Below are 102844 nucleotides of genomic sequence, written 5' to 3'. Positions count from 1 at the left end.
CCGACGGAGGCTGCCGCCTGTGGAAGACCCCTGCCGGAGCAGATTCCGGGCCGGACCTGTAGCTCGTGGAGAGGAGCCCACGCAGGAGCAGGTGACCTGGCAGGAGCTGCTGCCCGTGGGGGAGCCAGGTTGGAGCAGTTTGCTCCTGAGGGATGGACCCCATGGTACGGACCCATATCTGGAGCAGTTCTGGAGGAGCTGCTGCCTGTGGGAAGCCCACACCAGATCAGTTCAGCAAGGACTGCATCCTGTGGGAGGGACCCCACAGCACAGGGGACGAGACTGACCGAGAAGGAGCAGCAGAGAAGCACTGTAGACTGACCATAACCCCCGTTCCCCCGTTCCCCTGCGCTGCTCGGGGGGAGGAGGTGGAAGAGGGTGGATGGGGGGGAAGGTGCTTTTGGTTTCTTTCCTTTGTTTCTCACTTCTCTAGCTTGTTAGTAATAAGCAATAAATCTTACCATCTCCTTATGCCGAGGCTGTTTTGCCCGTTACAATAATTACTGTGTGATCTTCTCGTCCTTATCTCAACCTTTGAGCCATTTTCATCATATTTTGTCCCCATTCCTCTTTGAGGAGGGGGAGTGAGAGAGCGGCTGTGCTGGAGCTCGGCTGCCCACTCAAGCGGAACCACGACACCTTCTTATTTACCTTTTGACATGTTAAGCATCCTTGGACGGTTTGTTTGGCTATCTCATATATTCCTACACACCCATAAAATTTTAGAAATTGATCACTCAATGCTTTTGTTCCCCAGTGGGTTTGTAGGTGTAGTCGTAAAAGTAGACGCCTAGTTTGTTCCTTTGGCAGTATTTCTCTTCCATCAGGCAGAATCCATTTTCCTGCTTTCAGTTCTGCCTCTATGGTCTTTATAATTTTTATTTCTGCTTCTGTATACTTTTTCTCTTGTGCCCCTTTTCCGTTATCCGTTTCTTGTAGGGTTAGGACTACATCATGCTTCCTAAGAGCTGCTTCCCTAGCTTCTCTATCCGCCAGGTTATTCTCTCTTATGTGGAAGCCACTTCCCTTTTGATGTCCTCTGATATGTGCCACAGCAATCTCCCTAGGTCCTCTCAACGCCTGCAATATTTGAGCAACTAACGTTTGGTAAATCAGCCCTTTTCCCTGTGTGCCTACGAGTCCCCTTTCTTCCCCAATTTTCCCAAATGTGTGGACTATTCCATGAGCATATTTAGAGTCTGTATAAATAGTGCCACTTTTCCCTTTCAATAGTTCTAGGGCTCGTAATAATGCATAAAGTTCACATGCTTGAGCGGATCAGGCAGCGCTGAGTGGCCCTGATTCTATTAGGACCATATCCCCATTTACGACGGCATACCCTTGTTGGGAATTGGCATACGGGATGTGGACATGTGCCCGTGGAACAATTGTTCAATTTGAGCTTGCTTTAAGCAACCAGGGGTAGGCCTTAGAAAATCTCAGGGCCTGCTGTAGCTGAGCCAACCAAGCTGCCAGAGTAACTGTGAGAAGCTCCCACGGCTATGACTCCCACATCGCCCAGTTAAGGAACTCAGAAAATACTGTTACCAGCAGCTGGCTTCAAGGACAAGGTTTACGTGACTGCTAATCACAAGGGGTTCTTTTCTTGCAGGTGGGGTTGTTTTCTTGTAACTGTTCGTCTGAGTGCTTTTGACCAATGATCTTGTGTGAGACACTGTCCGCCCCTGTTAAGTTCACTATAAAAGGTAGGCTATTCGGGCAATAAAATTGGAGCTTGCTGATCACTCATATTGAGTGCGCTTGTCTTCCTTCCGTCGACAACAAATGTCCTCGCAACATACCCTGATCTTCTTTGTCCATCTACTACTTTGGACGATCCATCAATAAATAGTTTTTCCCCTGTCTCTGATTCTGTCTCCTCGAGATCGGGTTGGATTTTGGTTTGCCATTCAATCACTTCTACGCAGTTATGTTGTAGTTCTGTTAGGGGTTCCCCATCTCAAAATTGTGCAGGGCTCTGTGCAGCAGTTACTTTTAGTTCTAAATCAGGGGAGTCGATCAGGATGGCCTCATACTTCAGCATCCTACTATCAGTTAACCATTTTTCAGCCTTTTGCTGGAGTACTCCCCTAACATTATGTGGAGCACATATCTTCAGAGGTGCCCTAAAAGTGACTTTTCAAGCTTCCTCAATCAGTAAGCCACAATTGCCTGTAAGCACACCGGCCACCCCCTACTCACAGAGTCTAATAGTTTGGAACAATATCCCACAGGTTTCTTGATCCCTGCCCATTCTTGAGTTAGTACTCCATATGCGGTTTGGTTAGAAACATTTACAAATAAGTAAAAGGGTCTTTCTAAATCTGGGAGGCTCAGCACTGGAGCTTCTATTAACGTTTTCCTGATCAACCTCAGCTTTTCCTCATCTTCCTCGTTCCACTTAATTCTTTTTCTCCAGTCAATTTTTCATATAAAAACTTTGCCTTTTCACTAAACCCTTCAATCCAAGGTCTACAATATCCCAAGAGGCCGAGCACTTGCCTCACTTCCTTCTTCGTTTTGAGTGATGAGAGGGCTAAAATCCCAGATGCCCAGTCAGGATCCAATTTTTTCTTTGCTTGGCTAAGCCAATGTCCTAAGCCCCTTACTTCCTTTTCCACAAACTGTAATTTAGATTTTGAGACCTTCAACCCTTTTTTCCCTAAGAAATTAAGTAATTCAATAGTGGTTCTCCGGGTCTCTTTTTCAGTCTCCCCAGCTATTAATAGGTCATCCACATATTGCAACAATTTCACTTCCCCTTTTACCTCAAAAAGTTGTAATAATTTTTCTAAGGTTTGGCCAAATAAATTTGGGGATTCAGTGAATCCCTGAGGAAGCAAGGTCCATCTGAGCTGTTGTTGCCTTCCTGTTTCGGGGTCTTCCCATACAAAGGCGAAGTAATTCCGAGACCCTTCACTTAGTGGGCAGGCCCAGAAAGCATCCTTCAAATCTATTACACTATACCATTTGAGCTGAGGTGTTAGGTGGTTTACTAAGGTATATGGGTTTGCCACCACTGGGAATTTGGTTGTGGTTTGTTGATTCACAGCCCTAAGATCTTGAACCAACCTATATGATCCATCAGCCTTTTTTACCGGCAAAATGGGGGTATTATGTGGGGACATACAAAGTTCCAGCACCCCCTTTTGGAGCAACCTGTCTATAACTGGTTTGAGTCCTCTTCTCCCCTCCAATGGGATCGGATATTGCCTAATCCTTATTGGCTGTCACGGATCCACTCCTTCTACTACCAAGGGGTCCATACCTAATTTTCCTGAATCTCCCTCTTGATACCATACCTGTGGGTCTATTTCTCCCTCATCTTCTTGGGTTAGGGTATAGAGCTGAATTTTTAATTCTCCCCCCTGGCTCTTGATTTCCAACCTTAATCTTATTATGAAGTCCCTTCCTAACAGATTGTGCTCAGCCACACTCAGAGAGTGACGGTGAAGGAGCGTAGCAGATGAAGCGTTAAGGACTGACCGCAGCCCCCACTCCATGTTCCCCTGAGCCACTTGAGGGGAGGGTGGATGTAGAAGAGTTTTGTTGCCCTTCTTTGGACACGAGCCAGGGCCTCGATGTCCTTCTTGGACTGAGGGGCCCAAAACTGGACACAGCACTTGAGATGCGGCCTCACCAAAGCTGAGTGCAGGGGGATGATCACCTCCCTGCTCCTGCTGCCTACACTTTTTCTAATACAGGCTGGGATGCCGTGGGCCTTCTTGGCCACCTGAGCACACTGCCGGTTCACGTTCAGCCAAGCATCGATCAACACTCCCAGGTCCCTTTCCTCTTCACAGTCGTCTAGCCACTCTGCCCCAAGCCTATGGCACTGCAGGGGGTTATTGTGGCCAAAGTGCAAGACCTGGCACTTGGCCTTGTTAAGCCTCATCCCATAGCCCCCACTCCCATGTTCCCCTGAGCCACGTGGGGGGAGGGTGGATGTAGAAGTGGATGGAAGGGAGAAGGTGGTTTTAGTTTGCTTTTAGTATCTCACTGCTCTAGCCCCTTTCAATAGGTAATGAATTATATTAATCTCCCTAGGCTGAGCGGGTTTTGCCCGTGATGCTAATTGGTGAGTGGCCTCCCTGTCCTTATCGCAACCCTGCAGCCCGTTTTATCCTATTTTCTCCCCCTTTCTGCTTGAGGAGGGCGAGCGAGAGAGTGCTCGTGCTGGAGTTCAGCCGCCCAGCTGGGTGACACCACCACACGGTGTAGGGAAAATCCCCAAGCACAGCATGGCCTGGCTTGAAGAAATGGAGGCACAAGCAAGCACTTGGATGTAAGCTCTTTATTTTCTGCTTCCGCCTCAGGCTACTGAGGCTTCAATGGGATCGGTCTGACACGCACGCGTAGCCTCCGTGCTCCGCTCTGGGCAGGCTGCTTCGGAACAGATGGAGGAGCCGGCTGCCTGAGAAACTGTGGGCCCGTGGGAGGGATGGTGCCTGTGGTGCTCTTGGACCTCAGCTGGGTCTGGGATTCCCCTGTGGGGGCAGAAGAGCCTGCCATGGGAGCACCTTGCTCAGAGCCTCTTCGGAGGTGCTCCGAGGGACGGCTCTCCTTCCCATTGCTTGGCACAGACTGTTTGCTGACACGCCTTCCCAAGTTCTTCTCCAGCTTCCGTGCAGTCACAGACTGAGAGCTCTGCTCCGATAAGCAGCGCGTCATCCCGCTTGCCACAGTTTTGCTGCTTGAAACGGCGTCTAAGGCCTTTGCTTTCATTTCCCTCTCCATCTTGTCCTTCACTTCTTCAATCACATTAAGGACAATGGTTCTGGCATAGGCCTGCAGTTCTGTGTGCAGACGCTGAACTTCGGAGGCAGCCTTTTGGATGCTCCCCCTCACACTCCTGCAACTCAGGCGTGAGACCTCATCAGTGTCTGGCACTGGTGGGATCATGGGCAACGTTTCTCCCGGCCTTGCTTCTGGGCTCTGCTCTTCTGATGCTGTTTGTAGTCCCTGCCCTTCCCTCATGCCCTCCCGTGAGAGAGGCCCCTGGGATGGCTGTGGCTGCCTGTTGGAGGCATCAACAGTGGGAAGCGCCACGATTTCAGAATACTTGCAGTTGAAGTCTTGCTCAACCCGGGAAGCCACGAAGGATTCCAAAGTGTCGCAGACACTTCCAACAGCTTCTTTGGTGACCTTGTCAAGGGAAGCCTGTGAGAATGCTCCCTCAAGGGCTTCCCTTGGTTTCTTTTCTTCTGGCTTCCCCACGTGGGATGCTCTCCTGGCCAAGGGCTGCTCCTTCTGGCCGGCTTCTGGCCTTGGCTCAGATGCACTGGGCGTGCCGGATTCCCAGAACTTCTCAACGGCCTTCATCACGCTCGCCACAACCTTCTTAGACAGCAGTGCAATTTGCTGCTCTTTGTCAAGAGGAGATGCCTCTGAAGGCATCTCGCTTTCGGCACTTGCACACGGTCTTTCTTGGATCCCATGGGGAGACCTCTTCAAGACGCAGACAGACTGGTCCAGTGCCTGCACCCTCTCAAACACTTGCCGCACCACTGCCCGAGCCACCTCTTCAATCCTCTGGCTTTCTCTAGCAGCCTGTTCTTCCGAGGCAGCTTTGAATACACCGTCTGCGGGGACGGGTGACTCTCTCTCGGACTCAGTAACAGCATGGATACTCTCAGGGAGCTTGGCATCTTCCCTGCCCACCTCAACGCTGGAGGGAGTCACTTTCAGCCTTCTGTACTGGCCAGATTGGGGAAAGTTTCTTCTGCTTTTGTGGGAAGGTGGGCCAGCTGGTTTTTGAGGCTGCAGTAGGCTGGCTTTCCCTTTCGAGACCAAGTACACATTACTGGAGGAGCTCTGGCGAGAACGGTCGCTCCCCGCCATCAGTCTTGCGTCAAGTTTCTTTAACTTGGCGAGCTGTTGCTGAAGCTTTTCCTGAAATGGAACAGCAGGTTCTAGATCACTCTTGCCTCAGAAATGACTCGTGTCCTTGCGTGCTGAGGTTTCATGCCACCCATGCCAGTGCCCTGCTTCTGCCACGCAACGAGGGCTGAAGAGAAGGGCTTCCCTCAGGGCTCTATATGCTTGCAAGTAGCTTTCCTGATCCACCCCCCCTACACACACACACACACACCTCACCCCCCCTCCAGTAGCTTGCGCTAGCTGAGCTTGGGGCTGGGTCATCCTTTCCCTACCACAACACCTGGCCCTCCAGCACATCTTCTGCATTCCCCACCTCCCTCAGATCCAACAAGAAAAGCCCCAGCCTTCTGTACCGTGCCACTGACATGTGTCTGCTGAGCTTTGCCTACCTCTTCTTGCCTCTTGATTTTCTCCGCTTCCAGCTTGAGCGTGGTCAAATACTGCCTGTACTCATTGAACTCCTTGAGAGAGCAGACCACCTATGGAGAGACAAGGGCAGAAAGCTCCCGAGAACTATCGAGGTAGCTGCCAGTGGCAGGGGAGCAGCTCCTCTCCATCCTCTCCCCTCCCCAGCGCTGGGGACGCTGCCTCCCTCCGAGCCAGGGCCGAGCGGACTCCTCGCTCTGCACCAGGCCCCACAGCGGCTGCCTCCTCCATGCACAGGCAGCGCGAGGCAGCCTGAGAAGAGCAGGAGTGGGCACTGCCAGCAGGGCGCTGGGGTGACGTCTGCTCCCATGGAAGGCAGCGCAGCAGCCCTGTGGCCCCCACCAGCAACAAGCGGCTGCAGCAAGCGCGCTGGCAATCATCGAATCAGCAGGGTTGGAAAAGACCTTCAAGATCATCTGCTCCAACCATCACCCTACTACCAATGTCACTAAGCACCATGTCGCTAAGCACCAGCTCCAAGCTTTCCTTACACACTCCCAGGGACGGTGACTCCGCCAGTCCCCTGGGCAACCCCTTCCAAGGCCCCACTACTCTTTCTCAGAAGAAATGGCTCCTAGTTTTCAAGCTAAACGTCCCCGGCGCAACTTGAGCCCATTCCCTCTAGTCATCTGCAAGAAGAGGCTGTCCCCCAGCTCCCCACAATTTCCTTGCTGGGAGTTGGAGAGAGCACGAAGGTCTCCCCTGAGCCTCCTCTTCTCCTGACTAAACAACCCCAGCTCCCTCAGCCGCTCCTCAGAGGACTTTTCTTCCAGGCCCTTCACCAGCCCTTCGTAGCCCTTCTCCGGACAAGTTCCAGGGCCTCGATGTCCTTCTTGGACTGAGGGGCCCAAAACTGAACACAGCACTCGAGGTGCGGCCTCTCCAGAGCACAGTGCAGGGGGAGACCATCACCTCCCTGCTCCTGCTGGCTACGCTATTCCTGAGACAAGCCAGGATGCTGTTGGCCTTCTTGGCCACCTGGGCACGCTGCCGGCTCATGTTGAGGCAAGCATCAATCAGCACCCCCAGATCCTTTTCCTCGGCACAGTTTTTGAGCCACGCTGCCCCAAGCCTTTAGCGCTGCACGGGGTTGTTGTGGCCAAAGTGCAGGAACTGGCACTGAGCCGTGTTAAACCTCATCCCATTGGCCTCTGCCAGAGGAGACCTGTGCTGGTCAGCGCAACGTCCAAACCTACTTTGCCGCTGCTGGTGATGAAGCCCTTGCTCTTCAGGCTCTGCAGGCTGTCTTTGTGATTGTAGTAGGCCTGCAGATGCGGGTCGTGCAGGCAGTTGTACTCTGTGCGCAGTAGGCGACAATATGGATCTTCCAGATGAAACTGAGCGGAAGGCTGGTGCAGCTGCAAGAGAGGTGGTCCAGAGTATGAATGGGGCAGGAGAAAGCAGCACAGAGGCAAAGGCACTTCCAAGCTCCTCATGCACAGGGGCTAGCCTTTGCCAACCTCTGCGCTAGAGGTTTCTGATTCTGGGCTTACTTCCCGGCTGGACCTTCCTTCTGAAGCCATCAAAAACACCCCCACCAGGCCTGGGCTGAGGGTCCGGCCTGGGCTGGGGAGAGAAGGCCAAACCCCACCAGCAAAGTAGGCATCTTGGGCCACCGGCTAGAAATGTCTCTGTGCTGCGGAGCCGCGAGCATCTGTCCCTGACTCCTCCACCCGCTTGGACCAAAGTGCTGGAGCTCCAACCATAGCGCAGGTGGCCCCAAGGCCTTCTTGGAACGATGGGGAGGGAGCCCGTGACACAAGAGACCTTTGCCACCCCTTCCACCCCTTCCTCCTTCTCTTACCTTTTCCCCCAGCTTTGTTCTGTAGAAGACAGGCTTGGTGCCTGGCAGCAGAGGGATTTTGACTCCAAGTGGGAGGTCCAGCAGCCCGCTACCTCCTTCTCCAAGTCCCCATCTGTGCCAGAGCTAGAAAGACAGGGACACTCAGACACTCAGGCACTCCAATCCCTTCTGCAGCCCACCCCCGCACCCCCCTGCAGCTCTCTTCCCACTTGCTAGCAGTACGCTGCCCGGGATGGGCAGAGAGAGGCACGTCTCGCTGCAAGCCTCCTGTGGCCTGACCACGTTTAGACCCCCCCCCAGCTTCCTGGGAGCATCCTCTGGCACCAGAGCACTCCCGCACGCCCCGGGCTCCTGCTCTGAGCCCTCTCCTCGGGCACAGCGCTCACCTCTCCGTACTTCTCAGCTATGCCCAGCAGTGCGTCTGGGTTTTGGGAACTAGCAGTGCCATGCTGCTCCATGGCTCCTTCCAAGAGCTCTACGGGAGCTGCGACCCTCTGCTAGCACCTCTCACTCCAGAGGCAGACAGCTGTGTCTGTCCCAGGCGGTTTCCCAGCGAGCGCCTTTATATAGCGCTCAAGCATTGTTACATCATCGCATTGCCATGGCACCACCTATGACGTATGCCCTGGCTACCTGTTACATCATCGCGTTGCCATGGCACCACCTATGACGTATGCTCTGGCTACCTGCAGGCGCTTCTGGTCACGCTGGTGGGCAAGCCACTGCAGCCGAGCCTGGATTATTAATTAGGGTAAGGGTTAGGGCTGTTGGTGTTTGGAGAGGGAGAAAGCACAGAGTCCTGTTGTGTCTGGGATTGTTTAAAGGCTTGATAAGGGAGTTCAGGTCCAACGTTGCAGAAATATTTTCTACTGCTCTCTCAGGTTCTAGTACTCCCAATGCAGGGATTAGTGCCCTCCACAAAGTATGAAACCAGGTATTTCTGTTTGCAAGAGGGTTATAAATTCCTCGTTTCTCCTGCGTCGTCATAAAGATGGCCTATGATCTTAGCCAACCCCTTATGTCTGCATGTTTATGGAGTCTAACATCTGGAAGTACAGCTCCTAGAGCAAAAGTCCCATAGCACCCAGCAGAAAGGGCTTTTCATGCTCGTGGACCACATAGCCAATATACTGCTGCCCAGGATACCCAGCAATGGAGGCCGATAGGTCCACTTCTGTTTCCATATTTTTTTATGATAGTGTAATTGGTGGTTTCAACTACAGTCATCGTTTTACATTGTCCAATTAGATTCCAGGAACCACATTCACCTTATTTCTATTAATTGAGTATGCACATGATAAATTTTCTCTCTTGATAGGGTACACGGGGATAGAGGGAGACTGTGGTGGAGGAGAAATACCAGCTTTGCTTGAATTTGTTAACTGCCATACATCTGTCTTGTTTACAGTGAGTGGTATGGCATAGACAGGAGTTCCCTCATGTGCTGAGGCACGTACATGTGTACACAGCCAAAAAGATGACATTAGCAAAACGGGTTAAGTTTAAAGCTAACTGAAATCTAAAGCTCTGTGTCCAAGTATTGGAACCGTAAGTTGACACAGTTAAAGAAATTATAATCAGAACAGAAATTATTTTGTTATTTTGAACAGCAATTTCAAGTCCTCAGTTGGTTCTACTTGCCACAAGGTCTCTTTTGCTTCCTTTGATGGTAGATCTTGCTTCTCCTCTTCTGCTGGTGGTGGTACTGCTGCCTTCACACAAGTGTAGTGAATCCATGATTTGATCCCTTTCACCTTGATTGCAGTGTAGGCGTGGAGCTACTCAGTGTAGGGTCCTTTCCACTTCTTTAGAGGCTCGTCTTTCCAGGTTTGAATCAGTTCCTGATGTCCAGGTCAGAATGGGTGTACTGGAACATCCAGTGGAATTGGTAATTGCTCCTGTACATACCTATGGAGAGAGGACAGCACAGGAGACAAAGACAGCAATATTGTCTGACCCAACCCTCCCCTGACATGCATTTAACTCCCATCTGTCACTAATTCATTTACTGGATATGGTTTACCATATAATAAATAATTCAAATGGGCTAACTTTCATGTTATAAATGAGGTCTCAACTCAATCTGAATTTTGTAATATTTATAAAACAAATCTTTCTAAAAGGTATAAAAGGCAAGTAAATAGCGCTGGGTGTGCGGGGAGTCTGCGCTCCACCAACACGCACACACAAACATCAAATATTCTAAATATACAGAACATTGCTTTACATACTAAACACAAGTATGCCTATACATACGTACAATCAGGAAAGGTAACAAACAATCCTCTAAGTTCCATGACTCACTAAACTCGAGTACACCTATACATACGTACGATCAGAAAAGGTAACAAACAATCCTCCAAGTTCCATGACTTAACGGTGTCCATTTTCCATTCCTTTTCTTGATTACAAACAAGTCACCATTTTCCATTCCTCTTGAACAATAAGTCTTGCTTTAAATTGTCAAGCAACTCTGCCTTCGGGCCTTGTGTAGCCCGTTCTTCCCGGATCGAAGAAAAGCATAGCCATCTCCTTGTGAAGGCCAAGAGGCCTGGGTCAAAAGGCACGTCCAGGTCAGCAGGGGGCGAAACAGCAAAGGCCTGAGATGGCTGTAGCAGCAGAGGGGCCGATGGCATAGCAGTCGGATCAGTAAAGGAGCCCGCAGCTCCCTCACTGTCTGGCAAACCACACGTTTCTGACTGTGGTCCCACAGGGCTCTTTAAGGCCTCAGAGACTGCTCGCCAGGTGCCGAGCAATCCCACTGCAACCTTGTCGTTTCCAGTTGCAGAGTCCCACACCTTGACCTCAGTTTGGTCCCATGTTTCAGGCTCATAAACTGTCCGATTGTTAACAAGGAGAATGAGCTGTAAGGTTACCAGGACAGTCTTTGTTCCTAAGGACGTATGATTCCTCAAAATGCGCAACTGCTTACCAGCGAGGGGCAGTTGTGTGCACGGGTCCGCTTCTCTCAGCTTGAGCTTCTTTCCAGCTCCAGTGCGCCTTTTTCCAGCGACTTTCTGCACGAGCTCCTCTGAGCGATTTGCTGAGTTTGGCCGAACCTATCTTCATGAGGCGATCAGTGTGCCTGTTCCCGTCCTGGTCTCCATTCTGCCAGACTGTTCCTCTTCACTCCTCTTCACTTTTATACAGGGTATAAAAGATTTATACCCTGTAGTAGCCAACCCCTATAACTTTTTGAAAAAATTAGGAAACGGTCAAGTTTGGTTCACTGTACTAGATTTAAAGGATGCGTTTTCCTGCCTGCCCGTGGTGACTGAGAGCCAGAAACTCTTTACCTTTGAATAGGAAAATCCCAATAGAGGACGAAAAACTCAGTGTACTTGGACTGTTACCATAGAGTTTCAAGCATAGTCCCACCATATTCAGGAACTAACTAGCTTGTGATCTTGAAGCTTGGAAAACCGCTCCAGGAAAGGAGACAGTGCTGCAATACGTAGATGACCTGTTGATAGCTACTGAAGAAGAAAAGGAGTGTGTAGAATAGACTATTAGGTTACTAAATTTTCTTGGATTAATTGGATATCGATTTTCTCAACAGAAAGCCCAGCTGATACAGCAATGAGTCACTAATATTGTGAACCCAACCTCTTTCTTCAGTTCATAATTGCACTGAGACCATGGAAACAGTATACTCTAGCCACCAGATTTAAAGGATATACCCCTAGAAGATGTGGAGGATTGGTATGTAGATGGCAGCAGCTTCATTCGCCAGGGAGTTTGCTTTGCAGGATATGCAGTAACAACACTTGATAAAGTAATTGAGGTGAAACCTCTTTTCCCTGGAACATTAGCCCAAAAGGCAGAAATCATCACCTTGATAAGAGCTCTTGAGCTGGCAAAAGGGAAAAAAAAAATAACATTTGGCCAGACTCGAAATATGCCTTTGGTGTGGTGCATGCACACGGGGCAATTTGGAAGGAGAAAGGACTCTTATCATCCCAAGGGAAATCAATTAAACATGCAAAAGAAATACTGCAGTTACTCCAAGCAGTATACCTTCCTACTAAATTGCCATTCTGCGCTCTAAAGGACATCAAGCAGGGGAAACTGATATTGAAAGAGATTGGCTGATGCAGAGGCCAAAGGGGCAGCAGTTAGAGTCATATTTTGACACTAGTACCGGGAAGAGAAAACCAAGCATTAGCAAAAGCATTAGAGAATGAAATAGAATATTCTAAGATTTATAAGTAATTAACTTAAGATGTAAATGAAAAAAATATTACCAACAGGTTTAGGACAAATAAAGGGTGGGAGAATTATGATACCCTCCAAACTATTATATGAGATGGTAACTGAAGACGTAATTTGTATACCATTGTCTGACAGGTATTGAAACAGTGTGTTATATACCTTAGAAATAACCCACAGACAGGAATCAAACCCCAAAACAGAGCCTAAAGCCCAGTTTGGGCAAATAGGGAAAGGAAATTATCCAGGACAGCAATGGCAAATTGATTTTTCAGATCTCCCAAGAAAAGGGGGGTTTCGATATCTGTTGGTCTTGATGGGTACCTTTTCAGGATGGCCAAAAGTATTCCCTTGCCAGACCAATAAGTCAAGAAAAGTAACTAAGATATTACTGCAAGAGATCATACCCAGATCTGAGGTTCCTGCAGTAATCTCATCAGATCAGAGATCCTATTTCATTGCAAAGACTGTCTCAAAAGTGAGTAAACTACTGGGGATAGATTGGCAGCTTCATACTCTATACAACCCACAGTCAAGTGGCCAGGTAGAAAAGATGAGTCATCTAATCAAGATACAGATTGTATAATTAGGTCAGGAAGATAATCTAACATGGCCTCAGTCATTACTGCTGGGCCTCCTCAGGATAGGAATGAAGACCTGAACAAAAGAGGGATTAAACCCCTTTGAAATATTTTATGGGAGGCCCTATAGTGTGCAGGTAAGAGTATCGACTGAACTTGGGAACGAGATATTGACAGGTTATATCATAAGCCTGCAGAAATAGTTTCAGGAATTCAAGAAGCTAGTCCTAGGATCTAGGACCTGAGGTCTTGATGGGCCTGGCACAATGTTGAACCTGGGGATTATATATATGCTATGTCTCTTGCAGATACACCTTTACGACCAAAGCGAGAGGGCCCTTTCCAAGTACTACTGACCTCTCACACAGTTATAAAGATCAAGGAACAATCATCCTGGATTCACCATACCAGAGTCAAGAAGGCCCCTAAATCGCAATGGAGGTCAACACCATCTGGACCTTTAAGACCTCATTTGCAAAGACATTAGTTTGGTTCTTTGTAATTACAGCTTTAATTAGCATGTCTGATGTGGCTTTTGATGCTAACATGTATGTTTCACTTGTGAAAAGCATTGTAAAATATACTAGTATTAGTGATTGTTGAGTATGTGGACAAGCCGGTGACTTTACCTCCGCACTCCTTGGAGTCCTAGTAAGTAATTGGACTGAATTGGACCCATCAAGTATCTCAGGATGGAGCTACCTGAGGACTCCAAGAGTTGTGAGATAAACTACTGCTACCTTGATAGCAGAACTGTACAATCTGGAATTGTACGGTTGGTGGGCAACACAAAAAATACCTAACCTTAATTGTGGCCAGGATGGAAAATTACTGACTAAAGCCAATCATCTCATGGTCCTATAAACATTGGTCCTAAGTGAAGAGCCTCTGGAGCTCTCCAGGATCACAGGGCTAGGATTTCTCCCTGTGGTAGAACGCCTCTCAGGGCAAGACTCCTTGAGGTTCAATGATTTTCCACTGTATATACCAACATGGAGAGAAGAGAGTAGTTCACTAGACGCCTGACTTATCAAGATTCAACAATCATCTGCTGAATATGCCAACACAAAGAAGTGTAATGAACCAAAAGTGGGAAAGTTTTTGAGTACACAACTCAGTTTAAAAACCGCAATAACTTGCTGTACAGAAATCCCTAATCTCGCACTGTATAGAAATCTCCGATCCCTTGCTGTATAGAATCCACTAATACCTCTCCTGAATCTTTAACTAAGTTGTTGTTTTGATTGTAGCAAACACTATTGAATTGTTGTGTTAAATAGGGTAATGATTAACTGACAATTGAGTGCTGTTAAGGAAAAGAAAACATAAAAACTAATTTGTGATTGACAATAAAGAACTTAATAAACCTTAAATTGCTGATACATCAGACCTGTGTAAAAATTTCATCTGTCACAATGGACCCATGCTGGAGCAGTCTGCTCCTGAAGGATGGTATGGGCCCATATTGGAGCAGTTCTTGAAAAGCTGTTGTCTGTGGGAAGCCCATATGGGATTGGATGGCATTTCATGGGAAGGACCACATTGGATCAGGGAAAGAGATGACCAGGAAGGAGCAGAAGAGGTGAAGCACTGTTGACTGACCACAACCCCCATTCCCCTGCACTGCTCAGAGGAGGATGTAGAAGAGGGTGGATGGGAGTGGAGGGAAGGTCTTTTTAGTTCACTTTTACTTCTTACTGCACTAACCTGTTATCTATAGTTAATAAATTACTTAAATCTCCTTTATGTTGAGTCTGTGAGTCTGTTTTACTGTCATATTAACTGATGAGCAGTCTCCCCATTCTTTTCTCAATCCATGAACTTTTTTTTTTTTTTTTTAAATCGAATTTTCTCCCTTTGTTCTTTTGAGGAGGTGGAAAGAGAGAATGGCATGGTAGAGCCAAGCTGACTGTCAGTTGTTACACCACCACACTGTTTACGTAAAACATACCACTGGATTAAATGCAATTTGACTAGTTGAGCAGTTTACTTAATGGTACATAGAAGTTTACAATATTCCTAGATTTGGATCCCTTAAACCACTGGGACAAATATCTCACAAAACAGAGTTAGTATTGTGGAGGAAGAACTTCCAGCTGACCTGAAACTAATGTAGCTTCCACAAAGACCAAGTAGTAAAGATTTAAGAATAAATCACTCCTCATGTACAGATGTGCCCTGGCCAGTCCTGGCATAAATCCACCATATTCCATTGTCAGATAAGGTATCAAGGACAGGCTGCTTTATAAGGCAAGGTGAGCCAGGAACTGAAGACAAGGGAGGAAGAGCAGCAACATCACCAACAAGGAGCCAGGAAACCAAATCAGCAAAGTCAGGGTCAGAATCAGGTCTGGAAATGACCAGAGTCATCCAAGAGCCCAGTGATCACCCAGCAAATCTGAGGTGAAAAGTCAAATCCAAAGGTGTTTTGGTCAGTCAAGCCAAAAGGGACAGGATTAGTGTCAGGAATGGGGAAGTATGAGACTTGCTACTGACTTAGCTGCAATATACGTGCTGTGTAGCTCAGATGGGTGTCAAGGGCAAGATTCACAGTTACAAGCATCTCCCAAGTGAAGGTAGAAGGATGATTAAGGCTTCTTACCTTTCTTCATGACAGCTGTTATTAGCTAGGTAGCCTTGAGCTAAGCTAAAAAGGTGGAATTGTGTTCCAGGCCCTGTTATATGTGGTTTGTTGTTTTGTTTTGTTTTGTTTTCCTACTTTGGTGAACATACTCAAACTGCAATATAATCTCAGTTAAATAGTCTCTCAATTCAAGTCATTGTAGCTTAACTGCAATGAAGAATTGTACTGTACATACATGGCAAGATTTATGCATCAGGGGAAGAGAGGAGGAGGGCTGCAGGGGTGATGCCTGTAGAAGATCAGGAAGTGTCCTGTGCTGTTAATGGCTGGTTCCACTTAGCTTGTCTCTTTCTAGCCAGAGGAGTTTATGGCACTTCTGTGACCCTATATTTAGGAACGTGTTGTAAATACCTGGAAAAAGGAACAGCAAAGCCAGAACAGTGGGAGGTGCTCCACAGCAGAGCAAATACACCCCAAAGGGATTGTGGACCATGACTAAGCCCATGCCACAGAAAGAACTTTCCCAAAGGGCCTGTGGTCTGTTTAGGGCCCATTCTGGAGCAAAGAAAGTAAGTAAGAAAGAAGAAGCAGAAGAAGAAAAGAATAAAGAACAAAGAGTGGCATAAAAAATTAAACAAACAAACAAACAACAACAACAACAAACATAGTGCACTGAGCCCAACCTTCCATGCTGCCATCATCTTCCCAGAAGAAATGACTGTAACCTGTGGTGACAGCAGATACTGGGAAGCAAGAGGAGATGTGTTAGGAGTGAAGCTTGGCCTGGGAAAGGGAGAGGAGAGGTGTTCTCCCTAAATATTGAAATATTTGTCTTCTTTGTTTCTCAGCAAACAAACCAGTAATAATGTTTATCTTAATTGTCACTAAATTAAATTAAATTTCCCGTGTCACATCTGTTCTGCCTGCAAAAAGAGTAGAGATTTTCCAGCCCTGCAGTATATTAACAGCTCAAAAGAAGACAGTGGACCCAAACACTTGCTGTATTTATATGTTTTTTACCTGATGAATCAAATAGACACATTCTTGAAGAAGTGTGAACTACTTTGGTTATGGAAAGCAGGAGGAAAGCCCTCTAGCTCTTAAACAGCAACCTAAGCCTGGATAGAAACAATCTCTCAAGGCTTACCTAGTCTCAGTTAGTATTCCTTCAAGCAATCCCTTCAGCTGAAGTCAGTTAAAACATCCTGGAGTTGTGCTGTCTCCAGAGGTATGTAGATACTGCATAAGCATGCAGTATCCTAAGTATCCTGCAAGGTATCAGCTCAACAGTTACAACAGAAGACAGTAGAATTAATTTGCTGACCAAAAGAAGGTGAAAACAGCAAGGAGAAAGAAGTTGTGACCTCTTCTACAGCTAGTACTAAGATAATGTAAGCGAGCAAAGAAAACATGAGAACGGGTACACTGAATGGAGATGAGGGAGAGCTAAAGCAAAACGTCTGGTCCAGTGCACTAGTGAGAGACATTTGGAGAAAATGCAGAAGGCCTTGAACAAACCATGAGCAAAGGCACATACGTGCCAACTGCCCTATCAGATACCCAGCAATAAGTGACCTCAAAATAACCTGCATGAGCCCCGGGCTTGCTCCTGCCATACCAGCTACTCAGCTACCAGTGACCAGCACTGACAAGGGGGAAGCTGTGAGGACCAATGGTCACCTTGATAGGACTGTACAGACAAATGTCTCGCTGCCCCTTCCCTCACTGGCCACCCTATGGCTGCCCTTTCCCATCCAACCAGCTGAGCTCTCATCCGATCCTGATGCCAGGATGAATGGGAATGTCCAATTTGCATGGTGTCCCCTGGGAGACGCCAAGGTGAGCTGCAGAAAAAGTGGAGTTGTGAGAGCCATGTCTGGTCCCACCACACCACCACAGCATCCCCACTTCTTTGTGGAGCGGCTCCAGGGAAAGGAAGTCTCCCTGTGTCTGTCTCAGCATCTCGGGGTTCCAGGGCTCAGACTGCAGTGTTCCTGGATGGACCAGAGTCCACCTCCCCACCACAGCTGGGGGCACCCATGATGGAGGGACCCCTGGTGCTGGTTGTGCTTGGAGGGCTAACTGGACACACTGCATCAGGATAGGGGGCGGACACCCTGGCCCTACTTGTGCTTGGACGTTATCAGAGTGCTCTATCTCCAGCTTCCCTTTAGCTGTGGTTTCAGTTCTGCCTTCAACCCCAGTGTGGTCCTCCCCACCCACCACGAAAGCAGAAGAGAAACTGCAGTGTGAGGGGACCTGCTAGGGGGCAGCTGGGGAGGATCAATGAGTGGGTAGTGCACATTGTGGAGGTAAGGTTGGGCCTAGGGAATTTGTCATCCCTACAGCCAGCACCCACCAGGTGCTGTGAAACACTGACTGAAGACCTGGTACCCAAACCTGAGCAGAAACACTCTGCCACCCCTTCCTGGTGCTGCCCCCATCCTGCCATTGTTCTCCCGGGGCCTGGCAACTCTGCTGAACTGTGACTGAATGCTGGTGGCAATGGAGAGATGGAGTGGAGAGGGGGGGGTGGCTCCTGTCATTTCCATTCCCAAACCCTGGTGGTAGCTGGGGAGGGGGAGCAGGTTTCCCTGCCAAAGATGGTGGGAAGGGAAGGGGAGCACCAGGTTGCAGCCCAGCCACAAGCCCTCTCCTGGTGGGTGTTTAGGGGAGAGTCAGAGCTCCACAGCACTGTGGGGTGCAGGGAAGCAGAGAGGTGGCCTGACTGACTATGGCATGGAAGGAGAATCCCTGGAAATGGCGTGTGCTCATTTACTGCAGCTTCCTGGCAATGGGAGCTGTGGTACATGCATTGGAGCTAATGGGTCATGGCCAAAGGTGCCCCATCCCCATCCCAGCTCTGGGATCCTGCCCAGCTGAGTACTGCCACTCCAGAGGTCCTATGATAGCGGGGAATGGTCTTCCCATGGACCTGCATAGTGCTTTGTCATCAGCTGGCTCAGCCACAATGGGGGTGGGGGCTGTCTCTACTTGGGGTGCTGGAGACCTGAACCTCAGAGAAGAGCTCCTGGAGGATCCCTTTCCTCCAGCCTGCATCTGGCCCAAACCCAACAGCTGTTGGGCAGCCTGGAGATGCTTGTCACCTCTTCCCTGGGCAGCCCAGGGTCAAGCAGGTGGCATGGAAGGTAGCCCTTGTCTTTGCATTCAGAGGGTGCAGGGTACCCCATAGCAGCTCTTTCCTAGTACAGGGCCAGGAGGTTGGAAGTTGTTATCCTCTTGGGACTAAATACCAAAGGTGTCATCACCTCTATTGGAGCTAACGTAGCCCACAGTGATGGAGATGGGATGCCATGAGTAAGGAGAGGGAGACACAAGGACAAGGCTTGAGGCCTCATGCATATGTTTTCTCCCAGCATCATTTTCTGGGATGTCCTTTCCCTGCTTGTTCACCCTCTTCTACCTGAGCAGGTTGACCCCAGTCTGTTGCAGCACCTTTTGCCAGCAAAAGTGACTAAGGGCTTGCAGGATGTACTGGGGCTCCCCAGAGAACACCCTTGTCACCTGCTGCCCGTCGTGCCCTGCTGCCCCTTGCACTCTGTGTGTCTCCTGTGGCTCTCAAGTGTCTTCCCCCTTGCAGGGTCCCCACAGGAAAATCCCCAGTACATGGCAGAGACTCTATGTCATGGCACCAGGAGGAGTAGTCTGTTTCCTGGACAGCAGCCAACCTCTTCTGGCATGTCTGAAGAAGCAATTTCCACCTCCACCACCTACTCTGGCACATTTATGACCAATGTTGGACCCCTGAAGAAAGGTAGTGAAAAACTGGTGCGACCATGTTGAATGGGTTCGGGACAGGGATAGCCACAAAACAGGGAAAGATGAAGGGATTTAGGGCTGTTTGGCTGTAGAGAGAGAAGAGAGAGGGAAGGACCCAAGTGACATCTCCAACCTCCGACACAGGAAGATGTTTCCAGTTGGTGCAAAGCTGCTCGTGCTGTGGGACTTGCTATCACTCACTCTCTGGGCTGGTTTGGGGTCCAAATCTCCTCCATGCCCTACTGCTGCCCCCCTGCCCATCTCCTGCCCTTACAAAAGACAGAAAGGCAGGGGACAGTCACCCCCACAATGTAGCTGATGTCTGGAAAAGAGCTGTGCTGGACCCTGCCTCTGAGTGATGTGCTACCAGGAAGTGTAATCAGAACAACCCCAGTGCTCTCTGCCAGGGCATTGCAGGGTAAACCCTATTACAGACATTGCAGCGTAAGCCCTATTACAGACAACCACAGGCCAGGCTCACCTGACGTCTCCCTGGGTCTTGCAGCCTTGAGGGTTAACCCACTGGATTTCCCCCCACTACTCAAAGCCCTGGGCCAGCCTTCCACCACATCCTCCTGAATGACTGTAGTGTGCCAGGAAAACCCCAAAACCGCAGTGCAGACCCCATTGGCTGCTGATGCCAGCAGCACTGCTGCAACTGCCCAGGCAGAACAGCAACAGAAAGAAGTGTGCAGCTGCGGCTCCTGCAGCCCTTTTCGCCTCGTGCTGCACCCACTTCTGAATGCTTGGGGCTTCACCACTGGCAGCATGCAGTTCCCTTGCCTTCTTCTCTTCATCCTTCCTGGGATGTGGGCAGACCCAGAGGGTAAGTGGCACACTCCTATCTGCTCCGTTCTCTCTACTGTGGGTCTGTACAGGGGTGGCAGGGGGTGAGGCCCAGGGACATGAAGGTGCATGGGGAGATTATACCCGTCACTTAGGTGCAGCATCCAAAGGTGCCCTATCTCTGCCCACCCCCTCTGCTCCCATGTCCAGCTCTGGGCTCACTGCCCTGCACCGTCCTGACCAGACCAGTGCTGATAGCTCCAGCACAAGGGCCAAGGACTCCCAGACAGGCCTGGGGTGATGGAGTGTCCCCAAACGTGCCTTTTTCCTCCTGGCCGTTCATGGGCGCACGTGGGAGGGTATCTTTTCCCCTCATGGCACAACAGTCCTGCACTGGGCTCTAACTGCTTAAGCAGGTCCTGGGCACTGCCCTGAGCATGTGGGATCATTTCTTTTACCATTGAAAGGTTGCTGGATCCTTTGCATGCTTCCCCTACGGTGAAAGCTTTCTTTTGCAGCCGCAAGGAGCCTCCAGCTTTGTTCCAGCCTGCATTTTCCATGCTGGGATCAGGTACTTATTGCACTCCAGGCAGGGGGGCTCTTACTGCCCCAATCCAGGCTTTGCTTTGTGCCATTAGTTCTCAGGGTTTCATTCAGCATGACAGGAGTCACTGTGTGAGTGTTGGACTTGCTCTCCTGCCTCCTGTCACGATTCAGTTTCCCACGAGTGCTGCCCAGCAGCCCCCCTCACCACAAACCTAGGTGAACCTAGGTAAACCTCCCCCACTCCCCCTTGAGATTTCCTGCACTGTGAGCAGGTCTCTGCTGGACCTGGATCCCCACATGAACTGGTGGAACTGTTGTTCCCAGCCACAGAGCAGATCACCCCTGCTGTCCCCTCCACACAGCCAAGTGATAGCTCTCAGGTGGTCACATCAGGGTGGTGAAGGGGTAAAAAGGGAATTAGAGGAGAAGCAGAAAGAGAGGCTCTTCGAGGCAGTGGAAGGAAATTGCAAATTGTGTGAAAGCAGCTAGACAAGGGGATTTCCCCTGCCCTTCCCACCTTCCCCATCTCACTCTGCCCATCCCTGAGGACCCTGTGGGCCACTCCTCCTCCTGGGGCCTCCTGCCCTTCTCCTTCACCCTCGTGCTCCTCAGCACAACCTTCTCTTCTCTGTCACCCCACAGGCTCTCAGAAACTCCACCTATTCCAAACCTTTATCTTCTACAATAGCAACTTTGTGGACCTTTCAGCCTGGGCCACCCTGGAGGACATCATCATCGCTGCCCTGCAGAACTACACCCGGGAAATCATTTACCTCCAACCATGGGTCTCCCCAGCCCTGCCCGCAGACGAGTGGGAAAACCTGCAAAATCTGTTCAGGATTTATGTGTACAACTACATTCAGATACTGCAGGACAAAGCTAGGCTGTACCAGATTCCCTGTGAGTACTGGGTGATCCTCCTTTTCTTACTTAAATGGCAGGGAAAGTACCATGATTAGGCAGTGGTTTTCCCAGGGTGAGGCTCATCCCCTGCACTTTGGGTGTGCTAATCACTGCGATTTCCACAAATGAGGGAAACTCAATTGCATAATTTCTGGTAGTGCAGGAATGAGTTCACACTCTCTGCCCCCCTTGCAGTGCTGCAGGGTTGAGGCAGAGTGGCTCAAAAGCTGTGCAGAGGAAAAGGATCTGGGGGTGCTGATTGATGCTCACCTCAACATGAGCCGGCAGTGTGCCCAGGTGGCCAAGAAGGCCAACAGCATCCGGGCTTGTATAAGGAATAGCGTAAGGTTTGGGGAGCTGGGGGTCAGCCTCTTCTCACAGGTAACTAGTGATCGGACCAGAGGGAATGGCCTCAAGTTGCTCCAGGGGAGGTTCAGGTGGGAAATGAGGAGACATTTCTGCTCAGAAAGAGCAGTCAGGCACTGGGACGGGTTGCCCAGGGTAGTGGTGGAGTCACCATCGCTGGGGTTGCTTAAGAAAAGCCTGGATGTTGGACTTAGGGATATAGTTTAGTGGATAATATTGGTGGTTGGGGAATGGTTGGACCAGATGATCTTGGAGCTCTTTTCCAATCTTAATGATTCTGTGATTCTATGATTCTGTAAGTATCCTGATGTTATAAATGAGGTCTCAACTCAATCTGGATTTTGTAATATTTATAAAACAAATCTTTCTAAAAGGTATAAAAGGCAAGTAAGCAGCTCTGGGTGTGCGGGGAGTCTACGCTCCACAAACACGCACACACAAACATCAAACATTCTAAACATACAGAACATTGCTTAACATACTAAACACAAGTATGCCTATACATACGTACAATCAGGAAAGGTAACAAACAATCCTTTAAGTTCCACAACTTAACAGTCTCCATTTTCCATTCCGTTTGAACAATATGTCTCGCTTTAAGTTGTCAAGCAACTCGGCCTTCGGGCCTTGTGTAGCCCGTTCTTCCCGGATCGAAGAAAAGCATAGCCATCTCCTTGTGAAGGCCAAGAGGCCTGGGTCAAAAGGCACGTCCAGGTCAGCCGGGGGCGAAACAGCAAAGGCCTGAGATGGCTGTAGCAGCAGAGGGGCCCATGGCATAGCAGTCGGATCAGTAAAGGAGCCCGCAGCTCCCTCACTGTCTGGCAAACCACACGTTTCTGACTGTGGTCCCACAGGGCTCTTTCAGGCCTCAGAGACTGCTCGCCAGGTGCCGAGCAATCCCACTGCAACCTTGTCATTTCCAGTTGCAGAGTCCCACACCTTGACCTCAGTTTGGTCCCATGTTTCAGGCTCATAAACTGTCCGATTGTTAACAAGGAGAATGAGCTGTAAGGTTACCAGGACAGTCTTTGTTCCTAAGGACGTATGATTCCCCATAATGCGCAACTGCTGACCAGCGAGGGGCAGTTGTGTGCACGGGTCCGCTTCTCTCAGCTTGAGCTTCTTTCCAGCTCCAGTGCGCCCATTTCCAGCAACTTTCTGCACGAGCTCCTCTGAGCAATTTGCCGAGTTTGGCCGAACCTATCTTCATGAGGCGATCAGTGTGCCTGTTCCCAACCTGGTCTCCATTCTGCCAGCCTGTTCCTCCTCACGTCTTTTTCCTGCTTCTTTACTGATGACATAACTTCATTACATCGTGTTGCCTTTTTAATTCTGAGGACAGGCTCCCCTCTTACACCCTTCACCCCACAGCAGTTCTTTTCAAAACAACTTTTCATTGGTCAAACAACTTTGAATGTAACAACAACAGCAAACACCCAGAAACTTCCATGCCTTAATGGCTGGAGAACAAGAAACCAGCTGGAGAACAAGAAACCGGAGACTGCATGGAGTCTCCTGAATCACCTTTCTTTGTTCCCTCTAAACTCCTTTATATTCCTGATGACCTTGTCGTTAAGAGTCTAATGTTATCTCAACCATGGGGCTTTCCAACCCCCATGGCCACATTCCCAAATCTCCCCCTTCTTTATTAATATCATCCATTTTCTCAACACGAATTACCACTCCATATGTAACACTGAGGACAGGCACAAAGCTGTGAGTAGGAGCTCAGAACCACTGTCAGTCGCTTCCCTAACCAAGGGCTAGCAGGAGAGCAGGTGATAGGCCCTATCTTGCGGCAATGAGCCCCCTGAACCACCTGTCCTGCACCAAGATGTCCTGGTTCCCAACATAACCTTTAGAATCAGAGAATCAAAGAATCAGAAAATCCACAGTGGAAGTGGTAGTTGGAAGGCATCCACAAGCATCACTGAGTCCATCTTTGGCTGGGTCTCCTCTTATGCCCTTATGCCAGCCCACATATTCTTCTCTGGTCACCCCAAATCCCACCAGCAAAGTCCTCCAAGACTATGGAGTATAAGGTCAACCCTCTCTGTTCTCCTTTGTGGGATGGGAAACAGAGCACGTGCCTGGCTCTGCACGCCATTCCAATGCTGGTGTCCTATGGGCAGGGTGCAAGGCAGAGTGGCACCACCCCTGTTACCACAGCCACACGCCTGCACCCCATGTCCTGTCATGCTCCCAAGGTGGTGTTTCCCCCTTTGCTGTGCTTCTGACCCAGCTACAGGAACAAGTGGCTTGAGGAGAACGAGCTCCAGGGCTCACAGGCAGGTTTCTCATTCAGAGCAGTTCCACCCAGCACAATGAGCAGTGACATGCGGGACTAATTTGGGGTGCAGAGGGAAGGGGGAAAGGCCTGTACCCAAAGAAGTGAATGCTGAACTGCCATTTCAAGTTCTGGCTCCAGCTCAAGATGCACTCCTGATACCCACCCTCTCCTCCAGACCCTTTTGTGTTGCAGTGCAAGACTGGCTGTGAGCTGTACCCCAACGGCTCCTCCACAAAATTCTACCATCTTGCCTACAATGCTCACAGCTTCCTCAGCTTTGATGTGGACAGCAGCCACTGGAAGAGGTGGCAGGAGAATGAGCTGGCAGTGCATATTGAGCAGGAGTTCAATAGCTTCACCGACTTTTCCGCAACACTGCAACTCCTACTCAACAGCACCTGCATTGACCACATGAAGAGATTCATTGAATATGGCAGGGCGGCTCTGGAGAGACGAGGTGAGAACACCCAGACCCCAGTACGGCCCACTTCAAAGCTCCTCCACTGGGGCTCCCCTTACTCCTTCACTCTTGCCCCCCAGAGCCACCTGTGGCCACTGTCTTTGCCCACATGCGTGACCCAGCTCAGCTCCTGCTAGTCTGTCATGTCACTGGCTTCTACCCGCGACCCATCAGTGTGGCCTGGTTGCGGGATGGCCAGGAGGTGTCGCCGGGCCCAGGACTCAACACCAGCACCATCCTGCCCAATGCTGACCTCACCTACCAGCTCCGCAGCACCCTCATCGTGGCCCCCGACGATGGGCACACCTATGCTTGCCGTGTGCGCCACTGCAGCCTGGGCACCCGCAGCCTCCTCATCCCCTGGGGTAAGTACCACCCACAGTGATGGGGTGTAGGCAGTGACCCAGAGCCCAGTACAGGAGACAGTGACCCCAGCTCCAACAGCAACTCTGGCCGTGGCCACCTATGCACTTGCAGCCCCACTCTCTCTTTTCTCCTTCAGGCAGCTCCAAGGTGGCCCTTGGCATTGGTGTTGCTGTTGTGGTGCTGCTCACTGTGGCTGCGGCCTGCATTGCGACCGTCTGGTACTACAGGCACAGGTGAGATCTCCTTGCCAGGCCATGGTGCTTGGGGAAGGGGTTGAGAACTCTCAACTGGCCCTGCTCACTGCCATCTCTCCTGCAGGTGCTGAGAGCGTGGGATGCACCAGCCCCAGGGAGACTCAGAGGCCATGCCAATCCCCTCAACTTCCTGATAATAAACTGCTATTTTAAACCCTCGAGCCTGCAGTACCCCACTATGTGCTGTGACAAGTGCCAAGGAACACTTGGCACCACACAGCTCTGTCCCACCCTGGGCGGGCCAGGCAGAGACCTGGTGCAGTGCAGGGCCCACACTCCTCACCACTGGGAGAAATTAAGGGAAGCCTCCTGAGACCGACAGTGAGTACCCGGCCCTATGCCCCTGTCCCGGGGGCACCTGGCTCCCCATAAAGTGGCAGGACTCCGTCAACACCAACCCAAGACAGAGGAGCAATGCCAGCATAGGGGGGCGGGTATCGCCTCCCCCTACCCCAACCCCTTCAGGAGCACATCAGCATCTCTGAACCAGGGTTTGGTCCCTGGGATCCAGGAATGTTGACAAATACGTATGGGGCCAGCACCCAGCTTGGAAGGGCAAAGAGCCCAGGCGTAAGGCTAGGCAGTGGGATCAAGGTTCGCCTACCCAGTGAGATGTTCCAGTCAGAATCAATCTCCATGGTTTAGTCCCAGGGCTGCAGTGGATGAAGAGGTCTATGCCACACGATGTGGGGAGCTCCAGGCACAAGTGGCAGCAAAGGACATGCCTGCCAGGGACAGAAAACATGGCCCATGACCAGGCAGGATGCCAACACACGCCGGGGGCTGGCAAACAAAAGTTGGATAACTCAAGGTGATGGGGGGGGTTACCCCCAGGTGATGGGGAGGGTTGATGCTGCAAAATAGTCCCTTCATATCCCAAAGCACCCCTCTCCTGTCACCCTTCCCCATGTGTCCCCACCCTGTCCTGTGTCTCCAGTCTTGTCCCTGTGCCCCTTCTTCAACCTAGTGCTCCTATGCCATACCTGCCCCTTTTCCCTACCCCCAGTGTCCTTTTTCCTGCGCTGCACATTCCCAGCCCTGGCCATTTTCTCATCCCACAGTGTCCCTTTGCTGTCTCCCACATGACCCTAGGCTGTCCCTGCAGCTCCTTTCCTCTTCCCCTTGTCCTTTCTGCTGTGTACCCATGGCTTCATCCCATGGCACAAGGCTGAAATGGCCCTTGGACTCACCCGCCCCAGCACTGACAAAAATGAGAATAGAATAAAACCATTAGACTATTTATTATTCTCGTGAACATACAAAAGGAAGTAAGGAAACAAGTAACTGGGTATGAGCATGCTGCGATCCAGCCCACCCTGTAGCACAGACACCTAGTCCCCTGGGGTTCAGGAGCTGTTTTAGGGGTGACTACTATCCTGGGAGAATGGAAATGCCTCAAGGCAATGGTGGTGCCAGGGTCGATTCTGCCCTACAGAGCCCTGCTCTGTCCTGCACTCATCCCTGCTTGGAGCCAGCATGGGGAGCCAGGGGGTTGGCACCTGTCGTGGTTTTACCCTGATGGGCAGCTGAACTCCACCACAACTGTTCTCTCACTCCTCCGCCTCAAGGAAAAAAAAAAAAAAGAAAGGAAGAAAATACAATGGAAAAGGTTCAAGGGTGACATAAGGACAAGGAGATCACCCACCAATTATTGTCACAGGTAAAACAAACTTGGCAATAACATAGTTTATTGCCCAAAAGCAAACTAAAAACACCTTCCGTCCCCATCTAGCCTCTTCTACATCATCCCCCCAAGCAGGGCATGGGGGCTGCAATCAGTCCGCAGTGAGAGAGGGAGCTAAGGGGATCTTAGTAGACAGGATGCTGACTAATGAATACCTAGATTATTGTATTAAAAATAGATGTTGCTTAATGTCTTTGCCTACTACTGTGCAAATTAAGCAAAACAAGAAGTCTTGGGGCCCCTCACAAAGGATGGTTCCTGACAAAAACAGGGAACCTGTCTCGAGAACCGGCGGAGACCAACCCTGTGGTTTGGACGAGAGCCAAGGAGCAGCTGAGTCTGCACAAAGGCAGGGGGTCAACTAGAGGTGATGAAGAGTTATCAGCCTTCATCCCGATGACTCCCGGCAACCACCAGCAGGAGGAACTGCGCAAGTGCAGATGGGAGGCGTTTGTGGAAATGCCTTCTTGGAACTAATTTTAATATGAAGTAAGTATAGGTCACGCATATGTATAGGAGCATTGGGGAACTTCATGCGTATGTAACTTTACTGCATATAACCAAGGCAAGCTGCCGTGTTGTGGTGTGCACGACTTTGGTGGGACTTCCCCCCATGCTGTCCAGGCTGAATAAACGAACCTACTTTACAAGCTGACTGATTGTGGAGGCCGTTTTCCGCATGTCAGTAACACTTCATTTCCACTGCCCCTTCACAGTTATGCCCCTGCTCCAGTGTGGGGTCTCTCCCATGGGATGCTGTTCTGCCTAAAGTGATCCTGCATGGGCTACCCACAGGGAATAGCTCTTCAAGAACTTTTCAGTATGTCTCCGTACTATGGCGTCCATCTGTCAGGAGCAAACTGCTCCAAACTGGGTCCCACATAGGAGGCAGTTCGTCCCAAATCATCTGCTCCTGCGTCGGCTCCTCTCTACGGGCTGCAGCTCCGTCCCGGGGTCTGCTCCTGTGGGGGCTCTCCATGGGCCGCAGCCTCCTACAGGCCACAGCCACCTGCTCCACCGGGGGCTCCTCCATGGGCTGCAGCGTGCAGATCTGCTCCATGTGGGACCCATGGGCTGCAGGGGGACAGCCTGCTCCACCAGGGGCCTCTCCACATGCCACAGAACTTCTGCTCTGGTGCCTGGAGTACCTCATGCCTTCCTGCTCTGACCTTGGTGGCTGCAGGGCTGTTTATCACTCCTCACTCTCCTAGCTGCTATTGCGCAGCATTTTTTTTTTTTTTTTTTTTTTTTTCCCCCTTTCTTAAGTATGCTCTCACAGAGGTGCAACCAACAGCAGCAGGTCCCTTTTGGAGCTGTCTGAAACTGGCTTTTATCTAACATGAAGCAGCTTCTGTAGTCTTCTCAGAGACCACCACTGCAGACCCCTGCTACCAAAACCTTGCCACATAAACCCAATACATTCCACTCCTCGCCTCCGTGAAGAGCATATTTAAGAACTATCACAATATACTCTTACACTGTGATCATTACAATCTTCACAAGGCTTTGTTCCCTCAAAAAAAAAAAAAAATATATATATATATATATATATAATAAAATAAAAAATTCCCCCCACCAAAATAAACATATCATCACAACACTGACAAAGAGGACAATTTACACACATTCCACCCCTCATCCCTTCACTATATTATTACAAAACATATTCCACACAATTACTACTTTCTTAAATGCTTCACAACTATTGCATTCTTAAACAATATCTAATCCATGTTTTACTCGTGACCATAACTGGTGGGTGATCTTCCTGTCCTAATCTCAACCCTTGAACCCTTTCCATGGTATTTTCTCCCTCTTCTCCTTTGAGGAAGAGGACTGAGAGAGCAGCTGTGGAGTTCAGCTGTGTAGCAAACCCCACACCCCTCCGCTTGCTCTTGCTCTTTGTTCACTTCTCATATATCCAGTTGATTCTAGGAACTTCAGGGAGTTTAAGCATGCTCATCTTTCAGTAGCCTCTCTTATCATCCCTATAGCCAACTCTGTAATTGCCTTTGTATTTATCATTTCCAATCTATCTATGTCAAACATTTTGTGTGCAGTCATCCCTTGTGGAATGTGCACCTCATTGGAGGCAACTACTTAAATTTGACTCGCAGTAATTTATATATATATATATATATACATATAAGTATGATATATAAAGCAACACAAAACAAAATCAACAATCCTCCCCACATACACGATAGAAATAAAATGATCCATTCTCTCCTCCCTCCCCCACTCCCACCAACTTCTGTTTCTGTGTGTAGCCAGTTGTCTGAGGAAAGCAGATAGGACTTGGTGTAAAAGAGCTTTAACATCCTGCTGTAGCCTTTAGTGGAGAAGTCTCATGTAAGGAAAAGTTAAGTATGTGGGTGTATGTAGGACCTTATGGGACTGCTTTTCCTATTTATCTAGACCTCTTTAGGAGACACATTGGATCAATGTCAACTGGAGAATGGTGCTATCAATTCTTCTCACAACTCAAAAACAACAACAACAACAACAACAAAAAACAACAAAGCTTAATTATGGAAAATCCTTTTTAACAAGTGCCCATGGAAAATTTCCCATTTAATTACGCTCTTGAAACCTCATTAATTAACTGTGCAAGTCTTGAAGACTTGATGAAAATTGGTGAATTGTAATGAACCTCATGGTATATTTGGTGCTGAGTCCATGAACCTTAGGTAGTGAAAGGAGAATGAGGTTATGGAACGAACTGTTGGAAAAGATTTCAGAAGGAAACGTGGAAATGTTCTGGAGTTCTAATGGGTCTCCATGTGGGCTTTTACTGACAAAGCATCTCCATGGGCTTGTTAGAGCAGATAACGGGAGGCCACAATTACAGCTAGTCAAAGGCACTGTGCATGTGACTCTGATGGTGAGTGAAGTCCTTGGTTTGTTTGATGAAGGAGCAAGTCCAAGTCCTGGACCCTAGCTCCTGGGACGGGAGGTTCTGTCCCTCACACATGGCTCAGGGGTCTTCCTGGGCTGTGTGATGTGGGGTGTGCCGTGTTGTGTGAAGGACAATGATATACGACACCTCCTGGCTTCCCCACAGGATTTTAAGGAGGCAACAGTACACAAATGTCACGAGAATAACAGCTGTTCATAAACCTCAGTAGTAGAGACAACTGTCATAGCCGCAGGTATGTGAACTACCTGAATAATTTTGGGACAGCAGGACCTTCCCGTTATCTTCTTAACATACTCTGCACTGCTATGCCACTGTCACACCTACAAAATCACTTTTGAATGTGAAAAGTTAGTGGAATTTTCCACTGCAAAAACACATTCTACTGCAAAAATAAGTGACTCTCAAGTGTCTTCCCCCTTGCAGGGTCCCCACAGGAAAATCCCCAGTACATGGCAGAGACTCTATGTCATGGCACCAGGAGGAGTAGTCTGTTTCCTGGACAGCAGCCAACCTCTTCTGGCATGTCTGAAGAAGCAATTTCCACCTCCACCACCTACTCTGGCACATTTATGACCAATGTTGGACCCTGAAGAAAGGTAGTGAAAAACTGGTGCGACCATGTTGAATGGGTTCGGGACAGGGATAGCCACAAAACAGGGAAAGATGAAGGGATTTAGGGCTGTTTGGCTGTAGAGGGTGAAGAGAGAGGGAAGGACCCAAGTGACATCTCCAACCTCCAACACAGGAAGATGTTTCCAGTTGGTGCAAAGCTGCTCGTGCTGTGGGACTTGCTATCACTCACTCTCTGGGCTGGTTTGGGGTCCAAATCTCCTCCATGCCCTACTGCTGCCCCCTTGCCCATCTCCTGCCCTTACAAAAGACAGAAAGGCAGGGGACAGTCACCCCCACAATGTAGCTGATGTCTGGAAAAGAGCTGTGCTGGACCCTGCCTCTGAGTGATGTGCTACCAGGAAGGGCAGTCAGAACAACCCCAGTGCTCTCTGCAAGGGCATTGCAGGGTAAACCCTATTACAGACATTGCAGCATAAACCCTATTACATGCTCACCTGACATCTCCCTGGGTCTTGCAGCCTTGAGGGTTAACCCACTGGATTTCCCCCCACTACTCAAAGCCCTGGGCCAGCCTTCCACCACATCCTCCTGAATGACCGTAGTATGCCAGGACCACCCCAAAACCGCAGTGCAGACCCCATTGGCTGCTGATACGACTAGCACTGCTGGAACTGCCCAGGCAGAACAGCAACAGAAAGAAGTGTGCAGCTGCGGCTCCTGCAGCCCTTTTCGCCTCGTGCTGCACCCACTTCTGAATGCTTGGGGCTTCACCACTGGCAGCATGCAGTTCCCTTGCCTTCTTCTCTTCATCCTTCCTGGGATGTGGGCAGACCCAGAGGGTAAGTGGCACACTCCTATCTGCTCCGTTCTCTCTACTGTGGGTCTGTACAGGGGTGGCAGGGGGTGAGGCCCAGGGACATGAAGGTGCATGGGGAGATTATACCCGTCACTTAGGTGCAGCATCCAAAGGTGCCCTATCTCTGCCCACCCCCTCTGCTCCCATGTCCAGCTCTGGGCTCACTGCCCTGCACCATCCTGACCAGACCAGTGCTGATAGCTCCAGCACAAGGGCCAAGGACTCCCAGACAGGCTTGGGGTGATGGAGTGTCCCCAAACGTGCCTTTTTCCTCCTGGCCGTTCATGGGCGCACGTGGGAGGGTATCTTTTCCCCTCATGGCACAACAGCCCTGCACTGGGCTCTAACTGCTTAAGCAGGTCCTGGGCACTGCCCTGAGCATGTGGGATCATTTCTTTTACCATTGAAAGGTTGCTGGATCCTTTGCATGCTTCCCCTACGGTGAAAGCTTTCTTTTGCAGCCGCAAGGAGCCTCCAGCTTTGTTCCAGCCTGCATTTTCCATGCTGGGATCAGGTACTTATTGCACTCCAGGCAGGGGGGCTCTTACTGCCCCAATCCAGGCTTTGCTTTGTGCCATTAGTTCTCAGGGTTTCATTCAGCATGACAGGAGTCACTGTGTGAGTGTTGGACTTGCTCTCCTGCCTCCTGTCACGATTCAGTTTCCCACGAGTGCTGCTCAGCACCCCCCCCCACCACAAATCTAGGCGAAATTCGCCTCCCCCACTTCCCCTTTGAGAAGATTTCCTGCACTGTGAGCAGGTCTCTGCCGGACCTGGATCCCCACGTGAACTGGTGGAACTGTTGTTCCCAGCCAGAGACCAGATCACCCCTGCTGTCCCCTCCACACAGCCAAGTGATAGCTCTCAGGTGGTCACATCAGGGTGGTGAAGGGGTAAAAAGGGAATTAGAGGAGAAGCAGAAAGAGAGGCTCTTCGAGGCAGTGGAAGGAAATTGCAAATTGTGTGAAAGCAGCTAGACAAGGGGATTTCCCCTGCCCTTCCCACCTTCCCCATCTCACTCTGCCCATCCCTGAGGACCCTGTGGGCCACTCCTCCTCCTGGGGCCTCCTGCCCATCTCCTTCACCCTCGTGCTCCTCAGCACAACCTTCTCTTCTCTGTCACCCCACAGGCTCTCAGAAACTCCACCTATTCCATAGCTGTACCTTCTACAATAGCAACTCGGTGGAACTTTCAGGCTGGGCCACCCTGGAGGACATCATCATCGCTGCCCTGCAGAAATACACCCGGGAAATCATTTACCTCCAACCATGGGTCTCCCCAGCCCTGCCCGCAGACGAGTGGGAAAATCTGCAAAATATGTTCAGGATCTATTTGTACAACTACATTCAGATACTGCAGGACAAAGCTAGGCTGTACCAGATTCCCTGTGAGTACTGGGTGATCCTCCTTTTCTTACTTAAATGGCAGGGAAGGTACCATGATCAGGCAGTGGTTTTCCCAGGGTGAGGCTCATCCCCTGCACTTTGGGTGTGCTAATCACTGCGATTTCCACAAATGAGGGAAACTCGATTGCATAATTTCTGGTAGTGCAGGCATGAGTTCACACTCTCTGCCCCCCTTGCAGTGCTGCAGGGTTGAGGCAGAGTGGCTCAAAAGCTGTGCCGAGGAAAAGGATCTGGGGGTGCTGATTGATGCTCACCTCAACATGAGCCGGCAGTGTGCCCAGGTGGCCAAGAAGGCCAACAGCAGCCAGGCTTGTATAAAGAATAGCATAGCCAGCAGGAGCAGGGAGGTGATCGTCCCTTTGTACCCTGCTTTGGGGAGGCCGGACCACAAATTCTGTGTTCAGTTCTGGGCCCTTTCACTACAACAAAGCCATCAAGGCACTGGAGAGTGTCCAGAGAAGGGCTACAAAGCTGGTGAAGGGCCTGGAACACAAGTCACATGGGAACTGGGATTATTTAGTGTGGAGAAGAAGAGACTCAGGGGAGAGCTTATTGCTCTCTACAGCTGACCGAAAGGAAGGTTTGGGGAGCTGGGGGTCAGCCTCTTCTCACAGGTAACTTGCGATAGGACCAGAGGGAATGGCCTCAAGTTGCTCCAGGGGAGGTTCAGGTGGGAAATGAGGAGACATTTCTGCTCAGAAAGAGCAGTCAGGCACTGGGACGGGTTGCCCAGGGCAGTGGTGGAGTCACCATCGCTGGGGTTGCTTAAGAAAAGCCTGGATGTTGGACTTAGGGATATGGTTTAGTGGATAATATTGGTGGTTGGGGAATGGTTGGACCAGATGATCTTGGAGCTCTTTTCCAATCTTAATGATTCTGTGATTCTATGATTCTGTAAGTATCCTGATGTTATAAATGAGGTCTCAACTCAATCTGAATTTTGTAATATTTATAAAACAAATCTTTCTAAAAGGTATAAAAGGCAAGTAAGCAGCTGTGGGTGTGCGGGGAGTCTACGCTCCACCAACACGCACACACGAACATCAGACATTCTAAATATACAGAACATTGCTTAACATACTAAACACAAGTATGCCTATACATACGTACAATCAGGAAAGGTAACAAGCAATCCTTTAAGTTCCATAACTTACAGTCTCCATTTTCCACTCCTTTTGAACAATAAATCTTGCTTTAAGTTGTCAAGCAACTCGGCCTTCGGGCCTTATGTGTCCCGTTCTTCCTGGATCGAAGAAAAGCATAGCCATCTCCTTGTGAAGGCCAAGAGGCCTGGGTCAAAAGGCACGTCCAGGTCAGCCGGGGGCGAAACAGCAAAGGCCTGAGATGGCTGTAGCAGCAGAGGGGCCCATGGCATAGCAGTTGGATCAGTAAAGGAGCCCGCAGCTCCCTCACTGTCTGGCAAACCACACGTTTCTGACTGTGGTCCCACAGGGCTCTTTCAGGCCTCAGAGACTGCTCGCCAGGTGCCGAGCAATCCCACTGCAACCTTGCCATTTTTAGTTGCAGTCCAAAACCTTGACATTAATTTGGTCCCTTATTTCAGGCTCATAAACTGTCCGATTGTTAACAAGGAGAATGAGCTGTAAGGTTACCAGGACAGTCTTTGTTCCTAAGGACGTATGATTCCCCATAATGCGCAACTGCTGACCAGCGAGGGGCAGTTGTGTGCACGGGTCCGCTTCTCTCAGCTTGAGCTTCTTTCCAGCTCCAGTGCGCCCATTTCCAGCGACTTTCTGCACGAGCTCCTCTGAGCGATTTGCTGTCTGGCCGAACCTATCTTCATGAGGCAATCAAAGTGCCTGTTCCCGTCCTGGTCTCCATTCTGCCAGCCTGTTCCTCCTCACGTCTTTTTCCTGCTTCTTTACTGATGACATAACTTCATTACATCATGTTGCCTTTTTTATTCTGAGGACAGGCTCCCCTCTTATACCCTTCTCTCCATAGCAGTTCTTTTCAAAACAACTTTTCATTGGTCAAACAACTTTGAATGCAACAACAACAGCAAACACCCAGAAACTTCCATGCCTTAATGGCTGGAGAACAAGAAACCAGATGGAGAACAAGAAACCGGAGACTGCATGGAGTCTCCTGAATCACCCTTCTTTGTTCCCTCCAAACTCCTTTATATTCCTGATGACCTCGTCGTTAAGAGTCTAATGTTATCTCAACCACGGGGCTTTCCAACCCCCATGGCCACATTCCCAAATCTCCCCCTTCTTTATTAATATCATCCATTTTCTCAACACGAATTACCACTCCATATGTAACACTGAGGACAGGCACAAAGCTGTGAGTAGGAGCTCAGAACCACTGTCAGTTGCTTCCCTAACCAAGGGCGAGCAGGAGAGCAGGTGATAGGCCCTATCTTGCGGCAATGAGCCCCCTGAACCACCTGTCCTGCACCAAGATGTCCTGGTTCCCAACATAACCTTTAGAATCAGAGAATCAAAGAATCAGAAAATCCACAGTGGAAGTGGTAGTTGGAAGGCATCCACAAGCATCACTGAGTCCATCTTTGGCTGTGTCTCCTCTTATGCCCTTATGTGAGCCCACATATTCTTCTCTGGTCACCCCAAATCCCACCAGCGAAGTCCTCCAAGACTATGGAGTATAAGGTCAACCCTCTCTGTTCTCCTTTGTGGGATGGGACACAGAGCAAGTGCCTGGCTCTGCACGCCATTCCAATGCTGGTGTCCTATGGGCAGGGTGCAAGGCAGAGTGGCACCACCCCTGTTACCACAGCCACACACCTGCACCCCATGTCCTGTCATGCTCCCAAGGTGGTGGTTCCCCCTTTGCTGTGCTCCTGACCCAGCTGCAGGAACAAGTGGCTTGAGGAGAACGAGCTCCAGGGCTCACAGTCAGGTTTCTCATTCAGAGCAGTTCCACCCAGCACAATGAGCAGTGACATGCGGGAATAATTTGGGGTAAGGCCTGTGCCCAAAGAAGTGAATGCTGAACTGCTATTTCAAGCTCTGGCTCCAGCTCAAGATGCACTCCTGATACCCACCCCCTCCTCCAGACCCTTTTGTGTTCCAGTGCAGGATGGGCTGTGAACTGCACCCCAACGGCTCCTCCACAAAATTCTACCGTCTTGCCTACAATGCTCACAGCTTCGTCAGCTTTGATGTGGACAGCAGCCACTGGAAGAGGTGGCAGGAGAATGAGCTGGCAGTGAATGTTCAGAGGGAGCTCAGCAGTTTCATTGGTTTTTCCGCATCGCTGCAGTACCTCCTCAACTTCACCTGCATTGACCACATGAAGAGATTCATTGAATATGGCAGGGCGGCTCTGGAGAGACGAGGTGAGAACACCCAGACCCCAGTACGGCCCACTTCAAAGCTCCTCCACTGGGGCTCCCCTTACTCCTTCACTCTTGTCCCCCAGAGCCACCTGTGGCCACTGTCTTTGCCCACATGCGTGACCCAGCTCAGCTCCTGCTAGTCTGTCGTGTCACTGGCTTCTACCCGCGACCCATCAGTGTGGCCTGGTTGCGGGATGGCCAGGAGGTGCCGCCGGGCCCAGGACTCAACACCAGCACCATCCTGCCCAATGCTGACCTCACCTACCAGCTCCGCAGCACCCTCATCGTGGCCCCCGACGATGGGCACACTTACGCTTGCCGCGTGCGCCACTGCAGCCTGGGTACCCACAGCCTCCTCATCCCCTGGGGTAAGTACCACCCACAGTGATGTGGTGTAGGCAGTGACCCAGAGCCCAGTACAGGAGACGGTGAGCCCAGCTCCAACAGCAACTCTGGCCGTGGCCACCTATGCACTTGCAGCCCCACTCTCTCTTTTCTCCTTCAGGCAGCTCCAAGGGGGCCCTTGGCATTGGTGTTGCTGTTGTGGTGCTGCTCACTGTGGCTGCGGCCTGCATTGCGACCGTCTGGTACTACAGGCACAGGTGAGATCTCCTTGCCAGGCCATGGTGCTTGGGGAAGGGGTTGAGAACTCTCAACTGGCCCTGCTCACTGCCATCTCTCCTGCAGGTGCTGAGAGCGTGGGATGCACCAGCCCCAGGGAGACTCAGAGGCCATGCCAATCCCCTCAACTTCCTGATAATAAACTGCTATTTTAAACCCTCGAGCCTGCAGTACCCCACTATGTGCTGTGACAAGTGCCAAGGAACACTTGGCACCACACAGCTCTGTCCCACCCTGGGCGGGCCAGGCAGAGCCCTGGCGCAGTGCAGGGCCCACACTCCTCACCACTGGGAGAAGTGAAGGGAAGCCTCCTGAGACTGACAGTGAGTACCCGGCCCTATGCCCCTGTCCCGGGGGCACCTGGCTCCCCATAAAGTGGCAGGACTCCGTCAACACCAACCCAAGACAGAGGAGCAATGCCAGCATAGGGGGGCGGCTATCGCCTCCCCCTACCCCAACCCCTTCAGGAGCACATCAGCATCTCTGAACCAGGGTTTGGTCCCTGGGATCCAGGAATGTTGACAAATACGTATGGGGCCAGTACCCAGCTTGGAAGGGCAAAGAGCCCAGGTGTAAGGCTAGGCAGTGGGATCAAGGTTCACCTACCCAGTGAGATGTTCCAGTCAGAATCAATCTCCATGGTTTAGTCCCAGGGCTGCAGTGGATGAAGAGGTCTATGCCACACGATGTGGGGAGCTCCAGGCACAAGTGGCAGCAAAGGACACGCCTGCCAGGGACAGAAAACATGGCCCATGACCAGGCAGGATGCCAACACACGCCGGGGGCTGGCAAACAAAAGTTGGATAACTCAAGGTGATGGGGGGGGTTACCCCCAGGTGATGGGGAGGGTTGATGCTGCAAAATAGTCCCTTCATATCCCAAAGCACCCCTCTCCTGTCACCCTTCCCCATGTGTCCCCACCCTGTCCTGTGTCTCCAGCCTTGTCCCTGTGCCCCTTCTTCAACCTAGTGCTCCTATGCCATACCTGCCCCTTTTCCCTACCCCCAGTGTCCTTTTTCCTGCGCTGCACATTCCCAGCCCTGGCCATTTTCTCATCCCACAGTGTCCCTTTGCTGTCTCCCACATGACCCTAGGCTGTCCCTGCAGCTCCTTTCCTCTTCCCCTTGTCCTTTCTGCTGTGTACCCATGGCTTCATCCCATGGCACAAGGCTGAAATGGCCCTTGGACTCACCCGCCCCAGCACTGACAAAAATGAGAATAGAATAAAACCATTAGACTATTTATTATTCTCGTGAACATACAAAAGGAAGTAAGGAAACAAGTAACTGGGTATGAGCATGTTGCGATCCAGCCCACCCTGTAGCACAGACACCTAGTCCCCTGGGGTTCAGGAGCTGTTTTAGGGGTGACTACTATCCTGGGAGAATGGAAATGCCTCAAGGCAATGGTGGTGCCAGGGTCGATTCTGCCCTACAGAGCCCTGCTCTGTCCTGCACTCATCCTTGCTTGGAGCCAGCATGGGGAGCCAGGGGGTTGTCACCTGTCGTGGTTTTACCCTGATGGGCAGCTGAACTCCACCACAACTGTTCTCTCACTCCTCCGCCTCAAGGAAAAAAAAAAAAAAAAGAAAGGAAGAAAATACAATGGAAAAGGTTTAAGGGTGACATAAGGACAAGGAGATCACCCACCAATTATTGTCACAGGTAAAACAAACTTGGCAATAACATAGTTTATTGCCCAAAAGCAAACTAAAAACACCTTCCGTCCCCATCTAGCCTCTTCTACATCGTCCCCCCAAGCAGGGCATGGGGGCTGCAATCAGTCCGCAGTGAGAGAGGGAGCTAAGGGGATCTTAGTAGACAGGATGCTGACTAATGAATACCTAGATTATTGTATTAAAAATAGATGTTGCTTAATGTCTTTGCTTACTACTGTGCAAATTAAGCAAAACAAGAAGTCTTGGGGCCCCTCACAAAGGATGGTTCCTGACAAAAACAGGGAACCTGTCTCGAGAACCGGCTGAGACCAACCCTGTGGTTTGGACGAGAGCCAAGGAGCAGCTGAGTCTGCACAAAGGCAGGGGGTCAACTAGAGGTGATGAAGAGTTATCAGCCTTCATCCCGATGACTCCCGGCAACCACCAGCAGGAGGCAATGCGCAAGTGCAGATGGGAGGAGTTTGTGGAAATGCCTTCTTGGAACTAATTTTAATATGAAGTAAGTATAGGTCACGCATATGTATAGGAGCATTGGGGAACTTCATGCGTATGTCACTTTACTGCATATAACCAAGGCAAGCTGCCGTGTTGTGGTGTGCACGACTTTGGTGGGACTTCCCCCCATGCTGTCCAGGCTGAATAAACGTACCTACTTTACAAGCTGACTGATTGTGGAGGCCGTTTTCCGCATGTCAGTAACACTTCATTTCCACTGCCCCTTCACAGTTATGTCCCTGCTCCAGTGTGGGGTCTCTCTTCTTTTCTCTTGACTAGAGGGCCCGTGGTTTTTTGTTTTTACTGATTTCCCACTGCTTATCCTGTTTTTCTTAGCTATCCTCCTAATTTTGAGACAGCAGGACCTTCCCATTATCTTCTTAACATACTTCCCACTGCTATGCCACTGTCACACCTACACAATCACTTTTGAATATGAAAAGTTAGTGGAATTTTCCACTGCAAAACCACATTCTACTGCAAAAAAACATAACTTTGATGTTCAATTCTCCTGTCCTCTTTTCTTACTACTATTTTGTTTTGCAGCTCTTCACATCACCCACTCTTTAGTTTTTAGAACAGTAGGGTTCAATATTTTTCTTCAGATTTCATGAGAAATGATAGAAACACAATGCCATTATTGCTAGAATGATAAAAATATGTTGCTGGAGCCATCCCATTCAGGCAACCAAGAGGTCAATTTTTGCAAATGTCTCTATATTCCCCAGAAAGTGTCATCTTGGACCATCTCATATAAGATCTTGGTATTCTTCAGGCTCCTTGCCTTCAGGAGTCAGATCACAGATCGAGCAGTCACAGATCCAGCAGTGCTGCTTTGCCAGGGGCTTGGAGCCCTTTAGCTCAGTCTGGCTACTGCTGTGAAAGATAACAAAAAATGTTATCTTAACATGAAAACTGCCCCTTAACATGAAAAGGAGGACTAAGGAGAATCTCTATCCTTTACTGGATGCGGAGAGAAACTTAGTGGAAAGAGATGAGGAAAAGGCTAAGGTGTTTAATGCCTTATTTGTCTCAGTTTTTAGTAGCAAGACCAGTTGTTCTCTGGGTACCCAGCCCCCTGAGCTGGTGGAAGGGGATGGGGAGCAGATTGTGGCCCTCATAATCCACGAGGAAATGGTTCACGACCTGCTACAGCACTTCAATGTACATAAGTTGATGGGGCCAGATGGGATCCACCCGAGGGTACTGAGAGAACAGGTAGAAGTGCTCGCCAAGCTGCTTTCCATCATTTATAAGCAGTCCTGGCTATCAGGGGAGGTTCCAGTCAACTGGCGGCTAGCAAATGTGACAGCCATCTACAAGAGAGGCCGGAGGGTGGACCCGGGAAAATATAGGTCTGTCAGTCTGACTTCGGTGATGGGGAAGCTCATTGGGCAGGTTATCCTGAGTGTCATCATGCCAAGCTAAATGATTCTGTGATTCTGATTCATTCTTAGTCACAAGTGGTGACCGTGACTTTCCTTTACTGGCTTGTGGAAAGGCTGTTCCGCCCTTAACTTGCAAGGCTTGTGCTCCCTGCTATGAACTGGTTGGAAAGCCCTGGCTCTTTCAGATCCTGATTTGCCCATTAGACCAAAGGCTCAGGCGTGCTCAGAGCGTGGGTCTGTGACGGAATTCACACCATCACTGCTTCTGGAAGCCTGCTGCATGCCCACCAAGCCTGCTGCCATCATTGTGCACCCAGCTCTGCCACAAGCACCTTGTTTCTCCTCAGGTGCGGCCTTGAGCAAGGTGTCCCCTCCTGGATCCCTGTTGGAGAGCTTTAGGGGCTTCAAAGAGAAGGCTCTGCCAGGCTCTGCTATTGCTTTCCCCTTTGGAACAAAAGCACAAACCTGTGCTACAACACTGCTGCCATGCAGCAATGTTGGAGCACAACCAACAGGCTGCCCTAAGAAGCGCAACCCCCTGCCCCTCTGTGTGCCCCCCCATTTTCACTTGTGTGTGCCTCCACTCCCGTGTGACCCCCTTTCCCTCCACCATTTCCACCCCCGTATGTTTCACCCCCTGAATTTTCACTCACGTGTGCCCCCCTGCGTGCAGCCCCACGTGCCCCCACCCCGATTTGCACCGTCAGTGTCCCTCCCCAGATTTCCCCCCTGACTGCACCCCGGGGTGCCCCCAGCCCCAGGTGTCCCCTTGTGTCTTTTCCCCCCCAGCATGCCCTGTGGCACAGAACCTTCTAGAGCGGCCCCAAACGGCCACCCCTGCCCCCGCTCAGCTCTGCCTCACACCTGCCCTGGCTGTGAGCAGCTTCCAGCCCTGTCCGACACCAGCCCGGAGCCGCCCCCATTGGCACCCCCTGCACTGCCCTGGAACCGGGCCCCTCAGCGATCCCCCAGCCATGGCCACCCCCAAGTTTGCCGACCTGCCTGGCATCGTGCGTGCGGGGCTGGGCCTTGGGGTGTCCGGAGGGGGTCAGGGGAGAGAACGTGGGGCCTGTGGGGAGGTTGGGGATGCCAGGGTCAGATGGGGGACCTGGGGGGATTGGGGTTGGTTTTGGGTGCTCGGGGGGATCTGAGGCAGCAGGGCAGTAAGTGGGGTGTTTGGGGAGATGGGGGGTAGTCGGGGCTGTCTGGGGTGGGGGGCGACAGACAGGCGTGTCAGGGCATTGGGACTTGCGGGGGGGTCAGGGTGGCTGCAGGTGTGGGGGTGCCTGTAGGGTACCTGAGCACAGGGGGTGTCAGGGGCATGGGGGCAGGAAGAGGGGGCCTGGGGACATTGGAGGTGTCCAGAAGAGCTGAGGAGTTCTTGGGGAGATAGGGTGAGTGTGGGCAGGGAACTGACGGGGGTTAGGGGTGGGTGGGCAGAGGCACCATCTGAAGGTGTCTGGGGCAGTTCGGGGGTGCCTGGTGAGAAAGAGCAAATAGCTGAGCCTGTTTGTGTGCTAGGCCTGGAATGAACCAGAGGTCTATGAGACCAGTGACACACCCGAGGGCGACCAGGCCGAGTTTGAGTTGGTAAGGCTCTGCTGGGGCCCCATGTGTGGTAGAGGTGAGCAAGGGTGCTGGTGCCCCAATCCCACAGGCATCTGGCTCAGCGAGATCATCTCTGGGACAGGGGAGCGGCTCCTGTCCCTGCACATGTCCCTGCAGTGACACTACCCCAACATGGTCTGCTGGCCCTGTCTCAGCCTGACATTGCTGCAGGGCAGCAAGGAGCAAGGGCAAGACTCGTGCTGGGTGGGTGTCCTTGCCCCTGTCCCCTGGCTCCGTGTCCTGCGTAATGCAGTGCCATGTCCCAGTGGCACTGCTGGGACTGCTTTCTCTCTCCTCTCCTCTCCTCCTAACTCTGACTTTCTCACCCCTGGGGAACGCAAGTAGCTGGTAAGAGCCTGTGTGTCAGCCACTGCTCTGCTCAGAGGCACTTGCCGTCTCCCCACAGCTGGACAGCCCCCCCAGCCATGCTGGAGAGCTGCCCCCGCTGCTCTCACCCCTTCTTCTCCATTTGTGCTGTGCCGGAGCTCCCTGAGAGTGCTTCAGGTCAGGCACAGGGGCCAGAGAGGGGAGCAGGCAGGGTGTCCTTGGGGCACCTCCTGCAGGGCCCTGCTGTGTCAGAGGGCGAGAAGCACCCCAAGTTGCTGTCTGCACGCGCCCCTCAAGGGGACATGTGCAAGCTAGGCTGCAGGGAAAGCTGTGGAGAAGTCTTGGAGGCGTTGAAGTCGTCTCACAAGTTGCAAGCACCCCAGAGCCCGTGGATGATGGAAGCCACCCTGAAACACAGCTGTGGGACTGGGGCCACCCCAACCACACATAACACGTGTGGCAGCAGACTGCCTGTTACTGGTTGTGGGGGTCCCAGAACCGCCAAAGGACTGCCTCAGTGTGCCCTGGCCCTGCTGCCAGGCCCTTGTGGGGTTTTTCCTGTTGGCCAGGCCAGGCCGGGGGTCTGATGTGCATGAGCCATGTCCTGGGAAATGGTGCATCCTGGAGAGCCCTTGCTGCCCAAGAGGAGCCTTTGCTGGGTCTGACTGTTGCACCTGCCCCTGTGTACCTGTTGCAACCTGAGGGTTGCCCTGGGGGTTTATGCATCATCCTGGGGCAGTTGGGGAGGATGGGGACACCGTCAGCCCCATTTCCACCCATCTGGTCCCCAGCACTGGCCCTCAAAGGCTGCCAGGGCTACAGAGAGCACAGAGACGGCAGCCCTGCACACAAACCTTTGAGTCTTCCTTTGTCCTTAGTGCTGTGTCCTGTGTGCAGGAGGAGCTTACCAGCACCAGTGTGGAGCACTTTGTCATCAACCCCAATGCTGCCTTCGAGAAGTTCAAGGACAAGCGCCTGGGCACCAAGGGAGTGGGTGAGCCAAGGGGACCGGGGAAGGGTGAGCTATGGTCCCTGGGTTGCTGAGATGGACCCAGGGATGGCATAGACTCCCCAGGTATTTTGTGGTGACCCTCTGCTCTTTTCTCACAGATTTCTCCGACAGCACAAGCAAGACCAGTACAACAGGCTACAAGTCTGGAGAGTATGAAAATGTGAGTCAAACAAGTGCAGAGATGTCCCTTTAGTGTGAACTACCCTACTGCATTCGTCCCTTGTCCCTCCTCAACACACAGTTACGTCCCTGCCCAGCACCACAGCTCTCCCACAGCCACAAGTTTACTTGCCTGTCTGTGAAGGCACAGCTACTACCAAAGGGTTTTGGGTACTGGTGTACCAGCACCTGCAGGGACCTGCAGGCAGGCCATCCTTGGGGGCTGACACAGCCGCCTGTCCTACCCCTGCGCAGAGTGCATTGAAGGAGTCGGAGGCTGAGGAGGAGCTCATACCCATGGCCTTGGCCAGGCAGGTGGAAGGCCTGAAGCAGCAGCTGGTCTCCAGCCACCTGGAAAAGCTACTGGGCCCTGCTGCAGCCATAGACTTCACGGACCTCGAAGGCACGCTGGCCAAGTGAGTGTGGTCCCGAGGCATCACGCCTTCAGCTTGGGAAGTGGGGGGCAGCAGGGGGAGGATGCCAGCAACCCCATGAGGCAGTACCAGAGCAGCACACTCACCTCTTCCCCTTGCCCAGGCGCCTGTTGCAGCAGCTGGAGGAGGTGAAGTGCAAGAAGGCAGTGTCAGGGGAGAGACCCGGCAAGGCCCCAGCCCCCACTGGAGACATGCTCACCTTTGAGCTGTACTGGAGGCCAGAGCAGGACCAGTTCTCCCAGGCTGTTAATGTGAGTGTGTGGAGGGGGAGTCCGAGAGTTTGACCCCAAAATGGCCTGTCCTGCCCTCTCAGCCCTTGTTTCCCCCCCCAGATTGCAGAGCTGGAGAAGCGGTTGGCACAGCTGGAGGTGATGGTACGATACGAGCCTGACAGCCAGGTAAGGGACAGGTGCTCCAGCCCTGCCACTCTCCTGCTCTCTATCCTGCCCCACTGATGTGATTTTCCTCCCCACAGAACCCATCATTGGTTGGGCTGAAGGGCACCAGCCTTGTGGTAAGTCCTGGAATCCTAGAATAGCCTGAGTGGGAGGGACCCATGAAGATCATTGAGTTGAACTCTTGGCTCCACACGGGGCAATCTAGTAGTTAATATATAAGAGCATTGCCCAAATGCTTCTTGAACACCGACAGGTTTGTGTCCGTGCTCCCCTGCTTGGGGAGCCTGTTGTGCTCCTCAGTCACCACCCTGGTGAAGAACTTACATGTATGTCCTAATACCCAACTGGAACTTCTGCTGGTGCAGCTTTAAGCTGTTCCCTCACACTCAGTCACCAGAGAAAAGAGATCAGCACCTCCCTCTCCGCTCTACACCCTGAGGGTGTTGTAGACAGCAAAGAGGTCACCCCTCAGGCTGCTCTTCTCAAAGCTGAACAAACCAAGAACAGACCAAGCTGCTCATCCTAAGTCATGCCGTCTAGCCCTTCCCCCATCTTTATAGAACACCTCTTTTGGGACCCATTCTAGTATTTTTTATCTCCTTCTCATACTGGGGAGCCCCAGACTGCACACAGACTGCACTCAAGGTGATGCCACACCAGCATTGAGTGGAGTGGGACTGTCCTATCTTTTGACTGGTTAGCTCTGCTGTGCTGAATGTGCTCCAGGGTATGGCTGGCCATGGTGTGGGTGGCATGGTGGGACACTTTTCCCCACCCCTGCACATGGCACTGGGGCAGCCATGGGGCACTGCCTGGCCTCCCCTCACCTTGTTCTCCATCCCTAGGAGACCGTGCAGATCCTCCAAGCCAAAGTGAACATCCTGGACATGGCTGTGCTGGACCAAGTGGAGGCCAGGCTGCAGGTTAGGGGGCTCAGAGAGAGGGAGGTTGGGGGGGAGTCCTGCAGCCCCCAGCCAGCAATAGTCCCACCAGCCCCACGGAGGGTGGCACAGGGCCATGGGAGAGCCAGGGGAGGGCACCAGCAAAGGCTATGAAGTTGGGGTGGGGGACACTGCTGGATTTGGGGTCTCACATCTGCTTCTCCCTCTGCAGAGCGTCCTGCAGAAGGTCATTGAAAACACCGAGCACAAGGCAATCATGCTAGACCCTGAAACCCAGAGCAAAGTAAGAGGAGCAGGGAGGGCCCCTCAAAGCAACGCCAGCATGGGGGGCTTTTATGGAATCCCCCTGCAGACTGTGCTTACACCCTCCTTTCTTGCTTTCCACCCCTTGCCCCAGATACACCAGGTCCATGAGATGCTGCAGCGCTGGGACCCTGTGGTCAGCAGTCTGCCTGATGTGGTACAGCGACTGCTGATCCTCAGGGACCTGCATGAGGAAGGTGAGGGGCTGGGGGGGACGCTGGGGACAGTGGTGTGGCATGACGAAGAACATGTTGGGGGGGGGGGGGTACAGTCCCCAGCAGCACTGAGCTTTTACCTCCCTCCCAGCTACGTGGTTCATGCAGGCCCTGGTATACTGGGAGACCACGCAGCAGGAGATGGTTGTTGATCTCAGGAGCAAGGCCTTGCTGCTGGTGGAGGTGAGTCCCACCGGCATGCACTGGAGAAGGAGTGGGTCCCATCCTGCCTCTCCCACTCATCCCCTGCCCCTCTGACTCCCCTGCAGGTCCAGAAGACGTTAAAGGAAAATCTGGCCATTGTAAGGGACAATTTTTCAGCTCTAAAAGCCCACATCAAACAGCTGCAGCAGTGAGAGAAACCCAGAGTCCATTCGGGCATTGCTGCAACCTCGAACTCCACAACCCCCTTGGAATCTTACCCGATCTGGAAAGCTTTTTTTCCACCCCATTCCTAAATAAATGTTTTGTCTGAAAGTGTGTCCATGTTGGCATCTCCTTTGGTCTGTGGCACATCAGCAATGCCCAGATGCAGCATTTCGAATGCATATTTTATTGCATTCATAATGACCCCCCGCCTCCAGTTCCCCTCTGACTGTGCACCCCAGGTACCCCCAGCCCCTTATGTCCCTTCATGTCCCCCAACCCTTCCAGCCTCCCCCCCCCTAAGAATGCCCTGTGGTGCAGAACCATGCAGAGCAGCCCCATCCACCCAGCCTGGCCCAGTCTTGGCTTTTCCTTGTGCCTGTGGGTGATGAAGGCTCTGCACCCAACCCCAGAGCAAGCCCTGACCCCAGAGCGAGCCCTGATGACGGAGCTAACCCCACAGCTAACCCCAGACCCAAACCCTGCACCAAAACCCTACATCCAAACCCCGCACCTGAACCCCTGAGCTAACCCTGACTCCTGACCCCGGACCCAAGCCCCTACCCTGAGCCCTGAACCCAGAGCTGACCCCTGACCTGAACCCCGGACATGAACCACAGACCTGAGCCCTGGACCTGAGCCCCAGACCCAAGAGCTCACCCCGGACCCTCAACCCGAGAGCTGACCCTGAGCATCCATCCTGGAGATAAGCCCGAGACCCAGACCTGAGCCCAGAGCTCACTCTGAGCCCTGTACCTGAGCCCCAGGCCCCGGAGCAGACCCCAGTCGTGGAGCTGACCCCAACAAAACAAAACCCAAGACAGACCACAACCCCCGACCCCAGGAACAGACTCCAGACTGGAGCTAAACCCAAGTCCCAACCCTGAACTCCAATCCCGGATGCTCAACCCCAGATCCTTGACCTTCGACGCTGTGTCCCAGGCCCAGAGGTGACCCCTGACAACCAGAACTGAGCCCCAACCCCTAGCCCACAACCCCAGACGTGACTATGAGCCCCTGACCTGGACCTGACTGAAAGACCCGGAGCTGAGCACCAACCCTGAGCCCCAGCCCCAGCCCCTTGATCCCAGAGCCCCCACACCAAAGCTCACCTCAAGCCCCGGATCTGGAGCTGACCCTGGACCCACAGCTAACTCTGAGCCTCACCCCAAGCCCCAAACCCAAACCTGAGCCTACACATTTGTATATTAAACAGTTGCAAAGCTAATTCTCCAAGATACTGCTTTTTCACCCCTAATTACAGGATTTGAGCCAAGTGCTATAGAAATGGTGATGGGTACACATAGGAATATCACAGCTTACACAACAGTATGCTTAAATTTAAAGACAGACTTTATGTACCCAAATAGAAAAAAATAGGAAAATATATTTATCTGTATAGAAATAAAAATAAAAAATAAAAATCAGGTAATAAAATTTGTTTGAATACACAGCAAACATTTCTGCCCCAACAGTAAGATAACACTTCTAGACAGTGTCTGAACAGCGGAGGAGAAAGTACAGATTTAATACCACAAATCCTCTCTGTCATTGTGTGGGTCTTCACCTACTAAAGGAGCATCAGTACCTGAGATAAACGACCTGTCAGGAATACGTGGGGATGATGAAGTTGGCAGCACTGAGTTTCTTGCACTCCCCTTGCTTCCTATACAAAGGGAGCAAAGAGGACTCTAATAACGAAGGGATTCCAGTTTTCACCACTGTTTTTTTTTTAAATAAATAAATAATGAAGCATCTTTCATTCCATCTTTGCTCTAAACTTTTGAGTATATTTATACAGCTCATCATTTTGATCCTGAAGTTCCCTCATTGCATCTGCATTTGGATATCGTATTGCAGCATTTCTGGTAGCAAGAGCCGGCTTCTTCAAGTGGCTGCAAAACCGGCTGCTGCTGTGGAGCATGTCATTCTGAGCATCTCTTTCTTGAGTTTCCTGGCCGAGAGAATCCACTATCTTCTGTCCCACCGTGAAGATCAATTTGCTGTAGGATATGAAGACCAGGTGGCTGGTTATTGTTCAGACTATTATTAAATATAGCAATTGTATTCTGAAGTGCACCAAAACACAGCCTACAATGTTATGGAAGAGCTATTTTCTTCACAGGCTCTTGCTTGCTTTGAATTATTCTTTTCTGAAGATGGCAAAACCTAGAAAAGGGATAAAAAAAATTAATAGTTAGTTTGGCATCACACTGGTTGTTTCTCTATTTGTTCTACCCTGTATCCTTTGCATGTTTCTTCACTTCTTTTAGTTAACGGGCTCCAAATTGCCTCACCCCAGATTTGTTTTGGAATCATTTTTCTTTCTACAAAGTATTGCACTTCATAACACTGTTTTCTCCCAATTACCTTTTCCCTAAACAGATTTCACTGAACACAATTTTAGTAATAGACAGATAGCACACAAAGTACTGTAGTTAAACATCAATTCTTTATAGAGTCTGGACTTCAAGCTCTTGGGCAAAACAGACTTGATTTTTAACAGTTCTCACTTCATGAGGGTTATGAATGATTAATACTGTACTATAATGGGAATCAATCTTTATACCAATGCATTATAAAATATTTTGAAATATAACCTTTCACAGCCTTATCCCAAATGATACGCACAGGCAAAGAGATAAACAACAATATGACTTTTTGTCCCCAAAGCAGAGAAAACAATTCTACGAGGTAATAATGAGGCATAGGAGCTGCTCAAGCTCGTAGCACAGCTGGAAGAAACATGCAGGACATCTGGCACAAAAGGGACTCTTTCTGGGGGAGCAGCTGATTTTTGTAAGTCTCTTTGTGAGCACCACTCAATCTTCATTGTTGTGTTTTCCTGGGTCCCTTTTGTTCAGTTAGGGAGGGTTTGTCTGTCATTTGCATGGACACATAGGTACAAATGCTGCTTCTCTCTGCCTCTCCCTGTGTTCCAGCCCTATTCATCCAGCATTTGGAAGTGGCATTTTACAAGCAAGCGCTGAGTTTTTAACAAGGCAGGCACACTGCTCAGAAAGCGAGAAAAGGGGCCCCTATTGGAAACTTTAAAAATGTTTAAACAAAGGCTTCTCTTGAAAACTTTTAACCCCTAGTACCAACCTCAAGGGAAATACTACCTCATGAGCAAGTGGAGCACAAACATCTTCTGTGACCACAGATTGCCTACAACAGGCTGCCTTGCTGGCCACATCTTTTCTGTTCACTGCCACCACCAACAAGAGCAACGCCCAAACCCATCTTGTACTAATCCCATCAAATTTATTTAATTATTCATGAAAAAAACAACAACAAAAAACACACAGAGTTAGAACTTCCAAAAAAAAAAAAAAAATGAACAGCAGCTTTTCCCAGTTGGATGCAGCAGTCCCATCTGCTTTGATGGGAAGTGCCATTTTACTACAAACACGAGGATCTCTTGCACACCCTCCAGATGGGAATTTGTATTTCAGACCAGGCCAGATTTAGCCCAGTAGTTAGCTCTTCTCTTTGTATTGCCAAGTCCTGGTGGCAAATATCAGGGCTGAGATCCGAGAGGAGATTACATGCACAATTTTTGCCTGTACCAGATGCCAATCTAATGATATTCCCCAAACAGATTGCAAGAACCTGCTTGTGAAATACACTTTCTACTTGCTGTTGAGAGCCTACAGGCTGACTGCCTGTGACTGATCACTCCTGTTCTCAGAAAAAAAAAAAAAAAAAGATAAGGAAAAGCTTTGTTATTGCTACCAAGAGATGCTACAAAGAGTCCCACAGGGAGGACTTTGCAGTAACTCTATGCAATCTAGCCTTGGTGGAGGCAGAAATCCTGTGGGATTGAGTAAAAGAGGTAAAAACTTGTGAACAGGGTCCTCTCTTGGAGCCCTCTCCCACCTGCCCCAGTCCCATGAGCAGCAGAGCCCCATTTCCTTGCTCTCCACTTGCACCAGATAAGTGCTCCCAGAACAAGACAGAGTGGGCAGCTCCCTGCTCTGCAGCAACAGCTGTCCTCACACCTTCTGGCCAAACGGGGGGAAAAAATTCCCAAGAGGCTACCCACCACTGCACCATGTTACCTGCAGAGCCCTGCTCGGCTGGATGTTGGCACAGACCTGATTAACACAGGTCTGATTTCCCAGACAAGTTTTCCAACATAATTGCTTGCAGCAAATATGCCCAAAGCTATTTTTTCCCGTGCAATGCTCAGAGTTATAAGCCAAAGGTGGGTGATTGCTTATGCAAACATGTTTATGGGTATGCACAAACAGAGCTATGAGTATTCACAGCCCCAATTTTCCAGTCATGCAGAAGCGGTACAGAACAAATTTAGGGCACACTTTTCAGCTTATCTTTTGTCAAGATCTAGCTCTCCTATTGCTCGGTGCGCTTCACCCAAGTGCACAAGACCTTATTATTCTCTGCTAAAAGAGATCCTTGCTTGTATAAGTGAGAACCAGCCCCAGAGCTAGGTAAAAGGTAAGCAGAGCATGCAGATTGCAAACTGCACCATCCCTGTGGCAGGGAAGAGCCTGATCCTCTCCGCAGGTACCGAGAGCAGAGCAGGGGCCCCTCTCCACAGCGGGGTGCTGTGACCCCAGTACCCACACCCTACACCCCCCCCCAAAAAAAAAAAACAGCCGGGACAGCAAGCGCTGGCACCACAGAAAGGAAAAAGCATACAGCTGGGGAAGCTCAGCAAGTGCACTTTTGGGGGAAACCCCAAAAATCAGTGATAATCAGGGGATCAGTGACACCCTCCCGAGGGGGCACAGCGCTCCCTAACCCCCCAGTCCAGGAGGAGCCCCCCAACCTCCACCCCCCCGTGGGGTCGGGGCTCCCCCTCACCTCACCTCACCTCACCCCATCCCCATCCCCATCCCCATCCCCATCCCCATCCCCATCCCCATCCCCATCCCCATCCCCATCCCCATCCCCATCCCCATCCCCATCCCCATCCCCATCCCCATCCCCATCCCCATCCCCATCCCCATCCCCATCCCCATCCCCATCCCCATCCCCATCCCCATCCCCATCCCCATCCCCATCCCCATCCCCATCCCCATCCCCATCCCCATCCCCATCCCCATCCCCATCCCCATCCCCATCCCCATCCCCATCCCCATCCCCATCCCTTTTTCCCCTCCCCATAGGTGCCGCGGAGCCCCTCACTCACCCGTACCGGCCTCGAAGGCGCTCCCCGCCTCGGTACTGACTCAAATACGCCGGGAACGGCATTTAACGGGGCGGGGGGAGGCGGGGCGGGCCGAGCCACCCACCCCCAAAACACAAAAATCCCGGCGCTGGCGGCCGGGGGCGAGCGGGAGCCGCGCAGGTGGGAGCGGCGGCGCCGGGGGCAGTGCGGGGGGGGCAACACGGTGGGGTCAGGGCACAGCCCCTGCCTCTGCACGGCACCGCAACGGCCAGCGAGAGGCTTCCTCCGCTGGGGTTTTGTTTGTTTTTTGCTTTGTTTTGGTGTTTTTTGTTAGTTTGTTTTGTATTTTGGGTTGGGTTATTATTATCTTTTTGCTCCTCTGTTGGCAGAGTGCATGTCCCATAAGGTCTGAAAGCCCCAGTTCCAGGACAGCGACCTCATGTACCTGTGTCTGTCCACAGAGAAAATCATCCAGTTTCAGGTGCGAGGGGCTGAGGACCCCCAGATGCTCCACATTCAAGCTGCTCCACTTGGCTGCTCGCTGGGAGCAGGTCACGGGCAGGAGGAGGTCTGCCACCAACCGGGGTTACCTCCAAATTCAGCTAAGAATCACTGCAGAGCCACCTGCCTCCAGCCTTGGTGGGGACCTCATCACCGAGGTGTTTGCAAAGCATCTCAGTCCCCGTTTCACAGCAGAGGCACTGGGTCACCTGCTGGGACCAGGCAGAAGCCAGGCGTCCTTGGCCCCAGTCCCCTGCTGTCCCCACCGTGACGCGTTCAGAGCTGTGACCCTCTCCGCAGGCACTTCTGTGCCCAAAGGATGCCAACCATGAGCTGCTGAACGATGGCTCCTGCTGGACCAGTATTGGACCGAGATGGTGGAGTACACCTCCAGCAAGAGCTTGTGCTTGTGAGCCTGTCAGCCCCATGGTGCTCATCGCTGCCCTGCAGGTAGGCAGGGCGCCAGCTGCGGGGCACATTTTGGGACATCTCCATCCCCAAAGGGATCCTCTGCTCGGTTTCTCCCAGCATGGGGGTGCAGCGAGGCTGCTGCCCCATTCCTCGGGGCTCTGCGTGGGGTGGGGATGTGGGGCAGAGCAGCTGGTGCTGTAACGTGCTGCTCACCGGCAGCAGGGACTCTCCCTTGGCTAATGGAACTGAGGATGCACCCCAAGAAAAAAACCTTTAATCAACTCCATCCAAGACAAAACACCCAAGCTGAGGATTCCTCCCAGCTCCCCAAAAGCTGGAGAGGCCAAGAAAGCACTGAGCGGCTTGTTCCCAAAGCCTGCTGGATCCAGCAAACGTCTGCAGTAACTCAAGGCACATGGGGAAAGGGAAGACAGGAGGGCCTGGGGCCTCGGGGGTGCCGTGGCAGGGCTCACCTCTCTCCCCAAAAGCCGGTCACGGGCTGCATCTATCTGGGGCTCTGCATTTCCCAGCAGGTCCCACAAGTGGAAAGGGGCAGCTCTGTAGCTCCCGGGTGAGCCTCTTCCCCAAGCATACGCTCCACATCTGGGCAGAGGAGCTGGCAGCATCACCAGAGCTGTTTATTTGCTAAACCCCCAATTAACACAAACTGTCTCGGACAGGCGCCAGCCACCCGGTTGTGAAATCTCGCTCACGAGCAAGTCAGCAGCACCCGCCTCTGCTGGATGGCTCAGGGACCCCGCACGCATGGGGACACACACGGATCATCCCCACAGACCCTGGTGGAGCTGCTCCAGCATCTCCTGTGCTCCTGAGCCACGTTATGGATTATCTGAATTATGTGTTCAGGCTTTTCCCCATCCCCAATGCAGCCAGAAATGTGTGTGTAAAAGGAAGAATGAAAAAACTTTCAGATCACCCCAGGAGCTGGGAAATTACAAAAAGCATCACGTTTTTAGGGACACACAGAATAACTTACACCATGGGTGGCTGTGGTGTTGTGTGAGCGTCCTCGGGTGGTGGCAAGGTCCAAAGGCAATGGGAAATCACAGCAGTGCCCTGCTCCTGCTTCAGTACGGTGATAGGCACTTAATATATATACATTTCGATATACACATACATTTATACAAATATATATGTATATAAACGGGTCCTGGAGGTGACAGCACCTTCAAAAACATCAAGAAGAAAACTCTTGGCTTTCTCCCCCCGAAACAATATCCTACAGAATATCAAGAGTGGCTGCTGCCACCTAGCGAGCCGGCACACGGCGCACTGCTTGTTTTTGTTTTTGTTTTTCCAAATAATGCCCCGAGGGGGGAGGAAGGGAGCACAGCACAGGGCAAGCCAGGGCTGGCTGTGGCACTGAGCTCCCCATTCCCTGCGGCCCCACATTGCTGCAGGATCCAGCCCTGCACCCCACAAGGACAGCCCTGCCCTGCCCCACATCGCCCCCACTCCTCGGGGAGCAGAGGATGGCCGTGGTGCCCCGGGAATCTTCATCTCCTGCTCACCCAGCTCGCACCCAGCCCACCGACACCGCTCCGTGCACCGAGGTGGCCAGAGGGCTGGCTTGCTCAGAGGGCAGTAGGTGATTTTGCAGCCTGTAGGAAGGCTGGAAAAAAAATGGGTTTAAAGACGATTTTGCATCTCTCAGAGCTGAAGGGGTGGGCAGAGAGGGGAGGCTGGCCAGCGGAGGCTGTAGGAGGGCGGCTGGCTGGTGCCAGCAGGGCTCGGTGCAGGTGGGCTTGCTGCCAGCCCTGGTTGTGATCCAGAGAGGTGTTTGTGTTGGCAGGGGCAGCCCAGGGCAGGTCCCACTGCTGTCACAGCTCTGTCACCTCCCGCCTGGAGGACCCAGGGGGTGGCAGCGCGGCCAGCTCCCCCCCAGAGGACAGTGTGGCCACGGCGAGCATCCCCTGGGACCCCACATCAGGAAGGGCTGCAGCAGCCAGCGCTGGAGATCCTGGGAATGTGGGGTCACCAGCACCAGAGCAGCTGCCCCTGCATCCCCTGCCACGCTGTTTGGTGTAAATCTCACCTCAGGAGGGTGAGGACGTGGGGATGCTGCTCTGCTCATCAGCTGAGGGAAAGGTGCAGAGAAAACCACCTTTCTTGGAAATTTTGTGCTCCTGACACCCAGGGCTGGCGTGGTGAATGAGCAGACCTCAGCCAAAGCTGAACCAAGGGGCTGGTCCCTGCACCACAAGCCCAAATCCTGCCTCCCTGCCAAGCCCCCGTGCTGGTCCCAGCCCTACCTTGCGGACCCCAGCAAGGTCCCCTCACCCCAGCAGCCCCCCAGGGCACCCCCAGCCCCAGGCAGGGGAGCCGCATGTATGGGGCCGTAAGTTTGTGCAGTCCCAGCAAACCCGTGCTGACTTTATCCTTTTTTCTGGCAGAACTATAAATAACCCAGCTGGGCAGCAGGATGCAGAACGATGCCAGGGCCAAAATAAGCTGAGCCGGGCTGCTGAGGATTGCAATTACCTGCTCGAGAGACTCCGAGCGCATCGGGAATGGCCCAGGCGTGTGGCACCACTGGCCAGGATAAAAAAAAAAAAAAAAAAAAAAACAAACCACAAGCTGCAGTAAGGACAGGGTGGGCTGGAGACATCCATGGGTGCCCACATCACCCTCGGTGCCTGGTGGGGGTGTTGTTAACCCCATCCCAAATGGGCCTTTTGGAGACCACCACGCTCCTGTGCCTGCAGCTCCGGGTACTCAGCCTTGTCCACGCACCCAAAAGCCTTGTGGAAAATCAGGGTTTGGGTTGTTTTTTCTTCCCTAAAATGAGAAGAAGAAAAAAAAAAAGGAAAAAAAAAAAAAAAGTTTTAAACAAGTTCCCTCCTGGCAAGCTCCATACTCCCTGCAGCGTGGTGAAGGACCAAGCCCAGGAGCTGGCAGCATCCTGATGGGACACGGGACAGGACCAGGGCCACCACATCCACAGCTGGGTCCTGATGGCTGTGGGGGGGGCTCAGGGCAAGCAGAGCCATGCTGTGGGGCTGGATGTGGCTCCCAAAATCAGCCCCACACCGCTGCACGGCCAAGGGAGCCAGGCTGGCGGGGCAGGATGGAGCGAGCTGGCAAACTGCTTTAATCCCCGTCTCGGAAGAAACACCCTGGTGGTTTTCTCAGGGTTCACTGGGAAGGGAAAGTGGGTTTTTAGACAGTTCATATAAACAACTGGGCTTGAAAAACACAGAGCTAATTTCCATGCACTGTTGCTGTAATTATGCGTGCAAACCAGCAGACAATTACAGAGCGGGTAGGCTCAGCGCTGGGAAAGAAATCACGGGGTGCAGCTCCTGCCTGGGAGCCCGGGAGGACTCGGGGAGGGAGCTGTGGGGTGCCAGGCTAGGACCCCACCAGGGTGTGGGACTGGGGACTGAAATCTGAAATTGGACTTGTCTCTGGCCCTGCTTTGTGCTGGGGAGCTGCAGGGGGCACTGCCCCAGGCAGACATCGGTGCCCCTCACCCCTGCGTCGGGGCTGGCCTCCAGAGCCCCCCCCCAGCTGGTTCCTGCAAAGGGGCCGGGGGTCTGGGTGGGTGCTGGGCACTGCAGGGTGGTGCTGGAGGAGGAGCAGCAGCAGCAACTGGAGGGCTTCAACCCACAGGGATGCGTCCTTGCTCCCTGCAACCAGGACAAGTGCTGGCACAGCGAGGACAGCTGGGCAGCGCCGGGATTTCAGGGTGTGGGCTGAATGGGAGACAAAGACCAAAAAAATAAAAATAAAAAGACAGAGAGAATTAATTTCTACAGCTTTGATGTGTGAACGCAGCTCAGTCAAATGCAAATTTGCTCCCAGAGAGGGACCTGGCCCTGGGAAGCCCTGGGGAGCTGGGCTGGGGGCCAGCAGAGGTGCCCAACCGCAGCGACCCCAAGGAGCCAGGCAGCTTCTGCTCCCCGTGGGGAGGGCTCAGCCCCTGCGTCCAAGGCAGAGAGGAGGTGCTGGGCTTGTGCCTTCACCCCAGGCACCTGGGCACTAGTAGCAGATGAATTTCCCCCCCAAAAAAATGCCTCCCGCCTACCTCAGCTCAGCATCCATCTATGCTGCTGCTCTGCTTCTCTGTGTGCTGTTGGTGACCACAAGCAGCGGGGCCCAGCCTGGGGGCTCCGGGCTCTGAGGCTGAAGGCAAAGGATTGGCAATGCCAGAACCACCCCCCTTGGGGTTTTACAGACCTGCACATTCAGCTTCTGGCAGGGCTCGGGGGTGGCCGTGAGCTGCCATCACCTACAGGACACCCGGATCCTCACCTCCCGGACTGCACAGGGCTGATGCCAGGAGCATGGTGCCATGAGGGACTTGTGGCAGCTCCTGTGCACGGGACGGGGCAGAAGAAAAGGGGCTTTATTAAACCTGCTGCAGGTCACAGCAACACCTCCACCAAAAGGCAGGCTCAGGGCAGAGAGGCAGGAAGAGGAATTTGTTCTTTGCTTTCTGCCCTGGGGCTGCGCAGACCCAAAAGGAGCCAACCCGCCTGCAGAGCTGGGGATGTGCCCAGGGTTTGTCCCCATGCCACCACCCAGTGTCACCGTCCCTTTGCCGATGTGCAGGGCCATCCACCTGGTCACCGTCCCCTCGCAGCCTGCTGAGAGCTGGCACTCGTGTGTGCGTGCGTGCATGCAGCCCCCAGGGCTGTGCTGGAGGGAGCGGGCAGGGCTGAAGGGCTCTTTGTTCCCCGGTGTAATTATACCTGAGCGGGGAATCGAAATGTGCTGAAAACTCCTCGCCGGGCGTTTCTGCAGGGAGCCGCGGCGCTCAGCCCAACACTGGCCCCATTGTTCCCTCCGTATGCTCCAGGCCCACCTCCGCTCCCCGCTTCCCTGCCTTTCCTCGAAATAATCAGTCCGTGATTAAAAACCGGGTCTTTTCCCTCGGCAATGTCAACATCGGGCAAAACGCCCTGAAACTCCCTCCTGCTGCAGCTCCCTGTGCTGGGAGGGTGGTGATGTAGGGACAAGGGCAGCACCCTGGTGAGATTTTTGGCACTGGGAGGACCCCGGCTCCCCCGGGGCGGTTCGGGCTCGCCGAGGTTGGAGCACCCCTCTCCACCCTGCCCGTGCAGCGGTGACCTGCCCTATTACAGCTAATCCCTTCCCGGGACCAAGGAGCCTTTACAGCTTTTCCCACCCACACTTTTCCCAAGCCATCAATATTTCAGCAGAGCAGAAATCCCTGCCCCTTCTGCTTTCCCTTTCCCTTGCAAGAGGCAGCCTGCCCCAAATCCCACCCCACTGCTTGGGACCCCCGGTCAGGCAGGGCCTCGCCAGCCTCGCTGCTGCTTATCCCCTTCTCTGACTCCTGCCCACGGCACACGCTCACCCGGGCAGCCCCACAGGGGTCACCCCGCTGATGCTCATCCTACCTGGGTGTTCGGGAGCTCATCGCACCCCCAGCTTAGCACCTCGTCCTGCTGAGGGCTCAAAGGCTTCATCTAGGGTCAGGATTGTTGCAAAGCACTGAAGAAAAAGAAGGAATAAAATAGTGATAGAAATAATAATCATAATGACAGGAGTAAAAACCCTCTTGCCAGCTGCCTGGATTGCAGAACAGCATCAGCACGACCACAGCTAGCTGCCCTGCGCTGGGGGATGCTGTTGCCGAGGAACCCCCCGGCGCCCTGCCAGGGCACAGAAACCCCAAAAGTGCCCGCGCCCGGCTCGGGGGGGCCGGGGTCGGGAGCGGGGCGCTGGGCGCCGGCCGAGCCAGGAGGTGGCAGCAGGCACACGGCGAGCGGCGCTGGGGAGCCCTGCAGGGGGTTTGGGGTCGGGATGGGTGCTCGGTGGGCACCACGGGGGGTTTGAGGTCGGGATGCCCGGTGGGCACCAGCACCAGTCCCTGGGGAGCCACCCCAAACCTGCCCCCATCCCAAACCTGCCCCAGGAGCCCACCCCAAACCTGCCCCCATCCCAAACCTGCTCCCACCCTGCGGGGAAAAGCACCCGCAGCAAATGGGTGCTGTGCCCGGGGGTAGCGAGGAGCAAGGGCTCTCTCCTGGCAGGGCTCACCCCAGCACAACCCATGCTTCCCCCCCTGCCCCATCCAGGCGCCCTATACCCAGATTCATCCCCAAACCAGGTGAAGCAGCTCCTTGGGTTCTGGTTTTAAAGCCAGAGCAGCGCCAGGAGGAAAAACAACTGGGGACAGAGCCAACGGCTTGGTGGGTGTCCCCCCTCACCAGACACCCTTGGGCAGGGCTGGGGACAAGGCAGCTGAGGGGGCCAGGGCAAGTCCAACCCAGGAAGCCAGGTGCTAGGAACACGGGCAGGCAGCCAGGATCGCACTCCGGGGGTTGCAGGGGACCCACCGGGATTGCTCCACAAAAACAAGGCGCTTCTGCACTGAGGGTGGTTTGTGGAAAGTACACGGGCTTCTTGCAACCGAAACGAAGCCCGGGAGAAAGGAAAAGATAAACACACATTGTTCCAAGGAGCAAGTCCAAGAACCTGTCACAGCCCTTGGAGGCACGAGAGCCCGAGGAATGCAGGCACACGTCAGCGGCTTGCTGGCACACAGCATGGCCGGGGAGCAGAGGTCAGCCCTGGGGGGGCTCGGTGCTTGCATGTCTTGGCACCTCAGTACCAGAGGCAGGCTCTCAGGGGACCCCCCCAGAGCACCAGCTCTGGACCAAGCAACTGCACGGAGCACCGCAAGCACTGCTGCTCCCTCAACCCTCAGGGAGCCTGGAGACCGGCCCCAATTTGTTCTCTTTATACCCGCTAAACCTAAGCATCCTGAGAGGAGCTTTCACCAGGGAGAAGGGAATTGGATTTCCTCCAGGAGGAAAATCTGTTTAAATCCAGCACTTCTTAGGAGGCTCAGCACTTGTCCCAGCGAGCAGCCTGGGGAGACCAAGAGGGGTCCCAGCCCTCGAGAGCACCAAGCAGTCAGAGCAGAGGGGCTCAGAGAAGCAGCAGCAGCTTCCTTCAGGGCTTGCTAGGGAGAAGAGCTGCCTTTGGTGGAAGCAGCGCAGAGCCACTGCAGCCTTGCTCCCAGGGCAGCCGACCCCAGGGAGGCTGGAGCAGCCCGGCTCCTACCTCAAGGCCTGCGTCAGTCAAACAGAGCCGGCTTCAAACTTAGTCAGGCGAGGCTCCGTGCACCTTGCTCTACACCTGCGGGCATGGGCATGTCCTGCTGTCACCAGGGGACAGGTCCAAGCCTGCCTTCACTTCCCTCTGGCCCTTCTGGCTACGGCCCTCCAAGTCCCATCACAGAAACGGGACAGCAGAGGGGACGGACTCGCCTCCCCATGCCATGCTGGGTGTGCTCTGCCTGCCTGGAAGAGCTTCAGTACCAGGGAGCTCCACAAAGCCAGATGTGCTGGTCCTACAGGAGTCCCTCGGGGCTCAGATGCTGCAGAGGGTGTGCGGGCAGCCGACAAAGCCCCTGGGAGCTGCAGGCCACCCCCGGGCCAGCTCCCTGCATGCCCTCCCTTCGGTAAACCAAGGAGTTACACAAACAGGAGGTCCCTGCCATCCAGTTCCCAAAAGCAATCCTAGATCAGAAACAGACCAAAAAGCCAGTTTTATAAAGTACCAGTTTATTTGAGGGGAAAAGAAATAAAAATAAAAATGTAACAGTGGAAAATCCAAGAGCAATTAGACAAGAGCATCCAAGTACCCAGCGGAGCAGACACCTCTCCTGCCTTCCCCGTAGTGCTGCCCATAGGCACCGCACGTCCTCCCCCTCCTTCCCAGTAAACACAGAACCGTGCCTGGCTCTTAGAGCACCCCAGAGCCTGTGGTTTCCAAGAACACACACGTACTGGGACCAAGGGAGCCAGCCTGGAGGAGAAGCCTCGGGGAAGTCCCCTTGACCTCACATCTCAGTGCATCACCCCCTCTGCACTGCTGCACGAGCCCCACACTGAGAAGCAGCTGCCACCAGCTGAAGCCAAATTTCTTTGTGCTATTGCCTCTACAGATTTGGCCTCAGGCCTACAACCAAGTCCCCGTAAGGAGGCTTGAGGAGCTGGTGAGATTCCTAAAGAATATTCACAACAGCCTGCTTCTGGGCTGCCAACCCTGTTCTCAGTTTGAGGACCCCACAGTGAAGGGGCCTCGAGCCAGAGCAGGTTCAGGGAGCTGCAATGGGACAGGACCTGCACGGGGTGCTCCTCCATAGGAAACCTGGCACCTGCAGCCACCCGTTGCTCTAGGGGGACTGGTGTGACTCAGAAGAGGTAGGAGCTATGTACACAACACCTGACAGAGGACCACCACAGGTCAGAGCCACCTGTGGCTCTGTGGCGACCACAGACAGCCTTCTGCAGGAGGTCAGTGCTTGGCCCAGGACTGCCTGGGCTCTGCAGCACAGACATGCACCAAAAATCAAATTATTTTCCCTGTACTGTGAGCTCTCAATGCCTGCATCAAAGAGCAACCCCAGAACGGAGACTGGGACCTCAGCTGCACCTTAGAGGATCCAGCCTGACATCCCCTAACACTGCCAGCCCCCAGGCGCAGCAGGGATGGGGTGGCACAGCCCTGGGCACGGCTATTAGCCCCCCAGCTGCCTTCACCAGCCCACCTGCACCCCAGAGCAGACACTGGACAAAGAGCAGTACAAACTAGACCCAGCCTCACAGCGAGGCTGCTGAAGAATTAACTCCAGCCTTTTCACTCTGAACTGTGTATTTCTCAGTAAAATATAATATATAGCTCTATAGGACTGATTATAATATATTACAGACTAGAAGTACTCTCATCTTTTCCCTACTTCAATCATATATAATGAATCCAATTTTGCATACAGATTAATTCTAGAAGTTATTGCCTTGAATTTATAATTAAAATTCACAGAATAAAGCTTAAATAGTTTTCACAGAGACTCATTATATTAGCGTTTTACATAAAAAGGATAAAAGTTACCAGAAGAGAAGAGCAGCCATTTCAGAAACTATAAATAATTCTATTTTTAAAAGTTTTTTAAAAAATCAAAATCTAAGTTACAAGAAAACCATAAATATCTTTACCCTCTCCAGTAGCTGCTATAGAACTAAAAAGAAATCTGTAACACACTGTAGCTAACTCTGCTGCAGTTCAGAATATGAATCATACAAAACATCTCTAGAGAAATGCCCAGCCAAAGGAAACACAAAGGGATTGAAAAAATAAATCTGAGGAAATTAAAAAAGTAGATTTTTTTTTTTATTTCAAAAACAATTTCTACAAACTTTATATAAACATTAGTCTATTTTCTTTAAAATTTTGTTATAAAAACCCTACAGGCAATCCTAAAAAAAAAAAAAAAAAAGGTAAGAGAGTAAAGGCAAGGAAAGGGTGTCACCATAGCCAAGAGAAACAGGGCTGTCCTGATTTCAGGGACTAACGACCCTTGCCTGGGGCCAGCAGGAAGAGACAGAAGTCTCCAGGGGAAGACATTCCCAGAGGCCCGTTATGGCATTCATGGATTTTGAGCCCTATGGGCCTTTTACTCCCTGATAAGGCAACATTATCTGTAGTGTAAGAGATTCATAAATAGTTCTCCACAAAAATGCTTCACATCAACAGCCTGCTGCAAGACGTCTGTTAGCAAGGTTAATAAAAAAAAAAGTCATCTTCTGTAGAAGCCGCCAATCTGAACACCACACACTGGATGCAAACACATAGTGTTTACTTCCATACAGTCTGTTTTGTGTTTACATACCCTCTATAAAAACAAGCAGAAAGTTTGGCTTTTTTTTCTTTTTTTTTTTTTATACTAGCTTTAGATAAAGTACACTGAGGTTTGTTGTTTTGTTTTTTCAGACTCTTTGTATTTCATTGGGCCCTTGTTAGCTGAGTGGGGTGGAAAGGGTCATATAGAAATTTTTTCCCCCTCAAAGTCACTTTGAAATTCAATCCAAAAAGAACGTTTGTTCAGCACGTCTCATTGGAGGGCACAGTGTTTCCATACAGTCCATTTGTCCCTTGATGGGCACAAAGTGCTGCTGAGCTTTAGGCGTAGAACTCGTTTGTAGGGGCTTTCTTGTAGATCGGTTTCTTTCCAAGGTCGTAACTGCCTTCGTCCTTTTTCTTCATGCGATAGACTAAGAGAAGGATCAGGAAGACAGCAAACAGGAGGCCAACTGCCCCTCCTGCAATGAGGGCTGGGGAAAAAAAATAAACACAGAATTAAGTCTAAACTCCTGGACAAACTGTCAGCTAAATTTTGAGATCTGCTTCATCAGTACAAGTTCCCAGAACTGCCTCCGGAATCAGTTCTGCCCATGTGCCTATCACCATATGTACTGACATTTTCAGCAACAGCAGATGTTACTGGAAAAAGCCACAAACTGATTTTCATCCAACCATAGAATAATCACATGTTCCACATTAACCAGTTGTGCTAATCTTCCAGCTAAGTGCAAGAAGGAACTTTTATCAAAAGGACAACCTCCCTGCTTTGGAATGGTTCCCTTTTTTCTTAGCCTCCAAGAGAGCCCTCCTACAACCCACAGTGTCAACTCCAGGAAAATGGTACAGCTTTGATTGAATGCTTTATTGTTTATATATACTCACATTTATGTGTGAGCACACATAATTGAGTATTTCAATTAAACAGCAACAACTCCCTACACACACCCAAAAGATTTTTCCCTCTCCTCACGCCAAGGGTGGCCATAAGACTTAAATCAAGTTTATCTTTTGCTGTGATACCTTCTCACTGCACTAATTCAGCTTCTTTGCTAGGTGGCTTTGCAATCCAGTCTCCAGTCCCTCCTCCAGGTGGAAGGATGGCTGCACATGGGCACAACTCGCTGAGGTCTGCACTCGGACATCAGGCTAAGTGCTGGATGAAGTTTGCCTTAATATAGATCTGTCCCACATGCGGAGGGGAAGCCAGCTGCTTGGTTCTGCTCTAGACAGAGCCACTTAGATTTGTAACAGCTGACTAGGTGCTCAAACCCCTTAGACGAGTTGTTGGGCTCCTGGCAAGGCTCAGAAAAAGCAGGTCTTGGGCAGAGGTTAGAAGGAAAATGCCTGCATTTGATTTAGAAGTTTATGACATTGCTGATTTATGGCTAGATATGCCTCTGGCTGAGAAGGCAGGTGCAGAGCAGCTGCCACATGACTTGTTTAAGCCAGCAGTCAGGTGACACGCTCAAAAACAAGCAATTTACCCCCAGCAAGGCAGCCCTGGGCTCTTCTGCCATGTAAGGACTAGAAAGCAGAAGTGATCCTGGTAGAGGCAGGCACAAAGGTAATGCAATTCAGTTCCCTTGTCAGAAGGGAACTGCTCCTCAGAGAACAATACAAGCCATTTTGATGTACAATGTTAATAATTTGTCATTAAACTTTAAGAACAACGTGGACTACTACCTGTAAGAACTTCTGTTCTTTCAAAGATGCTGCTGTTGGCTGTGCTTGCCATGGAGATCTTGTTGGACAGGTTCTCTTCAACAGGTAAAGCTTTGTCTGGAATGATTTCATTGTCCAGCATCGTGTTTTTCTTCTCACCTTCAATCTTTCTCTCCCTATCTCCAGGGATATAGTTGTCAGATATCTACAGAGAATAGACAAACCACACCCATCAGTAAGCAGCACCCAGCCTACCTACGACTGAAAGTAGGAGGGTGTGCAGGGAAAGGAAAGTTTGCTTAGTGCACTGCAAGCATGCTGTTCCTGCTCATGCAGGTAGATTCCTCTCAATGCCACGTCTTGCAGGGGGAAGGGTTTTCAGAAAGCTTCAGAGATGGGCCAGAGTAGCTACATGTTGTTTAAAAAAATATATATGCAAAGGCAATACCTACCAGAGGAGTATCCATGGTGGTCAGATATATAGCATCTTCAGAATCTGGGTAGTCTGCAGGGGGGAAAGAAGAGGATGCTAAGGTTTCCTCTAATTACAGGCTGGTTTTCCACAATTCGGACACTTCAGCAACTGCAGTCTAAATAGCACTCTTGCTCCCTCCTGAATACAGTTCCCTCTTATCTACTCATACATCCACCACTTCGTGGCTTTGATTGCACAAGACCATGAGATGTAATCTCCAGACCAACACCTCTTGCATGGGAGGGATCTTCAGCTGCATCTATTGGCCCCTGCTGCAGATTATCAGGAGCTGCTCTGCAAAGCAGGTCTGCCATAGCTTGCTAAACTAATGCCAAGGGAGGGCAAAGCTCTCACCACCCATCCCTAAAGGATAGTTTGCTAACCCTCTAGTCACCAGATCTGCCCAAACATGTCAGGTACTGATTTCAGTACTTGTTCTTTTCCATTTAGAGAACAAGTGTTCACAGAAAGGGGACAAGGAGCTGCTGAAACTGGTTTGGGCAGGGAGCTTTGCATGTCACTGAGAGTTCACTTCAACATCAGTTAGTCCTTTACCTTGTTTAGCCTCAGCTAAGACACCAAACTTTAAGCCCTTTAACACTACCTCAAGATTAGAATTTAAAGAAAATCTGCCAGAAGTTCTTTGGAGTTCAGTGGGACAGAGACCCAGCTAGCACAATGCCTTTTTGCTGGCAGTAAGGCAAGTTAGGGAGGACAGATGGAGTCCAGCCAGAGTGATTCAGCATCACGGTACAACCACTTTCACTGTTCTCATCTCAGAGTGCCTACAGTCCACACGGCTTTCTCATCTTCACCTGACACTCTGTAGCTCGAGCTGTACCCTTAGCCCATCATTCATGACTGCTGGCACTAGGAAGAATTTCAGTATCAGCCAAGAGAGATCCATTCACCCCCTTCCCTGCTTACCTCCAGAACCAGACGTCTCATCTGTATCTAACCCATCGGAAGGTGAGGGAGGTTTGAATTTGCCAATGTCTTCATCATCTGGCAGGTCTCCAGAACCAGGGTAGTCGAGCCATCGTGCATCCATGGTCTCGGTTTCTCTCACCTTAAGACAGGGGAAGAGAAGTGTTAAGTCTCAGGCAACTACTCTGAAGGGTTTTACACAAGGTCAGCAGTTCAGGGCTGAGCACATCAATTCCATCACAAGAACATTAAATGCTGAACTTCCTCTCCACCAAGAGCATTATCTTCATTGGCCTGGAAATAGCTGAATTCCCCTAGAATTTCTCAGAACAGAAGTGAGAGCCAGTCTGGGATGGGAATTTCCTGAGGGCTGCACATTCAGGCGGTTCACCAAACAACCACACGGTGCAAACAACACAACACGATCTTGGTCAGGAGTTCAGAGCAAGAGCACGTGGGGAAAGACAATGCCTTCAGTTTGTCAGAAAGGGGCGTTTGGAGGAACATGCTATTCTCAGAGAAAGCCTGGCACCTATACGTCGGGCTTTTTTTTTGTATGGCACGGAAGCTTCACATCAAGGCAGCTCATTGCTTCTTGCATTGAGAACAAATCTGGTTTATCACCCAAGGGTTAAAAACAGATCTGTCAGTTCAGCTGATTTGCTGTGCAATGCTGCGATGTTCAGGAGCATTCGCTATCAGCAATAACTCGCCTGAAGGAAGAGCTTCCCCTGCCTCACCTACTAAATCACACGTAAACAAACAAGTTATAAAATCAAGCCCAGGATCCCAAGGTTTGGCAACTGCAGCTGCAGACGCTTGGGAGCAGAGCAGCAGCGCAGAAGGGCAGGCTGCCCAGCCTGCAGAGCAGCTAGGCCTGGAGAGCCTCGCAGGGGATCAGCTGCGTGGCCACAGTGGCAATTCCTACACCAGAGCTCATTTGCACTTGGCCGGAGCCGGAGCCACAGGCGCAAACCTCCTGCCCTCACCGAGGTTGTGCAATTCCCCCGGGAGCTCTCCCAGCAGCCTGGGGCCAGGTGAGGGTGCCGCGCAGGCAGCTCGCAGTTGCCCCACAGCAGCCCGCAGATTCCAGCGCTCCCTGCCTCTGATTCCACAGCCATGAAGTCATCGGCGTGGTGGGGGACTTCACCCCTTCCCCCAGGGCAAGGAGCGCGATGCAGACGGATGGATCTCATAGCTAGGCTGTCACGTTTCCCCATGCTGTCCCCACAGAAATACTGGATGCTCACTTCCTGGGCATCACCGTGGTTTGAGCCCTGAAGGTTTATCTACCCAGGAGTGTCTTGGTAAATAGCTGCAGCAGGACACATGCTTTTAGTCCACAGCCCTGCACATCTGAGGGCTCTTCTCATCGTGCAAGTTTATCATGAGTGTAACTATGGCATTACTGGGGGTAGAAGAGCAGAGACCCATGGGGCAATTAGCCCTGGGTCTCACCACCCAAGCCCGGCTGCTTTATCAGGATAGCAGCGAGCACAGGGCAGGGGGCTCTGCGCCTCCTATCAGCCCCCCCAGTAGCCCAGGTGCGACCCTTCCCAAAGCCCCGCAGTGCCACAGCCTGAGGAGTTATTCCCCCCTCTGCCCCTCCAGGTGAACGCTCACAACCCCTCCTAAGCCATGTGTCAGCTTCCTCTGGCCCTGCTCGCCGCCCGGATTGCCCTGCCATTAGGGTACTGGTTTCGCCACAAACAATACCTTGTGGTCAGAGCAGGATGCTTCTCATTTTGCATGAGGAGCGGTGGCTACTTGATGTGCTTTTCATTAGCTTATTGAGGCATCTTCGGTTTCCCCTGCAGCTCCGCTGGAGGATAAGCAAATGAATAGCCACGGGGCATGGAGCTGAGGCCAGCTCCCCTCCCAGACCCATCTCTCTGCCCGAGCTGGCACGGAGCAATGGGAAGGGGGCTGGGGAGGAAGGACAGCTGGGAAGAAATCCCCTCGCCTCCTGGAACCCGGCGTTCCTGACATTACGGATCACTCACTCCAGGGCAAATTCATTCTGAGATACGTGAAACCCAGCCAAAGCCAGACCCGCGATGGGAACTGCTGCCAGCAGGCAGTCACTGCTCCCACCCCAGCTCACGGCGATCCCACTGAGGTGCAGGAAGGGCCAATTCCAGTCTGCCCACACCAGGACAGCGGGGCCGGGCCACGCACTCGCTGCCATCCCTACAAGCGGGCTGCCAAGCCGGGGCAGACCGATGCTGGCAGGAGCGCCGTGCCGAGCCGCACCCCTGTGCCAGCTCATGCTGCACGCTGTTATGACTCACGGCCAGCAAATGTCCCAGCGAGGGAGGCTGAAGGAAAGCCACCTTTGGGCCACCGAGTAGCTGGACAGCAGGCTGGCCTTATCAGATCAGCCCAGGCATGAGCAGAGCCATGGCAGGCAGCCACGGCGATTAGTACACGCTGTGGAACGCACCAGGTTCGGCTATCAGAAAGCCCTATTTAAATCAGGACAGACAGTGTTTACAAGCCAGAGGACATAACAAGGAAATTACTGACTCACAAGCGTAAATAAGATTATATGGGAGCGTTCCCTGAACTCACTCTTCATCATCATCTTGAGCAAGGACAGGGAAATTCCTGGAAGCCAGGAGAGCTCCTCGAGCCTTGCAGAAAGCTTTTCTTGTGGGCAGCAAGGATCGTTTCTTAACAGATTCATCTGCCAGCTTCTCCCCGAAGCACAGGGAAGTTAGAGGGCTGCTGGGCATCTCCATGTCTGCCCTCTAGGTCCCAGGACACGCTCTCCCGGGGAGCAGGCTCCTTCCAAGGGCCCTGGGCAGCCAGGAGTGCTCTGGCCGGGAAGAGTTAAAAGCCGAGTGCCCTGCTCTCAGGGCAGGTCTGCAGCAGGCACATTCCTAGCATGCACACCTGTGAGAGGGCACTTTCCCAGGCTTAAAAGCAAAGGCTCAGGGCTTCCCGAGTGCCACGGAGAGCTCCCTGCAGAACTGCTCGTCCTAAGGAAGGCTCAGTCCTTGCCACAGCCGTGATAGCAGCCCGATAGACACCGCAGGCAGGTGCCGCTGCTTCCTCTGGGCTGGCAGGCCACGGCCAAGAGGAAAAAGCTACGAGACAGCAGCACAGCACCAGGCAGCCCTTGCCAAGTCGTCTCTGGCCACGTCCAGCTTAACACCCTCCACAACTGCCAGCTGGAGAAGGGCACCCGCTGCTCGGAGCCTGCTTTCTGCCACCTGTTCTCCCGCGCTGGAGCCGGGCCAGGGACTCGCTGGGAGAGGCAGACCGGACGGCTGCGCCGCCCCACCTTGCCCTGGCAGCTGAAGTCGAGCCCTGCTATTAATACATGTATGCTCCTTTCCAGGAGAGGTCTGCACAGAAAACTACCATTTCTGCTGCTTCCAGGGTTTCCTCCTCACGCTAAGCAGCTTTGATCCCCAGCAAGCACTGAGGAGGATTAACCAGTGTGCCGGGGATGGAGCACAAGCTTTCCCTGCCTGCCAGTGGCAAAAATTAAAAGCCTATTCCCTGCTAGACGAGCAGCACGTCAGGCACGTGAACTATGAGCGCCATTCCTGGAAAAGCTGGGCACAGAGGTCTCATGTGAGCCCTGGACAGGCTGTGGGTGAGGCTGGACACGGCTTGCCCTGCTGCTGCCCTACAGCACGGGAATCGCAGCCAGCACCCCGAGCAGGGTGCAGGCTCACCCCACCACATCCCACGCTCCTGGGCCCGGTGTACCGCCAGGCTCTTCTGAAAGCAGGAGCATCTGTTCACCACGGCAGCGAGCAAAGGGTCTGGCCGACGTGCGAGTTTCCCCGGCTAGTGCTGGGAAATACCAGACCCAGGCAGCTCACCTACCCCAGCCCACACATCCTCACCGCAGCTTTTGCAAACCCCATCAGAAAGAAAAACAAATTACGTTCTGGGGAAGGGACAAAGCTTTTCAGATGTGGGATTTGCTTTTGTGGCCACTGCCTCTGATCAACCAGGCCTAAGTTCTCTAAAGGCTTCTTTCAAGGGCTGCAGCCAGCGAGCAGCAGAGGAGTCAGACCCGCAGCGACTCCGGCACCTGAGTGCAGGGCGCTCTTTATCTCGTTTTACGACTCCGTAATGGGGAGCTGAGCTCTGTGCGTCTCCCTACCCAGCACTGTGTACACAAGTCTAGGAGTAAACAGGAGCAAGGTGAAAGTCAACCCTTCCTAGACAAAAGCAGGTGGACCTGGGCCAGCCAGGGAGGTGGCAGAAGTGGCAGAGGTGCAGATCTGTTAACTCCTTATAGCCCGCGGGGACAGGTAACATAAATAGCTCCTGCAGGTTTTGTTTGGTGCTCTGTGCTAGAGGACAGCTGTATGGATCACCTCGTTTCACTGCAGTGACCAGGGTTGAAGGATGGGGTCTCAGACCCCAAAATAAATCCATGACGTGAGCCCAGGTGCGCTGAGGAATGTGCCACAGACAGGACTGGGGCTCCAGTCAAGCAGATCCATGGAAAATTCCTGTGCTGAGGGGAGGCAGCCACAGCAGGAGGGACACTGGGGTATGTATGTGCTCTTGGGAAGTCTTTAGGCAAAGCTTTGCCCATTCCCTGTCACCTAGGAGCTCACTGGGCACCACAGCGTGACTTGCTGTCTGGTGCTTGGGTGAAGTTCTTGGGACTCTCCTGGGTGCCGATTTGGGTGTTTGTCCCCTGTCCCACCCAGAGACCCCAGCTGAGCAGCATGACACAAACACCTTTCCCAGCCCCGTGCTGCTGCCCACCCGGCTTTCCCACAGTGCTGCTCACATTTTTGGCCAAAGAGCACCAAACCTGGCGGGGCCTTCCTGGTGCGGGGAGGCGAAAACTCTGCAAACCACCAGGCCTGAGTCGGGGGATTTCCATACAGCTCACTTCCACCACGCTCTTGCAGAAGCTCAGAGACAGAACCAGGAAGGTTTTGAGCCCATGCAAAGCACGCAGAGGAGCAGAGCTCGCCCCACAGCCCCAGCACAGCCAAGCCAGCCCTCCAAAACCAAGGGGGCTGAGGAGCCACGCGAGCCAGCTCAGCAAAGCTGCCCGCCGTGGGAGGGAGGGCCTGTAGAGAGGTAACAGGCAAAGACAGCTCTATCCTCCCACCTTGCAGCCCTTCCAAGTAAAGCTACTAGAAGTGACAGGAGCTTCCCGCAGAGCCAGCTCCTGCCGCAGCAGAAAGAGAAGGGGCTGCGCTTTCCCCTCAAGCCACCCTTGACTCCCTCCCCACTCCAGTGCAGGGAAAACATAAGCTTCAATCACTTCTGTACTGAGAGCAGAACAAATACCATTATTTCAGCCCAGGTCGCACCTAACTCCTTCAGCACTCGTGCTAACTCCTTGTGCCTGTGCCTGGAGGGTACCCAGCTACCTCTGGTCACGCTGTCCCACGCAGCACAGCACACAGGGCCCACAGTGCCCTCTGTGCCAAGGGACAGAAGTTAAGGTATGGAGGCACCTGTGTGTGGTTTGTTCCACAACGGACTCACCCCCAGGCTTACAGACACAGTTAAGTACCACTATGCCTATGCTCAGCTCTTTTGAAGCAGTCCTGGAGCAGGCCACAGGCTCAGCCCATCTTCCCACTAATTCACCCTACCCGTGCATCGCAGCGAGCTGTAAAGATAAGCCCACAATGCCTCTGAGGAAATCAGAGACAAGCATTCAGAAAAGGCTTTATATTTTACATATATTTTGTATGTATATACATAATTGTGCTTGGTAATAGAGGCTGGGAGCAGCGACTCGCTCAGTAAGACAGAACAAGAGGAAGGCAGGGGCTGACAGAGCGCCACCCGCTCAAGGTCATTACGGGAAGCATCCCCAGTCCCTGTCCAAGCAGGTATCCGTCTCCCTGCAGCCACAAACCCAGCCCTGTGTGCTCAAACACAGCAGGCCACGTGCTCCGTGGGGGCAGGTACAGCGGCATGTGGCCAGCGCTAAGCACAGCCCCAGTACGGGTCACCCCCCGCCTGCAGGTCCCCCTGGGATCCTGTAAGCCGTGTCGCAGCGAGCAGCTCTGCTGGGGGCTCACGCGGCCGCGGAGTCATAATCCCTGTGACAATGACGCCGTAATCCCGGGCTCGGCGGTGTGACCCGCTCCCACGGGGCGATCCCTCTCCTGCAGCGGGGCTGAATCCTCCCAGGCTCTGCAGGCACTGGGGAGCTTGCTCAAAATAGGCTTCCCTGCACAGCCAAACCTCATTACCTCTTAACTTACCTCCTAACCGTGTGCCTTTGCTAACACACAGCCTGCTCTCTTCAGGCCACCCTGCACGTTTGTGCCTTTCAGGCCGTGCTGGAGCAGCAAACAGGAGGGTGGATAGATTGCAAAGGAATGGATTCTTGTTTAACTGCTCTTGCCTGATTATCAGCCGAGAGCAAAGCCGTCAAGATCCCTGTCCTCTGCCAGACAGGCACATGCTGGGATCTGTTTACTGCAACGGTGGCAAAATAGGTGCTCTAAATAAACGCTCAGTGCCCGGCTCCATGCAGCAGAGCGGGGAGGAGATGACTGCTTGCCCCTCCAGCTAGACTAGATAACGCTCAGCAGGCAGTTGCAGATCGCTGTGTGTCAATCACTTGCCCTGGAGCAAATAAAGATAAGGAGGAGAAAACAGGAGGGGAAAGCAGGAGCTCTCATGTGACTTGAGGAGGAAAACAACTACAGCAGAGCCATGGCAAGCCCCTGGAAGGTTCTCCGGGTCAGGGACAGGAATTCAGGGTTCAAAGTTTGTTGTGTTTTGTTTGTTTGTTTTCTAATGCTAGCTACAAATCTTATCACAAGTAGTTCAGATACTTCACTACCAAGGGCTTAGCTCAGAAGTAGGAGAAATCTATTCAAGGTCAGAGGGGGGATTCTGTGTTGAGGGTTAAGACTCACTCTGAGTTGTCCACCCTAACCCGGGAAGCTCCTTTTGTATCTCTGCCTGGGGATGGGGGGATAAATACATTTATTCGTATCCCTTGTAAGGATACAAAGGCCACAACAAGGCAGCTTGTCCACCAAGGTGACTTCTCATGCTGCTACTTCAGGCTTGGGATACTTCGTGTATCGCCTTTCTCCCTCACCCAAGGGCAGTGAGGGCACGTCTTGCCCTTCCTAGAAGTTGGCGATACTCCGATATTTCCCAACACACACACAAGCAGAATTTCCACTTGGCAAGAAACACACAACGTGCATTTTCAGGATCTTTATTCTCCCTCATGCCAGAGCGTTAGCGAGATTAAGCCTGGCAGACACCAACTTCAAAGGCTCAGAGGCACGGTGCCTTTCCTAGCCGGCTCGCCGGGCAGCTAATCGCAGCTGATTTGTGCGATCAAGATTCCCAGTGCTGTGCCCTACAAAAGCCTCCCTTCCCACAAACCCTTTTAATCTAATCAGGAGTAGTAGCCCAGCGATTTAGGCTTAGCCCCGGCTGCTGAGCGCTGCCAGCAGTTACACTACGGAGAGCTTTGCTTTTGGCAAAGCTACCAGTGAAAGCTATCAGCATGGAAGCACTCAAGATGAAGTACTTGTGCCACTAATTGTCAGACTATACCCATGTACGAATTTATATAAACAATAGATTCAACAGCACGGATTTTCCCCTAGCTGGCTACCACTGTAAAGACGGAGTTTCTAGTGCATGGGATTTTTTTTTATTTATTTTTTTAAAGTATTCTTGAATGTGCAGAGCTTGCCCTGGTTTGGGAGCGTCCAGCAGCCCCAGAGTGTACTATTGCTGTGATCCTGTGATGTTCTGTGACTGCAGACCACACAGCAGCATTACAGAGTCCTGTCCTTCTCCCAGAGCTCCTGACTCCATCCCAGATCTCCTCCCCTCTCCGAGCAGAGGGCAGGAAGCTGGCAGCAGTTCTCCAGCACTCCCTGACCCCTTCTCTGCACCCTCACTGCTGCAGCCAGGAGCAGAGGGACCGAGTTATTGTTTTGCTCTCTCCTTCCTTGGCTCTGCAGAGCCTGCGCTGGGCCAGACTAGCGAGTCATTTAGTAACCACGGCATGGTACCAGCCTCCCGTACTCAGCCTCAGGAAACTCAGAATTAGCGCCAAGAACAGCTCACACATAAACAGACTCCTGCTCCAGTCGGCCCCGCCGCGCGCCGTGGACTTGCAATAAATATTTATCTGGCTGGGAACACAGCCTTCCAAGCAAGAGCTCCTGACATCAGTAAGGACTACATCTATTTCCAGCTGAGGGGGGGATGGCTAGAAGCTGCTCGGCTCTTAGAGGGGGACACCAGCCTCCAAAAGCTCAGCAGCCCCTCCTTGTGCCACAGGGGTCAGGAGCCGTCCCTGCCCCCTGGGAGCCCAGGGCAGCACCCATCAAGCCGGGCGTGCTCACCTTCAGGAGCAAAGCCAGACCCGAGATCATCGAGACTCCTGGCCTCTGCGCAACTGGGACAGTTTTGCTGCAAGTCCAAGGCAGGCACTTTCCCAGTGCGGCCATTAATGTGCATTAACAGCTCTTTTTATTGCTACAGTTTGTAACTGCAGCTAAAGGGCAGGAGGCAGGGTTAGCCTCCCAGCAAGGTAAACAAGGTACGGCCGTGGTGCTGTCTTTGGGGTTTTAGAAGAGACAGGTGGCACAGTTTTAGTTGCACTGGGACGGAGACACCTTTTCCCCCTCAGCAGCTAAGGCACAGCAACATGAAAAGAAAGAAATCCTTCCCAAGGCACGACTTGCTTTGACCGACAGATTGCAATTTGTTTAAGCAAGAAGAAACCTTGTTTTTGCTACACAACGTGAGCTGCTTGGGTAACAGGACTACGTGCCTAGCAGTCTCCTTCCCACCCCAAGGAGTGTCTCACCAAGGTTTTAATTAACTGCTTTGATTTTTAAGTTATCCCAGTAATTTGTCTAACGAGAGCCACTTGGTGTTTTGTGAGCAGAGTCTCAGCCTCAAAGGACTCAAGGATAAAACTGACAAGAGCAGATATTTCCAGCAAAACAAAATAAGACTTTTACAAGAAGGGTATTTTTGAAGTCAGCCAACCTTTAGAAATTGAGAGGGACTTCGCTGTGTCTTGCGTGTTTCCCCCTCCTACGCTGACATTTTCTCCAATTTCAGGATTAAGTATTTAGCCTCCTCTTTATGACTTTCCACTCCTTTGCCCTGCTACGCACACTTTCAATTGCTCCAGATAACGCTGCTCTTTTCCCCTGTCCCCGCGCAATTCTCGTTTCCAGCTGTATCTGCCTGAAGAGGCAGCACCCGCGGAGCTGCCAGAGCAAGTTAGCTGCTGCTGGAGACGAGGCAGTTTTCTCACAAACCTCTGCCAACACCATCTCAGCACAAGGCGGTGGCAGCAACCCACAGCTTTTTACCCACCACGGACACAAACCGGGATGGACGAGACCGGCGGCAGTGGCTACGGCACAGCCTGCTGAGGAGCAGCACTGGCTCCGCAGTCGCCCCTTTCCTTCCCCCCATAAGGAGGGACCCGGTGCTGCGGCTGTGCCAAGCACATCTGAGTCACTGAGTCCGGGGGCAGAGCCGTTACTCAGACGGTGACAGCAGTCCCGGGGAGCTGCTACGCCAGGCGAGTGCCAGAAACCCTGAGTCAGAGTGCTGCTGTGGGGCTGACGGCCACGCACCGCAGGGCTGGTGGGACTGAAGCCTTGCCTGGACAACCAAGTGCATGCTCAGAGACAAGAAGTCCCACGTAACCCAAAAGCACAGCCCTAACAGCTCATTAATGCAGGATTTCCTACAGCCCCTCAGTGCAGCAGCTTGTTACAACCCTTTAAGCAGGCTGCCCTGTCTGTTTGGAGCCAGCAAGCCGAGTCTCATCGCCAGAGTCTCACTCCAGTGCAAATCATTTGAATCCTTAATCTGAAGCGTTTGCATTCCACCCAGTCTCAACAAACAGCCACACACGCTCCACAACAGCTGCCCAGAGGTCAAACGTGCGCCGGGTTCATCCAGTTTTGTAGTGCTGCAGCTACACCAGCTTCAGCTTGAGGCTGCGACAGCAGCAGGACCCCTCCTGTTGTTATAGGGCATAGAGGAACAAGCTGTGCCGAGCAGGGAATGCGGCTGCAAGGATTTAAGAGGAAGGTGAAGAGGCTAAATGTTAACTTAAGAGCAAAGAAGTGTTTTGGAGGATGGATGCTCCATGTTGTCTAGCTGAAGCGGTGACCGGGGCGCTGGGATGAGCGAGCCGGCACGTTTTCAGAGGATTTACCAGCAACAGCCTGAAGGGAAGGGAAAAATAGCTGCGGGAACTGTGCTGAAGTTTGCATGCTGAGCAACCAGCCAGACTCCATCCTTCCTCTCCATAATTGCCCAAAGGCAGGCGAGCAGCCTCCAGCCTCGTGGTGGAAGCAGGACAAGTGTGCCAGGAAGGCAACAGCCACCCAGGAGCACCAAGGCAAAGGGGACGTCAGGCTCTGCTTCAGGCGTGTTGAGAAGAGCAGGGGCTGGTCTGCTGAGCACAAACATCCAGGCAGCACAAGGCAACAGCAAAGTGCTTAACACAGGCTCAGAGAGGAGGGGAGAGGTGAGGACATATAGGAAAAAACATTTCCACAGTTGTTGGACTGCATACAGGCATTTGCAGGACCTTGAAGTGCCAAGGCCTTGGAGACAACAGCAGGAGGGGCAGGAAAGAGAGCAATCACGTTGGCTAACAGCCTTAACTTCCTAGAACGAACGAGCCTCTGGTATCATCACGCCTCTGAGAGTCCCAAGTTCAGCCCCAAGCTGCCTCTTGGGCAAACTGTTTGGAAACCAGAACCCCAAGGAAGATCTCCCCAGCACAGGAGCCAGCAGGCACTTGGGGCAGGGGCAGCAGCACCCCATGTTCTGCGGGGTCACTGCTCCCACCCACGTGCACCCCTCCTGCCTGCTTTGCTCAGCGGGGTACGAGGTGCTGGAGAGGCCACTGCTTCCCCTGCGTTATGGGAACTGCACCGTGACAGCCAGCTCTGGGGTCAGATACCAAAAGCCTCTTCAGGAGCACGGGCCATCTCCTCAGCCTTGCCGCTTGGTGTTTTAGGGAGGCTGGGATCTCTCGCAGCCGTTCAGCTGCCCCCTGCGTTTGCCAAGTCGGGAGGCAGAGGAAGACGCAGATCGCGGCGTCTTGATTTGATTGGGAGGGACAGCCGAGAAACTGGGCAAAGAGCAGAAAGAACAGGCCTCGGGGATCGATGGCAGCAGGACGAGCCTGACCGGTTCTGGCATTAATAATGCTGCACTACTTTCCTCACACAGGCTATCATCGGCCAGACACCGGCTTTGCCAATCAGGCAGCCTCCAAGCGTGATTGCTGCTAACGAGCCGGCAGAGCCCACGGAGCTCAGGGCCTCCCCCCTCTCCCCGAAGGCTCCCCGGCTTTGGGGATGGATTTCTGCTTGCCTGCACTGCTGGGGATGCACAAACACAATGCGGTGCTGGGGAGGAACCTTCTGCTTACTGCAGGGCAGTGAAGCAGGACTGCTACACCCAGCTCGCAGCCCATTAGCGCTGCTGAGGACCTGCTGAGCTCAGGGCAGTCACAGCCAGGAGCAGCCCAAGCCCCCAGCAGGCAGAGACATCCCCCTGATGCCGAGGAATACCTGCTGCCTACCTCCTGTGCTGCCAGAGGCCAGCGAGATGCTGGAAGTGCAGGCAGAGCTCTACAGTCCCACACTGCCCCTCCTCAACTCCACTGATCCCACATTTTAGCCACACTGGGGGCTTTCTGCGCATCCCCAGCACCTCCTGTGGGACCCCCTTACTGACCCCACACAGCCTTTGCTTCCCGCGGCACTGGATGGAGAGGGCTGGGGACCACCGGGGGATGGCAGGCTGCAGACCCAGCCGTCCCCAGGGCACAGGGACGAGGCGGTGTCCTCACACCCAGCCACACCACGGGTGTAACACCAGCCACCCCCAGCCCAGGCGCAGACGTCACACATCGGCACCCCGCTGCTAGCCCCCACCCTCCTACACACCCCGGATTGCTTCACGCGGAGAAATCCCGTCCGCGCCGACGAGGGGAAAGGAGCCAAGGCGGTTTTGTTTGTACAGGCTCGGGGAAATATTCGAGCACCGAATCGCTCCCCAAAGCCACGCTCTTACATAAGCACAGGCAACACAATCCCCGTCTTGTGAAGAAACTGCTACCTGTCTTCACCCCGCCCGCACGGAGGAGCCGGGAGCCGCATGCTGTGCAGCCCTGCACGTTTTGGCAGGGCTATAAAAAAAAATAATAAAAAAAATAAGGGGAGGAGCACGCACAGAGCTCTCCCACATACTGTGTCATCCCGTCTCCTCCTCGGCAGTCCGTAGCCTGATTTGTTTGGATACGGCTCTGCGGTAGGTTCGTGTGACCGCTCAGGCGCACGGTTCGCCTTACGCAGCAGGGAAGACACCGCCAAACACCCCGCATGGGCTGCGTGCGGGGATTTACAGAATCCATCTGTTGCAAAGCCGTTGTCTTTGCCGAAATCCGATGCTTGCAGTCCACTCGGCTCCCCAGGGACACCAAGTCGCATTTCATACCAAACATGGTCAGCGCAACTTCCAGATGCTGTCTGCCCCAAAGGTCTGCCCCGCCAGCCCCGCCACTTCTCGGACGAGCAAGTCACAAACTTAGAGAGGGACGCTGGGCTAGAGAGGATCTGGGCTTGCTGGTGTGGGCAGAGGGCGGCAGACGAGCTCTGCAGACGCCCTCTGCGGGAGTTTCCCACCCCACAGCCCCCTGCCCCTGTTGGGGAGCGGTGCCCGGTGCTGAGCACAGCAGCAGCGGCACTGACCTGCCCACACGGGCAGCCTGCTGCCCAAAACATCCCATGTGGATAACCCGACCTAGCTTTGGGATCCTCGCAGCCATCTCACGCTCAGCAGCTCCCTCAGACCAGCAGAGGAACCTGCCCTGAGCGCGCAACCAGCGAGACATCACCAACACCCAAACCCAGACACTGGGGAGGCAAAATCCCAAAACCTCCGCCTCACCGGGGAGATCACACACGTGCCTGACTCGAGGCATCCCGATTCCTTCACCTCGTTGCATTTCAACGAGTCCTAAATCAGTCGGGCACCCTTTTTCCTCTCCGGTTGGAGGCGAGGAGGGTTTGACACCCAGGCGAGGCAGGAAAGCGCGCCCAGGCACCGCAACGCGCTGCGTGCCTCCAACCCACCACCAAAACCCGGCGATAGAAGAGGGCTCCGAGGGCTCGGCCCCGCAGCCAGCAGCCCACCGCTGCCCTGAGTGTGCCGGAGGGCAGAGAGAGAGAGAAAGAAGCGGCGGAGCGGAGCGGGGAGGGCAGGCAGAAGGCACCGGGCTGCGCCCCGGGGCCGGCACTCACCGACTCGGCGGCGGCGGAGGCCAGGAGGAGGGCGAGCAGGAGGAGGGCGACGCGGAGCTGCGGCATGGTGAGGCTGGGATGGGATGGGATGAGATGAGATCGGGCTGAATCGGAGCTGGGATGAGGCTGAGGTTGAAGCTCGGCTGAGCAGCGAGGCTCTGGGCGCTCCCCGGCGCAGCACCGCTTATAGCGGCCGGCAGCGGGGCGGAGCGCACCCGGGGACAGCCCCCGGCACTGTGCCACCGAGGGGAACGGGGAAGGGAAAGGGAAAAGCGGGGAGAAAGGGAAAGAGGAGGGAGAAATGGGAATGAAGGAGGGGAGGGGAGGAAGGAAAGAAGAAAGGGGGAGGGAAGGGAAGGAGGCGGGGGGGAAAGGGAAGGAAAAGGGAGAATGGAAATTGAGGGGGGAGAAGGGGAAAAGGGAGGGGGGAAGGGGAAGGGGGAGGGAAATGGAAGGGAAAAGGAAAAGGGGAGAAAGGGGAAGGGAAAAGGAAAAGGGGGGAAGGGAAAGAGAAAAGGGAAAAGGAAAAAGAAAAGGGAATGAAGGGAAAAGGGGGGAGAAATGGAAAGGGAAAAGGGGGAGAAATGGAAAGGAAAAAGGAAAAGGGGGGAAGGGAAAAAGAAAAGGGGGGGAAGGGAAAAAGAAAAGGGGGGGAAGGGAAAAAGAAAAGCGGGGGAAGGGAAAAGGGGGGAGAAATGGAAAGGAAAAAGGAAAAGTGGGGAGAAATGGAAAGGGAAAAGGAAAAGGGGGGAAGGGAAAAAGAAAAGGGGCGGAAGGGAAAAAGAAAAGGGGGGGAAGGGAAAAGGGGGAAGAAATGGAAAGGAAAAAGGAAAAGGGGGGAGAAATGGAAAGGAAAAAGGAAAAGGGGGGAGAAATGGAAAGGAAAAAGGAAAAGGGGGGAGAAATGGAAACGAAGTGTCAAGTGAAAAAAGGAGGGGAGAAAAGGAAAGAAGGGGGAGGGGAAAAAAGGGGGAAGGGAAAAGGAAAAGGGGGAGGGGAGAAAGGGGAAAAGAAAATGGGGGGAGCGAAAGGGAAAAGGAGGGGGAAGCAAACACACGGTATTTGTTCTCGTTTTCGCAGCATTCCACAAGTGACAGTGTTACGTTTCCAGAAAGCCGAGCGGGACTTTCTGTTTGAGTCTCTGCCACCGCTGCGGTTACGGGGCGGCGCGTTACATCACGCAGTTCTTTTTGGAGACAGAAAATGAAACCGCTCCGTCTGTTTTCTGTGCAAGCAGCGTGTGCAAAAAAAACCCAGGTAGTCAAAAAAAAACACACCACGACAGCAGAGTTTAACTATTTCAGGTTTTTCTTGCCATTGATTACTTTGCCTGATCGTGGGTATTTGGTTGTGTTTGTTGACAGCATCAGTTCCTGCCCTGAAATAGCCTGGGGTGCACCTGAACTAGCACACTGGCATGCCCTTTGTCCCTTGTTCACACTGCAGGCCACACTGGATTGCACTTTTTTAAAATTTTTTTATTATTTTATGGAGAGTACAATATATTCTTAATGAGGAAGCAATGCCCGGACTACAAAGCGCGTGTGCCATGCCCCCATCAGCCCGTTATGGATCCAAACTCTGCTAGAGCTGGTTCTCAGCCCGCTCCACCACTCCTGTGCTGCCCCACGAGACCTCGTAGCCTCCCTGTCCCACCTTTACATGCCGACCCTCAAAGCAAAGACATCTCTCGGGTGAAGCAGCCTTCCCAGCTGCCTTTGGGAAGATAGGGGGTTGTAAGCTGAGGCCACGAGGTCTTGTTGTGTTGTGTTAGGACTGTACCTGCGTGGGGACTCTGCTGGCAGGAGACCCTCCTTGCAGCACTGTCCCGAGCTGGCTGTGGAGCTGGTTCCATATGAACTGACAAGGGGCACTGCTCTGAGCTTGCAAACATAAAATCTGAAGACGGCACACAGCCAGGTGGGGGTAGGAACCGGGCTGGAGGCTGGGATGGAGCTTCCTGTAGTAACTGCCCCCCTGTGCTCAGGACAGCGATTTATCAGTAAACCTCTGGTTCACCTCAGCATCCAAGGCCGTTGAGGACGTCAGGGAGGGCTCTGCGCTGTGGGCTGGATCACTCCCCTTCCTTATTGCCCTTGTTTCATCACGCAGGGTAGCTGATCAAAGAGGCACTCCTGGCGCAGCAGGGCAGCCCAGCTCTCATCAGTTTCCAGCTCTGGACACCCCACCGAGGTGGGCAGCAGCAGGCAGGAAGGAACAAGAGCAGATGGGATGGGGTGCACGTGCAAAGGCTGGCCCCTGTCAGGCAGGGACAGCCTCAGCAGCACAAGGTGGACAGAAGCAGTGTTCTCCTCCCTAACCCCTTGCATGAGGCCCACGTTTGTGCGCTGTGATCCCTCTACACCTCTTTCCAGGTAAAGCAGCAACCACAAAAATGCTTTCGAAGACGGCTGCCTGTATTGTGGCTACAAACAGTGCTGACTTTCCTGTTAACTTCCTCTTGCAACAAGCACAATACACCTCCGGGCTTTTATACCCCTCAACTCACATCCGTCCACTACAAAATCCCTCTGCGTGTCACCGGACCCTGTTTTCCCTCCTAGGGAAGTTCTGATCCCGGTGAGCGTTCCTGCTCTGACAGTGGACAGGAGCCAGCCTGCCTTCCCGGCCCTGGGACCACGCCATTGTCCGTCACAGCCACATCTGTGTGCACAGTCCTGCAAATAACCTGAAAGAAATCTTGGGCTTCTGGAAAACAGAAGAAAAAATTAAACGAGACCCTAATGTATTTTCCAACCTCAAGAACAAATTTATATAACTCTACCAATGACATTTTCAAAGTTCATCCTGTAGTTCCACCTCCCTACCACACACACACAACTTGCAGTGTCTCAAAAACAATCATATGAGAGGAAATGCAGCCACAAAAATTGTAACACGGTTCTTTAAAACCATAGCATAAAGTAGCCTGCTTCATTTTGCCCTTCATATGTCTCTTCTTAAAACACTGCCGTTCTCCTCTCTCTGGAACAATGCAGAAAAATCGTGGGTATATGACATTCACCGAGAGTGACAGGACAAATGGACCCTGACAGAAAAATGCTCAGCTGAACTGTAGTCTCCTGAAGCCTCACTAAAAGTGAGGGAAGCAGAAAGAAAAAAAAAAAAGAAAAAAAGAAAAAAAAAACACACGCAACGCCTCATATTTGTTCCAGGCAGTGAATGCTCACATTCAAGGTGTATCGGTTCCCTTCTCCATTTAAAATTAGTTGGCAGAGAAATAACGTAGGCTGGCCACAATTGTTCCTAACCCCGCGTTCCTTAGTGAGCAGTTAACTAACTCTTACATTGAAAATAAACAGAAATGCCTGCCAGTTCCCAATACATGACACAAACACGCTGGAAGTAGAATGCAGTGTCCGACTGCATTTGGAGAGAGGGGAATTGCATTTTTATACGGCATATGAAGAAATGTCTAGATAATCCTGAGGCCATATGACAATTCTAGATCACAAATGCTACTGCATTGGGCAGGAAAAAGATATTTTCTCAAGCACTGAGAAACCTTAGGTAGAGTTTTAAAAACACCCTACTTTCCAAGGGGTAAATGAACCCCAACAAGGATCAGTTCAGATAGCAGCCCTGCCCTTTGTCCGTCAGTTAGTAAAATGTAGATGATCTAAACAAATAACTTCCTGTTTTAGGAAATGATTCCTGAGAAGGCAAAACAATACTGTCCCACACAGCCGTTTCTTATGGAAAGAATCCCTGGCTAAATAGGGCATTCTTATTCCATCCCCCTGATGGTGAAGTTACATGTGATCCGGGGACACTCTCAGGGCATCTGCTGTGTCCTGGGCATATCGCCATTTCTTCTTCCACCTGCTGCTCTTCGTGACACACAGGTGTCACGCACAAAACAGTCAGCTGGTTAGCAAAGGGCATCCTAATCAGAAGCCAGACAAGCAACATGTACTGTGGTAAGCTAGAAAGCATAACCTCTGTGCTTCGACATCCCTTTCCCCCTTAACATATCGTTCTTCCACAGCTGTGTGCGACTTTCGTTTCATCTAAGAAGAAGAAAATGAAAATTGAAAATGCACTTACTTCCCCCAAACTTTTCCTTTCCAGGTCCACTTTAACCATTCCTGCAGAAAAGAGGCGCGAAGCGAGACTCCCCTTGGTGAGATCTCCTCTTCCAGGAGGAGGACACGGCCCTGTAAGCAGGGGCAGCTTGGGGAGGAGGAAAAGCTGGACTTGGGAGATGAGCAAACACAACCACATAGTGTGTCATCCAGGATATTGTGAGATGGGCTGCAGCTGACCCCCAGGACAGAGCACAGAGCTTTGTGCCGTGGGACTGTTCCCGCTGCAGGGCAGGAGGAAATCTGAACACATGGCTCTGACGTGCCTGCTGCCACACTGACAGCTTCAAGTATGGGGCAGCAACCAAGCAGGGAGGACACTCAAATCTGCAAGGAATTCAAGCAGGTACCTCCCAAAACACTATCTCGTATCGTGTGCTCCCAGGGGCTATCGCATCAAGCAGGAATATTTTTGCTGATGACTGAGGCTGTGGAAAGATACCCAGCAATTACACCAACAGCCCTGCCAGGACTTCTGTTACACAAGCATGGAGTTTTAGTCAGCTCTGACTAAACAACCAGAATTTTTGCTGGCAAAGGAAATTTAGTCCTACAAAGCTTAAAAAGGAACCAGGGAAGTGAAAGTTAGTATCTATGTGACGGCTTGCACATCTCAGAGAGGCAAGCGCAGCAGACTTCAGGAAAGGAAACCAATTTCTACCAAGAAGTACCAGAGGATGTGTCGAGTCTCACAATTCATGCTCAGCAATGTGCTGCCAGCAGGCAGCTTTGATAAGGCCCGGGATTTTCCCATGTTCACTTTTACACTCGCTAAGGTTGGCACGTTTCAGCAGAGACAAATTCTCCGAAGGCCCCTGTGAAAACTCAGCAGTCACAGCCCACGTCCGCAGCGTGCAGCCTTGCACAATCCTTCCTAGGAGCAACAGGCCCGGGAACAGGGAAGGAAGCATGTCAAACGTGCATCGGCACAGCGACATCCACAGAACAAGGAGGAACACGCGGCAAGGCAGCGTGTGGAACTTCCCTTACTGGGAAGTGGAAAAAATGTCACGAGAGAACAGCAGAGATCGTTATCTGAGTTCCCAGAGCCAGAAATATTCCACGCCCATGACTGATGCTCGCCCACCGCCTCCCATGAAGCTGCCTTCCTCCTTCAGCCTCCTCCTCGTTTTTGGAGCCTTTGGGGTCTCTGCAGCTGCCTATTGCCCTCCTCCACCAAAATCTTACCTCTGGACGGCTCTGCTGTCCCGAAGCCTTGGGGACAAGGGCGTGCGGGCAGCGATGGCTCTCATGCCAGGAGCCATGTGGGCAGGGCAGCGCCCTTCAGACCCCAAAAATGAGCTTCGGCAGCCAGAAGCGGGTGACAGAGCGGGCACAGCAGAGCAGGAGGGACTCCTTGTGTGAGGCATACAAAGAAGAAAACACCGATTAACGGCGGAAACCCTCCCAAAAAACAAGCCCACACGAGCAGCCTTGAGCCACAAAGGTGCTGCCAGCGCACACATCTACTGCGCCAGGGCCACATGCTGAAACAGGGACGGGCGGGCAGCGGGCTGGGGGAAAGAGCAGGCAAGGATCGCTGCCGGGCAGCTCCCCCCGTGCCTCAGAGCCCCTCGAGCAGAGCCCACGAGGCCGGGCAAGGAGCAGCCCCCCCCGGGGCCCCCACCCCGGGTCCTCCCGCCCGCTGCGGGGCGCTGCCCGCCGCCGCCCCGCGGCCCCATCCGCCGTGAGATGGCGGCGCAGTTCCGCAGCTACGTGTGGGACCCGGCGCTGATCGTGGCGCAGATGGTGCTGCTGCAGGCCGCCTACTACAGCTCGCTCGGCCTCTGGCTCGCCCTCCTCGGCGCCCTGGGCAGCACCCGGCCCTCCCTGCACCAGGTCTTCAGCGACGAGGTGAGGAAGGGGCTGTCCCGTCCCCACACCCCCACCTCGGGGGGAACCGTACGGGGCGTAGCGGGCGCGGGGCAGTGCCCGTGGGGTGAGGCTGGCTGCGGTGGGCGCTGTGGTCTCTTACTAACGATGCTGTGCAGATTTTAGGCTTCTCAACCCCGCCCGGGAGGCTCTCCATGATGGCTTTCATCCTCAACGCGCTCACCTGGTAAGTCAGCGAGGCACTGGGGCAGGCGTAGCGCGCCCGTTACGCCAGCAGTCCCCGTGTCTTGTGCTTACTCCTTCATAACATTGAGCTCTGTGAGAATTCAGCGTGGCCACCGCCGCTCTCACACCTCCTGGAAGCCCAGTGCACGTCCCTTGAGGTCAGGTTATTCCCCGTGCCTCTGGTCTGGAGAGGAGGCCAGCTGGGAGCCGCTGGCTCTGAAGGTGACTTGTCCTGATCCCCGATAAGTCATCTCACTTTACTGCCTCAGTTTCCCACTCCAAAAATGAGTCTTGGTCCCGTGAGAGATTTTACTGAACGTTAGAATTAATGAGTCTCAGCAAACACTGGTCTGTAAGCTGTACTGTACTTTGTGCCTGCCACTAGGCAGAGATTACTGGGGGAGATAGCACAGAGAGCCAGGCAGGAATTCTTAAACTAAAAACTCATTTGCCTGCTGTCATATAATTAAAGTGCTGTAAGCCATTTAAATCTTGCTACAGCGTCCGTGAGCAATGTGAAGAACAACCTATCCTTAAAACAGTTAAGAAGTCCTAAAACGTCTTGATAACTAGCACCAACAATTCCTACTAGATCTTGCCATATCCCCTTTTCCACGGGCACAGTGCAGCATGATGTTTATTCATCTGTCTTTACTTTGCAGTGCTCTGGGGTTGCTGTACTTCATCCGAAGAGGAAAGCAGTGCCTGGATTTCACAGTCACCGTTCACTTCTTCCATCTTCTGGGCTGCTGGATTTATAACTCGCACTTTCCCTCAACTCTGACGTGGTGGCTGGTGCACATCGTGTGCACAGCGCTCATGGCTGCGATTGGGGAGTACCTCTGCATGAGGATAGAACTCAGAGAAATCCCACTGAATTCTGCTCCCAAATCCAACGTATAAACTTGCTCTGGCAACAACGTGCCGCATTGCATCATTGTTTCCAGCACAAGTACATCTAATGCCTGAAAGTCATCACTGAAGAAGCACAGCAGGTCTGTTTAGACTTTTTTTTTTTTTTTTTTTAAGATCTTGGTGACTGCGTGAGTGTGAGCATCTCCTCTGTCATCATCAGACAGCAGGGAGGAGCAGATGTTTATTTTATTAACACAAAGCATTAATGACTGTATGGCAAGTGTGCTCTTAAGCTCTTCATTCATGAGACTGTTAAAAAGCAAGTAGCAAATCTTCATGCGTGAGGAGCACCTGGAATTAAGCAAATGTGAGAGGTCCCTGTATGGGTATTATAGTGGTCAGCTCATCTTGCAGGAGCTGGCACAGTGAGAGCGGGGCCAGGAGCTGCTGCTACCAGGTTGTGATTCGCATGTGCTTTCGTTGGAAAGAAGTGAATGGATGGGGGAAAGAGAACATAACTGTACTTAATGTGAATCACCAGCTGAGACCCTAAATAACCTATAATCTTAGATGGGTTTGTTTGCTGTTTCCATGTTTAATACATAGAGATGTCAGACAGCAGTTTGCTGAAGAAATCTTTTGTAATAATAAAGGTGTTATGTTGCTGCGAGCGTGTTACTGGGAAGCTAAGCACTGCAAGAAATACCATGAATGTCTGCATTGTGGCAACAGAAGTATCTGGGCAAATCAGGCAGCATAATGCTTGCTTCAGAAAGCGTGTCAGCAGCCCGGGGCCTCCACATGCTTAGTCCTGGGCTGGGGCTGTTTTGGGGGAAATCTGCAGAAGTTTCTATAGCCACACTACCCTTCCTGGTTGCCTGGGTCTTCCTGTCAGGCCTCAAAAATCTAGCAGCATAGGCAGTCTGGTTGAGGTACCATTTATTCAAGTAAGAAACCTCTACTTGGTTCTCAAAGTGTTAGGATGCACGGTCAGTTAGAGATGCTTCCAAAAATCTCACCTGTTGGGCTACCACAAACAAAAACCTTACAGCCAAAGGGCAGACCTGCATCTCGTGTGCGGCCTGCTAAGGGCTGTTTTGCTTGTGAGATCCCAGAAGAGGGCAAAGCAAGTCCTAAAGAAAGACTGTTCTCCTGTGCAGCTTCTTGCTGCAGTAACTTTCCTTTGTATGTCGATGTTTGTAAATGCCAATTTGTGTAAATTATTTGCTAATTTAGTTTGTTGAGAGTTGATGGGATGATTTGAGGTTGATAAACTCTCTTCAAAGTTGCTCTTTTGACTTTTATTACTGGTGAGAAACTGTTTCTATTTGTGCTCTATCCAGATACTATGGATTCAGGCGGGGTAAAATGCTGACATTAAGTATTTTGGGGGGTTGCAGCAGAGAAGGAAGGATTGATGGCTGCATGTGTTTAGGCAGAACTTTTTGTAGTCTGAGATTTCACCAGTACCTACTGCTAACTAAACCCCATTTAAACTCAGTCTTAGTCCCCCTGTTGCTAACCAAACCCCCTTTAAGCCCGGTTTTAGTCCCATCATGAGTATAGCAGCAGTTTTTCAGAGCAAAAAGTTTACAGAAGTTTTTCTTTACAGGAGCCAAAACTTTCTGGAGGGCCCCCCTGAGGTAGTTTCTTACTACTTCCCCTCTAACCCTGCTGTGAGCTCAGCAAGACACTTTTTCCCTCCTTAAAACCTGCTGGTTTCTCCCATATGAGGATACTTGCCTTCCTTCCAGTCCCATTCAGCCCAGACATGAACAAACTGGTGCTTGGTCTTCCAGTAGGTGCCAGTATCTCCTTCAGAAACGAGACCCATGCAAACGGTCACGGCACACAGCACAGAGCATGCTCTGCCTTGGGGCTGCCGAACACTGGCTCGCTACCATCCGTTGTATTTTCAGACTCTTTCAGGGTCATTTTGTCCTCTACTGCTTTTTGTTGTTAGTATTGAGAAGGAATGTCCCAGCCCTGTGCAGGGAAGGTTTGCAGGTTTAGTTCAAGGCTGAATACCACACCAAATCCCAGTGCTCCTTAGGAATGATCTCCAGGCAACTGTGGAGCAGAGGACTGGGTGAGTGAATATAAGTGAGCACATGTAAAGGAGAGAAGTCACACTAGTCCCATCCCTTAAAGGAGAACAGACAGCAGATCCCAGGGTTGCTGTGAGACTGTTAAAGAGGTGCTAGCTTTGTTCCCCTGGAGGAACAGGGATGAAGACTCCAGACCAAGGAACACTTATCTCCTTACTTTGTGTGCATAAGATATGCTTCGACTGCTTTTCACAGGCATCCTTGCAGGGGGATCCGAAGTTTCAGTGCAGCATTGTGTCTGGGGACACTTGGGCAGAGCAAGGACACAAGATGACTCGACAAACCTGGATCCAACACCAAGGCCGTGGGACATCCAAGCACGCTGCAGGGTTAGAGGTGCTTGCTTTAAGCAGGCTCCCTTTGAGGGATCAATCTGTACACTGCTTTTTATTTTTATAAAGGAAATATACCATAGCTGTCCTAATCATAGGGGAAGTTCTGCGAAAAATTACGTACTAATTAAGGAGAAAACCTCTGAAATTAGTCACTCCCATATTGTGAAACCTAATTATCACTTGTGTGCATTGTCAGGTCTCCACAGCACCTTTGGCTTTAAAAAATTCTGCTGCTCCATACCTGAATGGTGGCAGATGGTCTTTGTTTCTTAATGAATTTTTTTGTGTGTGTGCAGTGGAGTTGATTTTGCTTTCAGGGAAGATTTTCCCCAACACCTGCTCTTCTTAGAGACAGTGGTAGTATCTGCTAGCTATCCGCACCCAAGGTTTGCAAAAAGCTCTCTGGGTTCTTTGAGATCTCTGCTGCAACTTCTACATTTTTCCCCCTCCAAAGCCATTTAAAAGTACAAAATTTTAAGAGAAGGTGCCAAAAACCAAAGAGAAGTTAAGGAAGGGTAATTCTGACAGGCTTATTTGTTACCCTAAAGGCATTAAACACCTACCCTAAAGATGAATCAGGTGCAGTTTCTGGATTCAAAAGACTCCAGCCTTGGCTGCATGCAATACTCACTGCCTCAGCTTTCCCCCGATGCAAACAACAGGCTGGAAAAAAGGTAATGGGGGGAGAGTGGATCAAGCAACATACGTTGTTGGAGCAGAACAGAAAGGAAACCGAAACAGGCTAAACCAGACCACTGCAGAGCCTGGACTGAGGCTTTCTCCCCTACGAATCATCAGGCTCTGTGCCAGCGATGCTGAGTCCATAAGAGGTGGCTGCAGACAGCCTGTTTAACCCTGTGCTGAAGTGCTGGCTGAACAGCAGCTGCTCCTCACCAACTTACTGCTTGGAATGTGCCTCCATCCATTCCTTCCCTCCTGGAGAGGAAGGAGAGGTGATAGAGCAGGTAAGAGCCCAGGAGTGCCCGGAGAGGAATGTGAGCTGTTGTTAAGGAGCCCTGAACCACCATTCCCTTACAGAGAACACAAGTGCCTTGGTAAGTGGCCAGTCTGTGCAAACAGCCAAAGTGATGTGCTTAGGGGAGTCAGACCAAAACATCCTCTTAGTCAAACACTGACAATTCAGGTCTGATGAAAGACGCAGCTGGGTCCCTTAATTAGGGCATGTAGTTCACAGCCACATCCAGCTGTTGAGCCCTAATTTAGGGCATGATGAAACCAGACCTTTCCCCATTCAGGAGCAGCAGCACCATATGGGGAGCACACTGGAGCAGCAGGAAGACCCAGCAAGGCTCACAGTGCTCTTCTTAGCGAGGGGCTGGCCCCAGCCCTTCACAGGGACAGGTAACAGCCCCGTGCTGTGCCTCCAGCTCCCGTAACCCTGTGCAGTAGGGCAGGGCACAGAGCTTCATCAGCATCCTTACAGCACAGCTGCCTCACACTGCCCTGTAACAGCTTTCACAGCACACCCAGGAGTCACACGCAAGCACCCCTCTGTCGAAAACACTTTTTATGCTTGTACCACAGTTGCGAAGGAAGCTGGAAGGGACTGCTTTCAAACAAGATGCAGGACAAATAGCTTCAGCCTGTACAACAAGATTTAATTCTCTGGAATTACACAGAGTTACCCACAGAGCTGCTTACAGGTACCATTGGGAAAAGCTGTAAAGCAAGAGTTACCATAAATACATTTTTAAAAGGTAGCTTCTCCTCACAAGTACTTTTGCCTTTCCATTTCCTTAGAAAAGGGATTTACACATAATACAGGAGTTACTCAGGAGTCCAGATGTGTGCTAGTGAAGAAGTCATGCACCTGTGATTATTCTTTAGTGGGTTTTCAAAGTGTCCTCAGAGACAGATGGCCAGTACCTCTATGCTGGTGGCAGGACATACACCATCCCCAGCACCTCACAAATGCCAGTGTGAAAATTCCCATCTAATTTTCAGTGCCTAAGTCAAAAATCGGAGGAGTTGATCTGGTGGAAGCAGGCAGCTACACAAACAGGTTTCCATCCAATAACCATAGAAGAGTGCAAAAGAATTCAGCTTTCACAACCGATTTCCCATTTTTCCCCAAGTCCTCCATCCCACGTGTACAGTCCACAAATTCTGCAGGCAGCCAGAGCCGCGCCTGCGCCTTGAGGCAAAAGGGGGACAAGCATTATCCCAAATTACAGAGGAACAAAAACCCACAAGACGCTGCCGAGCTCTTCCATGTCTCAGATACAGGACAGCGCTGAGCGTTCACTGAGCACCACACATTGCAGTCCTCAAGGGTTTGGAGCAGAAAATAATCAGAAAGGTGCCACGATGCGCTGCCCCCACCTCTGCTGCGGTACTTACAGAGCTGCGGGTCCTGAGTTCAGCCAAGTGACGATGAGGGGGATGCCGAGGACAGAAAGTTTGGGAACCTGGGTCCAGGCAGAGCTCTGGGCCGTGCTGGGGCTGCAGAGGTCAAACAAACTGCCTCGAAACTTGACCTTCTGGGACTCCCTCCTCAGCATCTCCCAGACAGCCGCTGCTTCCTTCTGGCACTCCCAGAGCACGGTCAGGGCACAGATGTGAAATTCATCCCAGTACCTGCAGCCCGGAGACATCGCCGTCAGTCCCTCTGTGTGGTGAGGCCCAGGAGCCAGGCAGAGCCTCGCTGCCCGGTGCCGGCCCTGCAAGCTGCAGCCTCAGGATCTCTGACCAAGTTGTGGAGCTGTTCTCACCCCACAGCTGGGCAGGAGCCACGCGAGGAGCCTGGCCCTACAGCCCTTCACTGCTTCCCTCCTTCCCCACACCATCACCCATCCCCTCCGCAGTCCCTCAGAGCATCCTGGCTAAAATTCCAAACATCACTGACATTATTTTTTTCCCTTGCAAGTCAGTAAAACCCATTATTTTTCAACGTGTTTCCTTTCAGCACTGAGCACCCTGAGCATCTGAAACCGCGGTCAAAGGCCCAGCACACTTCATTTAGGGCTTCCTTCAGGCTGACGCAGGGCAAAACACAGGCACGGAGAGGGGAACAACGGCTCCTGCAGCCTCTCACGGATTTATAAATAACACATCAGCAGAGGCTGGGGAGTTGTGTTCTCATTAGACACCTCTACTTATCTCAGTATTGTCCTGCACAAACAGAAGCCGTTCAATGGCAAGAGACTTCTGAGGAGCTCCAGAAACAGAAACACAAAATAGGCACGGGTCTAGAAAAGGTGCAGCGGGTGCCAGCAGCCTGCAGGCCTGACCCCACTGCTTCTGCCCAGACCTCTCCGGGCTTTCTCCTTTCCCAGATCTCCTTCTTATCTGGGACCCCGTGCCGGAGATGACACCTTCGTCCAGGCAGGCAGGAGCACTTCCTTTATTTAGTTTTCTTACCAGGCTTACGTCAAAATGCCAGCTGTGATCGAGTTCATTAAACAGAGTCACTGTGGCAGAATAAATATCCTGAGATAATGAGAGCCCAGTGCCAACCCAGGCAACCCCTCGTGTTCGCTCCCGAGCTGCTGCCGCTGCCCCGGGCAGCTCTGCCAGGAGAGGGTTTAGCCTGGCTTAAATATTTGGGCAAAATGTGGCTGGGGGAAGCAGCTCCAGCCTCCTTCTGCTTTCAGCAGGATTCACAGTCCCTGGTCCTTCACCCTTCACAGCCTCCATCTGTTCAGGTTGTGGTCAGGCAGGGAAGTACCGCGCACGCAGAGCCGAGGTGCCGACACCACTGACACCTCTCATCCCCATTCCCGACCCACGATCCCGGGGAGGGGAGCACGGTGCCTTCCATGGGCGGGCAGACAGCAGCTGAGGAGGGTAGGGGTTAAAGGCCGTCATTCAGAAATATTTCCCGGCAGGATAATGGGACATCAGCTTTTTCCTCCAGCCGCAGCAAGCCCAGCTTGCCACGCACCGCCACCTGCCCACCAGGACCAGCGCAAGGAGTCGGCTTGTCCAGGAAGGTCCCATCCCAAGCCCCAATTCCCAGGTCCTGTTCTTTCCTATTTAGTGCCCCAGAGCCTCTTGAAAACCTCTTACACTTCATTTCATGCTGTGAGTTTCAGCAGAGAGCGATCACGCCTCCGGCAGCCCCCCAAGCACATGCTGAGCCCCACACACGGCTGCTTTCTGATACCAAGGAGCCGCTCACACCACAGCCTAGGAAAAGCAGTTCTCATTTCAGCCCCCTCTCCCACTGCATCCCAGGGAGGCATTTCATCCTAAGCTAGGTGGTCTGGAGGAGAGGGAAGCAAGGAGGAGCAGGACACAGCCAGCTCCCCATCAGCAGGGTTTCTGTCAGGGGAACACATTCCCAAAGCGAATAATTAGAAATGAAAGCACTGAGGGTAGCTAATTCTCGGTTCTTTTACCTCTTTCATTACTATTCTGGGTCTCCTACAGTTAACGCCCTCCCAGCACTGCAGTCATGCAAAATACCAGGGGCAGGTGGCAATTCCAGCCCGAAAGATGATGGGTTGGGAAGGGAGGGAGGCAGCGAGCCCGCCTGGGGCTGCAGCACCTAGCTGGGGGCAGCCTGCCTCCCGCAGCCAGGTCCTGGCACCTCCATCCAAACACTTGGGGATCCAGGTCAAGCCCTGCCAGCCCCACACCTGCAGGGGGGTCACGGCACAAGTCCTGGGGGCTGGAGCTATTTTTAAGGGCTGGGGATGCAGACTCTGCCCGGAGGTGGATGGAAGCAGGGAGCTCTCCCCATGTTTGGGGTCGGAGGGCAGCAGGGTGCTTGCACGGAGGGATCCAGGCCCACAGCAGCACGGAGGGGTGCTGGATGTGTGCCCCCAGTCACCCAGCCCCTGCCCTCCCAGCGCTGCTGGAGAGCCCATGAGGGTCCAGGGCCCCATCCCACCCCCCCAGAGACCATCCCCAGAGGGTGGAACACACAGGGGGTCCCGGCACGGGGCCGTACTCACCCACAGACCCGGTGCAGCCCCTGGGGCTCGATGCTCTCCTCCTCCTTGTACGTGGCCATGTTCTCCCCCAGTTTCAGGACGCAGTCCGAGAAGCCTCGGTAGACATCTGTGCATGCCGTGCCCAGCGCCCGGTGCCCTGCCAGCCCCCGAGGGGACAGAGCGAGCTCAGAGACCTTTGGGGACGGTGCCCACCTCCCTCCTGGGGCCACCAGGGCAGGGCAAGCTCCCCTTTCTGAGCGGGGGGCATGCAAACCACACACCCATCGCTTGTTTCCCAGTCCTGCCTGTTTTAGGGGGTGCTCAGAGAAATGATGTGGGGGGCAGCCTGGGTGCCTCCCTCTCTGCCTGCCCTGCTCAAGCTGAGGACAGGAATAGGGGGGTGCAGCCAGCGAGGAGCCCCCAGAGAAAAGCCACAGGGCAACGACACGGAGAAGAGGCAGGGGACCCCCACCAGCATCCCCCCACACACCAGCACGGGACCCTGCCCCTGCCCAGAGCCCCCAAACCCAGCCCGGGCAGCACCTCCCCGGCTCCAGCACCCGCACCCCAGCCGGGGCAGCCCCCACCACCCGCCGGGGGTCGCAGCCTTACCCAGGGCGATGAGCAGGACGAGCAGCACGGCCGTGCCCCGCCGCTGCCCCATCCCGCAACCCCAATCCTAATCCTAATCTTAATCCCGTGCCGGTGCCCCCCATGGCCGCCAGCGCTCCCCGCCCCAGCTCCGGCCGCAGCTAATTAGCGGCTTTGACCACGGGTAATTAATGAGGGGGCCGGACCGCCGCTAATGAGCACCTGGAGGGGGGGCAGCCCGGCTCCTCGGCGCACCCCTAGGGCAGCGCCCCCCGGATCTGCGCGGCTGCCGGGGCAGAGCCTGGGGGGGGGGGAGGCATCCCCCAGCCCCCAGCCCGGCCCTTTCGGACCTCCCCCGGCTGGTTCCGCACAGCCCCCGGCTGGGGTCGCCCTGCCCCTTTCCCGGATCCCGAAACCCGTCCCCTCCTTCCCTCCATCCCTCCATCCTTCTCTCCTCCCCTCTCTCCATCCCTCCCCAGCCGCTCTCCGCGCCCCCGCCCCGTGCGCTCCGGGTGCTCCCTGCTGGGCTCGCCCCCCTCGCTGCCGAGGCAGTCCCCAAAATCCCCCCTTGCCCCGTGTCCCCCGGGGCTGCAGCTCCCAGTTCTCGGCCCCAGGGCATGAGGAGGTCGCCGCCGCCCTGCAGCAGCCGCAATCCGGGCAGCCCCTTGTAATTTCGCAAGGCCAAACGTTAAACAGAGACCTGAGTGCGTGTGGGTTCAAAGCCCGAAATTTCGGCCCCTGCAGCTATAAAGTTTTCTCTGCTGATCCTGGCACCGGCAGTTCCCATCTCGGCAATGTCCTGGAGGGGATCGTGCGGCTGTTTGCATCCTTACAGCCCTGCCCTGGCTCCTGGCCAGTGAGTGGCTTTTCTTTACCCCAGTGGCAGCAGTTTCCTGGCTGCTTTGGTGACACCGCTCTGGGGCCTGGGCACGTCCCAGCTCACAGCCCGGTGGCAGCTCTGCCCCTCCATTGATCCTGCCGGAGGATCAGCCCACCACCTCCTCGCACAGGAGATGGGTGAGGATTTTCTCTCCTTCTCCAGGCTGGAGAGATGGGGATAGCTGGGCTTTGACCTGCGAGGCTGGTGGGAAAATGCTGCCGTGCTCCCCAGAAGGAAACCCAGGGGAGCAGAGCCCTGCAGCTGCTACCTCTGACTGTGTGAGGCTCCTGACCCCAGCCAGGCATCCTGGGGACTGCTGGTCCCTGAGCCCAGCAGGGGCATTGCTTTTCCAGGTGCCTGGTGATGGGGTGCACGGAGGAAAGATTTCCAGCCCCTCTGCACGCAGGCATCACCCCCGACGTCTCCATCCCCTCGAATCCAAAGTGGAACCCACCAAGCGGCAAACACGGCGGGACGCCAAACCAAACACAACTCCCGGGCAGAAAGTCTGGGTCAGGGAGATGCAGCTCACTCCCTTTATTCACAGCACAAGGGCTCACCCCACAGATCTCCTCTCGGGAGCTCACCTCCTGCTCCTCCCAGCCCCGAACCTCCGGCAGCCCTGGAAGGAAAGCCAGCAGCACAACCACCTTGCTAACGAGCTGGGCCTTAACAGGGGTCCCCGAGGTGGAAAGACTCCTGCCCAGCCAGCAGGGCATGCTGCACCTTGGGGTTCGTACCGATGGCAGCGGCGCCTCGCCCTCACTGCGGGTAGCGGATGGTGAGCGTGTGCTCCAGGCTCTCGCTGCAGGAGCGGGTGCAGCAGGGTTTGACCCAGCGCTGGGCCGACGGCCGGCAGAGCACTTTGGGGGCCGGCAAGTGGAAGCGCTGGGGCAGGGTCCCCAGCAAGTCCTTCTTGGCCTCGCCAGCCCCCTGGTCCTTGGCGAGCGGCTGGGGATCCCCTGGCGGGGTCCCCGTCTCGGGGTCCATGGGCACATCCTTGCTGCTGGTGGTGTTGGTTGCTGGGCTGCCAACGGCCTCCTCCGTGACCTCCTGTGGCTTTGGTGTGAGGTGGCACATCCTGCGCCCAAATCCAAGAAGAAGAAGGGCGCGTTTGTCCTGCCCTGGGCAGCCCAGACAGCCCCAGGGCATGGCTCAGCGCGGTCCCATCAAACAGCCCGCAGGGACGGAGCACAGAGGGAGAGGCTCTGGAGCACAGGGAAGTGCCTGTGCCGGGCCACCACGGGCTGCAGTGCCCATGGGGTGCAGGGAGCGGGGTGTTTTGGTGCACCCCAGGCTGGCCCTGAGCCCAGACCTCCGGTATGGCTGAATCCAGCACCCTCCCCGCCCACCCCAAACCCACCCCTGATTCGCATCCCCGCAGTTCATCCCCCTTTAGCTCTTCCTCACCCCTCCAAATCTGTGCCTTCGCGTGGCAGCCAAGCAGGGCTGGGGGCGCGGGGCCCCCTTTGCCCCCCGACCTACCTGGGAGGGAGCGGCAGGAGGCCGGGCAGCCCCTGTGCCGCCAGCGAGTGCCAGCACTGCACGGCCACGGCGTGCAGCCGCAGGATCCTGCGGTTCGTGCGCTTCAGCAGCCTGAGCAGCGACAGCTCCTTCAGCACCTGCGGAGCGGGGCGGGCAGGGTGAGCACCCCTCCGAGCACCGCAGCCCCCCACGCAGCCCCGCCGCAGGGACCCTCACCTTGCGGAGGTGGCTTTTTGGATCCCTGCTGCCCAGTGGACGGGGCTGGTCCCCCATGTCTCCAGCCTGGGAGAGGGAAAGTCAAGGACAAGACAAGGTTAGGGTTAGGGCTAGGGGTTAGGGTTAGGACTGGGGTTAGGGATGGGGTGGTATCGAGCTCGTCCCGGCAAGCAGCACCGCAGGCTTGCACTCCCTGGGGACGCGGGGACCTGTCCCCACAAGGCAGAGGTGCGTAATTTGGGTAACCCAGCAGGGGCTTCTCCCAGCCCATGGCATTGCCCAGGAATGTCCCCACGATGGTGGCCGGGGGGGGCACAGTGCCGTGCCGGGGGGCTGTACCTCCTGTGGGGCAGCTGGCTCCTTTTTCGGATGGCAGTGTAGGGCCGCAGGGTGAGTTGCTGGGGCAGCGGCAGTGGGGGACGAGGGCTGGGTTGTGCTTGGAGCTGGTGGTGGCAGCGAGGACAAGGGCTGTGACCTCACGCCTCTGTGACACCAGAGCCCCAGTCTCAGCGCCCAGCTGCACAAAGGGGACCGGGGACAATCCTATAATGGGGGACACAGCTTAATGGGGAGTCAGCTCGGGTGACACAGCTCAAGACGTGGCTGGGAGTGGGGCTCCCCTTCCCTTCATGGGGTATGGGAAAGCTGCAGGACCCCCCTGCTCCAGCTGGGCCCAGGCAATTGGGCAGGGACAGCCCGGGACACCGGGGTGGGGACAGGGGAGCTGCCAACCTGCCCGTGGATGTCCTCGAGCAGATCCTGGGGACAGCGCGGGTGCATGGAGCAGCTCCAAAGGGCAGAAGGGACGGGGCACAGGGCCAGGTCTGCAGGTGGAGGGTCATCCCGTTCCTTCCCCCGTCATCCCAAAGCAAGAGAACCTGAGTAGGGCCAATGCCAGCAGTCCGGGTACAGCGCTGGGGGAGATTTGCCCACATTTACCTGTGCCCCACTGTTTTGTGTGCAGCAGGACACGGCTGCACCACCACGGGCTTCATTCAGGCGAGGAGCTGAGCCCAGTGCACCCGGAGACCTGCCAAGGAGAGCACAAAACCACTGCCACCAGCAGCTTTGGAGGCTGCCTTGTGGGGGGGTGAGCTATAAAACCTTGTTGTGGCTGAACTGAGACCTCATCGCGTTTGTGTCCATACGTGAGCACGCGTGCACGCTTCACGCACTTCAATCCCCGATGGCATCTTCCCATTTGAAGCTCTCCCTTCCTCCCCTCCTGCCTAGAGAGGGGGAAAACCGAGCCGTGCAGGGACCAAGAGGCTGGTGGGAAGCAGCAGGGCAGAAGCAAGCAGCTGTCCCTACCTTGCACAGCGATCCTCCTCTGCAATCCTGGCTGCGAGCATCCCTCCCAGCCCCACGGTGCCCTCAGCTCCTTGGGGCTGGGGCTGCCTGACCCCACTGCGGTGACGGGGCAGGCACCCACGGCGAGCCCTGCTTCCCCCCGGCCCTGCCGCCCACCCAAAATCAGCATCTCCGCGTGCTTCCCCGCCGCCGTCCCCGGCTCTCAGTACCCAGATGAGTGTGAGCAGCGCCTTGCCAGGCCGGGGAAGGTGTTTTCACCCAGCCGTGTGTAACCACAACACAGCGACAGAGAAGGTGGCTTAAATGTCACTGCTGGAGGAGGCTGTTTCGGCTGCTCCTCCTCCCACTTTCCCTGCCGGCTGAGCAGGGCCCGGGTGGGTGTCGGGACCCCGAGCTGCTGGGATGGTTTTGGGAACGAGGACACACCCTGGGATGCCCAGCCCTGGTGCAGCACCAGCTCCACGGGCTGTTTGCAGGAGTCCCCGGGGCCACCTCCTCTCCCCAAGGGTCCTCACATGGCAGCATCCACGGGGTCACCATGCCGCGGGTGCAGCCCACCAGCATCCCCATCCACCTCCATCCCCAGCCCCTTTCCCACCCTGAGGGCTCAGCTCGGGGGGGTCACAGCCCCACAACCCATACCTGGAGGGTCCCACGTCCCCTCCTTGGCTGCCTCGGGAGGAGGCGGTGAGAGCAGGAGCGCTGCACGAGGCAGCCTCCCACGCGGCCCGTGGTGACCTTCTCCGCCGCACGCAGTGCGCCCCCGTGCCCCGGCAGACAGGGCGGCTCGTGCACCCTCTGGCTCCCACTTGGCTCCCCCCAGCAGGTAAGGGCTGCTCCGGCTCCTGGCCAAGGCGGGGGGCTCTGGTTTGGGGCAGGGAATGGGGAGCGGGGGGCTCCAGGCAGGAGGTGATGGGGTGTCCGAGCTGTTTGGGGGAGCAAAGTGCTTTGGGGGAGAGCCTGGAGCTCGGCAGCGCCGTGCTGAGGTGAGCAGGAGGGTGAGGGAGCATCGCCTGGTTTGGGGGGTGTGTGTGGTTTTGCACCCATCTGGGCACCCAGGGTGGCTGTCCCTGCCAAGCTCCTGTCCTCCCCCAACCCCACAGACAGCAGGGAGGTCGCAGACCCCTTCCCATTTTGCCCAGCCCTCACGGTGCTCTGGCACAGCTCTGCTCCAAGCTAATGGGACTGGTCCCAGGCACCAGGGCAGAGATCCTGCTCCCCCCAACCCCCTCGCAGCCCCTGGCCAGGCCGTGCCCTCACCCTGCAGCCGTGCAGAGCAGCTGTGGAGGGCACAGCACCCACCTGGTGCTGGCTGGGGGCTGCCGCAGGCACGTCCAGCTCGGAGATGTCACCCGCCTGGGGCCAGCTGTGCTGCATTTCTGTTAAGCCAGCTGAGTTTTAAAGCTGGTGTTGTGCAGGGAAAAAAATAAAATTAAATTAAAAAAATCATGATTATGGCAGAAAAGAGCACCCCTGAGTGGCCGGGCTCTGTCACTAACCCTTGCTGCTTGTGTAGCCCCCGTGAAAGTAAAAGGAGCCGGGGTGGTTTCCCCGGCGTGGGCAGCCAGCCAGGGCTGGGAGCCGAGCGCAAGGGGAGAGCCGTGGGGGTGGCGGGGCTGTGGGGCTGCGGCTGGCATTCAGAAAATCAGAGAAATCACTCAGCACCAGCTGAACCTGCTGCTTTTTGGCAGCTCCAGCCCAGCTTCAAAGGGGCTCAGCCTTGCTCTTGCATCTGTTCTGCCTCCCGGTGCCGCTGCCTGACCCTCTAGGGGTCACATCGGCCCCAAGCCCTACGAGGGGCTTCCCTTGCCCCCTGCCACCCCTCCCCAAGCCCCCCACGGGAGCCCTGAGCTGTCACGGTGAGATGGGGACGGAGCCAGCCCAGCCCAGCCCCAGGGCCTGATGCTCCCCTGCTATGTGACCGATGTCCCCAGCAGGGGATTACTGCCAGCCTCCCGGATCTGTGCCACTTCCCAGCCCCGTAACCCCGCTCCTGGTGCTCTCCTAGATGCTCCAGCTCTCCAAGCCCCACGGGTGACGCGGTGCCTCCGGGACCTGCCCGCAGCAGCCCCACAAAATGCCCCAAGAATCGGAGCTGCCGGAGGGTGCCGAAAGCAGGACCGTCACGGGGGGGCTCAGCCTGCCCCCGAAGAAGAGGGAGATGACGGCGAGGAAGGCGCTGCCGGCCCCGGGCAGCCCCAGGCCCTGGGGCTCCACAGCAGCTCCAGGAGCCTGGGTGCTGCCGGGGGGGCCCAGGGCTGCCTGCCCCTCGCCCCAGCATCCACCCAGCATGAGGCCGGTGGCTCCTGCGGGCACCCAGCAGCCGTGGGCACGATGCGCCCCCCCTGGGCACAGGAGGGACCCTGGTTCCATGATGGGCACGGCTGATGGGGCAGCAGGGGGCTGCCCGCAGCCCCTGGGCATCGCCACCGCCTGCGGAAGGGGCTGGGGCCCCCCCCGAGGCTGTCCCGGGGCCAGGAGCTGCCTGCACGCCCCAGCCTGGATGTCCCCGAGCGGGCAGCACGGGGACAGGCAGGACATGGGGATGGGGACGGTGGGGGCCCTGCCAGGGCTCTGGTCTGCTGCCAGCCCGGTGGCACCAGCTGGGGGCACAGAGCCGGGCGGGGGGCTCCCCTCGGTAACCCCATTGCCCACAGGCAGTGTCCCCAGGGCACGGCTGTATTACGGACTGGCAGTGGGCACGGGCGAGCCGAGCAGGGCAGCTGCCAGCCTGCACGATGCCAGCGTCCCCCCCAACACCCCAAACCCCTCGGAGTCCCCCAACCCCTCACCTCCACCTTCCACCAGCGCTGCCCCTCTGCAGCCCCCTCCCAGGGCGGCTTCCCCGCAGGGGACAGGCGAGGAGCAGCCCCCCACTGGCTCGGGGACTGTCCCCATGACACCCACCCCACTGTCTGCCCATATTCCCACCACCCCAGGGCTGCCCCCCACGGCACCATCCCACGCGTTGCTCTACTCCCGGCCGCTCTGCCCCGCGGTCTCGTACCGGCGGTGCCAAAACCCAGCCGGCACCGGGGGGCTCTGGGCCATGCTGCTGCCCATCGCCAGCACACCCGTGGTGCTGCCCCACTTCCAGAGGGGCTCCCTGGCGCTGCTGCCCGGCGGCGAGCAGAGGAAGGTGGAGGAGCTGCGGGAGGAGGATTTCCTGCGGTGCGCGGTGGCCGGCAGCGAGCTGTGCATCAGCTCGTGCGTGGTGCGGGGCATCCAGAGGAGCTCGCACGCTGGCTTCGCCTCCCTGCGGGTCTGCCTCGAGGAGCAGGACAGGCAGGTGAGGGGCTGTCCCCTGGGACGGGGATCCCCACGTCCCCAAACTCATAGGGCCATTCCCTGTGCTCATCACCCAAAGGAGCCGCCTGGGCTTTGCGAATATTTTTCCCCAAAAGCTCTGCGCCTCCGGGGGCTGGCAGTGAGGGCTGCCAGGTGCAGGGAAGCGGGCAAGGCTCCGTCCTGTCTGCGTGGAGGGAGTGGGGGCACGGGGAGAGGCAGGCCAGGCTGCCTGGTGCCACCTACATGTCCCCAGCCTCATCCTTAGGGGGCCTTTCCAAGCATCAGCCCCAGAGAGCTGAGAGCGCGCAGGCAGAGCAGGACCAGCCAGCCCTGGCACCCTAACCCTGGAATCGGTGGCTTTCCTTAATGCCAGGCTGGCCCCGGCCCTACAGAGGAGAGGGTCAGAGGCCAGGGAGGGCTGAAACGGGTGAACTCCAGCTCCACCACCAAGCTGCTGCATGGCCTTGGTCACCTCTCCTGTTGTGGGGTGGAAAGAAGGAGCTGTGGGGTGTGCTGGGGCTGCGGGGTTTGTGGAGGGCAGCTTGGGGAGCCTCGCAGCCTCAGGAGGCTGCCCTTCAGCTGTGGGGCAAGCAGGGGGTGCTGGTGGCATTGGGGCTGCTCCTGATGCAGGCCCTCTCCTCACCCTGCCCAGGTCTCCGTGGAGGTGCTCCAGGAGTTCCCCTTCTTCGCCCGGCACCGGGGCTGGGTGTCCTGCTGCCCGCACAGGACCTGCCAGCTCTACCAGCTCCCGTGCCAGCAGCTGGCCGTCGGGGACATCTGCATGGTGTGGAGCCCCAGGAGGCAGGGACACGACACCCACGGGGCTCAGCGAGAGCCTCCTGGGGACCGCTAGCCCTGGTGGCCACCGCGTGCCCCCGGGGGGCTCGGGCAAGGATCCTGCAGGGCCGGGCGGTGCAGCCCCTCTCCCCCCGCCGAGCTGGCCCCCGCGCTGCGGGGATGCTCGTTTCTCAGCAGCCACATTCCTCCCAGGGTGTTTATGGCTTTGCTGTCTCCCCGCTGTCCTGGACTCAAATCTCCCCTTTTAAGGGAGCCTCGGGAACTCGGTCGCTGGAGTTTCGCAGGCTGCTCCCTCGCAATTCATTGCCTCAGGAAAAAAAAATAAATTAAAAAAAGAGCCTTGTTTTTCTCTTTGCTCCACAATGTACTGAGCGAGTCAAGCTGCGTCTCATTCCCAGCGCTGCGTGTAACGAATAAGATCTATTTTCACCTCCCAGTGATTCACCTGCCTGGCACTAGCTCACCTTTCCCTTAGCAGCAGTCTCCCCGCGCAGCTCCATCCTCGCCTCCCGCCCCGCAGCACCCTGACTCACCTCCTGTTTTCTACAGCCCTGTAATCGAAGGGAGAAACCTGACCGGGAGCGGCAGGAGGAACGAGTCACGTTGCGTTTTCTCCTGGTGACGGGCACGCTTTGATGCTGGCTTCCCCGGGGACCTTTGGCAGGAGCTGAGCTCTGTGTCCTGGAAAGAGGATGTGTCATTTCCTACCTGTGCTGGCGACCCGCATCTCCAGGGGACACCTCCCAGGGACCTGGGATTGCAGTGAGGGCGAGTGCTGGTGACACACGGCAATGCCATGAGCCTGCACCCGCGGCACAAGCGAGGCAGGATGCTGCTGCGGGTAGGGGCAGACCCTGCAGGTATCTCCCTGGGGCCGGCGAGGCTCGTAGCAGGGAGCCCGGGGAACAAGTGGAGACTCTCCACCACCTTCAGCGTCCCCTCCGTCCCCTCCTGCCTTTTGGCCGGGGGCAGGCATGCCTGGCTGGGAGCAACACTCATTACGTGGGGCTGGCTTGGCTGCGTGCGTATAATGGGACTAAAATGGGTGCCCCGCTGCGCAGCACGGCTTGTGCTGAAGAGCTGGGATGAGTCAGTCTCCGTGCGGGTGATATCAGAGCTTCTCCAGCCCCCTCCTCGCCCGGCGGGACGGAGGGGATGCAGCAGCGGGGTGCCCGTGTGCGGGGTCTCTCGGCGCTGCCGGTGCCGTCACCACCGTGGGGATTTGGGGAGCCGCAGGGAGCTGGCGAGCACAGAAACTGCCTCAATGCCTCGCCGGGGAAAGCGGTGCCAATCGGCGCAGACATCTCACATAGCAGAGACCTGAGCTAATTCCCTGGCCCTGCCTCTCGCCTCCCCGCCGGCAGGGCCGGGCAGGGCCGAGGGGTCAGCAGCAGGGAGAGCTGATGCTGGAGCTCGCTGCCTGGACGCGTGCCAGGGTTCGGAGCTGGGGCAAGGGAGGGCTGGCGGCTGCCCCGAGAGCCTCCCCCTTCCTGCCACCGTCCTGTGAGCAAAGCTCGCCCCTCGCACCCAGCGGCACCCAGGGGAGCTGAAGCCAGCAGCCGTGGGCAAGAGCAGGGGGTGCGGGAGCAGGTCCCCAGCTCAAAGCCGCTTTCAGCAGCAGGAGGCGATTTGGGGACAGCAAAGGGACGGTAGCCAAAGCAGAGCTGGGATGCAAACAATACCCAGTTATCTCCAGCCATGCAGACAGCGAGATAAACAGGCTGAGAGGGGCCGGCAGGACATGCCACAGACACTGGGAACTCCCCTGGAGCCGGAGGAAAGGAGGCAGAGGCCCGGAGCAGCATGCGAGCGGGGCTGGCGCTGGGCACTGAGTCACCCCGCGGGGAGCAGCACAGCTGGAAGTGGGCAAAACACCCCAAAAGGGGATTTTGGGGGTGCTGCTGAGGGAAGTCAGGGAGAGCTGCGGAAGGAGTCCACGGCCCGGCCACAGAGTGAGCTGCCCGAGCTGCG

General features: G+C 53.7%; 8 protein-coding genes, 1 long non-coding RNA gene and 2 other non-coding genes across 15 annotated transcripts in view; 6 read left to right on the top strand and 5 right to left on the bottom strand.

The window, feature by feature from the left end:
• LOC113839656 (uncharacterized) overlaps window positions 1-9019 on the bottom strand; it is a 17563-nt gene extending 8544 nt beyond the window's left edge. Inside the window, exons 1-5 of one of the 2 annotated variants that reach the window (XM_072026520.1) lie at window positions 8497-9019; window positions 8111-8233; window positions 7503-7664; window positions 6270-6359; window positions 5146-5892 (exon numbers count right to left, since the gene is read on the bottom strand). In XM_072026520.1, coding sequence (XP_071882621.1) covers window positions 5146-5892; window positions 6270-6359; window positions 7503-7664; window positions 8111-8233; window positions 8497-8568 — 1194 coding nt within the window. In that variant the 5' untranslated portion in view covers window positions 8569-9019. Of the gene's footprint in view, window positions 1-4260; window positions 5893-6269; window positions 6360-7502; window positions 7665-8110; window positions 8234-8496 lie in introns of those variants that run through there. The other variant, XM_027442873.3, reaches the window with a different exon arrangement.
• A 10809-nt stretch (window positions 9020-19828) lies between these two features.
• Window positions 19829-25396, top strand: LOC113845764 (antigen-presenting glycoprotein CD1d-like). Of its 2 annotated transcripts, none has more exons than XM_072026516.1 (6): window positions 19829-20090; window positions 21305-21496; window positions 24331-24612; window positions 24696-24980; window positions 25118-25214; window positions 25300-25396. In XM_072026516.1, the coding sequence occupies exons 1-6, from the start codon at window positions 19844-19846 to the stop codon at window positions 25304-25306; spliced, it is 1110 nt and encodes a 369-aa protein (XP_071882617.1). In that variant the 5' UTR covers window positions 19829-19843; the 3' UTR covers window positions 25307-25396. The 2 variants fall into 2 exon arrangements, with proteins under 2 accessions (XP_071882617.1, XP_038022336.1); XM_038166408.1 differs by having other exon boundaries at window positions 21239-21496.
• LOC113839679 (U1 spliceosomal RNA) lies at window positions 21523-21685 on the top strand. Its single transcript, XR_003492240.2, has one exon. It is a non-coding gene; the product is annotated as a U1 spliceosomal RNA (small nuclear RNA).
• A 5593-nt stretch (window positions 25397-30989) lies between the features above and the next one.
• LOC101796317 (antigen-presenting glycoprotein CD1d) lies at window positions 30990-36784 on the top strand. 3 transcript variants are annotated; one of them, XM_027473222.2, is made up of 6 exons: window positions 30990-31251; window positions 32399-32656; window positions 35719-36000; window positions 36084-36368; window positions 36506-36602; window positions 36688-36784. In XM_027473222.2, exons 1-6 carry the CDS (start codon window positions 31005-31007, stop codon window positions 36692-36694), a joined length of 1176 nt encoding a protein of 391 aa, XP_027329023.1. In that variant the 5' UTR covers window positions 30990-31004; the 3' UTR covers window positions 36695-36784. The 3 variants fall into 3 exon arrangements, with proteins under 3 accessions (XP_027329023.1, XP_027329025.1, XP_027329024.1); XM_027473223.3 differs by having other exon boundaries at window positions 31066-31251; window positions 35736-36000; XM_027473224.2 differs by lacking the exon at window positions 32399-32656.
• On the top strand, window positions 32683-32844 carry LOC113839676 (U1 spliceosomal RNA). Its single transcript, XR_003492237.1, has one exon. It is a non-coding gene; the product is annotated as a U1 spliceosomal RNA (small nuclear RNA).
• A 4197-nt stretch (window positions 36785-40981) lies between the features above and the next one.
• On the top strand, window positions 40982-46021 carry LOC101796511 (dynactin subunit 2). The gene is made up of 13 exons (XM_072026433.1): window positions 40982-41192; window positions 41704-41772; window positions 43015-43111; window positions 43228-43289; window positions 43544-43704; window positions 43826-43973; window positions 44055-44120; window positions 44198-44236; window positions 44966-45043; window positions 45234-45305; window positions 45420-45522; window positions 45632-45723; window positions 45810-46021. The coding sequence occupies exons 1-13, from the start codon at window positions 41157-41159 to the stop codon at window positions 45894-45896; spliced, it is 1110 nt and encodes a 369-aa protein (XP_071882534.1). The 5' UTR covers window positions 40982-41156; the 3' UTR covers window positions 45897-46021.
• Window positions 46022-47241: 1220 nt separating this feature from the next.
• Window positions 47242-51140, bottom strand: LOC139999235 (uncharacterized). Its single transcript, XR_011804551.1, has 3 exons — window positions 51065-51140; window positions 48002-48075; window positions 47242-47909 (listed from the first exon to the last, which is right to left on the bottom strand). It is a non-coding gene; the product is annotated as an uncharacterized lncRNA (long non-coding RNA).
• An 8357-nt stretch (window positions 51141-59497) lies between these two features.
• Window positions 59498-78123, bottom strand: SDC4 (syndecan 4). Its single transcript, XM_005023887.5, has 5 exons — window positions 77945-78123; window positions 64662-64803; window positions 63712-63764; window positions 63281-63464; window positions 59498-62067 (listed from the first exon to the last, which is right to left on the bottom strand). The coding sequence occupies exons 1-5, from the start codon at window positions 78008-78010 to the stop codon at window positions 61916-61918; spliced, it is 597 nt and encodes a 198-aa protein (XP_005023944.1). The 5' UTR covers window positions 78011-78123; the 3' UTR covers window positions 59498-61915.
• A 5458-nt stretch (window positions 78124-83581) lies between these two features.
• On the top strand, window positions 83582-85628 carry SYS1 (SYS1 golgi trafficking protein). The gene is made up of 3 exons (XM_005023900.6): window positions 83582-83904; window positions 84042-84109; window positions 84771-85628. Exons 1-3 carry the CDS (start codon window positions 83743-83745, stop codon window positions 85009-85011), a joined length of 471 nt encoding a protein of 156 aa, XP_005023957.2. The 5' UTR covers window positions 83582-83742; the 3' UTR covers window positions 85012-85628.
• A 3376-nt stretch (window positions 85629-89004) lies between these two features.
• Window positions 89005-93068, bottom strand: LOC113845762 (neuritin-like). The gene is made up of 4 exons (XM_027473189.3): window positions 92917-93068; window positions 92326-92461; window positions 89768-90004; window positions 89005-89693 (listed from the first exon to the last, which is right to left on the bottom strand). The coding sequence occupies exons 1-4, from the start codon at window positions 92966-92968 to the stop codon at window positions 89669-89671; spliced, it is 450 nt and encodes a 149-aa protein (XP_027328990.2). The 5' UTR covers window positions 92969-93068; the 3' UTR covers window positions 89005-89668.
• A 1214-nt stretch (window positions 93069-94282) lies between these two features.
• TP53TG5 (TP53 target 5) lies at window positions 94283-98120 on the bottom strand. The gene is made up of 7 exons (XM_072026636.1): window positions 98090-98120; window positions 96416-96506; window positions 96209-96325; window positions 95477-95542; window positions 95261-95397; window positions 94516-94856; window positions 94283-94397 (listed from the first exon to the last, which is right to left on the bottom strand). The coding sequence occupies exons 3-6, from the start codon at window positions 96254-96256 to the stop codon at window positions 94538-94540; spliced, it is 570 nt and encodes a 189-aa protein (XP_071882737.1). The 5' UTR covers window positions 96257-96325; window positions 96416-96506; window positions 98090-98120; the 3' UTR covers window positions 94283-94397; window positions 94516-94537.
• Between the last annotated feature and the right edge of the window lie 4724 nt (window positions 98121-102844).

The sequence above is a fragment of the Anas platyrhynchos genome, chromosome 21 (assembly GCF_047663525.1).
Source record: "Anas platyrhynchos isolate ZD024472 breed Pekin duck chromosome 21, IASCAAS_PekinDuck_T2T, whole genome shotgun sequence".
Classification (NCBI taxonomy): Eukaryota; Metazoa; Chordata; class Aves; order Anseriformes; family Anatidae; genus Anas; species Anas platyrhynchos.
The sequence above is the reverse complement of the archived record's forward strand: the minus strand, read 5'-3'. Positions and strand labels throughout refer to the sequence as shown.

Coding starts and splice junctions, on each gene's coding strand:
- TP53TG5 (XM_072026636.1), bottom strand. CDS start 96,256: ATGCACCCGCGCTGTCCCCAGGATCTGCTCGAGGACATCCACGGGCAG. Junction 95,398..95,476: donor CAAAAAGCCACCTCCGCAAG/GTGAGGGTCCCT, acceptor CCCGCTCCGCAG/GTGCTGAAGGAGCTGTCGCT. Junction 94,857..95,260: donor CTCCTGCCGCTCCCTCCCAG/GTAGGTCGGGGG, acceptor ATTTGGGCGCAG/GATGTGCCACCTCACACCAA.
- LOC113845764 (XM_038166408.1), top strand. CDS start 19,844: ATGACTGTAGTGTGCCAGGAAAACCCCAAAACCGCAGTGCAGACCCCA. Junction 21,497..24,330: donor TAGGCTGTACCAGATTCCCT/GTGAGTACTGGG, acceptor CCTCTCCTCCAG/ACCCTTTTGTGTTGCAGTGC. Junction 24,981..25,117: donor CAGCCTCCTCATCCCCTGGG/GTAAGTACCACC, acceptor TTTCTCCTTCAG/GCAGCTCCAAGGTGGCCCTT.
- LOC101796317 (XM_027473222.2), top strand. CDS start 31,005: ATGACCGTAGTATGCCAGGACCACCCCAAAACCGCAGTGCAGACCCCA. Junction 36,001..36,083: donor GGCGGCTCTGGAGAGACGAG/GTGAGAACACCC, acceptor CTTGTCCCCCAG/AGCCACCTGTGGCCACTGTC. Junction 36,369..36,505: donor CAGCCTCCTCATCCCCTGGG/GTAAGTACCACC, acceptor TTTCTCCTTCAG/GCAGCTCCAAGGGGGCCCTT.
- LOC101796511 (XM_072026433.1), top strand. CDS start 41,157: ATGGCCACCCCCAAGTTTGCCGACCTGCCTGGCATC. Junction 43,705..43,825: donor CTCGAAGGCACGCTGGCCAA/GTGAGTGTGGTC, acceptor CCCCTTGCCCAG/GCGCCTGTTGCAGCAGCTGG. Junction 45,523..45,631: donor CAGGGACCTGCATGAGGAAG/GTGAGGGGCTGG, acceptor CCTCCCTCCCAG/CTACGTGGTTCATGCAGGCC.
- SDC4 (XM_005023887.5), bottom strand. CDS start 78,010: ATGCCGCAGCTCCGCGTCGCCCTCCTCCTGCTCGCCCTCCTCCTGGCC. Junction 64,804..77,944: donor CCTCCGCCGCCGCCGAGTCG/GTGAGTGCCGGC, acceptor CCCTGTCTTAAG/GTGAGAGAAACCGAGACCAT. Junction 63,465..63,711: donor CCACCATGGATACTCCTCTG/GTAGGTATTGCC, acceptor TATTCTCTGTAG/ATATCTGACAACTATATCCC.
- SYS1 (XM_005023900.6), top strand. CDS start 83,743: ATGGCGGCGCAGTTCCGCAGCTACGTGTGGGACCCGGCGCTGATCGTG. Junction 83,905..84,041: donor ACCAGGTCTTCAGCGACGAG/GTGAGGAAGGGG, acceptor GATGCTGTGCAG/ATTTTAGGCTTCTCAACCCC. Junction 84,110..84,770: donor ATCCTCAACGCGCTCACCTG/GTAAGTCAGCGA, acceptor TTTACTTTGCAG/TGCTCTGGGGTTGCTGTACT.
- LOC113845762 (XM_027473189.3), bottom strand. CDS start 92,968: ATGGGGCAGCGGCGGGGCACGGCCGTGCTGCTCGTCCTGCTCATCGCC. Junction 92,462..92,916: donor CGTCCTGCTCATCGCCCTGG/GTAAGGCTGCGA, acceptor GGGGGCTGGCAG/GGCACCGGGCGCTGGGCACG. Junction 90,005..92,325: donor GGGCTGCACCGGGTCTGTGG/GTGAGTACGGCC, acceptor TCCGGGCTGCAG/GTACTGGGATGAATTTCACA.